The sequence below is a fragment of the Strongylocentrotus purpuratus genome, unplaced genomic scaffold (genome assembly GCF_000002235.5).
Source record: "Strongylocentrotus purpuratus isolate Spur 01 unplaced genomic scaffold, Spur_5.0 spur5_scaffold_14, whole genome shotgun sequence".
NCBI classification, from domain to species: domain Eukaryota; kingdom Metazoa; phylum Echinodermata; class Echinoidea; order Camarodonta; family Strongylocentrotidae; genus Strongylocentrotus; species Strongylocentrotus purpuratus.
The window spans coordinates 6,736,195-6,880,373 of NW_022145599.1; the positions used below are offsets into that span (position 1 = coordinate 6,736,195).

The 144,179-nt window shown below is 36.9% G+C and overlaps 6 protein-coding genes across 9 annotated transcripts in view; 3 read left to right on the plus strand and 3 right to left on the minus strand.

The window, feature by feature from the left end:
* The first annotated feature begins 17,709 nt into the window (after positions 1 to 17,709).
* LOC100892061 (ficolin-2-like) lies at positions 17,710 to 24,323 on the plus strand. The gene is made up of 5 exons (XM_030984966.1): positions 17,710 to 17,787; positions 18,253 to 18,328; positions 21,647 to 21,789; positions 22,875 to 23,145; positions 23,684 to 24,323. Exons 1-5 carry the CDS (start codon positions 17,710 to 17,712, stop codon positions 23,905 to 23,907), a joined length of 792 nt encoding a protein of 263 aa, XP_030840826.1. The 3' UTR covers positions 23,908 to 24,323.
* Positions 24,324 to 27,121: 2,798 nt separating this feature from the next.
* Positions 27,122 to 83,634, plus strand: LOC583108. Of its 2 annotated transcripts, XM_030984076.1 has the most exons (40): positions 27,122 to 27,227; positions 27,613 to 27,872; positions 31,678 to 31,872; positions 33,717 to 33,996; positions 34,680 to 34,852; positions 35,524 to 35,709; positions 36,367 to 36,473; positions 36,969 to 37,191; positions 37,791 to 37,955; positions 38,711 to 38,884; positions 39,824 to 40,057; positions 41,127 to 41,359; positions 42,000 to 42,192; positions 43,443 to 43,685; positions 44,449 to 44,616; positions 45,459 to 45,677; positions 46,243 to 46,343; positions 46,914 to 47,073; positions 55,719 to 55,745; positions 57,052 to 57,078; positions 64,000 to 64,127; positions 64,711 to 65,007; positions 65,532 to 65,639; positions 66,363 to 66,525; positions 70,764 to 70,964; positions 71,362 to 71,460; positions 72,396 to 72,543; positions 72,997 to 73,139; positions 73,486 to 73,655; positions 74,214 to 74,343; positions 75,049 to 75,215; positions 75,874 to 76,087; positions 76,699 to 76,926; positions 77,298 to 77,515; positions 78,516 to 78,705; positions 79,059 to 79,517; positions 79,888 to 80,084; positions 80,693 to 80,921; positions 81,532 to 81,759; positions 82,739 to 83,634. In XM_030984076.1, the coding sequence occupies exons 1-40, from the start codon at positions 27,136 to 27,138 to the stop codon at positions 82,771 to 82,773; spliced, it is 7,212 nt and encodes a 2,403-aa protein (XP_030839936.1). In that variant the 5' UTR covers positions 27,122 to 27,135; the 3' UTR covers positions 82,774 to 83,634. The 2 variants fall into 2 exon arrangements, with proteins under 2 accessions (XP_030839936.1, XP_030839937.1); XM_030984077.1 differs by lacking the exon at positions 57,052 to 57,078.
* A 3,813-nt stretch (positions 83,635 to 87,447) lies between these two features.
* Positions 87,448 to 99,326, plus strand: LOC585853 (developmentally-regulated GTP-binding protein 2). The gene is made up of 13 exons (XM_030984078.1): positions 87,448 to 87,595; positions 89,714 to 89,802; positions 90,657 to 90,728; positions 91,235 to 91,324; positions 91,618 to 91,678; positions 92,161 to 92,251; positions 92,745 to 92,817; positions 93,496 to 93,586; positions 94,412 to 94,509; positions 95,178 to 95,343; positions 96,078 to 96,136; positions 96,814 to 96,867; positions 97,864 to 99,326. Exons 1-13 carry the CDS (start codon positions 87,532 to 87,534, stop codon positions 97,948 to 97,950), a joined length of 1,095 nt encoding a protein of 364 aa, XP_030839938.1. The 5' UTR covers positions 87,448 to 87,531; the 3' UTR covers positions 97,951 to 99,326.
* A 275-nt stretch (positions 99,327 to 99,601) lies between these two features.
* ECaSt/PDI (ER calcistorin) lies at positions 99,602 to 114,161 on the minus strand. 2 transcript variants are annotated; one of them, XM_030983884.1, is made up of 11 exons: positions 110,219 to 110,240; positions 108,702 to 108,899; positions 107,365 to 107,510; positions 106,190 to 106,303; positions 105,625 to 105,729; positions 104,949 to 105,074; positions 104,154 to 104,354; positions 103,510 to 103,630; positions 102,684 to 102,862; positions 102,140 to 102,211; positions 99,602 to 101,692 (listed from the first exon to the last, which is right to left on the minus strand). In XM_030983884.1, the coding sequence occupies exons 1-11, from the start codon at positions 110,223 to 110,225 to the stop codon at positions 101,612 to 101,614; spliced, it is 1,350 nt and encodes a 449-aa protein (XP_030839744.1). In that variant the 5' UTR covers positions 110,226 to 110,240; the 3' UTR covers positions 99,602 to 101,611.
* Positions 114,162 to 116,440: 2,279 nt separating this feature from the next.
* On the minus strand, positions 116,441 to 129,776 carry LOC576198 (Rho GDP dissociation inhibitor (GDI)). Of its 2 annotated transcripts, XM_011679618.2 has the most exons (6): positions 129,656 to 129,776; positions 124,827 to 125,032; positions 123,424 to 123,504; positions 122,177 to 122,253; positions 121,082 to 121,145; positions 116,441 to 119,166 (listed from the first exon to the last, which is right to left on the minus strand). In XM_011679618.2, the coding sequence occupies exons 2-6, from the start codon at positions 125,008 to 125,010 to the stop codon at positions 118,970 to 118,972; spliced, it is 603 nt and encodes a 200-aa protein (XP_011677920.1). In that variant the 5' UTR covers positions 125,011 to 125,032; positions 129,656 to 129,776; the 3' UTR covers positions 116,441 to 118,969.
* Positions 129,777 to 134,254: 4,478 nt separating this feature from the next.
* LOC579243 (cystine/glutamate transporter) overlaps positions 134,255 to 144,179 on the minus strand; it is a 24,046-nt gene continuing 14,121 nt past the window's right edge. The window contains exons 15-20 of the mRNA XM_030984967.1: positions 143,626 to 143,749; positions 138,771 to 138,874; positions 138,041 to 138,137; positions 137,459 to 137,608; positions 136,422 to 136,599; positions 134,255 to 135,102 (exon numbers count right to left, since the gene is read on the minus strand). Of these exons, the coding sequence (XP_030840827.1) occupies positions 134,987 to 135,102; positions 136,422 to 136,599; positions 137,459 to 137,608; positions 138,041 to 138,137; positions 138,771 to 138,874; positions 143,626 to 143,749 (769 nt within the window). The 3' untranslated portion in view covers positions 134,255 to 134,986. The remainder of the gene's footprint in view (positions 135,103 to 136,421; positions 136,600 to 137,458; positions 137,609 to 138,040; positions 138,138 to 138,770; positions 138,875 to 143,625; positions 143,750 to 144,179) is intronic.

Here is a 144,179-nt window from a genome sequence, read left to right on the forward strand (position 1 = left end):
TGACGATAAATTCACGTATAAAATCCCTGAGCTTTTTGGGGCTCCGCCCCCTGGTCCCAACACCAATTTGTGTACTGCCAGTGTCACCAATAGATATAAAACTATGCTCATCTGACCGTTATTTATTGCCCAAAACCCCTGAGCTTCCGGGAGCTCCGCCCCCTAGACCCCACACCAATTCATGACCGGCCAGTGTCACAAATAAGGTATAAAATTCTGCTCATCCGACAATAATTTGATGTATAAAACCCCTGAGCTTCTGAGAGCTCCACCCTGGGGAAAAAAAAACGGTTTTTTTTTTTTTTTTTTTTTTTTTTTTTTTGGGGGGGGGGGGGGGGTGCGATTTCCTGGAAGAAATCCTGGATCCGTGCCTGAGGACACCAACCCCCTGGACATCCACCCCCGGATAATCACCCTCAGTCAACTTCCCCCTAGGACATCTACCTCCTAGGACAACTACCCCCTAGGGCAAACACCCTCTAGGACGACTAACCCCCGGCACAACTTCCCCCGGACAACTACCCCCAGCCAACTACCCCCTAGGACAACTACCCCCCTAGGACAAGTATCCCCGGGCAACTACCCCCGGACAATTACCCCCTTGACAACTACCTCCGGACAACTACCCCCTTCACACAGAAAAATAAAAGGTGTTCTTGGGGAGTAAAACGAAATTGGAAAAATAGGGCGCCCCCTATTACTCCTTTTAGGGAGTAAAACACGGAAATACGCAAGGGTGAATAGTCATTTGAGGGATGTAATTTTACACCCTATTTTAGTCAGACGAGCTCTGATAAGTCAAAGCATTTTTCTGTTGTGACTGAATATGCGCATGCGCTACAGCAATGGCGCATCGTGTCGATATAGGTACTGCCAAATGAAGGAAAATTACTGTAATTTACATATTTTAGTCATGTTGGTAGAATTATCATGTTTCATTTGGGCATATTATTTGTGTGGAAGTTATATGATCAAGAATAAAGGTTTGTACCGAAGGTTATATTTGATGATTTAATGAAATTAGCAGAAGTGTTGTTTTACTAACTAGTACATGTACGTGTGAGTAAAGGGAAGATATCCGGGAAGGCAGGAGTGTGTATTTAGGTAGTTCCACTACAGTTGATCCGATAGTTCCATCCAGGCCAGCCTCACCGAGGCTAACATAGTTGGTTCTTACAGTCGGTACTTGTGTTGAGATCACATTAACTGTTGTTTAGGTAAGCATTAAAGCTTTTCGACATATAATTTGAGATTCTGGTCTGATTTCTTTAGAGCAGTGAAACGTAGACAAGAGGGTGAGAATCAGTGACTGCTTGTGATTACGAAGCATGGATGATTGATTGCTCGAGGGATGATCAATTGGATGATGCTGTGCACAAGAGGGGTGTAGATTTACTCCCCAAAGGGTGTGGAATCGATCATATAGGGTATAAAATTCAACCCCATGGGTGTAAATTTGAATCCATTTTCATGAAAATGGAACCAAGAGGTGTTAATAAAGCACCATTGGGTGCAAATTTCACTCCTTAAAGGGAGTAAAATCATAACCTTGGGGTGCAAGCTTATACCTTCTTGTGGGGTGTCACTCATGCGACAAGCATAGGTGTGTACGACAACCATCTTCTAGGACAACTACCCCCAGGAAAACTATCCTAGGGGTAGTTGCCTGGGGGTAGTTGTCCGGGGGTAGTTGTCCGGGGTAGTTGTCCTAGGGTTAGTTGACTGGGGGTGGTTATCCGGGGGTGGATGTCCAAGGGGTTGGTGTCTGGATACGGTTTTAACAATTTTTGTTTTCATATAAACAGGATATATGCATATCAATATATATATATACCAATATATATATATATATATACATGATTGTGTTTATATATATCAATGTATATATTCGATACATACATTAATACAATATATACACACATGTATGTTTACATAATTATACACCCAAACACTCATTATATCTCATTATACAATATGCAAACGATCGTCAGCCTAATCGGATATAGGGCTAATACTTATGAACTGTAATTTAAGCTTCCAAGAGAAGTTTAACAGAGTTACAGAATTCCTCATAGGTTCAGGTAAATCGTTCCAAAGCTTAGGACCAATGAAACGGAAATTATTTTGAAAAATACGTTTACGGTGTTTGGGAATATAGATTTCTTCTGATGATCTGGTACCATACTTATGGATCTCTAAACTATGATGGAATTCAGGCCGCAGAACTGAGAAGGTACCGGAGTGTTGGCTCAGTCAGTAGAGCGTCCGCCTCACAACCGGGAGGTCGTGGGTTCGAATCCCGACCGCGTCATACCAAAAGACGTTAAAAGATGGGAGTTGTTGCTACCTTGTTTGGCGTTCAACAAGAGGGGATAGAGCAACGTCGATCTGGCGCTGCTCAGTAGCTGCCGGGCTCACGATCAATTGGGCAAAAAGAATTTCCGTTTCGGTTTAATAAAATTTGGAGTGGACTATTATTATTATTATTATTATAAGGTAGTTGTGAGTTTAGACATTTATATAATAATGTACATAGTTGAAGTTTATTTATATCTTCAATACGAAGAAAATTAAGAGATTTAAATAAAGGATCGCTACTGGATCGTGGGTTAGAAACTAATATTATACGTAAAACCTTATTTTGCATTGCACAAAGCTTTTAAAAACTTGTTCGCTATGTATTTGCCCATATAATGTTACAATAGGATAGGGATGGGAGAATCAAAGAACAGCTTTTCGTTTTGGGTAAAAACATACTTAGGCGGTAAATAACACCTGTGTTTTTAGCTATTTTGTTTTCAAGTGCATTTATACGATGTTCCATGCTCATTTCCTCTCTATGAAAATACCAAGAAACTAAGTAGAATCCACTCTGGAAAGAATATAATTATTAAAAAAAAATGATTTGTACAGAAGTTTTGGAGAGTTGTAAAATGTCATGTAGTTACATTTCTAGAAGTAGATTTTTTTTTTTTCAAAACAATTGCAGACATTTATTAATTCGGTATTAACAGCTTTACATACTATATCAAGATTTTTGTGAGAAAATTATATTTGTATCATCAGCGTAAGTAGGTTGGATGATCGGTAAATATCATTTACAACCAGTATGAAAAGTAAAAAGCCTTTCAATGACACCTGGGGGACCCCGCAAGTAATTTCTTTTAAGTCAGGCAGTTTGGAATTATAAATGGTACATTGACGACGATTACTAAGGTAGCTAAACAAAATATCATGTGTAATTCCACGAATGCCGTAGTAATTAAATTAAGATAATAAAAGGTTATGGTTGATTGTGTCAAAGGCCTTTGCCAGATCAATAAATACACCGACAGTGAGTGAATTATCTTTGAATGCATCAATTATTTTGCTGGAAAGTTCAAAAAGTGAAAGTTGAGTTGAGTGGTCTTTCCGGAAGCCAAATTGATTTACAAAAAGATGAATTTGTTTTTCTAGAAAATTATAGGTTCTGTTGTAAATGATACGTTCTAGAATCTCGGGGAAAAAAGAGAGTACTGAAATAGGTATGTTCCTTTACTCCACTTTTGAAAATTGGGGTAACTCTTACTAATATCATTTTATCTGGGAATTTACCGGTATTAAGTGATAGGTTAAATACATGGCATAGTGGTTTACATATTAGGTCAATAACAGCTAATAACTAAAGGGGAACATTCGTCTAGACCAGGGGCCTTATTGTTCTTGAAAACCTTAACAATATTACAAATTTTATTTTCCGCGACAGGTGACATAAACAACGAGTTAGGGTTTGGTTGGGGTAAATATTGTCTGAAGTTAATAATAATAATAATAGAGTATATTTATGTAGCGCATAATAAATTTTAAATTTCTTTATGCGCTTTAAAGTTTTGTACAAGCATAACAATTTGAATATATAAACAACATTAATACAACAATAAATAACAAAATAGATAAGCAAATGACAACAAATATTTATGAGAAAGTAAACCAATTAATGCACCTATAATTACACCTACAAAATTAATTGACATTACATATGACAAATTCAACAAACGGACAGACACTCATCATGTCGAATCAGCCTCCCAACCAGCAATGCAACTCTAGGAGGAGACCCTTGAAAACAAATAGGTTTTCAGGGCTCTTACAAAGCCGTCAATGCTCCCAACAACTCGAAGCTGGTCAGGAAGCTGATTCCACAAGACAGGCGCTGCCGTTGAAAAGGCACGAGAACCATATGTTTGGGTTGATGTGGTAGGGACAGTCACGAGATTCTTTGTTGAGGAGCAGAGATTTCTACGGGGTATGTAAGAGCAAATAATATCAAGAAGATAAGTCGGGGATTTAAGAATCATTACCTTGTAACACAACATAAGAACTTTATAAACAATTCTTTCTTTTAAAGGTAACCAATGAAGGCGAGTCAACATGGGTGTTACTGGATCTCTCCCCCTTGCTCGTTCAACAAGTCTCGCAGCACTATTTTGGACAATTTGCAATTTTCTTATATCTTTCTCAGCTAAACCAAACAATAGAGCATTACAGCAATTAATCCTAGAGGAAACAAAAAGCATGAATTAATATCTCAGTGGTTTTCTTATCTAGGAAATTTCGTATTTGTCCAATTTTTCTGATTGCACACATTGCTGAACGGCATGTCATCTTAAGATGATCTTTGTGTTGCAGTTGATAATCCATATATACACCCAGGTTCCTCGCTCCTGCTCTTTCAACAACATTTAGACCATTAACTACTACAGAAGCAGGGTCCAACGATGGGCTAAACTTTGATGAGAAATGAATAAGCTCAGTCTTGCCAGCATTGATCTTTAACATGTTAGTATGAACCCATGAAACTTTGTCCCTAAGACAGTTATTAACTTTCATAATGGCTGCTTGCTGACTGCTTCCGGAGTAAGTCACATAAATTTGGGTATCATCTGCGTATAACATCGAACTAAGTCCATGACAAGAAACGATGTCAGCGATAGGAGCACTATATAGTGTGTAGAGTAGTGGCCCGACGACCGAACCTTGAGGTACTCCGCACCGATTTCTTACAGGACTGGATAGTGCGTCCTTAACCTTCACCACATGAGATCTTTCGGACAGATAAGAAGTTAGCCATTTCAGAACCACACCATCTAGACCAAAACGATGTTGCAAACGATCAAGGAGAATGTTGTGGTCGATGGTGTCAAATGCCGAACTTAAGTCGAGCAAGACGAGAAGGACTTCTCTCTTCTGATCCAACGCCAATAGAATGTCGTTCTGGACACGGACAAGTGCAGTTTCAACACTGTGATACTGTCTATATGCTGAATGTAGAGGGCTATGAAGGTTATTGTCATTGAGATATCCCTGGATTCGACTCACTGTCGATTTTTCGATCAGTTTTCCAAGAAAACTGAGGTTCGAAATAGGACGGTAGTTTGACAGATCTTGAGGAGAGGCATCGCTCTTTTTTTATCAATGGCGTAACAACAGCTCTCTTCAAGCTGACAGGCATGACTCCAGAACGAAGACTTGTATTAATAGACGCTGTGATAAGAGGAAGTAATATCGAAGCACATCTTTTAGTGAGTGATGTTGGCAAAGGGTCCAGCGGTGATGTGGAAGATGATGATGACTTTATCATACCCTTAACTTCATCCTCAGTCACACTTTCAAACTCTATCATTGACGAAAGGCACGTTTCAGGCAGACTAATAGAAAGTGACTCATTGCTGTGTTGACAAAGTTCATCTCTCAGCTTTTCAATTTTATGGTGGAAAAAGCTTGCGAAATCATTTGCCAAAGTATCATCATTTTCGTGGTTTGGCAAACAATGATCAGTAATCTTTGATGTCAGATCATTTACAACCTTGAAAAGCCTTCGTTGATCACATGATGAAACTTTACTCCTGTAGTACTTAGTCTGAGCATGAGATGGATGATGATAGTATGATCTGCACTGCATGTTGTATATGTCCTTGTCTACTTGTAGTCCAGACTTCAACATGCGTCTTTCTCAGCGGCGCCGGAGTTGCTTTTCACGACGTAAAAGTAAAGTATACCACGGCGCGTTGGGACGGATAACAATGTCTCTATCAGTGATAGGTGCATAGGAGTCAGGGACCTTTCGCAGTACATATTGCTTTGAGGTGCGAGACTATTTAAACTAGCACCAATGTTTACAAATAAATTATTAAAGGCATCAACGATCTTCTGAAAATCTTTTGATATTTCACCATTACATTATAGTGTACTTTAAATTTGTTTTGTTTTCTTTTCTTTCCGACTTTATTAATCGCCATTTACCATTAAAGTGACTCGGTAACATTGTTGAGGTTGATGAAAAACATGTTACTTATCCCTTCTACCGTACTAATCCTCTAAAATAAAAAATAAAATCGTAAACAATTCTCAAACCACAAATATATTTTGGGTTTTCTTTGAAGGCATCACTGTGCGACACCCTCTAACAGAAAATTATCCCAACCATTTTGAATTTTTTCCAACCGTTTTTCCATGAAAGTAAGACATAAAAAAGGCTTTTTAAAATCTTTTAACTTTTAAATGTCTGGATGGTATATAGAACCAATTCATTGCTTTGTGATGATTTACGTTCACCTAAAATGCAATTAAATTGTAATAACATAGGAGAATTAAGGAATCGATCAGATCAGTGTTCCCCATTTTTATCATTAATAACTAAAACTTTCAGATTATCTTTAATTGTTCATCTAGCATTGAATTCTCTACCTTAGCACCATTTGCTCTCATCTGTTTAATTAATGAATAACCCTGTTACGCAATTTTTTATATTTGTTTTCATTTTTTTCAGATGGGTTTTGTAGATATTTTGTATACAAAATATTTACATGTTGAATATAGACTTAAGTAAATCATCAGTCATCCACGGTTTTAATTTTCTTTAACTTATTTTAGGCGTTTCAAAAGGAACAATTTTATCACATAATCTTCGGAACTTTGCCATAAAATTATCATAGGCTTAACTTGCGTCTTGTATCAGCATGATGTCAATCCAACATGTACTTTCAATTTCATTTTTAAAAGAAGTTATATTGTTTGATGGAAATACTGTATGGTGGCAGGCACATAGCCAGAGTTTGATGTTTGGGAGGGAGGGGGGAGGGTGGCCATACATGTAATCGATCAAGGTCAAAAAAGGGGTCTAAAAAAGTTCAACCGATCTTGGAAAAAATTTGGGGCACGTACCCCCCCCCCCCCCCAATTGGGTACGTGCCTGTAATTTTATCTTTCTTTCTTTTCTCTCTTTTTGTTTTCTTTTTCTTTTTCTTTTTTCTTTCCCTCTCCTTTTTTCCCCTCCCCCTTTTCTATTTTTCCGACGGCAGCGCAATTTAACCAACAATATTCTGATAGGTGGGGGGGGGGGGAGTCGCACTCCACATTCCCCACCCCATTAGCGACGCCCCTCCGTACAGCGCCTATGCTAGCATGTTAATTATATACGCGTATTTCAAATAATTTATAGTATGGTATTGAGTTTGCATGTTTTATTTATCAGGCAAATCAATTACTATGACCTCGATAGCTACTCTCTGTAATTAAGCAGCTCATGATCTCTTCATTGTATCATTTCTCCACAATAATACTGTACTCCAGACGATCAGGAGTAACTGACCAAAGTCAGTTCAACGATGTGAACTTTCTGTCTGAGGTACGTGAACTCCATCAGCATAGTACAATTCTATTAACAAGAAGAACCCTTGCCTTATCTTTGGGTATTGGAGACTTCGAGTAAATCCTCTTATCCGAAGTGTTCTCAATCTTATACGTAGAGGAAAAAGGATGACAAAGATGTCTACATTGGTAAGTGTAAGAACCGTACTTGTATTGTTTTCCTTACCGCTCTCTGCTAACTTTACTCAATTATGGTTTTTGCTAATGCTACCCTAACCATTGTTGAATAAAGTTTTACATTCATGTTCTCTTCCCACTCAATATTGGGTGAACATTTTGGGGGCACTCCTTTTTCCGAAAGATCGTTTTACCGAAGGTTCGTATTTCCGAAGGGTCATAATTTCGAAACACACATTTCGTTCCATACATAATTAGTACACCTTTGTAGGAAGGGACACTATTTCCAGATGGACTGTCTAATCATGACGGTTGCCGAAGCGAAACAATGATAATTTTGTTGTTGTTTTGTTCTGATCGAGGTAAAAAAAAGGGGTCTAAAAAAGTTCAACCGATCTTGGAAAAAAATTTGGGGCACGTGCCCCCCCCCCCCCCCCCCCCCATGGCTACGTGCCTGTAATTTTGTCTTTCCTTTCTTTTTTCTCTTTTCGTTTTCTTTTTCTAAAACTTTTTTCTTTCCCTCTCCTTTTTTCCCCTCCCCCTTTTCTATTTTTCCGACGGCAGCGCAATTTAACCAACAATATTCTGATAGGTGTGGAGGGGTAGGGGAGTCGCACTCCACATTCCCCACCCCGTTAGCGACGCCCCTCCGTACAGCGCCTATGCTAGCATGTTAATTATATACGCGTATTTCAAATAATTTATAGTATGGTATTGAGTTTGCATGTTTTATTCATCAGGCAAATCAATTACTATGACCTCGATAGCTACTCTCTGTAATTAAGCAGCTCATGATCTCTTCATTGTATCATTTCTCCACAATAATACTGTACTCCAGACGATCAGGAGTGTAACTGACCAAAGTCAGTTCAACGATGTGAGCTTTCTGTCTGCGGAGCGTGAATCCCAATAGCATAGAACAATACTATTAACAAGAAGAACCATTGCCTTATCTTTAAGTATTCGAGACTTCGAGTAAATCCTCTTATCCGAAGTGTTCCCAATCTTATACGTAGAGGGAAAAGGATACCAAAGATGTCTACATTGGTAAGTGTAAGAACCGTACTTATATTGTTTTCCTTACCGCTCTCTGCTAACTTTACTCAATTATGGTTTTTGCTAATGCTACCCTAACCATTGTTGAATAAAGTTTTACATTCATGTTCTCTTCCCACTCAATATTGGGTGAACATTTTGGGGGCACTCCTTTTTCCGAAAGATCGTTTTACCGAAGGTTCGTATTTCCGAAGGGTCATAATTTCGAAACACACATTTTCGTTCCATACATAATTAGTACACCTTTGTAGGAAGGGACACTATTTCCAGATGGACTGTCTAATCATGACGGATGCCGAAGCGAAACAATGATAATTTTGTTGTTGTTTTGTAGCATTGTTTTATTGTATTCATTCAGTACAAAATATATAACAAACAAACATACAGCTTCATTGATTTACATATCATATCAAAATATAAGGAAAATTGTACATCTCTATAAAAGAAATACATAAGTTTGATACACAGTACATAATGTTTTCAAATTAATTATACTGAACGAATATTATAAATCAAAGAGTTACCTACAGACAGACAGACACACCACATACGCTCACATGCTCAGACACATATACAAACCTACATACCCCCCTCCCCCTTCATTCCAAAGCTCAACAAATCCCCCCTCCCTTCCCGAGCATTCACATCTACATATTTGTTGGAAATCCTGTCTCTTCCTTTTCCTTAAGACCAAATTATATATATATTTTTTTTAAATGTCTCTAAAAGAGTCTGAGAAAGAAGTATTTGCCTCGCCGTCCTTAACTGTGGAAGTTGTCCCATTTTCTGAAGTGAAGTGTTAAAGTGCCTCTCTCCCCTGCTAATTCCTTTTCTTCTTGCCTATTTTCTATAATTCTTTTTTTAGTTTCTTGAGGATTTGGGGGTCTATTTTTAGTTAAACTATATTTAAAGATCATATGTTTTGTTAAAAGAATAATGTGATTTAACAGTTGTTCTTCTCCCGCATTGGATCTTTTTATCCTGATATGAATTTCTTGCCAGTGTAGATTTTTTAACGCTGATAAAGCAAAAAGGTCACCGCAGTCCTTCCAAATATTTGCTACCTTTTCACAGGTAAAAAACAGATGCTCATAGGTTTCTTCGTGTTTATTGCAAAAGGAGCAAAGATTGCTCACTGCATGTTTGAAAGTGTATAGATGTTTATTTGTATAAATTAAATTATATAACATTTTATATTGAAATTCCCTCAGCTTTCTGTCTAGAGTGGATTTTCGGGGTCTTACGAAAATTGTTCTCGTGTCATTTTCGACCATATTGTATGTACGTTCTAAGTTGCATGTAGCATAAGATTTTTCCGTTCTCATTTTTAACAATGTACTATAGATATATTTTGATGCTATTCCTTGCAAAGAGTGAGGGTTTCCGTTAATAATGAATTCTAAACTTAATTCGGTATCCTCACAAGGATGTTCATATATATTCAAAAGAGTTTTCCATGAGAATGGAATGCCTTCATATAACTATTTTATTATATTTATTTCAATGTTGTTTAAACCCACTTTCTTAAATTCTGTGATAAATTTCAATTCACCTTTCTTATCAACAATATGATGTATTTTAAAAACATTTTTCAGAAATAAGTCTTCATGGAAATATATTTTCCCCTGAATGCGGATACATCTTTTATTGTAAATAATTTGATTTCTTTTTGAAATTTCGTTCTTAAGCAAATAGGCTTTTGTCCCCAGCCAAGCCTTTAGCATGCTACGGTAAAAATCTGGTAATGACAGTGTTAGTAAATCTGGCGATACATTACTGAAAAAAATCAAGAGGCCGCCATATTTTCTAGTCAGGTATTTAAAATAACGTTTCCAAATCATATTTGAATCTCCTGTTATAAGTCTTTTCATTCACATGATTCTTTGTGTTCGAATAAATAATTGAAAATCTGTCAATTTAAGACCTCCCATATCGTAATCTAAAAACATAGTATTCTGTTTGATTTTATCTTTTCCATTCCATAAAAAATCAAATATTAACACTTCAATTTCACGGAATGCCCACGGCGGTACAGGTGTGAGTGATGATACATATACTAATTTTGATAGAACAAAAGTCTTAATTAGTTGAATTTTCCCCATCAAAGTCAAATCTCTTTGTTTCCACCACATAAGCAGCTTTTTAATTTTACTTAAGACTTCTCTGTAATTGATTTTTTTTCCTTGCTTTCCACGTCTAACGTAAACTGTATACCTAATATCTTTACAATGTTTACTATCTTACCAAATGGAACTATTACATCTTTATCCGCGTTAGGACCCAACAATAATACAAAAGTTTTGTCTCTATTCATCTTAAATCCAGACATATCTGCAAAACTAGTAAACAATGAGTTTAGTCTATTAAAAGATTCAATATCTTGAACAAACAACGACATTTCATCTGCATAAAGAATTTGTTTAACGTGAATATCATCAAAGGGAATCCCATGAATAGCCGAGTCGCTGCGGATTGCGCGAGCAAGAATCTCAATGCAAAGTAAAAATGAATATGCAGACAAAGGATCACCTTGTCTTACACCTTTCTGAATAGAAAAATATCCAGTTGATACGTGTCCATTAAAAACACAACTTTGAGCCTTATTATAAATTATTTTCACCCATTTACAAAATACCGGTCCAAAACCAAAGGCTACTATTAAGACCTTTTGTAAAAACATGTGTGAAACCGAGTCAAACGCTTTTTCATAATCTATCGCTAACAAATCATGTCGTCAATTAACCGAATAGCTTCACCTATATTTCTTCCCTTTAGATATCCCACCTGATCAATCCAAATAACTTCTGGTAATACTTTTTTAATTCTTGTTGAAAGAACTTTGGTTAAAATCTTGTAGTCCACATTAAGTAAGGAAATGGGTCTGTAGTTTTTAATTTGTAACGGATCTTTGCCTTCTTTATGAATTAAAGTAATTACTGCCTGCTTTTGTGAGTGGGCGAGTTTCCCCTCACAAAAGGATTCATTCAAAGCATCGACCACTACGTCTCCTATTACCGGCCAAAATAATGAATAAAATTCAACACTTAAACCATCGTTACCTGGTGTTTTGTTAAGTTTCATTTCTTTCAAAACTGCCATACATTCCCTCTCTGTAACTTTCCCTTCACAAATATCCTTAGAGTCTGGATTTAGTTTGGGTAGATCTGTGAAAAAAGCATCACTAGAATTGGAATCTACCGTGGAATGCGCATATAGTTTGCTATAAAACTTGTGTATTTCTTTAATTATATCTCTCTGATCAAAACTTATTTTCTCTTCATTTATCATTAGTTTTCTGATTACTGTTTTTTCTCTTATTTGATTCCATTAATTGGGTAAATTAATTAGTATTTGTTTCTCCTCTTTCATAGTACGATGCTCTAGAACGAATTTTAAGTCCTTCATTAATATAATCATATCACCTCCACTAACACGATTCGATACTCCTTTTTGTTATATTCACTAATACCATTATGATTGTACTAATAGGGTGATATTTACGGACTTCGTAGCATATGAGTACTTCCATTACCGTAATTAAACTGAATTATTCAACTTAACAGTGCGATTATTATGCCATATAGTCGGGTGGGTAGCATATCTATTTCCATCAGTGGGAGATAGATAGATAGATAGAGAGAGAGAGAGGGGGGGAGAGAGAGAGAGAGGGAGAGAGGGAGAGAGAGGGGGAGAGAGGGAGAGAGAGGGAGAGAGAGGGGTCGCTCAGAGAAAAGGGTTGGGGACGTCACGGTGCAATTTTAAGGAGAGGGGGCTCCGGTCTAAAAAAAAAATACATTTGTCTGAAAAAATTGAAGGCGGTCAACTTTTTGGGCATGTTTGGGCATTTGGCTATTCACGGGAAGGGTGCAATCATCCCCACCCCTCTCCGTATAAGCAACATTTTGTTAAATTACCCTGTAAGTCCCGGAGAACGGAGAACCCTTTCCGCGAAATTTATCTGGGGGACGTCCATTAAAAAAAATGCACCCTCCCCCCCCCCCCCCCTCGAAAAGAAAAATTGACATATAACGTGTAATAGCTACCAAACGTGGTTTATGCTTTAAACTGTTTTAGAATGGAAAGCTTACTATTCATAAAATAAAGAAGAACAAATATCGAGCCCCCCCCCCCCCTCCCACTCCTGCTGTGTCTAAATTCAGGATTTTTTTTCTACAGGTTTCCTTCAACGGCTTGTTGCTTCTGCTTATCATGATGAACATCTCAACTGGAGGTATGACATGTACATCTTCCCTTTAGCTTATTCACCATTCTGGCACACCGCAAACAGCGGCTACAAACCTACTTCAGACTGAGCAATAAATTGTTGGTCACTGAGGACAGGCGCGGATCCACAATGGGGGCCCAACGGGCCCGGCCTCCCCCCTAGCAAAAAAAAAGGGAAAATTAAAATGGTTACGTAAATTGTATCTTTTTTTAAAAAAAAGTGAAGCGCCCCCTCCCTCCACTGACCAAAAAACAAATCAAATTAAAAGGTTTGTCTATTACACCCCCCCCCCCCCCGCTTATTCGCCCGCTGGCTGATTCGCTGCTAAATATTTTCTCACGAAGTGGCCCCCCCCCCCCCTCCCCTCTTGCCGCCGGCTGGATCCGCCCCTGGAATTCCCCCTCGAGTTATTGTGCTCATACGTCTATGTTTAGTGATAGAGCATGAATGTGCAACATGTGCAACAGGATTATGTATAAATATGATAAAAGATAAAAGAAACCATTTCCATGAAAAGTGATAATACATATAGGCAATTTTATCATTGTCAATTATTCATTATATTCATCATATCTAATGAATTTATCTGTTTATAGTAATGGTTCTATGGAAACACCACCATGTTTAATTATTTACAAGTGATAAGCGATAGTCATCTCGGCCTATATCAGTTTTTACCTCTTTTAAAATGACTTGTCATCACGGTCCTAATTCCCATGAAAAAAGGATAATACATATAAGCAATTTTATCATTGTCAATTATTGAAAAATAGATTGTTTTCGCGAAGATAACTTGTAATAGTTTTTTTTATTATCACTGTCATGAATATGGCTTATAGGATGTAAAATATATTGACATGGAGATGTCACCATTTATTTTGTAATCATCAAACAAATCACCTGCTTGCTTTTTCTCTCTCTCCCTCTCTCTCTCTTTCTCTTACCCCCTCTCTCTCTCTCTCTCTCTCCCTCTCGCTTTCTCTCTCTCCCTCTTTCTCTCTCTCTTTCTTTCTCTCTCTCTGTCTATCCGCCCGTCTCGATTAGTCTGGAAGGTGTAGAAATTAGATTTTTTGCTTCCATGAAAATAACTTGTCATGATTTTTAACTCAATTTACTTAATGAAACGTGGATTTATAGCATGTTATTTACAATTCTGTGGAAATTTCATCATTATGTTATTATAAATAGGATGACTTAAACCACCTCTCTTCCAGCCAACAATTAGTGTAGAAACTATTTTTATTTTCAGTAAAATATTGACATAGCACTGGCACCATTATTCAATTAGCAGAACTGGGAGTAGTTACCCTCTCGTCCAAGGCCTTCAAGGTCTTATCAGAAAATGCGAAAATTGGACAACGTGAAAAAGGGAAAGAAAATATCATGGGATCATTCAGCTACGGAGAAAGAAAACAGGAGAGGTGAAAGGATGATAGAATTTGCAATGGAAAATAAACTTAAAGTGACCAATACATACTTTAAGAAACGCAAGAATCGTTACTGGACCTGGGAGAGTCCAAATGGAGTTACTAAAAACCAGATAGATTTCTTACTTAGTAACCAGCGAGGGATAGTCAAGAACTGTGAAGTCGTCACCAATGTAGATATTGTAAGTGATCATAGAATGGTCAGAGTCAATATAAGCATCAACAAGGAACTAGCCAGGCTTAGATTCGTTCAAAATAAAAAGAAGACAGGGATTAACATCATAAAGCTGAAGGAAAAAGAAAGAAGAATTCCAACTAAAGCTTCACAACCGCTTTGATGGATTAGAGTTGGAGGATATGGACATTGATGAGCGATGCGATATGGTGACATCAGCAATGCTAGAAGAAGCCAAATATGTAGCCCCAACTGAGAAAAGAAAGATAGTAAGATCGGAAGAGGTCAAAGAAATAGAGGATCTAGATCAAAGAAGAAGGGAAATACGATTGAAAGAATCCAAGACAACAAGAGAAAAAGTGGAGTATGCAGAAATAGTAAAATTGGTGAAAAAGAAACGACGCCAAAGGAAAAGACGAAAAACTTCTAAACTCATTTTAGAAACTCTAGAAAGCGGAAGGGGGACCAAAAACATTACAAAAGACAGAATACAAAAAGTCAAGAATGAGCAAATTGAAGCAAAAAGATGGAAATATAACTTCTGAGAGATCGGAACTACTAGAAAGTTGCGCTGATTTCTACCAGGAACTTTATGGTTCAACGAAAAAACAAGTGATACTATCAAACAAGGAGGGGAGGAGACAATTACACAGTTACTGAAACTATTCAACCAGATATTGGAAAAGCAACAGATTCCAACCACTTGAAAAGAGGCAAAAACAATTCTTTTATACAAGAAAGGTGACAAAGCTGATGTAAAAAAAACTATCGCCCAATCAGCCTTCTATCTCATCTGTACAAGATCTTCACCAAAGTAATCCAAAATAGAATCAAAGATATATTAGACACAAATCAACCCAGAGAACAAGCAGGGTTTAGAGCTGGCTTCTCAACAACATACGACCTACAAGCTATAAATCAACTCATTGAGAAGGCAAATGAGTACTTACTTCAACTATGCTTTGGATTTGTAGACTACCAGAAGGCGTTTGATTCCATCGAACACACAGACATGTCTGATGCCCTACGAAAGATTAACATTGACGAAGGGTATGTGAGCATCCTGGAAGATATTTACACCAACGCAGTAGCCAGAATTCGCATTGATAATAATGTATCAAGGGAGGTCAAGATCCAGAGGGGAGTCCGACAGGGAGACACATTATCTCGTAAGATGTTCACAGCCACTTTAGAGGAAGTATTTAAAAAGTCGCATTTAAATTGAGGAGTAAACATTGATGGGGAAACACTTCTTGATCTCAGATTCGCTGATGATGTGGCCTTGATCTCAACGTCAACCAAAAACTTGGAAGACCAGCTGACAGGTCTAAACAGAGAGAGCAAACGTATTGGCCTAACTATGCACAAAGAAAAAACTAAATATATTACTAACTATGACACAGATAAAAAACATCGAGATAGAAGGTTGAACGTAAGAGAGAGTGAGCAGTTACAAGTATCTGGGACAAACTTTGAAAATGGAAGACACCACAAAAGAAGAAGTTATGATGAGAGTAAAAGCAGGATGGATGAACTTTGGAAGATACAAAGACATGTTGACCGATAAAAACATACCCATGTCACTAAGAAGAAGAATGTTCAACCAATGCATTCTAACAACTATGACATATGGATCAGAAACATGGTCATTGACAAAGGATCTAGAACAGAAGCTTGTGACTACTCAACGAGTTATGGTGAGAAAGATGTCGCATTTAGCTCTGCGAGACAAAATCAATCACAAAGTCATACGCCAGAAAACAAAGGTTAAAGACATCATGGAGAAAGTTAGAGAATCAAAGTGGAGATGGGCTGGGCATGTAGCAAGACTTCAGGACAATAGATGGACAAATCGTTTAACAGAATGGCAACCAAGGATGGGAAAGAGAAGAAGAGGAAGGCAGAAGAGAAGATGGAGAGATGACCTAGCATCATACATGGGAACAGCCGCTTGGACTAGGATAGCTAGAGACAGAAGAGAATGGAAATGTTATTAGGACGGCTTTGTCAAAGGTCTGGATGAACTATAGCCTGATAGATAGATAGATAGGTTATTGTACGTGTTTTTGTTTCACTTGATTGATTTTTTTTGTGATCAGGATGTGCAAAACCTTCAAATAAGTTGATTGTAACATGTCAAGACGGAAATAATGACACCCGTATTTCCCTTGTAGTCTGCTTATGGTTATTATTTTCATTTAAGAACAACCTATGAAATTTTTCTTGTGCATGTTGTATTTTAAATTGGATTACATTCAATGCAGCACTGGCGGATGGTGACGTCAGCTGTCCCATGATATCCGATGTGTCTTGTCCCACAATTCCATCGCTAGATTCTGATGACGTCATCCAAATGGTGCCTAAAAGACTACCACATGATCATCTATTGGCAGATCGTACTGAGATGAAGGGAATTGATCTGAACTTGATATGCGCTAAACCAGGTAACTCACCACATACCATGTATATCTTATTCACGAAAGATGCAAAATCTGTTTTTGCTACCGAAAATGAAGTGATGGAATTTATGATGCGCAATAGGGTGAAAGAAAAGACAAAAGGGCAACTCTTTCTCTTATAAATCAGATTTGGATATTTATGCTGTCCTTATAGGCATTTTTCTTGATTTATTTGGGGAAATCGAACTCATTGAACTAATTGAATTAAAAAGTTACCTGTTTGGGATATGATAGGAATACACATATGACACAGAATCATTTCACTGTGATTTTGTTTTCTTTTTTTCATACGAACGTGATTTTCTAGAAACCGCCAACAATGTGCTCTCTCTCTCTCTCTCTGTCTCTCGGGGATTGGGGGGGGGGGGTGGGGGTGATGGTACGAGGAAGAAAAAGACTGCAAAAAATGGGAAAGGGCCTTAATTTACCTACCCCTAAAAGGCTTGATTTTTAATCTTGGTTTCTTTATGTCCTCTCTCATGATGTTTAAGAGCCAAATATTTATACACATTCGTTTAACATGCCATTTTACCCCAGACTGTTTGTCGAATCCTTGTCTTCATGGAAGCACCTGTAAAGAAACATTTGATGGGTATATGTGCCTCTGCTCGGCCTGCTGTTCTGGTAATCAATGCCAAGGTAAGAACTCAATATCAATCATTCATGTAAAAGCTTTCAGGAATCCCAAACGGGTCTACCGGAATCGTTTGTTATTGGAGCGCCGTGAGTACTGTAACGGACACGATTCGCCACCTTGGCTTGACACGGAATATTTGTCAGGATGCCCCGTGTCGGCCAGGCGCTCTCCGTCCGTTTGGACAAAATATATGCCCGTAGCTTAATGGCTGGAGTTATTTACTGCTCACACGTGTATCTCAACAATCATTCGTCCATCGACTGCAATCGGTCACCTAAAAACGTCTTGAGCACATCATCAATCAATTGAACATCCCTCGAGCAGTCAATCATGCTTTGTCAATACCTGTCACTGATTCTCATCCCTTTGTCTAACTACGGTTTCACTGTTCCAAGCAATCAAACCAATCATGAGTTGTATGTCGAAATTCTTTAATGCGATCCAATCAACATTCAGGGTTAACTCAGCACAAGTACAGTACAAACTATGTGTGTGAGACTCAACTAAAGACTAAGGCCAGCGCCAACTATAAGGCCAGCCTCGGTGAGGCTGGCCTGTATCGGAAGCAGTGCAGTGGAAAGTCCTAATTACACAATCCTCACCATCCTAAAAATTTCCCTATACATAAACGTATAAAAGAACAATTATGTCCTCGTTAGTAAAACAACACTTCAACCCAACATTTCTGCTAATCCCATTAAAATCTTCACATATAATCTTCAGTATAACCCCTTATTCCTGATTAGATAACTACTATACAAATAATATCCCCAAAAGAAACATGATAATTGCACCAACATGATTGTTATATGTAATTTATGCTCATTTTCCTTCAGTTTGGTAATTGCTAAATCAACGATGCGCCATATTGCTATAGCGCATGCGCGTACAACAGAAAATGCTTAACCTTCGTCCAATACTAAAACACTGATTTGTTACAGTACCTTGCATGGTGGATATAAGCGCTATATAAATATCGAATGTTTGATTTTTTTCTTTGATTCATTATAGGCATGTACAAGATACATATAAATTAAAAAAACGTGATTTCTAGAAACCGTCACCAAAGTGCTTTCTCTCTTGGGGGGGGGGGGGGGGGGGGGGAGTTGTGGCACGAGGAAGACAAAAAGGCTCCAACAAGTTTGGGCGGGCCTTAATTCACCTACCCCTAAAAGGCATGATTTTTAATCTTGATTTCTTTTTTTCCTTTCTGACTCGTGAAATTTAGAAGCCAAATATTTATACACGTTCGTTTGACATGCCATTCTATCCTAGACTGTTTATTGAATCCTTGTCTTCATGGAAGCACCTGTAAGGAAACATTTGATGGGTATGAGTGCCTGTGCTCAGTCTGCAGCTCCGGTAACCATTGCCAAGGTAAGAACTAAATATCAATCACTCATGTAAAAGCCTTTAAGAATCCTAAACGGGTGTACCGGAATCATTAGTTATTGGAGCGCCGTGAGTACCTTGCATGATGGATATAAGCGCTATATAGAAATATCCAATGTTAGATTCGATTTTTGTGTGTGTGTGTGTTGAATTATTTTCGTTTCATTATAAGCATGTACAAGATACATATACATTCACTTATTTCTTAAACACTATCACGCCTTCCCTCTAAGGCCCGAATTCACAAAGGAGGTTCAAATTTAACCAACGGTTTAATAAACTGTGGGTTAAATCTAAACCTCCTTTGTAAATACCAAAATAATGAGCCATGGTCTAAAGCTCGGTGTTATGACGTATTATGACGCGTTAAACCTTGGGTTAAATCTAAACCTCCTTTGTGAATTCGGGCCTAATAGTGTAGTTTATGAAGAAGTATTTCATGGTTATTAGTATCGAAGCCCGTGGAAAAGGCCAGGAACATGCCAACAGTATGGCAACATTGGATGGAAGTAACAATATTACATTACAAGGACAAAATTGCTCGCGAATATCGTTTTTTTTTTAAAGGATAGCACTAGCAGATGTTCTTGCGTGGAGAATTTTTTTTCAAGAAATTTGTATAATAAAAGATATGGGACAATAGTTATTGACATGTTTGTTATCTGTTTTTGTTTTAAAGTGGTAATACTTTAGCGATTGTATAATTTTTTTGTCAGGTATCCGTTAAGAAAAAGATTAAAAATATGTGCCAAGGGATCAATGATCACGCTATTAAGTTTCTTCAATAAGGAGTTTGGGATTTGCGTCAGACCCCGCAATTTTTAACGAGTAAAATGTTAACATTATTTATCACTTCACTTACATTTGTGGGAGAAAGGAATATGGAACTTTAATTCGGATTCTCGAGAAAATCATTGAAGGATTTGTTACGCCCTTGAATTTAATAAATTAAGATTACATTTCGTTTTTTGACATATAATTATATTTTTATTGGTTTGATTAGTTACTACTATGTTAGTTAGCGACGATTGTGAGAGCTGATCCTAATTATATTTGATCTGAAAACATTTGCTCAATGCTTTACTTTTTCAAAGGAGTAGGATAATGGCTTGGGTTTAGGTTAGGGTTAGGGTCATGGGTGTCGATCCCGGGGGGATGGGGGGATATATCCCCCCCCCAATATTTCAGGTGGGGGGATGGCCTGTACATTCATCCCCCCCCCCCCCAATAATTCACCATCAAAAAAAAAATGAAGAGAAAAATTAATGATGAGAGACCGATGAGAGTAGTTAATGGTTATTACTCGCAAGATGACCATCAATATACACATTTTGCTATCTCATTTTCATAATACATTCGTAAATGAGACAACCGTATATGAGACAAGAATAAATTGAATTCTCGCTCATATGGCTTCATCAGGAATTGATCAATTTATTCAATTTATTCAATCAACATCATCATAGAAATGCAGTGCGCCAAATGCAAAGCCGCAGCGTTAAAAAGCAACGAGGTAAATGTTAAGCGCGAAGCGCAAAAGGGCAAAAAAGAAGTAGAGAGTGGGAGAGAGAGATAATGAGAGACAGAGAGGATACAGGCGCGTAGCCAGGTGGGGGCGGTGGGGGCGGTCGCCCCCCCCCCCCAAAAAAAAACAACAAACAAACAAACGCCGGCCATAAACGAGAGAGAGAGGGAGAAAGAAAGAGGACGTAGGAAGAAAAAAGATTAAGAGGCGAGAACGGTACAACGAATCGTCATCTTTCTCTAATAATGTAATGAAACGTCAAAGCTTCCGCGCTTCGCGCGGGAAGGGGGGGGGGGGGGGGAAACAGAATTCAGACAAGGATTAAGAGTCGAGAACGGTACAATGAATGGTCTCCTTTGCGTAATAATTTAATGAAACGTCAAAGCTTCCGCGCTTCGCGCGGGAGGGAAGGGGAACTGAATTCAGACAAGGATTAAGAGTCGAGAATGGTACAACGAATCGTCTTCTTTCTCTAATAATTTGATAAAACATCAAAGCTCACTACCGCCCCCTAAACTAAAATCCTTGTTACGCGCTTGAGAGGATAATAACCCAAGTTGCAAGCCCATGTGGGACCCACATGGGTCCCATATTCTCTGAAATTTTATCTTTATTGAGGGTGATTTGAAAAAGTTAATAACTTGTAAGGGAGGGGGTGCAACCTGCCACACGCTTCTACCTATTGGTTGCTTTGATCCATTGCCGAAAATATTTTGGCACCTTTCATCCCCCAACCACAGATACAAATCGACACCGTTGGTTAGGGTTAACATTGTTTGGGATTCGGTTATAGGGTTGTAGTTTGGTTTAGGATTATGTTACCAGGGTTGAAATTAGGAATTCGCTTTTTTAAGAATGGCCGCGAAGTAATATTGTCGCCGAAACAAGCGTTATATATCTTCCCCACATAATCTAGGCAATATATGACTTTGTTCATCTTTCAGACAAGTTATTGAAAGACTGTTCCGAGATATACGCTACAGGTGAGAGGATAAGTGGAGTCTACACGATTTGCCCCGGCTCTAACGTGGTGGATAAAGAACCGATTGACGTCTATTGCAACATTGATGAAGCTGGTGGATGGCTTGTAAGAAATTTTAAATCCAATAAATTATATGTGAAGGTCTATGTACAAACACGACCTCCACAACGTCTGAAATAGAGTTTAATTCGTGCATAAATCATAACACTTGGGGTTCCATGTGGACTCATAAATTGCTGCTCAGTAACACCTGTGTTCGCAGGACAGGACGAATATATTATACATGTACCACTAAGTTTACTCCCCCAAATTCATATCTAAACATTATTTTGTGTTATACATGTATTTTGGACAATCATGAAAGTCTACGAGGGTAATGACTTAATTACACAGCTTTTTTTCTGAATCTTTAGAATCGTGTTACAATTGTAATAGACTTTCAATAAAGATTTTAGCTGCCACGATTTTTCTTTTTTTAGGGGGGGGGGGGGAGGGGGATTGGGTGTTATATTTTGAATAAACCCTGTCAAATTAATTCAAATCGAATCAAATCAAATGTTTTTAATGGATGATGGTATAAAGTTATCAATAAACCACTTCTTGCACTTAAAGTGTTATATGAGATTGCCTTGACTCCTTCAAAATTAATGTTCATTTGTAATATAAAATATTCGATTAAGTTAATGAAATATCCTAGCTTGTCATGTGTTACAGAGTATAAAGATTTTTGTGGCACGAAAAATGTAGATCCGTGTAAAATAACATTTCTTAAAGAAGTGAGTTGTCCCTCCCTAAATAACGCGGCCATTCGTGAGACAAACGCTATGTATACGTTGTGCATTCGCTATGCAAAGTTCCAGATGGGTTGGACGTATTTGGGCGGACAACGAACAAACGTACACCGAATGTGCAAAACGTTCCAACAGTGAATGCTCAACATAAATACATAGCATATCGCTCATTACGTTGTCACACGATCAACATTTTGAACATCTTCAAAATTATAAAAACGACCTCCGCTAACGAAAACAACATTATGTCAAACTTGCATGTCACGAACGCGAACGTACACCTAAATTTCCAAGAAACATCAGCCACAAGTAAGCTCTACACACTGACAGGGCTTTAAATAACTTCATCGTCTTAATTTTACACTTCAATTTATAATACATCATTTTTTTTTCTCGCAGGTCTTTCAGCGTCGCCAGGACGGCACTGTAGACTTTTATCAAAACTGGGCTGCATACAAGAATGGCTTCGGTGATTTAGAGGCAGAGTTTTGGCTTGGTAATGATATCATTCATCGCATCACATACCAAGGAGATTATACGCTCCGTATATACATGGTGGACCTAAACGGGCAATCATTGACGGCATTGTATAACAACTTTCGTGTGGCTAATGAGAGTGAAGGATATCGCCTAAAATATCTCACGTACAACGCAACTTCTTCAAATGCAGGTTCGATTGTGCTTCTTAAGCCCACCGCATTCTATAATGATCTTCCTCCGATCCTATTTTCGAAGAAATGGCAATTATATTTTATATTAGATACGGAAATCTGTACAAACGTCATCTTTCTTATTTGAAGGGATACTTGAGTTTTGGAATAGAGGGCGCTACACAGATCTTTTTTTGGGGTGAGATAATGACAAACTGAGTGTCAAATATGAAAGAGCATACAATTTAAAGGTACTATGTGCCATTTGCAGGTTTAAAAAATATAAAAAGTTTAAATGCCAACGACATTTGAAAGACAAATTTCCATACGACAATTAACTCACATATTGTAAAGTGAAGTTGTGTTAAAAAGTAATCTTCAAAATCATTCAAAGTCAATTACAGCCATTTTGAAAATAGCTGCCTTTTTTCTACCAGCAGCATATTTTCAAGGTAGTCCACCTTTTAAAACATCTTATGTACGTCTCAAACCTCCAAATTAGCGGTTTCGCCCGTTGGGTAACTATAATTATTATAATCATTACTATTTTCTCCATAGGTGATGCGATGATCTTTCACAACGGACATCAATTCACCACTCTAGATCGTGATCGCGATGGAAATGCAGATGAAAACTGCGCCATTCTCTATAAAGGAGGATGGTGGTATAATGCCTGTCACTGGGCCAACCTAAACGGAGGTTGGTCCTATTCAGACCTTAGAGGGATGAATTGGAACCAACGGTCTTTGCGGGGTTCGACAATGGAGATAAAAGCCCCGTGATCAGAAGAGACTAATAAAGTTATCATGTACGCATAGAGTTTCAAAACGTAGTTCACATCCCTCTGTTCATAAGGAGTTTGTGAGGATTAGATAAACAAGAAAAAAATAAGATTTACAAATCTAAACGTATCAAAAAGGTAGGCCGATCGTCTTCTCCTATTTCAGTGGCCGCTGTTGTGGTGTTGTTTATGTTAAATGTTTTCCCTAAACGTTGTTAATTTTCCATCAAGCGTCCAGATGTGTACGGGGCAAATCAATTGAAAATACTCATGTTTTACGACATTGTCTAAATGTTAAATGTTATTTTAAGTAAAGAGTTCCGGGACAATATTGATGATTATCAGCGCTTTAAAAGAACATCGTTTAAAATTGTTTAAGTTTGATTTCGATATAATAGATGGAGAAGAAAAAAAAATGTTCATGTCTATTTTGTATAATAAGGTATCATAATCTTTGTCGAAGTAATATTAGAAGCTGATACTTTGAGGTATAATGCGTTGATTGGATTGCACATATTATATTCAAACAGTTATAAATAGAAGTGAGGAGAAATCATAGGTTTGTAATATGCTACTTAACATCTATTGTATTATTAACATCCATTATTAACATCCATTGCAACTTTCAAGGAGTTTGCTGGGAAACTCGCAGAACTTCTAACCTACCTATTCAATCAATGTTTACAGGAAGGCTTTTTTCCCAATGACTGGAAAACATCATCACCCATGTACCGAATGAAAAAGAAATTGGTTCTTTTGACCAGTTAAGACCGATATCTCTTACCCCTTTGTTTTCTAGGACACTCGAATCATTTGTCGCAAAGTGGGTAGTGGAGGATATATCAATCTATGTTGATAAGAAACAGTTTGGAAATGTTAAGGGTTGTCCCACTGTACACTATTTTTTATACTTGCTTAAATTTGTTCTTGAAGGCCTTGATAATCCTGGCCAATACGCCTATCTAGCTACCATTGATTTCACTAAGGCCTTTGATAGGGTGAATCATTCGATTGTAGTCAACAAGCTTATTCTATAGGGTGTTCGTATATCGATCACCCCAATCATGTGCAGCTTCCTAACTGCCGGTATTAAGTGCACTGAGGTCTATAATTGTCACTCTCCCCTACTGGAGGTATCCTGTGGCGTACCGTAGGGTACCAAGTTGGGCCCGGTTTTGTTTCTGATTCTTGTTAGTGAAGCTGTCGTTGATTGGGAGGCGCGGTGGAAGTACGTTGACGAGTTGACAATTGGAGAAATTGTCAAACGTAACGCTAATCCCACACTGCAATATTCACTAGATCGTCTTTCAATATGATGTGCTTCTTAACCATCCAAATTTAATCTCATGACTATATCATTTTAAAGAACTTTACACCCCATACTGTTTTCCACCTAAATTCAACCCGACTCAATAGTATCCAAAATCTCAAATTACTTGGAGTCACAATTCAAAATGATCTGAAATGGAGTCTACACATTGCAGAAATTGTTGCTAAAGCATCGCGTAGATTGTACACGCTTTGTATACTAAGGAAATCAAAGGCAAGTTTGGCTGATATGGTGCCTGTCTACACAACCTATATAAGACCCATTTTATAATATGCTTCCCCTGTTTGGCATGGACACTTCTATTACTACCAATGAGACTAATAAATTGGAATTGGTTAAAAAACGGGCACTAAAAATAATTGCAGGATATAATGTTGATTATACGAAAACCCTTGCCATAACCAACCTTACTTCCATTATCTTCGAGAAGGGATTTACTTTGGTTAAGTTTTGGACAGAAGTTCAGGAACTCTGATCACCACAAACACCTTCTGCCCATTCCCAAGTCCGTCTCGAGCATGAGACAGGTGCGCAACATGACTGCTTTTCCGACAAATAAATGTACTACTGAAAGGTATCGTAAATCCACCATCCGTTACCTTGTAAGAATCTTTAAATAACTCTCATCCCCCTACACTTTCTTGCAGATTTTTTATCTTAATTTTGAGTCAATAAAATAGTGTCACTGTTTCAGCCTGCATGCCTTAATCCTACGGTGCATGTCTTTTCCCTGTATTTCAGTTATTGTTATATTTACTTGTAGTATTGTGTTGTTATTATGTTACCGATTTATTGACTATGCTTTGTAATACTATTGTACATGTATATACATCACTGTACTTTTGTAAATTGACCCTTTCAACTTTGTGCTGCTGGTTGATCATTATATACCAATAAAGAAAATCAAATCTATCATGGATTCATAATTCAAGATTCATTGTATTCAAGATTTATTGTATTCATTCAAGATTTAAACTTAAAATTAGTGGAGAAGATTGGTTGCAAACACACCGACATTAGGGACTTTTAGATTCGCACGAAGACAATGGGGATTGCTACGATCGACGTCCTTTTAATGCACTGCCTTGAATGGACGTCACATGTTTCAGTCCACGCAAATCTAAAAGTCCCTATTCGTACTCGAAACGAACGGGCGAGTCCATTGTCGGATTCCGTAAGTTCAGCATGAAAATTAAAAGTTGATGATACAAGATGATAGTCGTATCCCCTTGCCAGTATGCCCTAAACAGGAACAAATAATGTATGAAAGGCGATTTCACCCCAAGGTTCTATTGTACATTACATGCGAAATGAATGGGAAGACACCAGGGCTCGAAGAAGAAAGTATTCCTGAATTAGAACACAAAATTAAACTTGTATATAGAGGGAGGAGCAGGTGGAGAAAATACCGGTCACACTGAAAATGAAATTAGAAAGAACTTTTAACAATTAACCACTGTGTATTTGGCCACAACAAAACTGCATCGTTCTAAACAATCACATCTCACATAATTTTACTACCAGGTATACCCCAAAGATTACAAAAAACGTTTTAAATGGGATAATAGACCAGTTTTCAATTGGAATCAAAAGTAATTAAACGGCATTAAACATCTCCTAAAGCTTCGTCACGAACTCTGCATCCACTTGCTTCAATGCATTGTTATATTTGATCGGTAAGAATGCAGGGTTGCATTCATTAGTTGTTGCTATGCAATATAAACTTTCACTAGTAACCATTTGCAGTAGAAGAATGCATGAAAGTGGGATGCACCTGTGAAATGGTCTGTTGTGTAAATGCATTCGATACGACTATTGGGTGCGCAAATTGGCCTAATTAATACCGAATTCTTGACCGGTTACCCATCGAAGACAATCTGTTCATTGTCCATCGTCTCGATGTTAAGAGTTGGTCAGACTGTGTGCTTAGTCTTCATGCATCCCACCTCCTTGCAAGGCAGGATATTCGATTTGCTCTCGCTGACATACAGGTATGAGTATATTTACATGTACGATTGTATGTTTTGATTGATAGACTTATTACAATCATTAGAGATTATGCTTTTAAATTATTACGTGACTTTACTGTAATCTAAGCGTTAAATCGTTGATCAGATGATAAGCTTTATTGGATCTAACAATTAGAAAACTTGTGCTATATAGATCTTTTAAAGGGTGGTCTAATATCCCACACATTATTTTTGCATCAATTACCAGATCATGTTAACAGAACGATAATAAACCAGTTGTAGACAAAAATATGTACATGTTCATATATTTTATAAAATCGCTATCAGTTCTATAGAGCTCATTTCTGTGATCATTAATTATATCTGATTGTTAAGCAACACTCTTCAATTTGTGTTCTTGATAAAGGAGCAGTATGTTCTCCAAGGTGCTTCTAATTGGCCCCTTCTTACTCGCCATTACGTTATGGTTGACTTATGGAGCTGAGGGTTCGACCCTTCCAGAAGATTTCCATCCTAGTGCAGGTATGGCAGACTTGACCAGTGAAGAAGGGGAGATCTTGACCGCTTTCAGACAATACTTGGATTCATCTCTCCAAAAGTATCAAAGACAGCTTCATACAACCTACACTCAAAATACCTTGGAGTACAACAGACGCAAGAAACGTGGTAAGATCGTTATTTCCATTATGTAACCATTAATGTTTGGCGCTTATTGTATTACTTTGTGTTATTATACATTTACATCGCAATTGGCACCATAATTAGCCTTACACAATTGTAACAAGTCCTTTTTTCAATTAAGAAATTCTTTTTCGGAATTATGAAACCTATTTCTTTTTTGGTATAATTATAAACTCCAAAGTAGGGAAAATTTGGGTTTCTGAATCATGGCAGACGTGCGAAAGCTCGGATAATGATAATGTAGCGCAAAGAAAATTACCCCAAAAGACTTTTCTTTAAATTATGTTACCTGCATGTGTCTAGGATGTAAGAATTAAGAATCATGACTTTCTGTAAGCATAAAGCCATTTACCTTTTCATACTGATGTAATGGCACTAGTGACCTTTTAAAATTATTAAACTGATTTATTGTTTGTATCGTTTTGATAATAACGGTAATTGTATTTATCCAGGGGAAGCCTCGTCAGGTTAAAGCCTGTTCTTGAGGGCCATGCAATTATAATTACCCATACTACCAGTTACCCACTGATACCTACAGTACACGTCGAAAGTCTCCGCAACACGATTTACACGATTCAAAATTTACACGATTCGACTGCTCGCGGGAATCGTGTAACCATTTATTTTACACGATTCGTTTTTTGCCAATGAAGCGAAATTTGAATCGTGTAAACGTGTAATCGTGTAAATTTACACGATTCCTCAATTCAGGTCGAATCGTGTAATCGTGTAATCTGCCCGCCGAAAATCTCCGCAACACGATTACACGATTCAAAATTTACACGATTCGATTGCTCGCTGGAATTGAGTTACAATTTATTTTCAGTGGTGATGGTGAGCAGGTTAAGGACGTCTAGTTCAGTAAAAGCAAGAAGTTACTTCTTGGTTGAACGAGGACAACGTGGACGATACGAGGGGATAGCGAAGATTACGCTTTCTTTCTCTTGTATATATTTTTAATTTCAGTGTCTTGTCTCTAGTTTTATTATAGAATGTTTGAAAGTTAAAAAAATCAGTCCACTTCCCGAAAAAAGAAAAAAGCGATGAACGACGAAGGAAGGGGGGAATTTTGTTATTCCTAAGTTGTAAATAAGTAAAAATGATTACAAAATGTAAAGGAGGGCTAACATAATTAAGTATGTTGTGATACTCTTACATTACAAGGCTGTACCAATTAGAATTACGGTTCACCAGCTCATTCGTTACTATGAATATCGTTATACTTTTTTTTATTCAATCATTATCCATTTTACAAACCTGGTTTGTAAAAACGCGTCATATGACGCACGAAAGCCAAGGTTTGTCGACAAACCTCCTTTGTGAATTCGGGCCTTAGACTTTGATCACTTATTGCTTTTTTAGCGTTCCTCATTTTCGTAAATTACCTTTTACAACATTGCATTATTCAGCTATATGTATAAAGAGCTACGGTCAAGGCTTAAGGGCACACTTCCTGTCACATACAAAAGAAGCTTACTGTGAATGTGGCCTGCCATTGACCCACGCCGGGGACAAAGGCCGTTGCCCTAGCTACGGGCAGAGATCCTTACATAATACCTATTGTTCAGGGGGTTCCCCTTGAACATAGGATCCCCCTGAACAATTGGTATTACATGTACGTAAGTATGTAAGCCACTGCTACAGAGTGTAGGGAACAGTTGCAAGCCGAGAATGAATAGAATAAGTGAATGGCCAACTGTCTTTGAGTTACGTTTAGCTAGCGGCACAGTTTCCCCAACTTTTTCAAGTTTCCCCAAAGTGCCCCTTTGTATGTAGGAAAAGTACCTATTTTACTTTGACAAGTGTCCCTATTAATTTGTAAAAGTGCCCCTTCCCCTTTTCAACTCTGATAAGTGCTCCTTTTCTTTTGACACACACCCCTTTTAATCTCTAGTAAGTATCCCTCTTTAAGTACGAGAAGTGCCCCTCTTCAGTTTTGATAAATGCCCCCATCAACACCGATAAATGACCCTATTAAAATCTGATCGGTGCCCCTTTTCTTTCAACTAAAGCTTTTTTTTATCTCTCTCTCTCTCTCACACTCTCTCTCTTTCTTTCAATATCTTTCCATTCCCCCATATCTTTCTCGCCTCTCTTTCCCTCATTATGTTCCCCTCTTACCTTATTAATTTGTCTCTTTTCCTCTCCGTTTCATAGCCTTCTCATTTCTGTTAATTTTACTAGGTTTTGCCCTTCTTTTTTTTTATCACTCTATTTCACTCTTTCTTTTCTTCCGGTCAACTTTTTAGTTTTCCCTTTTTTCTCTCTTTTTTCTGTTTATCTTTATCGTGCCTTTCAACCCTCATTTTCCTTTTATATGTTCCCTTCTCCTCGTAGCTATCTTTTTTCCTTTACTATTTCATCTATCATGTCTTCCTGTTTCTGACGTTTTCCTACCTTGTCTCACGGATTTGTACACGATACATGTTAGTGGAAAGTGCTGAGGTTTATACACGAATATAAAGTACAGTAATTAACTGATGTACACTGAAGGTAAGTTGTGTATAAAGCAATTGGTGTAAGCAGGATAAGATTTAACGATTGTTGCAGCTTGTCACATCGTTCTACCAATGCCCTTATAACCCTAATAACTATTTACACGATTACACGATTCAGAGCGACATTCTTCAATCGTGTAAATTTACACGATTACACAGTTACACGATTGTTACATATGGTCGAATCATCCGACCAATGCACTTAACTATTTACACGATTACACGATTCAGAGCGACATTCTTCAATCGTGTAAATTTACACGATTACACAGTTACACGATTCAGGTGAATCGTGTAAACCGTGTAATCCTAAAAATAAATCGTGTAATCGTGTTGCGGAGATTTTCGGCGTGTACTGTAGGTGAAAAGGGTCAAAATGTGGATAAATACCTTGCAAAAAGAGTTTAGTGCCGGACTGAGATTCGGACCCTCAAACCTTAGTTTGAGAGTCAAGTGAATGAACCACTATACCATGACACCTCATGTCGACGCTTAACCCTAATAAGGCCGGGGGGGGGGGGCCATTATGGCCCCCCCCCCCTCCACGATTTTTCTGATTGCTCGAGAACGCATATGGATGGCGCCGCGCCACTCGCTGACTTTTTTTTTTCGAGTCTTGCGCAACTTTGAAAAGAATTTTTTTGAAAATCGGACCTACGGTTACAAGGTCACGTGACCTTTTGTCTTTGCATGTCAGCCCGAAAATCGCTCATTTTCGTGATTTGTGTACAAAACATATGGAAAAGTCATTTTTCCTAAAAACAGATCAAACATGGGTTATTGGGTCTTGTTTAAAGTTTAGGTGGTTGTTTTGGGTGTCAAAATAGTTGAATTGTAGTAAGAAATGAAATAAAACAACAAAAACAATGAAATACATAAATTAAAAAAACAATGAAATACATAAGAAATTATCAAAACAAGGGATAACATAAGGAATAAGCTGGCTCTTCCAAATTTTTTTGTTGTATTATTATTCAGAATGGTCTAATGAATATATGTAGTGAAAAAGAATGCCTAATTATGAATAATATATGATTTATGGGTAAAAATGTGAGTTTTATGACTTTATTTGCATAAATTACCATAAATATGCAAATGAGTACATTTTTCAAAAAATTGAAATTATCATATTATTCTATACACTTCACTTGACATGCGTGCAAATTTTCGCGGCCGAGATCTTAGGGGGGGGGGGGCCATAATGGCCCCCCCCGGCCATACTAAGACCTCAAATAGCCCGGCCTTATTAGGGTTAGGTATCATGCCTAACCTGACGTTTCTTTACATTTTAGAATTACGCGTAAATGAGGACCTATCTTGGGATATCCAGCCTGAAGCGAGCTTTCCAACAAACATCTCAATCATCAAATACTTTTCGTGTGAAGGTGATGATTACGTCATAGTGGGTTTCAACAAAGTTGATGAGGGAATATATGAAGTGGACGCAGAGATCTACAAGTACATCTCAGGAGCATTTACTCCTATAGGTAAATATATCTACCATTCTTTCTTTCTCGAACTCCCGGGTCCAGGATGGAGGGGTGGGGCAGTTTCCCACGATACCCAAGTCACACCGATCAAACCGACCGCGCAGACCATTAGGAATGTAAGAAAGAACAGAAACATTATCCCAAACTGCTACGAGTTTGTCCATTCATGATTAGGCAAAAAAAAAAAAATTGGTTGTTCTTGACCGCCGGCTTGTCATTTTCGGGCCGCTCGTATTTTATTTTTTTAATATTTTTTTTAATTCCAATTTTTTTTCTTTCATCATTTTTTCATTTTTCATTTTTCATTTTTTTTTTTTTTTTTTTTTGGGGGGGGGGAGCAATCTTAAATGCCAAACATACCATTTTATGCATTTGCAAGGATCAAAATGCGTCCCGTTGGCAGTTTGGTATTTTCAGTACGCAATTCTGTATTTATTAAACTTGCCATTTTTTTTTTCTATATCAAAATGCCGTTCATTCAAATCAGGTTCTGAGCATTCTTAAACTCATTTTAAAACCCATCTGTACTAGTTTACAGGAGGGATTAGACCACACTTCAAGGTCAATGGACAGGTGGTTGTCTCATTAATCAGCTCTCAGTTAACATAAGATAAAAAGGATCATGGGGGACCAATGGTTACCGATTAGGCATTGTTTGCTATATAGAGGGCGCAAGTAGCTATAAGTAGAGCAATGGAGATTTAAAAGGTGCTGTATTTCAAAGCCAAAAATACTTTCTGTGTTGGTCTTGATATTTATTGTACATTAAACTACTCTTTTACCATATTAAAGTGATATATAGACTTGGTTTGTTTAAATGCTTGAAATCCCAATGATTTATTTTTTTATGGAAAAAAATCCCCCAAAAATCAAATAAAAAAAAGACACACAAAAAATGAAGTTAAAAAAAAAAATCAAAACAAAAATCCGCCCGCCCGCCCCTACCCGAGAAAAGCAATCGAGGACAACCAAATGTTTTTTTTTTGTTGCCTTATCGGTCTGTTTGAAGTAAGGTTTAGACGTGTGACTGAGTGTGATTCACCCCCTTCCCAAAATCCTTCAGAATCAATGTCCCTGGGACAATTACACACGAACCATCACCCCTAGAGCTACTAGTCCACTTTGTAGATTATATCTTCTAATCAATATGGAGTAGTTGTACGAGCGTGTTTTTTCAGGATGTGATTGCTGTATGGGGAGTTGCTGGAAGTTCCCGGAGTGGTATAGCATATTCAATCCTATACCCCGTCTTATAAGCAGTTGCGATCAATCGCACCTATGTACATAATGAGATAGGAGATTGCAAACATGCGATTTATTCTGATCAATTGTAACTCTTTAAAGCGGGACCGCACTACTTGTAGCGACTTGCGCCATCTATATAGCAAACAATGCTTAAGCGGTACCCGTTGGTCCCCCATGATCGCCTTTTTCTTATGTAAACTAAGAGCTGATTTGATGAGATAACCACCTGTCAGTGACCACGCAGAAAGTGTTAATCTCTCCTGGCCCAAGTATTTAAGACAGGCTTTAAAGGACGGGACCCAGGGATAGTTGTAGGATCTTCCTCAGAATGAAATAATCGTCTGTAAAAGGGAGGGCGTCTGATGAGTACGGGTCATGCCGATATTTTGTTATCTGTGACAGATTTCGTACCTGATTTATTTATTTTCGCAATGAAGATGGAATGATTCGATAAAATATTTCAGTAAATGCAAAGAAAGATAATATTCACATTAAATTAAACAAAATTATCTTTATCTGTGCATTTATGATTTTTATTGTGTTTTGGGTTCTCCGATGTGGCCCTGATTAAACATGCAAACATGTTTAAATTGCAGGAGTAACTATTTCAACGAAGGGTGTGACTGACATTGAGCCATTCCTTCTCGAAGGAGAGACATACATAGCGGTGGCCTGTGGTCAGTTTGGTCCCGGTGATTATGAAGGACTATCGCAAATACTGACCTTTGACCCCTCTGTGCCTTCGGTCACTCATGTGCAGTATATATTGACATATGGAGTGTCTGCTTTAGAAGTCTTCATCTACGAGGGGGATACGTACCTAGGTATCGCAAATAGTCGGCACGACTCCCTGTTCCGATATATGGCGCCAACCAGGTAAGCCACTTATAGTCTCACAATACTTTATTGTCTATTTCTTATATTCTCATTTCAAATATTGCAAGCATCGTTGTTCAATATAACATGATTATATTCACCTCCAAATTCAAAATGGGCCGGTTCATTTATTTTCTAATATCAAACGCCGAAGCATGCAATATTTGTATAATAATAGCTTTCTGTTTTAAGGAATATAACGATAGCCTGTAAAAATCTATTTAAACTCTTTAAGACCTGTGCCCTAACAAAACTTTGGTTCCGTCCCGGACCGTATATAAGCCTTATAAAGGGGAATCGAGTAAGTCGGTTGGTTCATATCTTAGTCAGATCGCATGATTTCGTACCGTTTATGAATAAGGAGTGGTTTCAAAAAAATTGTGTAGAGTCGTGATAGGTAATTTGTATGTGTTTGTGCTATTTTTTCTCGAATCTAAACTTACTTCATTCATTGAAAATATTCTGAAAAGTAATATTTTCTTTGCCAATTATGGTATAAGTATGGTATAACTTCATCAATTACTGCACTTAAAGACCAACAAATTTTGATTATGTAATTTTTCGTTCTGAACCTGTTTTTTAATTACTCTCCGGGGTAACACCATATCATCTTCACGTTTTTCAATGTATGTTGTTCACGAAATGAAAGTAAACAATCTTTCTGCCTGCTTCCATTTCCACAGTATATACAGGTTTGCGGGAGCCCATTTTGATGAAGTCGCGTCTGTTGATACAGAAAGAGCAAGTGATATAGCTACTGCAGTGATTGGATTAGACTTATACGTGGCTATATCTCAATATGGATCCAACGGCGGCGGTTATACTCCAGGTACTCTGTTGTACCATATGTATGTGGGTAAGTGTTATATAGGCGGTACCTCTTTTCTTTGGATCTCTACAGAATGTTATTTCAACATGTCTGAACATTTCCGTATACATATTTTGTGGAGTATTGGCATCCTATTTCATTGGATCACAAGCGACTGTCCTTTTTGGGGAGGAAAAAAGAGGGAGAAAAGGAGGGAGATGGAGAGAGAGAGGGGAGAGGGAGAGGAAGAGAAAGAGAGACAGAGAGACAGAGAGAGAGAACAAGTAACATAATTATGTTTCGTGAGTTTAGTATTAAAAGAAAGATTATCTTCTACTCTAGCAAATCATGAACATATAAACATATATTTGTTTATATTCCTTCAAAGAACAGACACTCACCATACGCAAAAGATGGTTAGCCATTGACGTCTGAGTGATATATTTACAATTTAAGACACTAAAGATGTATTCAAGCTAGGAAACATGACTTGTTCATAAATTATGCTGGAGGTGCGATGGCTCAGTGGTAGAGCGGTGGTCTCGAAACCAAATCGATGCGCTAGTGCCCTTTGGTACAGAAAAGGCGTTCATCTTCATTGCTAAGTCCCTCGGAGAGGACCTTAAGCCGTCGGTCCCCTAGTTGCTTACTCGCAATCATACACATGATTTGTTAGCAGTCAGGTAAAACAAACAATTCATTATTCCTTGATATGGCAGATACGTCAACCGATGAAGCTGATGTGGAAATGATCAAGTTACAAATCATGTACAGTTCAGCGCCTAAATCTGTCACATTCTTCGTACAAGAAGATCACAACTACTTAGCTATTAGCAACTATCTTGAGGTTGTAGACGGTGCAGAGACTACACTGACAGACTCCTCCATATATTGGTGGGCAACCGGTGAGTTTATTTTACACATTTTGTGTTATCCTAAAGGAATATGTTAATTTGAATATCTCAAATATCAATTTGATTTATTACTTTCAATACCTATATAATTATAATACCTACTATGCTTTTTAGTAGAAGGATTTTGATGTTAATCAATGATGTTCAATACAGCATAATATAATACAATATATTTGTGTACCCCATCGTATACTTAAAAGAGAGGACAGAACCAGGAATAAAAAAAAAAGAGTGTACCCCCAGTATTGTGCAGCCAAAGGAGGCATCTAAATGAATCACTTGATTGTCACTTTCTTAACCGAAGCATTTGAAGAAAAAAAGATTCTCTATGAAATATTCCACCTTAAAACGATGAATTGTATGAAGTGTTGTACGCTGCAACGCAATGGAGTGTAATCGAAGTTCTACTTAAGTTGACCGACTCGTCTACCTGGGGAATAGCTTTTTTATACAGGACTTAAATGTAGCGTCATCTCCTGATATTATTAAATAGAATGTTACAAAATAAGGCTTTTAGAAAAGCACCAATCATGGGTAAAACTTATACGAATGCAGAACGAAAGATCAATAGTAATTTGTATTGAATGCTTGTGGATTTGAAGTAAGTGATAACTGTGTTGCGATGATTTTCTATCTCATTTCCCACAGATAAACAGTTTATTGAGTATCAAACCATAAGCACAGATGGCGCCATGCACTTTGAGTATTTAGATATGGAGCTTGATCCTAACCTTCTTGTAACAGTTGACCGGACGGTAAGTATTATGCCAAGAATTATTTTGATGCAGTTTCAGAAATGTGCATATCGAGGAAGCTTGTAACGTAATGGCTTTTATCCAAAGGTGTGGCACTAGACTATGCAGCTACGTCTAATAAAGTGTTGAACATAGCCCTACTACACTACTTACAGCTACTTGCGCCCTCTATATAACAAACAATGCATAATCGTTGACCATTAGTCCCCCATGATCCTCTTTTTCTTATGTTAATTGAGAGCTGAGTTGATGAGATAACCACCTGTCAAGTGACCTTGCAGGGAGATCTAATCCATCCCGTACACTAGTACAGATAAGCTTTAAGAGAACTATTGCAACTCAACGTGCGTTTGATGATAATCGCGTTGTGTCATTATAGCCGATAGTCGATAGTAACGAGACGAAAAAAGGCATCGATGGGTGGATAGATACATAACATTCGAGAGAGAAATGTGTGTTGAATGAAATGCTTCTGAATGGTTTCTATGGTTACAGGGACTTCATTTCTACGAGTTCACTGACAATGCTCAGTGGGAAGAGGCCGACACCGATCTCTACCTCTACGAACCCTCTACCAGACTCACCGATATCCACATCGAGGCATTCACCGTGGATGGCACTGATTACATCGCCACATCTGGCGGTGTGTTCTGGACCACAGAACATCGAAACCTGACGGAATCAAACTGCTTTTCATTCACACATGTCAATCACACAAGTAAGATTTGGAAAGGGGATAACTACGATTTATCAAAACATATCTTTAGGCATCAGGGAGGTCTTTCACAAAGACTGAGATCGACTTTAAGTTGGACTTAAATATGACAGGCTATTCATGCCACTGGTTGCTCTCATCATTGAATTCTCAATTATGATCTTTAGATATTTTTTCCTTCAATAATGAATTATCAACAAATGTACATTGTGTAGATTTTTAACCATGATTTGTACGTCCCTGGTAACACCCTGATGAGTTTCAACAAAATGGTCATTGATATCAATTGGATGGCTATGACCAAGATGTAATGAATAATAAAACGCAAAATTAGCTTTTAAAATTTAGATGTGATGAGCTTTGCAATGAGAATAAATGAGGCATCAAGATCGTACGAAATTATACTCTTATGCAAATTCAAAATATAGCAACGATACAAAATATACATATTGTATGATTCTAAAGATATTGATATGTGAAAGCATTATGACATTAAACATTGTTCTATGATATTGCATACAAGCCTAACATTAATTACAAAGTATTCGTACGATAACCAACAAATGTTGAACTCATGAACACGTTCCTGGTTTTATTTCTAGCAACATACGTCACTAGGGTTCATCTACCGAGCTGCTTAAAAAAACTCTCAGGGTCAACTGAAGAAGGGATCGAAAACATCACAAGTGTCTCCAAGACCTTGAAAGAGAGTGGCTTGAGTAAGACCAAAGATAGCCAGGTTATCAATAGCAACATTGTTATTACAGGTGAATTTGCATGATTTGTTTACCTACGTAATCAAAATATTTCATTCGGCGCCATGCCCCACCTTACTTTGTTTTCCTTCCAATTTCATTGCTCTGTTACTACACCGAAGAAAAGGTCTTGAACGAGTGATCATTTTCAAAATCTGCTTTAAAAGTAAGATAATAAATGCAGTGCATGATCACTCAGCGTTTTGGACCGATTTACAATCTATGACACAAGTAATTTTTTTAACTCCACATGGACATTTATGTGATTTCCTTTTGTTTTTACGATAATCAACTCCTCGGTCATTACCCGGTTTCCATCTGCAATAATGCTAGTCATTGTCTCTCAGAGCTTCTCCCGATATTTCTCCCTCTCTCTTTCTATCACCCCTAGTGCTCTCTCTCTCTCTCTCTCTCTCTCTCTCTCTCTCTATATATATATATATATATATATATCTTCATCTCTTTATCTCTTTATCTTTTCTCTCTATCTCTCTCTCTCTCTGTATCTGTGTATCTGTATCTCTCCCTATATATGTTTCTTTCTGTATCTCCCTTCTCCTACCTATCTTGTTTCTGTTTCTGATTATTTTCTTCTCTATTCCTTTTTTTCTTCTTCTGTCAAACATAGGAATGTCTCAGTTTCCACTCTTGCCTGACTAGACTGAGCGAAACAGAGCAATGACAAAGATCTCATTCAAAACGATTTTTATTTTGACAAAGATGTTTCGGCTTCAGACTCACAGGTCCTTAATTGATTTCCGTTGTAGGAACTGTGAGGCTTCCGATCCTTCAGACCAAAACGCTTGAGGTTCAGAGTGGGCAGCCGTATGAAGTAGATCCTGAGCTGATTCGAGCTATTGGAAACAATGGAAATAATTCTCGATCGCTGCGAGCTCATCCTCCAAGCTTTGTTACTAAATCTACAGTGCAGACTATCCCAGGTAATATTCTACTTTTGATCTAAATTGACTGCATTAATTTCTTTCAGTTCCTGTCAACGTTTGCGCATCGTTATGTTATTTTATGTTAATTTGACTAATCAAAAAAAAGTTAACTAAATAAAGTAAAATCAAGTCGACAAAAATGGATATAAAGTAGGTAAACCTTAGTAATTACAAAATCATTAAAAAATGCTAAATGACACGTTTTTCCTCGTAATGCTCCATGGTCAGATTATCACAGCAAGAATTATTCGATATGCTTTATATTCGTGTTTGTCAAGACGATACATTTTGGAACGCTTCACGACATTGCCTTGCGCCAGGGTCCATGGGTAAAGGTTAGGGTTATTAAACTGGAATTATCGAGAGAGGAAAAAAATCTTCAACCAAACATCACCGTTAGCTGTAATTAAATCAAATAACTTTTGGTAAGTTCTTCGATCTGATCATATCAATTGGATACTCTCCAACTGTATCTTTAAAATGTACACGGTAACGAGGAAAGGGTTAATTGAAGCGCATAATTTAATGTAGTGGCGTTTGTACAGTGGGCATGGGGGCACTTTCCCATCCAAATAAAATGGGGTAAAGTTTTTTGTTGGGGGAGGGGTGAAAGGAGAGAAGAAAAGGAGACGGAAAATGCAACGTGAGGTGTAGATGATATAATCTCTCCACACTCCCCCTGTCTCTATGGTCCTACCCTCAAACACCACTACACACGTAATGGTATACTGAACTTTATTTTCTTCTTGCATTGTAAGAACAATTTTCATTTCAATATTTTACCATCTTTTTACAGCTATGATTAGTATTGCAATACATATTGCAATACATAGGTACGAGAGAAGCCATTTGTGTTAAATTCAAAAGAACGGTGTGTCTTTGATAAAAGAATCGTCGGCGATGATTTTTCTGTACATTTTGTTTCCATTCTTGCAGGCTCGATTACAATAAGTGCCAGACAGACGGTTGTAAGCGGTGAAGCCGAAGCCGATTCGTTCACATCACAGGATGATTTGATCAATGATGACATAGACCTATCATACGTTGATGATAATGCCTTACGATTTACCGGCTCGCAGACAATGACGGGTCAGGTGGATTTTACTGATGACCTCACAGTAGGAACAGCTGTAACGGTATCAGGTGATATCAATTCTATTACTGTACCAGGTGAGCTCATGTCGGTTGGAGAACCCAGAACTTGATCGATAAACAGGATAATAATGATACAAAATTATATTTGCTTATATAGCGCCTAACGCTTAATTTATCAGAAGTCTCTAATATAGTGCATCGTGATTACCCTGGCTTAAGCAGAGCAGCTGTCGCGCGCTCTGCGTTTGAAGGAATAAATTCCTACCAGGTCCCCATTTACCTCACCTTGGTGGAGTGTGGCAAATGTAGATCAATGTCTTAAAAAGGACAGTGCCGCGACGAGACTTGAACCGCGGACCTTTTGATAGACAGTCCGTCGGGGTATCCACTCGACTTTTAGGCACGTCACCGCTAGAGGGGCCATAATATTTCAGAATGTTGTTCCATTTTCTACAATCTAACTAATTAGAGCTACTAAAGCTAGGGAATATATTTCTCCAAGTATCATTTGTCCGGGCTTAAAAGGGAATGAGTATATGCCGGCTCGGCCAATGCAGGATACTTCAAAGGGGTGTTTTCACGAAGTATTATTTGCCTTCAGCCAAGGATTTACTGTGCTTTAAGGGGTAAACAAAACAATAAGTTAAAGCTCGTCAAAAAGATAATGTGTCACAAGCTGACTTTTCTCTTTTTAATTTCTTTTCGTACCAATAGAAGACTCACTTCTGTTATATAAATAAATTAATCAATGATTAAATTTAATTGAATCAATTGTTTTATAATGTTAGTTTGAGACCCACTTGAGAAGTTCGAAGCAGAATTCACCACATTGTTATATGAATTAGAGGAATATATAATGTAGCGTATGTTTCATTGATTGTCATAGTGTCCCAAACAATATTCGTTATGCTGGCTCCAGAACTTGCTTCGATAGTTCAACATCTCGTGATGAGTGTATGTTTACACTTCTTCATTTGAAAGCGTTTTAATCAATCCCATTTAAATTCGTTAAAAGCTTATGAAACCCCATTGTTTCTGTTGAATAAACCATTGTTTGTGTTTATCATTTAGAGTCTTGCGACATGTTAATTATTTGATCGACTGACAAAGAAATATTGTCTTTTTGTCGCCCCTACTTATTTAGACGACGTCATGGATAAAGGATCTTCTCAAACGGTTGGTGGATTAAAAACATTCGATTCTAATGTCGATCTTGACGCCAACGTTGATATCAATGGTGATATTAACGGCCTGGATTTGAACACGGATATTGTGGTGTCTAGTCGTAGTGCCTCCGTGGATGGAGCCAAGACATTCTCACAAGAAATCAGTCTGAGTCAGCCTATGAATGTCTCACCAGGAAAAACCGTGGATACAGTAAGTCGACTGAAATTCATACTTCATTTATACAGGGCGTATTGAAAACATTGCATACCCAAATTATGGAGCTTTTAAGAAAACAAAAGTTAGAACTTCGATGACCGTGAAGTTTTTATTTCGCGACAAATAGCGGTGTCTGCCATTTAATAATACGCGTTTCACACTCTAGTTGTGATTGACGACTGGGCACCTGATCTTCAATCTAGTGATTGATATTGGAAATTACTATTTGAATTAACAAGCATAGAGCTATGTAATATATTCCTAATTTGGTCGATTTAGAAAAAAAACTATTTTAGGAGCATAGAGACGTCTTCCAATATATCTTATTTCTCGTTTTCGTGATTTTAGGTGGATAAATCTTAGTTTAGCCGCCTAGTGTTGCAATGATAACAATAATTTGGTCTTATCAGCCCAGGGTAGCCACATCCTGGGGCCCCTGCAATTCTTATCCCAGCATTGGTTTGGTTGGCAGGGACTCATTTTTTCCTTGCCTAAGATCGTCCAGGGACCTCTCATGTGGGAGTCAAGACCGTTCAAAAATTATACCATCCTTGATTTTCTCTTCCAAACAAATTATGTACTCCCTCTGATTGCATGAGATGTTTTCTGAATGTAATGTTTATTCTCCTATTAGGTGGATGTATCCGAGTTTAGCAGTCTGGTGTTGTCTATCACCAGCGGTGGCACTCTCTCCGGTGATGTGGATTTTAATAGCGCCGTCGACATCACGGGCGATGTATCTATAGATGGAAGCCTTATCAACGACGTCGATTTTACAAGTGCCTATAACGATGCAGTTTTTCATGACACTAATCAGACCATTACAGGTACAGTAATCTAAGGGCAATCCATGATTTCAAAACAAAAAGGGGCACAATATTTTAAACAATGACAAAGAATAAAAGTAATCGGGTGTTTTTTCTTCGTCCTTGATCTTCTAAAAGATCTAAGTATCTGACAAGCAAAGAAGTGACACATCCTCAGAGTTTTGTTCTGAAGGTATACCACTTGGATTTAAATCGGGTGATGAGTAACAAATCAATATTTCATGGAAGATATCACCCGATTGGCAAAGTGTATCAAACCATGGACCTATTACGGATGGACATTCAACGTGATTTTTTTCTTTGATCCAATGATCGTCGCCGCCTTCTAATTATGTGCATCTTAATGAGAACATTCAGCTGTTTTAACAATAACGACTGCGTAAGCATTTTCGGTCATTGACAAAGGAGCAGTTTCCCTCTCTTGGGTTTTGTTTGGATGGTGTGCTGAGCTCTGTCAGAGTGTGTCTTAAGTGAAAGCATCCCCAATGGGGAGCAGCAAAGTTGAAAAGCAGACGATTTTGGTGATATGAAATGTATTATTACTGATTCGCACACTTTCGCACACACTTTCGCACATGACCTTATAAAACAGTTAGAAGGCCATGATCTTTATAAGCCCTGTGCTTTGTAACTCTGGAATATTATGAGGAAATTAGGAGGAAACGGGATTTTAAATCATAACCCAAAATTCCAAAAATAACCTCTATCTGGTAATATCAACGTGTTTTTCAAAATAAAATACATGTACAGTACACGGAACAACAATTTCCGATTATAAGCCAGAACTGCACATCGATTTTCCATGATTTAGGCGAGTTATTATCTTCTGCGCATGTAGATTAACATGTGTAAAATCACTATCTTGATTCTGTCCCGGCTTTTTGGCGGTGACCATCATGAGATCAAAGTGACGAAACATGTACGGAATGTTATTGAGATGACATTGACGGAGACAATCACAATGAATTCGTTAAGAAAATGATGAATGTCCATCCGTAATAGGTCCATGATCAAACCAAGTGTTCTAAGAAACAGTTTTACAGGCTAATTTATCCTCTCAGGATTCACAAACTTGGAACCATGTCCTGTATCATGGATATACATATGTGCACACAATCCTTATTGAATCTGGGAGATGACGAATAGATCACTTCATTAACAACAAATAAGCTAGTATATAAGTTGAAACCACTGACCAAGTCTATGATTCAAAATGAGTAAATCTGTAGTTTCTCATTTGTCTCCCACAGCCTCTAAAACGTTCCTTAATGACCTAACAAGCCAAGATGTCGTTATCGTTGATGGGAATGTCAATGGTATAGATATATCTGAGAGTGTGTTCACCCTCTCTGGAGCACAGACCATTGATTCACGGTTAACAATCGTTGATGGCGGAGTAGAAGCTCAACAGGATGTGATCTTATCTGGGACTGTGAATGGAATCGATCTATCAGAAGAGGCGGTCCTTATCTACGTCAATCAGACTATCACAGGTATTCCGTCTGGAGGACATTGTAAACACGATCCCAAAGATATTCTAAGAATTCTATCCGAGGCAATTTTAATATAGCCTTGTGTATTCCCTTTTCGAATGTACCAACATTATATGACATAATCAATAATACGAATACGACTTCTATGGGCGATACAATATTCTATTTGAATAGCCCTTAAAATTGACTTCTTACAAATCTTGGTTATATCCCCCTTTCTAGTAGGTCGGAGCTTCAATAGATCATTCTAAATGAGGTGTGTCAGAAAAATTTATAAACCAATTAGCTGATAAATTTCCAACAAGCAAAACAACAAATTATGAAAGAAATTTTGAATTTTTCAGTTTGACGACAATTGTTTACAAAAATACAGATTTTAAAAAGATTTTACGATAAATATCAAAATAATTGCCGACAAGGAAAGAAGGTCAAAGTTTTGAGTTCTTTGTACATAACTTAAAGGAGGGTCACATGTCTACCATCATGGGAAGTAATTTCTTTGTGACAATCAAAGGAGTGTGAACTGTCCCCTTCATCGTGCTCCTTTAAGAGAAGACAGGTCTTCAGGACTTTCTTAAAAGTGTCGAGAGAATATATATTTCCAATTGATATGTAATAGTAAAAGGGTAGAGAGTTCCACAGAACAAGAGCTAATGAGTATTAGTTTCCATATGTATTCATTTTTAAAAGGTGTAAAAGCGAGAAAATGTTGTAAAGATGAAAAAATGATGACTTAAACAAATATTAAATTCCACTCATATAGGAATGGTGATATTTACTAAAGACATCATGGTGTACGGTGATACCATTGTGGCTGAAGGAAAAACCGTAGATGGCGTCGATCTGAGTGAATATGCAGCAACTGCCATCAAAATCATCGATGAACCGCAGTCCATGGCTGGCCAGAAAACATTCACTAACAATGTAATAGGTGCGTTCTGGGTATAGTGGTTCGTTATATCTGACTTTATCCTTTATAAGAAGGGTGTGGTTCAAAACCACGTTCGGTAGTGAAGTCCCTTGACAAGACAGTATATTTCTTATATGTGTCACTCTCCACCAGGTATGCGTTTGGCACCTGACTTACTTTTTCAACCACTTCGCATTGGTTTCTTATGTCAGAGTGCCAGAAGCAACAGCGCTTGATAGTAGTAGACTTTATTGGGTAACATGTTTAGCACAAAGCTAATCTGCAATATGTGCGCTATACAAAAAAAAGGAACTATATCGTGATTGTAATCAATAGGCAAAATGTATAATGCTTTAAAAAAAATATCCTTTAAAAGTTATTATTAAAACTTGTAAGAGTTAATCCAAATTTGAACATTTTATTTCTTTACTTTTCATTATGTATGTTTTGTGCAATATGAGTAGCTTGGTTATTCAATCTGAACAAACACACAAATAAAGTCTTTCCGAGCGTATAGAAACGATTTCGTTTTAATTACTTTTCCACAAAGTAAGCGAATTTAATTGTGGGGTTCATATACAAAAATTGTGAGCGGCCATGTTTTGCAAAATATGTATGGATTTTTTAACTGCCTAAATCACATATCGCGCAATCACAGATTTCTTACTAACTTCTCCAATGATAAATCTAACTCCAGGTCAAATATGTATTAAGTTCAATTGAACCAATATTAAGACATCTTATACGATTTGCTATCTGTAAAATGAATTTCTTGACAAATCAAACGGACGTCATGAAATTCCCAGACCTGGAAATGAAACTAACAAGCAAACCATATTCATTTATTCCACATGGATCATCAGTATCTGGTGACATCACTGTATCCGGGGACGTCAATGGTGTTGACGTAGAAGATCTCTATGATGACGTCCTAGCGAAGAGGAGAGAACAAACCTTTGAGGTGACGGTGGAAGCGACAAGTTCTATCGAGTTCTCAGGAGCCGTTACTCTCCAGAGTACTATTGATGGTCAAACTATCCCGGATGACTTTGTCCTTCTTGCTCAAAATGGAGACATAGCTGGTGGGTCTTTTGTCTTGATTATTTACAAGTGGTGGGGAAGAAGAAAACAAAAGGACAATTTTAGGAGTTCCTCACGCTTTGAAGTTACGTACCACACATTAAACTAGTCCATTCTTTTCTAAGGGCAGCCGAAGAATTATGTCTCATCTTCAAATCATATACAATAACCATAGTCCTATAAATGATTGGACAATCTATAATATCAAATCGGTACTGTGAAATCAAATTTTTACAAGATTGTGGGTCTCACAGTCCTATAAATAATTGGACAAACTAATATATCAAAACGACTCTGTCAAATCAAATTGTACAAGATTGTGGGACTCAGCAAATAGAAGAGCGGAGGATTTTTTTGTTTTTATCCGTTAGTGTTCATTGCACTTCCTCTATCTTGGGGCTGCATGAAGATAATTATGCGAAAATTAAACTTCAGTCAAATGTTAGAATCATGCCCCTCTTCTGCAAAATTTTGTGGTGTTTTATTTTCCATCTTTAGTGATCATCATTTTCCATCTTTAGTGATCATCATTTTTCAACTCTGACCATTTAATCTATGCATGTACAGGTGACAAGACTTTCTCTGATGCAGTTTCCATCTCTGGTGATTTGACAATGGCGAACACGAAAACTATAAATGGTGAAGATCTCTCAGCATTTGATACAAACGTAAGTTAGTTTGCAACTTTTATTTTTTATTGGTCAGCATAGAATAAAAAGAACGAGTTTGATTAAAACACTTTTATAGTTTTGAACTATAAATAGGGGTTTGACTCGTGAGCCGTATCGTTTCCTTTGCAGTGACTTTTAAGAGCTTGGATGTGAACAGCGTTTAGTTTAGAGCTTCTTGAATTCAAATGTTTAGTCTTGCCCTGGTTCATGTCGTTTTTCATGAATGTTATGTGTGTAAAGTAATAACTAGAAAAGATCATCAGATTATCGATATTTCGTCTTCCTTAAATGTTTTGTGAATAAACAGATCATGATAGAGTTTTATCCATAGAATAATCTCACGTGAAATGAACAACTTGAACTATCTATAATTCTTATTTAAGCATTATAGAACTCTAAGCAAGTTCTGGTTCTTTTTCTTAAAGGTTCATCAGTAATACCTTACAAATATTTGAAGGGGGGAAAATGGTATTATGATTGGAAAAAATTAATATGAATATAACTTTTTCTAAAGATGATTCTGTTAGGTTATACCCTGAAATCTGGATATATTCTGTGCACTTCCAGATATTGAAGATCAGTGGATCCCAGAGCCTCGCGACAGGTGGTATTACATTTAACACGGGTTTGTCTATCGATGGTGACGTCACAGTGACTGGAACGGTTAACGGGTATACCATACCAGATGACTTGGTTCTACTCGCTGGAGCACAAACCATTAATTCAGGTAATGATATTGAATTCATAAATAGGTCCAGTAACCTGTTAACCAACACTTTGGTTGCCTTTTAATGTTATTAGGTGATCTGCTGCAAATAAGCGTGGTTGGTTACCCCTAATTAGGTGATACGTACGAAGTATACGTGTCACCTATTGATTTGGTCAAGATTTTCTTTATTAGATGCAGTGGCAAATCTAGGGGGAGGGGTGTAGTGCTCAGTACCCCCCCCCCCCTCCCCTCTTAGAAATCCTGGATCCGCGCCTGAGGTGATACGTACGAAGTCTATACGTATCACTTATTGATTTCGTCAAGATTTTCTTTATTAGGTGGTCTGTCGTTTTCGACAGATCACCTATTGTTTTCGTCAGAATTTTCTTTCTTTATTATTAGGTGGTCTGTCGTTTTCGACAGATCACCTATTGTTTTCGTCAGAATTTTCTTTCTTTATTTATTATTATTTATTATTATTCTTTATCAGGTGGGCTGTATAACGTACAGACCACCTTATAATTTCGTTAGAATTGCCTTTATCAGGTGGGCTGTATAACGTACAGACCACCTTATAATTTCGTTAGAATTGCCTTTATTTATTATTTATTATTTATTATATATTTTTCTTATTTCTAACCACTTTTTTGTTGGCAAGATAACTTGGAAATGGCTCAATCAAATGCCTTGAAATTTGGCATACATATGTATAAGCATATGTACAAAGCACAATAACGTTTTCAATATTGACCTTCACTGATGACGTCATCTAGGCGCCATTTTGTAAAATTTTACGAAAATCAACTCATGACCATATCTTCATAACCAAAGGTTATTTCATATTCATATTTATCATGATCAAGGTCAATATCCGTCCGGTCAATTGCAGGTCAAAAAACGCGCGCGTGCGCGTACCTCCGCGCGTCAATACGCGCGCAAAATATTAAAATGCTCAAAATCGTCTCAAAATCATTTTGCATACGTTTTAGGCCATTCTAAGCATTTTATAAAAAATCGCGCACACGCGCATGCGCGCGCGTTTTCGCGCGTAAAACTATTACACAACATAGAATCGCAATTTTTTTCTTTCATAATATTCCACATATTTTTACAAACAATTTAATACCATGTTTGTCTCTTTATGACTATTAATAACGGAATGATTGACCTTTTAACATAAATTTCTGTGCGTGCGAGCTCTTGTATTACATAGAATATATGGACAAAAACATGCCTACACAAAATCCATTGTAGCTCTTTAGGATGCAAGGTCACCCTAATTCTTTTTTCAAATTGTGATAGAATTTAAATTGGAGATATGATTTCATGTCTTATTTTACCCTCAATTAACTCATGACGTCAACATAATGGCCTCCGAACTCAAAATTTCAATTTGCATATTATGTTGTCATCGTATTTTTGGAAAATTGATAGTATCTCTCTTAATATTGATCAATTTTCTTCCAAAATTGTATATGTTTTAGCTGAGACAATGTTCTACAAATGCACTGATCACAATTTTTAATTTTGACAAAAGCATCATGGCGTAATTTTGCGATTAAAGGAGAAATGTCAATTTTTCACATTTTGCGTGTATTCTCTATGGGACATGAGTTTTTCTCAGAACTGGATTCTACATTTCCGTCTTTTGCGAGCAATATCTCCGTCGTTTTAGCTTCGCTTACGCTGAACTTCGAGTATGTTGTAGCTGAGACAATTAGCTATCTCAAATGTGCCATTCATTTTGTCTTAAGTTTTAGTTGGACCAGCCCACCTATACTTGTTCCAAACAAGTATTACAAATCTAGTTATCAGGTGGGCTGTATAACGTACAGACCACCTTATAATTTCGTTAGAATTGCCTTTATTTATTTATTTATTTATTATCAGGTGGGCTGTATCTATACAGACCACCTTATAATTTTGTTAAAATTGCCTTTATTATTATTTATTTATTTTATTTCTAACCACTTTTTTGTTAACAAGATAACTTGAAAATGGCTAAATCAAATAACTTGAAATTTGGCACACATATGTATAGGCATATGGAGAAAACACGGTAAGGTTTAAAACCTTGACCTTGACTGATGACGTCATCTAGGCGCCATTTTGTGAAATTTTCTGAAAATTTACTCATGATCATATTTTCATAACGGTAAATCATTTCTCATTCATATTTATCATGATCAAGGCCAATATCAGTCCGGTCAATTTCATGTCAAAAAACGCGCGCGTGCGCGTACGTCCGCGCGTCAGTGCGCGCGCAAAATTTTTAAATGCTCAAAATCGTCTCAAATTCATTTTGCATACGTTTCAGGTCATTTTAAGCATTTTATAAAAAATCGCGCGTACGAGCATGCGCGCGCGTTTTCGCGCGTAACACCATTACAAAACATAGAATCGCCATTTTTTTTTCTTTCATGATATTTCTCATATTTTTTCAAGGAATTTGATACCATGTTTATCTCTTTATGACCATTATTAACAAGATGAGCGTAAATTCAAGATAAATGTCAGTGCGCGCGAGCTCTTTTAATACATAGCATATATGGGCAAAAACATGCCTATACAAAATCCGTTATAGCTCTTTGGAATGCACCGGGATCCTCAATTTTTTTTCATATTTAGATAGAGTATGAGTCGGAAATATGATTCCATGTCTCATTTGGCCATTAAGTGTATCGTGACATCATTACAATGGCCTTGGAACTCAAAATACGAATTTGCATATTATGACGTCAGCATATTTATGTAAAATTGATTGTATCTCTGTAAATATTGATCAATTTTCTTCAAAATTTCGATATGTTGTAGCTGAGACAATTCTCTACAAGCGCAGTAATAATTATTTTTCATTTTGATGACGTCATCATAGTGAAAATTTTGATTAAAGGCCTCATGTCAAAAACTTCATAATTTGCGTGTTATGCCTATAGAAGGTGAATTTAGTTCACGTTATGAATCTACATGATATTGTTTTTTAAGAATTTGTAAGCAGTATGTCGCTTATTTTCCTCTATTTTGTCTCAAATTTTAGTTGACCAGCCCACCTATACTTGTTCCAAACAAGTATTATATGTCTAGTTTATTTTTCTTATTTCTAACCACTTTTTTGTTGGCAGGATAACTTGAAAATGGCTGAATCAAAAGCCTTGAAATTTAGCACACATATGTATAGGCATATGTACAAAGCACAATAACGTTTTCAACATTAAACATTACTGATGACGTCATCTAGGCGCCATTTTGTAAAATTTTACGAAAATCAACTTATGATCATATCTTCATAACCAAAAGTTATTTCTCATTCATATTTATCATGATCAAGGTCAATATCCGTCCGGTCAATTTCAGGTCAAAGAACGCGCGCGTGCGCGTACGTCCGCGCGTCAATGCGCGCGCAAAATTTTAAAATGCTCAAAATCGTCTCAAAATCATTTTGCATACGTTTGAGGCCATTTTAAGCATTTTATAAAAAATCGCGCACACGCACATGCGCGCGCGTTTTCGCGCGTAAAACTATTACACAACATAGAATCGCCATTTTTTTTTCTTCATAATATTCTACATATTTTTACAAACAAATAGATGCCATGGTTGTTTCTTTATGACTATTAAAAACGGAATGATCGACCGTTAAACAAAATTTCCGTGCGCGCGAGCTCTTGTAATACATAGCATATATGGGCAAAAACATGCCTATACAAAATACATTGTAGCTCTTTAGAATGCAAGGTGACGCCAATTTTTTTCATATTTTAATAGAGTATGATTCGGAGATATTTGTTCATGTCTCATTTGATCCTCAATTAACTCATGACGTCATCATAATGGCCTCCGAACTCAAAATTCCAATTTGCATATTATGACGTCAGCATATTTATAGAAAATTGATTGTATCTCTGTAAATATTGATCGATTTTCTTCCAAATTTTGATACGTTCTAGCTGAGACAATTTTCTACAGATGCAGTTCTAATTATTCTTTATTTTGACAAAGGCATCATGGCGTATTTTTGCGATTAAAGGAGGCATGTCAATTTTTCACATTTAGCGTGTATTCTCTAAGGGACATGACTTTTTTTCAAAACTCGATTCTACATTCCCGTCTTTCGCGAGCAATATCTACGTCGTTTTAGCTTCGTTTACGCTGTACTTCGAGTTTGTTGTAGCTGAGACGATAAGATATCTCAAATGTGCCCTTCATTTTGTCTCAAATTTTAGTTGGACCAGCCCACCTATACTTGTTCCAAACAAGTATTACAAATCTAGTTTATTTATTTATTTATTATATATTTTTCTTATTTCTAACCACTTTTTTGTTGGCAAGATAACTTGGAAATGGCTCAATCAAATGCCTTGAAATTTGGCATACATATGTATAGGCATATGTACAAAGCACAATAACGTTTTCAATATTGACCTTCACTGATGACGTCATCTAGGCGCCATTTTGTAAAATTTTACGAAAATCAACTCATGATCATATCTTCATAACCAAAGGTTATTTCATATTCATATTTATCATGATCAAGGTCAATATCCGTCCGGTCAATTGCAGGTCAAAAAACGCGCGCGTGCGCGTACCTCCGCGCGTCAATGCGCGCGCAAAATATTAAAATGCTCAAAATCGTCTCAAAATCATTTTGCATTCGTTTTAGGCCATTCTAAGCATTTTATAAAAAATCGCGCACACGCGCATGCGCGCGCGTTTTCGCGCGTAAAATTATTACACAACATAGAATCGCCATTTTTTTTCTTTCATAATATTCCACATATTTTTACAAACAATTTGATACCATGTTTGTCTCTTTATGACTATTAATAACGGAATGATCGACAGTTTAACATAAATTTCTGTGCGTGCGAGCTCTTGTATTACATAGAATATAATTATGGACAAAAACATGCCTACACAAAATCCATTGTAGCTCTTTAGGATGCAAGGTCACCCTAATTCTTTTTTCATATTGTGATAGAATATAAATTGGAGATATGATTTCATGTCTTATTTTACCCACAATTAACTTATGACGTCATCATAATGGCCTCCAAACTCAAAATTTTAATTTGCATATTATGTTGTCATCATATTTTTGGAAAATTGATAGTATCTCTCTTAATATTTATCAATTTTCTTCCAAAATTGTATATGTTTTAGCTGAGACAATGTTCTACAAATGCAATGTTCACAATTTTTAATTTTGACAAAAGCATCATGGCGTAATTTTGCGATTAAAGGAGGAATGTCAATTTTTCACATTTTGCGTGTATTCTCTATGGGACATGAGTTTTTCTCAGAACTGGATTCTACATTTCCGTCTTTTGCGAGCAATATCTCCGTCGTTTTAGCTTCGTTTACGATGAACTTCGAGTATGTTGTAGCTGAGACAATTAGCTATCTCAAATGTGCCATTTATTTTGTCTTAAGTTTTAGTTGGACCAGCCCACCTATACTTGTTCAAAACAAGTATTATGTCTAGTTTTTATTTATTGTTCCCACTTTTTTGTTCACAGGATAACTCGAGATCGGTTTAATCAATTTCGTTCAATTTTGGCACAGTCATTGGTCATTGTCATGAGACGTGAGAGTAACATTTTTAAGGTCACAAAATTTTCATGACGTCATCCAGGCGCCATTTTGTGTTTTTTGGTACTTTTTACTCATGATCATATCTTCATAACGGAAAGGCATTTCTCATTCATATTTATCATGATTAAGGTCATTATCCGTCCGATTAATAATTATTTTAGGTCAAAAACGCGCGCGCATGCCTACGTCCGCGCGTTAGCGCGCGCGCAAAAAATAAATTTTTCTAAATCATCTCAAATTAATTTTGCATACGTTTCACTGGCCATTTTAAGCGTTTCGCAAAAAAACGCGCACACGCGCATGCGCGCGCGTTTTCGCCCGTACTGGTATTTTTCAACCTAAAATCGCCAAATTTTCTCTGTCATCATATTTGGCACATTTTTCCTAGCATTTTGATACCTTGTTTTCCTTTTTCTGCTCAGTAATAACGGAATGAGCGTCCGTTTAAAAAATTGTCCGTGCATGCGAGCTCTTGTAATCAGTGGCGTAGACAGGTTCGTACACCTGGGGGGATGACTGGGTGCCAACGCTAGTGAGCGAAGCGCCCGAGCGAGGGAGCGAAGCGACCGAGCGGGGGGAGGGTGTGGGAGGGGGGTGTCCCCCCTCCCACGGTAGGGAGCTTTTGCAATTTTGAACTTGAAATCGTGCAATCTGATGCATACTTAATGAGGTAAAATAACACACACAAGCGCGCACACACACACACACATACTCACACACACACAGACGCACACGCACTCACACACACACACACACACACATACTACGCCTTGAATGGACAGACATACATCGACAAGATCTACACACCGTGGCATGAATACAGAATGGACTGACACATAGGATTGCATATATTGAACCACACTACGTATTTATTTATCTCTGTGAATTTTGCTGTTACACCTCTTCAGAAAAAAAACCAATGTCAACTGTGTACACGCTGGTATAGTTTTTGTTGTCTTGATAGGGGTATGTGGTTATGAATGAAAACAGCCTCTGTGGCCATTTGTGAATAGAACACATAAACAACAAACAAATAACGATTAAACTTTGAACAATATGTCTGTTCATTATAAAGCATAATGAATACGTACATACTATGCTTTTTTTTACCTCAAAGAAACAGGCATAGAATCCATAGATGGATATTGGCTGGCGGCTCATTAACATACAGATACAAAAAAACATAAACAGTATCACTATGATCCATGGAGTAACAATACTGCTTTGTAAGTTTGTGAAGAAATCGGAACCATAACGGCATTGCATCGTTTCAAATTAGGGCATTATTTACTTCTATATATTTGATCACAGTCTTATAATAGTAATAGTAATAGTAATAATAATAATAATAATAATAATAATAATAATAATAATAATAATAATAATACAAATAAAAAATAATACTAATACAAATAATAATGCTAATACTAATAGGTTCCTTTTATCTCGCATTTCAAGACAGGGTAAATTCACACTGCGCTTTACATGAAACAAACTTCTTTAAACATTTCAAACTTATGTCTTCATGCATCAATCAACATACTTTAAATGAATACAAAACAAAGTGCATCTTAAATAAAACAAAAATAAATAAATAGTTAACAATACAGAAAAGATATGTAGCTGCTGCAAGCTTAACAACAAACTAATGTATACCAGTCAGTCCTGATATCAGTATTAGTGTAGCAATAGTCATATAGTGGGAGCATGAAGTTGAACAATTCATGATTATACATAATTATATATGTTTGTTTGAATAATACTTGTTATAAAGATAGTAGTATGGTACTCTCTGTCACGAATTGTTATGTATACTGTTGTATCACATTCATTTTCTATTCTGTTTTAGATTGCGCTGATGCATTTTGCACAGACCACACATGTATTTCAATAAAAACCGACTTGAGAAAATAACGTGTATATAAATATATAAATAAATAAATAAATAAATGCATATAAATTATGTATAAATATCATATACCTGTAATATAATCTGATATAAACTAATGAATAAATAAATAAATATAATACATATCACATATGAGAAGGTATTGCTAGTACTAGGTTCGTGCCTGAAAAGTATACAGTCTCGATGAAAAGAAAAAAGTTGTTGCTTCATTTCCATACCAAAAATAACAAAACAGCTTGATTAACAGTTGCTAATCAGATAATAGAGACATGCGGTAAGTTGTATAAACTTACTTAAGGAGCATTCATGGCTCAACGAACAAACATATCGGTCTCTTGTGGTTTCCAAACCACAAGATAACCACAAAATACTTGTAAGATTTTCTTTTTTTACCGTCTGAATTGGCTTTCACCGTGTGAATGCGGCTAATAACAATAAACACAATTACAATAATGATGAGGATTATTATTATCATCATCATAATTATTATTATTATTAATATTATAATTGTTATCATTATTATTATTACTATTATTATCATCATTATGACTTATTAAGTAAGCAAATATCATTCCCCAAAACCTGGGGGGGGGGGGATGATTGTACATGCCATCCCCCCCCCCCCCACCTTGTGAGGTGGGGGGGATGCATCCCCCTCATCCCCCCGTTGTCTACGCCCCTGCTTGTAATACATAGCATACATGGGCAAAAACATGCCTATACAAAATCCATTGTAGCGCTTTAGGATGCAAAGTGAATCCAATTTCTTTTTCATATTTTGAATACGTACCTTCACGGTTGTTTCATCGCAAAGCATGCCGGGACATAATTCTAGTACATTTTTACCTTCGCCGTGATCAGCTGTCCCGTTGCAAACAACGGGATTCTTATCGAAGCAACATCTTAATCTTGTAAATAATCCGCTATTCTGCAGTAATTTTCTTTCACTCCTGTATCATTTGTACGGTAAGAAACCAAAGTTTGTGTTTATTCGACGTAATGAGAGTGGGCCGGGGTCCAACTTTAGTAAATGTAGGCCTAACTTAGATCTAGTCCCGTATGTTTAAATGTGTGTGCATTTTAAGTAGACTGATTGCCTTGTGTTTTTACTTTTAAACAAGATTTAATTTTTATATTAATTCTTATCTTTTTCCCACCTCAGTGGACCGCATGGAAGACCCATTTACTGGTGAGTAAATCACCTTACTTTTTTTTTTTTTAGCATGATACGAATTGATAGTGATATGTAGTAATGTATTTCAATGTTCGTTACCGTTTGTTACCATGAAGTATTTTCATCAATGATTAATTCTTTTATGCCTCTTGGGAGAAATATTAATTATTTAGTCATATTTGTGGCTTACACCCAGTAAATAAGATCGTTTGGTCTATCTGTAATTGAAAAACAAATCAGAAAAAATCTTGGAACCAGCAGGACTGTGCCATGGACCAGTGATGGCCTGGTGGTAGAGTCGCTGCCCGGCAAGCACAAGATGCAGATTCAAGGCTGACTTACTTTTTAGTTACAGATCGATCAATCGATGTTATCTACTGGGTTTAAGCCACCATAGATGCCGGAAGTGGGGGCAGGGGGGGGGGGCGGGCACTAGCCCCCCGACCAAAAAAGAGGGGGGGGGGGGGCAAAATCCCCCCTTAAAAAAAGCAGTAAAGGAGTAAAGATGGTTTGTATTTTTTAACCAAAAAGAACATTACAATAAAAAGAACCTGAATTGAATCACATACAAATTATATTCCATTCAGAGAAAAGGAAAGTTAACAGGAATTAAATTTCCTATACATTCCGCATGCCCCTATATTTATCAATGGTGGTTATAATAATAGTAGAATATCGTGGAAATATTGTGACTCGAGCACGGTTCAACGAATCGTCTACTTTCTCTAATAATTTAATGAAACGTAAAAACTTGTGCGGGAAGGGGCAAAACTGAATTCAGATACGGATTAAGCGTCAAGAATAGTAGGCCGACACCGAATCATCTGCTTTTTCTTATAATTTAATGATGCGCTCGATTAAATTCAACAGTCATTCGATCGGTCAATCTGTCCACAGCCAATGCACCCAGACATTCATTAAACAATCGTAATAAACCTCCTGAGTTTGCAAATTAATTTACTCGATGTTGCTGGATTTACCATTTGCTTTTTAAACTATTCCGAAGTGTCACATTAACTCCTAGCTATAGGCAGAATTCCACCTGACTGTGATACACTTTGCGTTCGATTAAATTCGACAGTCATTCATTCGGTCAATCTGTCCACAGCCAATACACGCAGACATTCATTAAACAATCGTAATAAACCTCCTGAGTTTGCAAATTAATTTACTCGATGTTGCTGGATTTACCATTCGCTTTTGAAACTATTCCGAACAGTTCCCCCAACTCTTAGCTACGCAGAATTACACCTGACTGTAATACACTTTTCATTAACAAGATTTAATTTTTATATTAATTCCTATCTTTTTCCCACCTCAGTGGACCGCATGGAAGACCCATTTACTGGTGAGTAAATCACCTTACTTTTTTTTTTATAGCATGATACGAATTGATAGTGATATGTAGTAATGTATTTCAATGTTCGTTACCGTTCGTTACCATGAAGTATTTTCATCAATGATTAATTCTTTTATGCCTCTTGGGAGAAATATTAACTATTTAGTCATATTTGTGGCTTACACCCAGTAAATAAGATCGTTTGGTCTATCTGTAATTGAAAAACAAATCAGAAAAAATCTTGGAACCAGCAGGACTGTGCCATGGACCAGTGATGGCCTGGTGGTAGAGTCGCTGCCCGGCTAGCACAAGATGCAGATTCAAGGCTGACTTACTTTTTAGTTACAGATCGATCAATCGATGTTATCTACTGGGTCTAAGCCACCATAGACGCCGGAAGTGGAGGCGGGGGGGGGGGGGGGGCACTAGCCCCCCAACCAAAAAAGAGGGGGGGGGGGCAAAACGCCCCCCTTAAAAAAAGCAGTAAAGTAGTAAAGATGGTTTGTATTTTTTAACCAAAAAGAACATTACAATAAAAAGAACCTGAATTGAATCACATACAAATTATATTCCATTCAGAGAAAAGAAAAGTTAACAGGAATTAAATTTCCTATACATTCCGCATGCCCCTATATTTATCAATGGTGGTTATAATAATAGTGGAATATCGTGGAAATATTGTGACTCGAGCACGGTTCAACCAATCGTCTACTTTCTCTAATAATTTAATAAAAAACGTAAAAACTTGTGCGGGAAGGGGCAAAACTGAATTCAGATACGGATTAAGCGTCGAGAATAGTAGGCAGACACCGAATCATCTGCTTTTTCTCATAATTTAATGATACGTCAAAGCTTCCGCGCTTGGCGCGGGAGGGGGAGAAACTGAATTCAGATAAGGATTAAGATGAATTCGAAAACAGTACACCAAATCGTCTGCTTTTTCTCATAATTTATGAAACGTCTAAAGCTTCCGGGGGAGAAACTGAGTTCAGACAAGGATTAAGAGTCGAGCACGGTTCAACGAATCATCTACTTTCTAATAATTTAATGAAACGCCATAACTTGCGCGCTTCGCGCAGGAGGGGCAGAACTGAATTCAGATAAGGATTAAGAGTCGAGAACATAACACCGAATCGTCTGCTTTTTCTCATAATTTAATGACACGTCAAAGCTTCCGCACTTTGCGTGGGAGGAGGAGAAACTGATTTTAGACAAGGATTAACATTGAGAACGGTACAACAAATTGTCTTCTTTTCCTAATAATTTAAGGAAACGTCTAAGCTTCCACGCTTCGTGCGGGAGGCCTAACACTGACACCCCCCTAATGAGCGCGCTTTGCTTGCTCACTTCCGCCCCTTCCTAATATAAGATCCTAGCTCCGCACCTGCATTAAAATATACAGCTTTGATGTTGACTAAGTTGACGAAATAATTCGTATATTTATGTCGTCGAGGAAAATGATCATTTGCGCATACGCAATTACTATAGATAGTCTATAGGAAAAACAATTTAGCCTTCGGCCCCGGGTTTATAGGGTTAAATTTTTAGATCTTGGGATATTTAATTTTGTCGGTAATTGGTTGCTAGTTTTGTCGGTAATCGTTGATCGTTGGCCTCTACACCCCCCCCCCCCCACTGAAAAAGGTCTAGCGACGCCCCTGTTTGCAATATAATATGCACGTACCGAATATGTACCTGGCCGGCCACATGATTTACCATGGTAATTAGCATCATTGATGTCAATATGCTAGAATAAATCAACAGAACGCAGCAGAGCACACATACCGCCCTAACTCATTCAACCGTAAAGGATATCTAGAAATCAGTGGAACTTTAGCCTATAAGGCGCCCTGGCAGCCCAGTAGGCCTAGGGAGCAGCTCCACCGCCTCAGCTCCACCCAGGGGCTCCCCTGCATTGCTTTGGAGCTACCTGGTGCATGGTGGCCTCGACCGGAGTTACCCTGCAGTTAATTTGTTAAATTTGATCCAATCGTAAATAATAATTTAAAAAATGAGGTGGCTGAATTTTATGTTTACTTTGAAATTGTTTTTTAGCTGTCTTATTAAATTGCAAGACTGTAAGTACATAATTTTTATTTTATTTCTACTGGACTATAGCCTATCAGTATCCTTGCTGCTGCGATGATGCGGTGCATAGATGCAAAATTAGTGGGCGGGATTAAACGCACACTTTCACAAATTCAACAAAAAAAAAAAAAAATGTACCATGTACCATGGTTTTCCAGGGTTTTCAGTACCATGGTTGACATGGTTCTTATGGAGGTTGGTAATTTGGACAAAGATCCATGGTAACCATGGTACCGAGAACCATGGTTACCATAGTTCTTTTTTGGACAAAGATTCATGGTAACCATGGTACCGAGAACTATGAACTTGTAATTCAAGGACTCGTGTCTTGGATCCTTTATGTTAATGAAAAAAAAGTATAAATGTCTTGTCCTTGAAATATGGTAAAAATAGGGGTAAATTTGTGAAAACGTCCTTACAATTTTAGAAATAGGGGTTTTCCGAAGTACGATTTTGTCCTTGTTTTGACGTAAAAAAGGGGGATAAATTTCACTAAATGTTCTTGAAATTGACCGCAAAAGGGGGTCATTTGCATTTGTGGTAACGGTCATACCCGTCACCCTCTGCAAGGGAGTGAACCCACCGGGGTTGCACCTTACCCCCTGTTTTTTTTTCCTTCCGTTTCTTTTTTCAGTCTACGAAATGTCAAAATCAGAGGTGCGACCTATACGGCGCTTTGGCCTTAACGCCGGCAAATACGGAAGCTCATTACAGTAAGGGACTCATAACCCTTTTCAAACATTTGAGTTGCGGCAAACATTCCTTACCCTCTGTCAGGGGCGGCGATTTCTTGGCCGGGTGGGGGGGGGGGGCGAAATACGAGGGAACAGGGGCGTATCCCCCTGAAGCTCTGGTGTTTTAGGCATTTAATAACGGTCAGATGAGCATCCAGAGGGCGAAGCCCCCGGAAGCTCAGGGGTTTTAGGCATTTAATGTACGGTCGGAAGAGCATATTTTGATACCTTATTTGTAACACTGGCATGCAGGTCACTAGTTGGATTGGGTTAAAGGGGGCGTAGCACCCATAATCTAAGGGGTCTTAGGCATTAAATTAAGATCAGATCAGGTGAGCATCCAGGGGCTGCCTTAGGGCCCTTGGTGGGGTCCAGGGGACAGAGCCCCTGGAAGCTGAGGGCAAAACCATGCCATTTCAGCAACATTTGTAATCACTGGTATCGGATTAGAAATAAACCACGTGTGCATTTTATATGGCGGGGGCAATAGCCCCCAAGACCCCCCCCCCCCCCATCATTACGACAGTACGTGTGACTACCCTTCACAGTTTTTAAAGTTTTGTTGTATTAAAAAATTAAAATTCCTTAGCAAAACTATAGTACACAACAATCAATGTACTTTTTTCACAACTCACTTTTCTACAATTTTTTAAATTGTACACTATGAAGGATATTAATAGAGGGAGCGTAGCTACCGGGGAGAATATTTTTGCATTTGTTTTTGTCTAAACACTGCACTCTAGGGTCCTCCAGAGCCTAAAAGTGTGTTGCAATCTTTAGTCAGTATGTGCTATATATTTTTTGTTGGCACTTTTTCAAATTTTCCGGGGGGACGATCCCGCTCCCCCTAAAAAATGAAGGGAGGATATCAACGGCGAAGGAGAACAAGGACCAAAATTGACATTTACAAAAAAACAATGGTGGCATCTCAAAAAATTTAAATGTAAAATAGCGTTATATGACGGCCCATGATAAATAGAAATACTTGAACCATCATGAACCAAAATTAAAAATGGAACAGCTAAAGTATATTTTAAAAAAATCATAGGTTAAGATATCGACAATTACAATGCCAATATATATTCCATTCATTGAAAAATAATCACACACCCAAACACTCACACATCATCTGGTGCGCGCGCATACTCCTTACTTTTCATTCGCGAATCACCAATGTCTAAGTAACCTACTGGGACCCAGGGGCGGATCTAGGGGGTGTTACCCTTCCCCCCCCCCCCCCTTGGTCGGCCAAGCGAAAAAGAGAAAAAAAGTAAAACAGTAAAACGGCGCGATTTTGGGAATTTTGCTCAAAATCGGCTCAAATTTTTTTTGCATATGTTTCAGGCCATTTTAAGCATTTTGCAAAAAAACTCGCACACGCGCATGCACGCGCGTTTTCGCGCGTAATGGCATTTCGCAACATAAAATCGCCAATTTTTTTATGTCATCATATTTGGCGCATTTTTCCAAGCATTTTGATACCTTGTTCACCTTTTTCTGCCCATTAATAACGGAATGAGCGTCCGTTTAAGATAATGTCCCTGCGTGCAAGCTCTTGTAATACATAGCATATATGGGCAAAAAACATGCCTTTACAAAATCCATTGTAGCTCTTTAGGATGCAAGATGACCCCAATTTTTATGCCTCCGCCACCGAAGGTGGTGCCGGAGGCATCATGTTTTCGGGTTGTCCGTCCGTACGTTCGTCCCGTTTGACCGTTATCACAATATCTCAAGAACCATTTAAGATTTAAACTTAAGACTCGGGAATAGTATTTATCACCATAGGAAGACGATCTGATTAGATTTTGGAGTACGTAGGTCAAAGGTCACATGTCACAGAGGTCAACTTATGAAATTCCTTGTATTGAGTTTGTTAGCGCGATATCTCAAGAACCATTTGAGATTTAAACTTCAAACTTAAGGATAGTATGTATCACCATAGGAAGACGATCTGATTAGATTTTGGAGTACGTAGGTCAAAGGTCACATGTCACAGAGGTCAACTTATGAAATTCCTTGTATTGAGTTTGTTATCATGATATCTCAAGAACCACTGGAGATGTAAAAACTTCAAACTTAAGGATAGTATGTATCACCATAGGAAGACGATCTGATTAGATTTTGGAGCACGTAGGTCAAAGGTCAAGGGTCACAGAGGTCAACTTATGAAATTCCATACATGAGATTGTTATCATGATATCTCAAGAACCACTGGAGATGTAAAAAATTCAAACTTAAGGATAGTATGTATCACCATAGGAAGACGATCTGATTACATTTTGGAGCACGTAGGTCAAAGGTCAAGGGTCACAGAGGTCAACTTATAAAATTCCATACATTGAGATTGTTATCATAATATCTCAAGAACCACTGGAGATTTAAACTTCAAACTTAATGATAGTGTGTATCACCATAGGAAGACAATCTGATTAGATTTTGGAGCACTTAGGTCAAAGGTCAAGGGTCACAGAGGTCAACTTATGAAATTCCATACATTGAGATCGTTATCGCGATATCTCAAGAACCACTGGAGAATTTTCACTTCAAACTTAATGATAGTATGTATCACCATATCATAATATCTCAAGAACCACTGGAGATTTAAACTTCAAACTTAATGATAGTGTGTATCACCATAGGAAGACAATCTGATTAGGTTTTGGAGCACGTAGGTCAAAGGTCAAGGGTCACAGAGGTCAACTTATGAAATTCCATACATTGAGATTGTTATCATGATATCTCAAGAACCACTGGAGATTTAAACTCCAAACTTGTTTAAATTGCTCTATGGCGGAGGCATCATTTTCGACTGCGCGCAGTCAAAATTCCATCTAGTTTTTCATATCTTGATAAAGTATGAGTCGGAAATATGATTTCATGTCTCATTTGACCCTCAGTTAACTCATGACGTCATCATATTGGCCTCCGAACTCAAAATTTCAATTTGCATATTATGACGTCATCATATTTTTGGAAAATTGATTGTATCTCTGTAAATATTGATCAATTTTCATCCAAATTTTGATATGTTCTAGCTAAGACAATTCTCTTCAGATGCAGTATCCACAAATTTTCATTTTGATGAAAACATCAGGGCGTATTTTTGCGATTAAAGGAGGCATGTCAATTTTTTACATTTGCGTGTATTCTCTATGGGACATGATTTTTTCTCAAAACTTGATTCTACATTCCCGTCTTTCACGAGCAATATCTCCGTTGTCTTAGCTTTGTTTTCGCTGAGCATCGAGTATGTTGTAGCTGAGACAATAAGCTATCACTAGTGTGCCATTTATTTCTCGATCAGATGCCGGGATCATTCTCATATTTTACTTGCAAAGTGGGATTTGAGAATTTCATTTTCCGTTTACATGTAATCGCTATGAGAAATGTTTTGGTATATCGGTAACGCACTTGACTTCCAACCTCGAGGTCCCTGGTTCGAGTCCGGGCGTCTCCAACAACCTTCTTTTCTTTTTGACCTTTCACTGTACCATCTCCTTTGAATACTAAAACACGTAGAATTGCAAATCGCGTAATAAACAGCCATATTTACTTTATTATAACCCTATTTTTACTTGATCCATTACTTTTTGCGTGTAATTCATAAGGGAGATGACTTTTTCTCAAAATTTGGATTCTACATTCATGTCTTGCGAGCAATATCGCCATTTTTTCTGCTTGGTTTTTGTTCATTTTTGAGTATGTTGTAGCTGAGACTATATGTTATCTAAATGTCCCCTCATTTTTTCAATCAGATGTCAGGATCATGCTTACGATCATGATCATGATCATCAATATCATCATGATCATCATGGTCTGATGATGATCATGATCAACATCATCATGATCACCATTACTATCATGATTATCATCATGTTCATCATCATCATCATTGTTTACATGTCTATATAACTTCTCCCTTTCTCTATATAGTAAATATTCAAATTTATTGAATATCTATTGGGTATTGAACACAGACCACCTAAATCGTCCCCATGACGAATTAAATTTCTAGTTATTATTATTTTTATCAATATTTTAATAATTATTATCATTAAAATAATAATAATAATTTATTTTCCCCCTTTATTTACCCCATTTTCAGGTCTGTTCTTTCCATTTGGTTTAAATGAAGGGGACGAATTTCTACCAGCCAATGATGATGGTTACACAGACGAGCTACCAATCTCTGTCGGCTTCCCGTTCTTCGATCACATTCAAACTGGACTTTTTGTAAGTCCCTCAGATCATTGCTTGAACCGAATTATTTTGTTTTAAAGAAATCTGTCGAACCCGTGTTATTTCGAACATAATCATCTGAACACAATCAGTGTACCATGAACATGATAAAGATATAAAATCTAACAATTATTTAAATTATTTTAAATTTTAAAAGGAAAGACAAGATTTTAATAATCCCAGCGTATTTTACATCGGAGACTTGCTGCGGTTGTAACGGCCTAGGACAGGCAAAAGACTAAGGCATCATCAAAAACTCCTACTTTCCCTCCCCTCTATATATATCGTTTTCTCTACCGTCCTCATCTCTCTCTCTCTCTATGTATATTTGTGTGCGTGTGCGTGTCTGTATAATTATCCATATGAACTGATTAATCTGTCTTCTTTTTAATTATGTTACCGTTCGTCTTTTTCAACTTTCCACATGAATTGGCTAAATTATTACTTACTACCATCTTCTCTATCTGTCTACCCATTTCTTTGTTTTCGTTTCCGTGCTCTCCCTCTCATTCTCTCTATAAAATCCCCTTGACACTAAAATCTACCACCAATCGCTATTTTATAAATGTTGTTGCAGGTCAACAATAACGGTATCATCTCGTTCTCGGCGGCAGTTAGTCAATTTAACTCCGATTCGTTTCCAGTCGCTAATGGCAAACCCATTATAGCCCCATTCTGGGCTGATGTTGACACGCGTAATGGCGGGACTCTATCCTATCGACAAGTTTTACGATCTGCCGAAAACGACCGCATATTCCTAGAAGCTGATGAAATTATAAGAGCATCATTTGTTGACATGAGAGATTTTTTGTCGTCATGGATATTCATCGCGACCTGGGACAGTGTTGCTCACTTTAGTTCTTCAGGTGAACTCGTAAGTACAGTGACTTAATCGGAAGTTCACCGCTGAACCTTTTCATATTAATCATCTGTCGCCACTGTATTATGGATTTTGGGTACTATTTTAGGTTATGGCGATGTAATAAAAAAAAATAACCCAACGAAATTCCACGAGAATAAAAATTAATCGGCATTTCTTATAGAATCTTGCATTAACTTGAGGACATTTGCCCTTTTGAAAGTCCTGTAGGCCAATTTGCATACATGAATAAAGGATTACAGGAGATATTGGACCCAAGTGCAAACCTCCTGGAAATCAAGCTGATCAAACATTTGACAATGTGTAAAACGGTTATGACTTATTATTCATTTTGGTCCGCTAAGCAATCTATGTTTTTTGCCTTTTATCACTTTGCTACGACTTTATCTATCACTGAAATTTCTTAAAGTTGGAAGTCGTTTCATTCACTATCCTGCCGTGTTATTCGTTTTGTTTTATCAAATATTTAAAATTCATTTCAAGATATAGATGTTGATTATGTTGATATTTTACCTCAGAGGAATTCCTTTCAAGCTGTTATGGTGACAGATGGCCGATACTCCTTCGTCATCTTTAATTACGGTGATATCAACTGGGCAGCATCAGGAGGTGGTACCCCAGCTCAGGTAAATCATTTTGTCACTTGGTTTGTACCACCTTCTTCTTATAAACAAGGGACACGGTTGTGTATATGGTAACGAGCTCATGTATTAAAGTGGCCCCTCCCATTTATATGAAATAATACATCAGTCACACCACCAACCGACTCCAAGTCGAGGCCAGACTGAGTAATTCTCCAACCTTTGGTGTAATGTAATTTTTGATCAGTTTTAGTGTACGTTGTGACTCTGGTATTAGGGTTATAATTTTGGAAAATCCTTTTCATGATATTGGTTTTTAGCTTAGTCAGGAAGGCAAGAGGCTGAAGTGAACTGTCCAATCATATAGGTTAAAGGGGGGGGGGGGGGTGATGCTTCGGTGCAATTAATGATGCACTACTGGAACATAAGAGAACAATAGGAAAATCAAAGGTAATGCAGATCTCAATCGGTAATACAAAAATAAATGCTGATTCCGTTTGGGCTATTTCCAACCAAAGAAAAATAGCTTTGCAGTAGCTTATTAAGTCAGAAGTATGTCAATTTAGTTTCTCATCAACTAATAGATAGGTCAAATAATCCGACGATTTTCACTCTTTCTTTGTTTTTGTTGTTGTCGGGGAGGGGGGGGGGCAACCACCGAACAGGGCAATATGACATGAAATGAGACGAACAAAACTTTAATCGAACCCGTATCAAGTTACATTTGTTCGGAAGTATTGCTTCAAAGTTCACATGCTTAACTCTTAGGTTGGATTCAACGATGGTGACGGAGTGAACTTTTATAGTGTCCCTGGATCTCGAACAGCTGCCGTCATCGATATCGCAACGACATCGAACATCGGTGTATCTGGAAGATGGGTTTTCAGAACAGACGATTCCAACATTGAAGGACTAGAAGGTGCAACCTCAGGTGTGTAAACAACCAAAACCATTCTGTCAATTGCTGACGTAATCATCATCATAATTGTCCCTTTACAAGGGGTTATTTTCTTTGGGGTCATGATGACACTCCTTCTCCTCTTCTTCTTGTCTCGAGCACCCACCCCATGTGAACCAATTACTTAACTGCTTTCTTTCCAAGAAATCTTCCCTCTTCCTTTGCCTCTTGTGCCATCCGCTTCCAGATCACACGCTCTTTTCCCAGGCTCATCATCCTCTTTCCTCAACTCAAGACCCATCCATCTCAATCCATTCCTTTTTACCACTTACACCTCTGTTCCTCCCAGATCCAACCATTCCATGTATTCATTTGTGTTCTAGCTATTGGACAGCTTCACGTTGGATATGGTTCCTTTGTTAGGTGATACGTATGTAGACGTATCATCTTTTGATTTCGTCAAGATTTTTATTTTTATTATTTTTAGGTGATACGTATGAAATATACGTTTCACCTTTTGATTTCGTGAAGATTTTTCTTCATTATTATTATTATTTATCAGGTGGGCTGTATATCGTACAGACCACCTTATAATTTCGTTAGAATTGCCTTTATTATTTATTTATTTATTATTATCAGGTGGGCTGTATCTAATACAGACCACCTTATAATTTTGTTAAAATTGCCTTTATTTATTATTTATTATCAGGTGGGCTGTATCTAATACAGACCACCTTATATTTTTGTTGAAATCGCCTTTATTTATCAGGTGGGCTGTATCTAATACAGACCACCTTATAATTTTGTTAAAATTACCTTTATTTATTATTATTAGGTGGTCTGTCGTTTTCGACAGATCACCTATTGTTTTCGTCAGAATTTTCTTTCTTCTTTATTAGATGGTCTGTCGTTTTCGACAGATCACCTATTGTTTTTGTTCAAATTTTCTTTCTTTATTATTAGGTGGTCTGTCGATATCGACAGATCACCTATTGTTTTTGTTCAAATTTTCTTTCTTTATTATTCTTTATTTTTATTTATTTGCACACTTTTTTGTTAACAGGATAACTCAAGATCAGTTTAGTCAATTTCGTTCAATTTTGGCACAGTCATAGGTCATTGCCATAATACGTGAGAGGAAGATTTTCAAGGTCATCAAGTCTTCATGACGTCATCCAGGCGCCATTTTTTTTTTTTTTTTTGGTACTTTCAACTCATGATCATAACGGAAAGGCATTTCTTATTCATATTTATCATGATTAAGGTCAATATCCGTCCGGTTAATTTCAGGTCAAAAAACGCACACGCATGCGTACGTGCGGGCGTCAGCGTGCGCGCAAAAAATAAAAATGCTCAAAATCGTCTCAAATACATTTTGCATACGTTTCAGGCCATTTTAAGCATTTCACAAAAAAACTCACACACGCGCATGCGCGCGCGTTTTCGCGCGTTATTGCATTTTGCAACATAAAATCGCCAATTTTTTATGTCATCATATTTGGCACATTTTTCAAACAATATGATACCATGTTTATCTCTTTATGACCATAGAGAACAAGATGAGCGTCCATTCAAGATAATTGTCCGTGCGCGCGAGCTCTTGTAAAACATAGCATATATGGGCAAAAACATGCCTATACAAATTCCATTACAGCTCTTTTGGATGGAACTAGACCCCCAATATTTTTACATATTTTGATAGAGAATGAGTCAGAAATATGATTTAATGTCTCATTTGGCTATTAAAAATATTTTGACATCATAATGGCCTCCGAACTCAAAATTTCAAATTGCATATTATGACGTCAGCATATTTATGGTAAATTGATTGTATCTCTGTAAATATTGATAAATTTTCTTTCAGAATTTGATATGTTCTACATGAGAATATTCTCTACAAATGCAGTCGTCACGATATTTCATTTTGACAATGGTATCATGGCGTATTTTTGCGATTAAAGGAGGCATGTCAATTTTTTACATTTTGCGTGTATTCTCTATGGGACATGACTTTTTCTCAAAACTGGATTCTACATTCTCGTCTTTCGCGAGCAATATCTCTGTCGTTTTATCTTTGTTTACGCTGAGCTTTGGGTATGTTGTAGCTGAGACAATAAGCTATCACCAGTGTGCCCTTTATTTTTCGATCAGATGCCGGGATCATGCTCATATTTCACTTACAAAGTGGGATTTGAGAATTCCATTTTCCGTTTACGCGCACGTTTGTGTTTGTAATGGTCGTACGCAACCTAGAATCTCCTTTTTTTGTCTATCATAGTATTGCCCATTTTATTCCGAACAATTTGATACCATGCTTATCTCTTTATGACCATTAATTACAAAATGAGCGTCCGTTCAAGATAAATTCCATTCGAACAATCAATTAACTCATGACTTATTTATGATGGCCTCCGTTCAAGGTAAATGTCTGTGCGTGCGAGCTCTTGTAATACATAGCATATATGGGCAAAAACTTGCCTATACAAAATCCATTGTAGCTCTTTAGGATGCAAGATGACCCAAATTTTTTTTTTATATCTTGATAAAGTACGAGTCGGAAATATGATTTCATGTCTCATTTGACCCTCAATTAATTCATGACGTCATCATAATGGCCTCCGAACTCAAAATTTCAATTGCATATTATGACGTCATCATATTTTTGGAAAATTGATTGTATCTCTGTAAATATTGATCGATTTTCATCCAAATTTTGATATGTTTTAGCTGAGACAATTCTCTACAAATGCAGTATCCACAAATTTTCATTTTGATGAAAACATCATGGCTTTTTTTTGCGATTAAAGGAGGCATGTCAATTTTTTACATTTTGCGTGTATTCTCTATGGGACATGACTTTTTCTGAAAACTGGATTCTATATTTCCGTCTTTCACGAGCAATATCTCCGTCGTCTTAGCTTCGTTTACGCTGAGCATCGAGTATGATGCAGCTGAGACAATAAGCCATCACAAATGTGACATTTATTTCTCGATCAGATGCCGGGATCATGCTCATATTTCACTTGCAAAGTGGGATTTGAGAATTTTATTTTCCGTTTACGTGTAATCGCTATGGGAAATGTTTAGGTATATCTGTAACGCACTTGACTTCCAACCTCGAGGTCCCTGGTTCGAGTCCAGGCGTCTCTAACAATCTTTTTTTTCTTTTTGACCTTTCACTGTACCATCTCCTTTGAATACTAAACACGTGGAAACGCAAATCGCGTAATAAACAGCCATATTTACTTTATTATAACCCTATTTTCACTTGATCCATTACTTTTTGCGTGTAATTCCTAAGGGAGATGACTTTTTCTCAAATCTGGAATCTACATTCCTATCTTCTGCGAGCAATATCGACATTATTTCTGCTTGGATTATGTTGATTTTCGAGTATGTTGTAGCTGAGACTATATGCTATCTAAATGTTCTTCCATTTTTTTCAATCAAATGTCATCATGGTCTGTTGATGATTATCAACATCGTCATGATCATGATCATCATCATCATTGTCATCACCATTACTATCAAGATCATCATCATCGTCATCATCATTGTTTACATGTCTAAGGGCGCGTTCATGCTTGATTTTGACGGCCAGAATCAGGCATCTGTTACGCGTTTAGTTTAAAACACGATTGCGTTCATGCTCACTTTTGTAGAATCACCGAAAAACGGCGATCACGATCGCCGATCGTAAACTCACGTTTAAATGGGGTCAACGCACTGACCTCTAGTGGGTCTACGTAGCATGCGCACACAGGTTTGCGAATCCAGCTGAAGGCCACCCAAGGAGAATTGCCTGGAGAAGTGAGCATGAACAGTGCACCGTGGAACTGCGATTACGATGAGGGTTTACGATGAGCGTTACAAATCGCTCATTATGCCTTCAAAATCAAGCATGAACGCGCCCTATATAACTTGAAGGCAGACCACCTTATTCGTCCTCGTGACGAATTAAATTCTAGTTTTCTCATTGACTCTGTGTTATTAAGTGATCGGCCGCATATAGTGTAGCAAATCCTCTGAGTGAAGTGTTTCAACATTCTCTCTCTCTCTCTCTCTATATATATATATATATCTGGATCTGTTGATCTCACTAGCATACTACTTTTTTCCTCTTCCCTTTGCTTTCGCCGAGATACAATCATATTACCTCAAGTCCTCTGGCTCTGGTTAGTGCTGAGATATCAGGACGGCACTGATTTTTTCACCCCGACATTTTGCTGTACCTCTGACAATTTGTTTGTACTGACATTTTTACCTTGCAGCGTCTCTTACAGTCTCTACAGATTGCAAGACTTTTACCCATCCCAACATCGCAGTATCAGGAGATATAAACACACCAGACCTAGATGTGACAGGGACTGTTAACACTGTTGATGTAGATGCTTTATATAGCGATGCTGTTATCGCTGCTACCGGGGGTGCCTGTGCTATCAGCGGAAGCAAGACTTTCCCAAATTTTGAAGGTATATTCCAAGCAAAGTTTGCGAATATATTTGAACCCGCATATGTGTCATCTAATGTAATGGAATATCATCCTTATGGAGACACTTGGATTGTATCGTTTTGTGAATAAAATCAAGACTTACTTAATTAGTACAAATATAAATATTCCTTTTTTGGGGGGGAGGGGGGGGGGTATACCAAACGTTTTAGGTTGGTTTGTGTTGAGTTTGTAAGTCCATAATTTACAACCAAAACATTGGCTTAAAATCATTCGAAACATTCATATAAAAATTGATTAGGCCCACATGATTCCTTCTGGATTTACGAAGCAATGATTCCTCAGCTGATCAAAGTAAACGTATACTCTTCTATTTAATTATAATGAATTTCATTACATTGCGATTCTCTTTTGATCAGTGGAAGGTCAAACAATAGTCTCTGGGACGGTTGATGGAGTCAACCTAACAAGACTCGCTGCTACTGCCGTTTATTTGGCTGGTGCGCAGACCATTGCTGGTAAGTGTCGATGGAAATAAATATTTTTTGTGTTCTATATGGGTTTTGCATGTGCATAATTCTACCACTAACGATCGTTGGCTCCACTGAATTTCATGTTATTGCAAGCAACAGGTCATTGTACGCTGTTTTACGACAGTCATTACATTATGTGTTTCATGTTGTCCCACAGCTGCCACGTTAGTTGCCTTCGTCATCTAACCCAACTTTCAGGCCACCGTGTACGTTATTTAATGTGATTCTTTTCCCTGAGCCTCACAGTATTTTGCCAAATCCCACCGCTGCCGATCAGTATGGTTTGGGAATAACGTGGATCACGTCATGATTGAATTATATAAGATAGATATGAAAATTCAAATGTCAAGTTATTATTAAATGGTTCTTTCATTCCCGAGAAGACAGATCTATTGAAGTAAAATCATTATACTGTTCTTCTGAAACACATCAAAATGTCATTTTGAGTAGGAAACGATACTCAGTTTTCATAAACCAGGTAGAGGCTAAACAAGTTTCGCCTGAATGTTTCTGGGAAGGATGAGAAGAAATTCAAAATTGAAATGCTATGTCTGATGTGAAAGAATTTAGAAGATATTAAAAGTATTTAAAAAACTAAAAATGAAAATCACACTTTATCTTTGATATAACCTTATTTAGAGGTGTCGTGGTTAAGTAGATACGTCACCGGGCTGTCGATCACACGGCAATAATTTCCTTTGGCAAGACATTAATCTACATTTGACATACTTGACCCGGGTGATGTGGGTACCTGGCATAAATTAATTCCTTGAAATGCTACAGCGCCATAATGGCAGCCGTCCTGAAGCCGGATAATAATTGTGGAACGCAAGGGATGTCAAGTCTGACAGACACGAGCGCTATTCAAGAACCCACTATTATTATTATTAATTTGTGATCATAATGAAATCTCATTCCAGGTGATAAGTCTTTCTCAGCAGGGACCCAGATCAGAGGGAATGTAGCAGTCACAAATCACGTTAACTCGGTTGATTTTGCTCAGAAAGTGAGTCAAGTTATCTACAAAGATACGGAGGGACAGATCCGGGGACAGAAGACATTTTCTGCGTGAGTATTACAATATTCCTCATAATCAAATGTCAAAATTATGAGGAATTTTTAATAAATTAAGACATGCCTTGTCTTCGAAACGGGTAATCACAGTTATCACCAGTGGGGAGAAGAAGGATGGTTTCAAACAAAATCTAACGGATATTACACGATAATCGATGCAATATGAATCTAATAAATCAATGCGGATTTACACAAAGCGCATTCAGAAAAGGTTACCCCTTTAATAAAATCTAGGTATACCACAACATGGCCTACGTCACTCTTTGAGGTGATAATAATACCCTTCATGGAGAGATCATTTTTACAGAAAGCAATGAAAGTGTAAAAAATGACTCAAGGTAATCATGTGGCAATGACTAAAATGAGAGCATGAAATTTAAAGACGGGTGTATTATTTATTTCCTAGTAGCATTGCGATCTTTTTGTGTGTGTTTGACTTTATTACAGAGGGATGGCTGTAACCGGTGATATGGACGTCGATGGTCTGATCAATGGTGTCAATGTTACCCTCCTTGATCAAACATATCTCTCCACCCAGTATGAACAGACCTTAGATGGAAAGAAGACGTTCACACGATCATTAGCCTTGGGTAAGTAGGCCTATTAAACACTTGACATGTTGGGCAAGCCACCGCTGTTAATACTTGCTACAATGTAGTACACTCTGTATTGTTTGTTATTTTATTTGACAAGAAAATAAGTTATTGTTTTACTCTGCGCTCAAATATTCACGTATAGGCGAATGAATAATGTAAAAATGAGTTCGATTAATATGTTGGAAAAAAGGGTCATGCAATGATTCACATATATATGCTTCAAATAAAGTCATTAAGATATACGTTTATTGATTACTTTTAGTACGTGATTTCCCATACTCCTGTAGCGATTGATATTATAGTTAACTAATGGTTCATTTGTTTACTTTAACTACCACAGCAAACTTGGAGTTAGCCAGTGGAAAGACACTAGACACTGTTGATCCCAGCGATTTCTTACTCTTGGACAGTAACGAAAACCTGAATAATGACGTATCATTCACTAAATCTGTAAGCATTCAAGGAAACATTGAAGTGGATGGACTCATAAACACGGTAGATATCGAGGAGGTGAGTCTTAAATTGATTAAGGGAAATAAAACACAAACAATATACTATTTGTACGACGGATTCTGCATTGATAATGGGCAAGTTTAAGCTTTTTTTTGGTCCCATACGTAACCGACCATTGCACATCTACATTAAGACTAGTATATCTGTACTAAGTTGATAGCCTTATCCTACTAGACCTTAGATTTTCTGACACATTTAGATGCCAGTTTAATTATGCTCAGAACTCTACAATGCTTGATATCATATGGGACGCTGATGACCAACTATCTTAAAATTGCCGATATACTTGGGTAACCTATCCTAAATGTTTCCCCTCAATCCCTATCAATGTCTTGTCGCTGGTATTTCTTGAATATCAGTCACCCCGGCCATGACAAATCACTTGCCCCAGAGACAATGCCCTTCTTGCTGTCAGCACACGATACCTTTTGATAATTGCCGTATCATACATTGACACGTAAACGTAAATATCGAATTTTTAAACTGTCAACAACAAAACAAAAATTGGCAGAAGCGGGTTATTATGATTCAATATTTGTGTAAATCTTTTTACAGCTTGATGAAAAGACAGTTCGGTTATCTGGAGGCAGTCAGAGCGTCCAGGGTGTGAAATCATTCCCTTCTATCACTGTGAATAATAATATCATCATAGATCCTGGCCTCGTCGATGGAGTAGACGTATCAGGTATTACCATACATTGATTGATATTTGATAGTAATGATGTATAAATAGACTTCGATTCTTAAAAATTTCTGTCAAAATCTAAGAAAAAAGCAAAAGAATAAAAGTTTATTACTTCTGGTTCTACTTTGATATGCTTTGAAACACTGTCAAGATTCTATTTCAACAAACAGATTCAATCAGTTATCAGGGCACATCAACATTTCGCTGACCGGTCCTTATACGTTAAGGACCAAAAAAACATAATAGTTTCATAAAATGATTTGATTTAAGTTTTGATGCACAGATTTCTACAGTTCATGCTAATATTGTGCATTATAAAAAATGTCAGTGTTAGAAATATTAGCTTGGAATGAGACATTGCATTAATATTGCTTATATACTTTTGTTAGTCGTATTGGTGGAAGCGTTGTAGTGGTTGTTTCGTTGGTTAGATATTAATGCCGATACACCAGGAAATCGCCATGAATCTGCCACTGTAAATTCTATTGAATGCTATGTATATATCCTAACGAAATAGTATAGTTAAGTTATTTGTTATTTTAACTTATGTAACTTATGTATTTATTCATTACTGCTATTTTATTATGTATATTTGATTTAAATTTTATTTTGTACCCAAGACAGTTGTCATCGGACTGTTTACTCTTGGTTTTTGATGTTATGATTTCAATAAAATCCCATATTCAATCCTTTATCTGTATTCAGATTTGTCAGACAGGGTTCTACGCTCAACAGTAGACAATGATATCAGCGTCAGGACAGTGTTTGAGGGCGCTGTCACAGTATCAGGGAATCTTCTAACCGAGGCACTGACAGGAGGAGTCAACCTGATAAATTTGTTCCAAGATGCTGTCTTACTCGATGAAGACGTTGTGAGTTCACATGCCTTACAAAACAGACTCCCGGTTTATTTGTAAATGTTTCCCTGTTACATCATAATTTCTAACTTTACTTTCCTCGTATACAAAATTCCTCTTTTCCCTTTTCAACATATTCTGTTTCTATTTGCAACTTGGGCGTTCCTGAAACAATTAAGCTCCTTGCTTAATGGGATTCTATGCCTTATTCCCTGTATTTTCAGGATATTTTTTTGTTATTATACTCGTGCTCCTCTCTACTTATTTGAGTACTTTGTCAAATGTGAAAGTAATACTAGAAAAAAAATCTTACTTAACGTAGTCCGAATAAAATAGCACAGGCTAGATAAAACTGTCAGCCGATCAATCCATTTTTAGAAATTGTTTATCTCAGGACAATGTAAGATAAGTTACCAAGCAATGTTTCTACATCATTCATCATAGTCAACATTTTCCCTCTTACGAGGGGTTACTGATTTTCGCGCCATGATGGCACTATCTCTCTCCGCTTCTTCGTGTCTCGAGCGTCCACCTCATTTAACAGACAACCTCTTGCTTTTCTCTTTCTCTCTCTCTCTCTCTCTCTTTCTCTCTCTCTCTCGGAAAATATTATCCCTGTCTGAATCCAAGTTAAGATCACTATAGTTTTAGCATCATTGTCTTTATTTAACAGACGATTGATGGAACCGTCGTATACGACTCGACAGCAGTAACGACAATGGAATCCGTGGTGTTTGAAGATGATCTTGATGTGTTGGTCAATTTAGGCCAAACAACCCTTGAAGTTCTGCTGACCACCGCTATACGCGCATCCACTGATCAGAATATCACAGGAAATGTTGTGTTTGATGACGACATGGTTCTACAGGCCTGTCTTGATATTGATGGTTTGTGCAAATTGCCAACTTAATTTTGTTCTTATTCATATCAGTTCGTATTCTACACTTAATTTACAGGCTTACGGAAGCGACAGACAAATGATTTTATGTAAATAGTGTAAATACAGATAATAATTAATCTTGCTGAAGTTCCGTAGGCCTAAATGTATTAATGATTGAGCTAGCTTTCATAAAGTTATGATCGAACCAAAAATTGAATTTTTGTTGGTAGATATAGGCTCTCAACATGCACAAGGGTAAGATAATTTACATCATTACTAGAATAATATGCAAAGTTCTATCATTTACTGCAGTCATTCAAACCATCAGCCCTAACCGTTAGCTACTCAATACCGACTCCAAACCGACCAATTCTTGCAATAGTCATCCGGGGGATAATATCAGTGTTTGTTCGGTCTGTATTTGGCCTTCAGTTGACGTGACTGAGTTAACAGGGTGTTAATTTAATAACACATCGTGTCACTTTGTTAAGGTCTTGACGAAAATTGAAGCAATTTATCAACTATATTTACAACCAACAAAATGTCGATTAAATAAATGCTAATATTCAAATTCTGGTCGAACATCCACTGATTGTATATTTTTGTTTTAAATAATAGGTACGACAGATTTGATCGACCTATCTGAACGTGCCGTTCTGAAGAGCACAGAGCAGACTGTATCAAGCTGTACAAGGTTTGGTACTGGTTTCCGAGTGGATGGAGATATGAGCGTAGGAGGTACTGTTGATGATGTCAATCTGGCTACATTAGTCAGCTCAAGAGTTACTTACTCTACCGACCAACAGATTACAGGTGTATGGACATTTGATGACGTCACCGTAAGCGGTAAGTAGTCATGAAAATACACTTTTTGCCATTTATCACAAATATCATCTATATATTCCTATATATGTAATACCAAAAGAATATCTTTTCGTATATCTTTACATTGCAAGAGAGGTTTATTTGGGCAGGCAGTAGGGGGTCATTGGGGGTCGAGTAGGGGGGCGCAATGGTGCCGCCCTACCCAATTATAAATGGAATATCATAAGAAATTGCCAGTATATTCACTCCAAGTGAAATATAATGGGTAATGCATCTTTGATAGTTTCCACAGTTTAGGGATTGGTAACATCATGTCCAGTTTCCTTTCCTTTTTTTTCTTCATCAAATTCACAGAGTATCTGATGTCCTGATTATTTTTTGATAATACACAGGTAATGTAACAATCGATGGAACACTGAACAACATTGATGTGGGGGATGATCTCGTTACTATATACAAGAATGCGGTGATCACGGGAACGAAGTTCTTCACAGCCGACATCGCTGTCATCACTGATCTCGACACCGATGAAATCAATGATGTTGATATCGTAGATCTATCCAACATCGTGGTGCTGAATGAAGGCACGTTTTCCATTGATGGTGAAAAGGTGACAAAAAAAACTATATTAGTTTGTACCCTTATATCTCTTTTGTCTGGTGAAAATATAAGGTTTGTTAAAAGGGTTAAAGCCCCTCTAAAGTGTTGGGAGCCCAAATGCGCCAAAAATTCAGTGAATAATGTGAAAGAGGATGTCATTTAAAACACACTTCTGCAAATATTTTCCCAGAAGAAAATTTGTTTGAAGACAAATATTGATAAAAGAATACATAATTTGGGTTTTCTGTTGTATGCAGAAAATCAACATTTTGATTTCGTTCATCAAGTTTCGACTTCAAACACATTTGTTTTGAAAATCCTTGCAGAAATGTGTTTTCAATGATATCCCTTTCACATTATGATACAATTTAAGAGAAATTTTACCATCAAATTTGTTGGGCTTCCAACACTGTAAAGAGGCTTTAATGAAGAATCTAAAAATTAAATTACACTTGTTACAATAGTTGGGAGATGAAGATGCAATTAAAAGCGATCCTCTATGTGATACAGTCTGCTGAATGGTTCAAATATTTTGAATTGCCAAAAATTGAAAAGGCACAAGTATTGAGATTCATAATTTGTATAGCTCTTACGGTATCTGTTTTCTATTCAACTTCAGGAGTATTTGTCATTAAGAAATTTGTGGATATAAGGTAGTACAAGACCCTTAAAATAAATAAAAGTGATTTGAGGGCTTGGCATACGGTTACCTTTGAAAGAATCTTCGTTCAAAAAGTTATTCGTGGAGTCTCTATAGTAAGGTTCGTATATCTCGTACATCGACTGGACGTCATCCATTTCCAAGGAAAATCTGACTATACAGTTGACAATGACGCCATCAAAATTAACATTCAGTTAATTTATTTATTGCATAGAATCAATCAATACTTCAGTTTACCAGTGTCAGGGCATTATGGGGCAAAATTGTGCTGACTGTGAAATGTTTAGTTCTTTGATGAAAGCTGAATGATGCACCATATTTTTGTGTACAATATATCATAATTCCACAGACTTTCCAGGCTCCCATCTCCATCGCAGCTAACTCTGACGTCACAGGTCTAGTGAATTGCGTAGATGTTGGGCTGTTAGATGATAAGTATGAAATCAATGCAGGTGATTTCTACAATGTATTATCTCAACTGAATGACTCCATGAGAACCCAGTGCATATCAGCTAGCACCATGCAGACATCAATAGGAGGTAAGCCTGTGTAGCCTCAGATTTAAGGAACCTCAGAACTTAATTAGCATTTGGAACATTACAGTGTTTTCTTCTTTTCTTTGTTACATCATGTTTAGTTTTAACAGCAAGCATTGTTCTTTTTTTCTCTTGATATTTACCAAAACAAATGGTTGCTCAATTACTAAATGCATTGACTTTGAAGAAATCATATTATTAATATGTTCCTTCAGTGCAGCTTGACACATCTATTTCAATCATGGATTAGTTCTCCTACTTGATTTAGATAGAGGATTACTTTCGTTGGTGACAATAAAGAGAATATCAATTAAATTTCTCAAGTAATGAATCTGTGTAAAACGTTTCTGTTTCAGAACACCCTCTCCTACTCACCCACTGGGAGGATCTCCAAGACATCGACAATCCTGCAACAGGGCGGTTCCACTCCATAACCCTTGAAGATGGAGACACACTCCTCGGACTCGCCGAAACATACAACTCCGCCGTGGACCGTTGCATCGGAACCCAGCTCTATCTCTGCCCGGCCAACAGGATGGAATGCTTCGCCATTCTAGATACCCTCCTACCTGCAGCCACCGATGTTCATCTCTACCGCTACCAAGGCGAGACGTTCATCGTTCTCTTACCTAGTCAACAGGTTGGACAGTGCGAAGAACATTCAGATGAAGAGGTGGATACTTTGACTATAGTGAAGCTTGAAGATGAGGCGTTTAGTACTAGCCTGACTGCTCCGCATGCTTCAGGTGCTACCATGTTTGAGATTGACGGAAGCCTGTTTCTTGCTGTGGCTAACTATAGAGATGCCTCAACTCGTAAGTTTACCTTTAGAATTACTCTATACCCCAAATTTTCTTGAATTCAGTGATAAAAATGTCTCTCTCTCTCAAGATTTATGAAGAATATTGTACTTTATAGATTTTTACCAGATTTGTCACGAGCAAAGACACATTCATCTATCAAAACGTAAGTTATAAAAAAAACAGGATAAATTGTTTAACGTTTATTTTCTGTAAAAATTAAAAGTCACACGGCAGTTAAAAGCAAACAAATTAATTTACAAATTGTAAGTGACCATGCATTTATGTATTACAATTAAACATTAAATATTCCTCAGCGGTAAAATGCGATAGTATGAGTTTCCAATCAGTTAGTCACGTCTATATGTTCTCCCTTTTTTGACAGATAACACAGACATAAACTCTACGGTGTATGTGTACGACAACGCTCAAGGAACATTCAATTTTTTCCAGGACATTCCTACACACGGGGCATTTGCTGTTACCCACCTGTCATGGAAAGGCATAACGTGGTTGAGTTTTGCTAATAATGTTCTCGACTACAAGTCGCCCATATATGTCTACGATTCTCAAGCAAACCAGGTATTTTGTTTACCTCAAATTATGCCGAATATATCATATAGGCACCGTTGTAATGATTATTTCTTCTTTTTTTGCTGATATAAGTGTAAAAGAGTGCGATGGAGGCACTTACAAATAATGACTCCGCAAAAGAAAGGGTAACTGATTAAGGTCTTGAATAATCACATGAATCTTGAAATCTACTGAGATACTGAGGGCCGGTTTCAGGCCAGTTATTGCTTGCCTATTATCATCTACTATTCCATTGATCAGAGGATGAATTAAATGAACAGTTTCTAACAATTTAAGATTAATTACTGATTTTATATGCCCTGCAACATTTGCATAAAACTAACCACTGGTAGTAACTTTGCCATAAATATTAACTGCCATGGCAATATTACTATATTTTTTATACAACCAATCAAATCGGGTTTCCGTGTAGGTATTACCATCAATGGTAAGTTTTATGCAACGGGGCACAGTGTAAGATTAATTGTGATCCACGGACATAATATGACGCTCTTTAGTTTGAACAGTATATGGAAGACGTATAGCTGATTTCTCTTTTTGTATTATCATTTATTTTTCTTCCTTTCTCTTCTTTTTTTATTATGTTTTACTTTCAGTTTGTTCTTGATGAGAGTAGAGGCACCAATCACGCATCTCACTTGTCTATGTTTGTGATTGATGATGTACCGTTCATTGCAATATCAAGTGAGAAGTTGATCGAAGGTGAGAGAGAAGTCGAGTTTCATCGAGAAATCACCATCTTAGCATTCAAAGATGGACAATGGAAAGTGATGGAGAGCCTTGGATCTTACGGTATTCTAGATACCGCCGTGTTTGCAATAGACAGTAAGTTCCTGTTTTGTTTTTGTTTCTTTAAAGCCCCACTGGCACTACTTACAGCTACTTTCACCCTCTATAGAAAGCCTCTTTTCATATACTGCATTGTTCCATAAAATTCATAAAAATCAATAAAAAATGATTAAGCTAGTATAATTATTTAAAAATGTATTGAGCTGTGTACATTAGTGTCAAAGAAAGGAATATTTTGTGCTGCGTGAAAATTTTTGTGGATCTTTTTCTCAAGAAAACGTAATCATTTTGAGGATTTTAGGACGATTACTTCCTGGACAATCATCCTTTAGACAATTCCTCACGGCCAATATTAATAGCGGGACAATTACCCCTGGTGAAAAAAAATCACCCCCTACAAGAATTATTCTCTCAGACAATTACCCCTCCCCTCCTTTGAATTTATTAAAACCAACTTATTATCGCGTTGGACTTCCCCTGTAATTTTTAGTGGTGGGTGTAATTATTATCCCGAGGGGGGGGGGGGTCATTGTCTATTTGGGTATTTTTCCAGGGGGGTTATTTTCCAGGGGTATGTCCTGATACGATTTTGAGCAGTAGTTTTTTATAATTATGATGTTTCGTATGCTTATTGTCCTATCCGTAGATTTCGTGTACTTGGTTGGTGTGAGTTTAGAAGCAGGTTATCTATCAATCTATGAATGGCATCATGCTGGTATGTTTGAGCTCTATCAAAACATTCCATTCAGTAACCAGTACAGCGCTCATGCATTTGTTCACAACCATGAGATCCTCATGGCCCTGGCTAGACCAGCGTTTACATCCATCGATATCTACTCTTGGAAGTCGAAGATCATGAAGGCAGTAATAAGAGGTAAGCATGCTTCGATCGACACATCCAATCATTTAATTTTGGGTCGGAATGACCCCATGCGTGTTACCGAAATGTCCGGTAAAGGGGTACTTTTCGTGCGACAAAGTCCGGCCCGAGAATTGTAAATAAAGGGGTGTATTAACTTTTCACCCGGAGATTTCTTTAAAAAGGGGTGTTTTTTTTTCTCTCATCTCTTTGGACTCCTGAGAAATTATTCTGAATTTAGGGGGGTCTCCAAGGCAGGAAAAGCCCGCAAAAAGCCCGCGAAAGGGGGGTTCGGAAAAGTTGGCAGTCCTCAGATAGGGGGTGCTTTCAAAAAGAGGAAACGAGCCTATGCGTACCCTAAATAACACTGAGTGGGGGGGGGGCAGGATTCTACTCAAGTAGGTAAGTATTTAAAGTGGAGGTGGGGTGTGCCCATTGTGTCCCGGATGTCTCCCCCTGTATCCACCGCCGGATCCGCCACAAGCAATGACAACTAAAAATTCAAAATATACTACATGCTATATTTAGTTCAATGTTATATTTCTATAAATATAGACATTCTTTTACGATACACAATTTTATCCTTCCTTTTGAGATAGTACGCAGATCAAATCAATTGATTGAAAATCCTTTTCATCAATGTGTCATCTTAATTAAACGAGGATTTCGTTTTTGTGATTATTCTGACCGATATACCTCCAAACCTTACCTGTTGGCAATTTTAATATTTCGTGTGTCAAACGAACCCCTGCCATCCAAAGGATATAATTCGATGGGTCATAAAACCTTTGTGTTTTTTTGGACATACACATGGATTCTAAGTTTCATTTTGAAGGAAATATAACAAAAATTATGCTTTAAAAAAAAAAATTACTATGGAGTAATTGATTAAGGAAATATGCAACATGAGGTTGTCTATGTTCCACAAACTATTCCATGTGTGTTAAGATAAAAGTATTCCGCTTGAATATATTTTTGTCTTCCCCTATTTCAGGTAAAACAGAGAACACCGTGCTGAAAGCTTGGTGATGACCGAATCGCGATAACTGAACAGATCTGATCACCAACAAAAATTATTTTCTTCAACTTGTCTTCATCCTCAAACGTATAAAATCGAATATTCCTGTATTAAATATTCGTAGAACATTATAATGAAGGCAGGCCTAAATTTTGCTATATATAGAGATAATTGAGATCATAATATTTGATAAAGATGCCCCGTGTTGGCTGATTTATTCAAGATGAATGAATAAAAACATTTTTAGAGAGTCATTCAACTAAAATTCCAGTTTAAACTTTTGACCAAGACCTACTGGAAATTATTTATTTGTTCGGCTTGACTAAGTGTTAACATGCACAGAGTTTATAATATTTTATTCTACAGAATAGCATTGTAAGTTCAAAACTTCTTTCACAATGGCCGTGAAGGCTTCCATACTTGATGAAACTATTTTGATCTATGGTCCGCTCATTCTGAATTGTTCTAGGTCTTTCTGGATGGAAATGATTCTCTCGGCACATCCACGTTAATTCAGGTTTAAAACAAAAAACAACTTTATTGAATCTTAAAAGCGGGAGGTAAGCAGCTGGGACGGGACACCATCTTCATTTAGGGGTAACATCGTTACGATTTGCTTTTCCTGTATACAGGAATATATCCTAGATGAACAATACAACTATTGATAAAGAGCATATCAAAATTAAATCTTCCTAAATAGAGAACAATTGAATACAATTCAAAGTCTTTTTATGTGTGTAATGTTAGTTTGGAATTTGCTTAAAGCATTCTTTCCAGTGACGTCCATGTATTTACTCATTGAATCCAATTCCAAATATTCTATGTATATGTTGTAAAAAAAAAACATTAAACTGCATTTTGTTTATAGACCATGTTTATTGTGTAATTAATTTTTTTTTTAGTGTAAATTGTATGCCATGGAGTCCAGACTACGCCCTCAGGAGGGAGAAAAACACAAAAGCTTTAATACGATAATGCATATATACCCTAGCCCTTCTTAAAAAAACTTAATATCACTCTTTTTAACCAAACAGTAAATATTTTGAGAATATTTAGTGCGTTTCCAAAAGCAATCGTACCATTAAAATGATTCACCAACATGCTTGATAACTTTTTTGTTCTTGGTCGAAAATCGTTTGCCCCTCCAGTTTACTAGTGATGGTATGGATTCGAATGAGGGATAGGCATGAGTGTGTGTGTGTGTGTGTGTGTGAGTGGGTGTAACACTTTCTCTTCTTCATGGTGTTTCTCATGAACAATGACAGCTCCTATATATTGTAGAGTTTTTGAAGTGCTTTCTATAAGTTCTTCTTTATGTTGGACTGCACCCAAGAATACCAAAATACCACTTGGTGTGTTGGCCTAACAAACTAAAATTTATAATATTAGTGATAAGTTTGTGGTCGTGGAATTTTTAAAATCTATGGCAGAGGCGGCGGAGCGACTTCCAAAGTTGGGGGAGGGGGGCACCAACAAAAAAGGGGGGAAGTGGCTCTTATAAAAAAAAAAAAGTGGCACATGATAAAATAAACGGGGCACTTATCACTTATCAGAGATGAAAAGGGGTAATTATGAGAATGGAAAGGGACACTTAATAAAAGAAGGAAAGGAGCATTTATCAGAAATTAAAAGGGGCACGTGACTAAATAAAAGGGGCAGCTATGACACTAATCAGATACAAAGGGCAATTATCAGGTGGGAAAGGGGCACTTTTCATAGTAAAGCGATCGAGTATCTCTCGGATTTGAATAGGAGCAATTATCGGAAATGAAGGGGGCACTTATCAAAAGTGAAAAGGGGCACTTCTCGTACCCGAATGGGGCACTTATCAGAGGTGAAAAGGGGAAGGGGCACTTTAACAAATAAATAGGGGCACTTGTCAAGGTAAAAGAGGCACTTTAGGTGTACATGGATATATATGTCATAAGAAAGTGAAAAACGTGCATAATGGAGGAAGAGAGAGAGAGAGAGAAAATGAGAATAGGGAATCGGAGTGGCACAAAGCCAGAAACTAACGGGAGGCAGATTAGAGAGACGACGGGAGGGCAGATGACCCGGGGGGGGGGGGGGGGCATGCAGAGGAGCAAGAAAGCGAGAGACGGGGGACCGTAGAGGAGCAGAGGGACAGAAAGACGGATGAATATGAGCGGAATACATGCATGCAGATATATTATGTAGAGCGGAGATAGGGAGGAGGAGGAGAGGGAGAGAGGGAGAGAGAGACAGAGGGAGAGAGAGACAGAGAGAGAAAGATAAACGCAGAAAAAGCGAAAACGGGTCCAATACACCCCATAAATCAAACACAATTTACCTTGCCCCGATTGTGTTTGCGCCTAAATCCTAAATATTTAAACTTATTCATATATCCCATTGCTTTGAAAAGTCGTTTTATTTTCATTTCCATTTCCCAGTATTATTTTGAATGTCTTCAAATAATAATATACAACCCTAGCTTACTCTTTGCCAGCAGGGATATTGAAAGTGCTATACAATAATTAGTTATCATCATTTATTTCTGAAAGCGTAAAATCGGTATAAATTAGCATTTCTTTTTGTAAGGTCATAGACATCAGAAAGTGTTACCAAGTAGAAGCAAACTATATAATATAAGTCGGTCACATTGGTCTTGCCATTAAATTGCCAAGAAAATCTTCTTTTTTAAAGAGGTGACCCAAACCGACCCCCCCCCCCCCCCCCCATCAAAAAGAGTGAAATTTGATCTGACCTTGCACAAGTGACTCTCTACATTACGCAAAAAAAGGCCAAATCACCTATATAATTATATGTGTTACTCAATATACATCTTTCCGACCCCATCAACCACAACAAAAAGTATTAATATAAAGAAAATAATTAGAGATCTTCAGCCAAGCAGAGCAGTCTTGCAGATAAGCGATCGTCTCGTAATTAGAAAGTATTGGATCCAATACCCAGCTGGTGCGTATCCCCCCCCCCCCCCATGGGCGTCAATCCTGGGGGGGGGGGGGGACGGGGGGACACGGGGACACGTCCCCCCACGAATTTTCAGGTGGCAAAATGTCCCCCCCCCCCCCATGATTCGGGGTTAAAATCTTCTTCTTTTTTTTTCTTTCTTCCTCTCTTTCTCTCTGTGTTGAGAAAATCAAACCAAATCAGGCGATCAGATTTTATTAATAGAACTAGAAGTGTCATTAATATTACATTCACATTACCGGAAGTTCAAACATTGGTTTACGATGAAAATCCTTTGACCAATTGAAAAAAATCAAATTAATCCCTGGTATCTTCCAAACTTAATGGCTGATAATGGAAACGACAAATTCATCTATCTATCCCCCCCCCCACCCCCTTGCGTTCTTGTTCCTGTTAGTTGAACTTAAGACTGTTTTCTTTTTAATTTGGCAAAAAGTATGGCCCAAATCAAGCCATCTATCCATCAATTTTAAAAAAAATCTTCAACTTCTGAGGGGGCACATCCCCTCAGACACCCCCTCCCCCCCCCCCCCCCCCTGCGTGGCGCGCCCATTCGCCCCCTTACAAAACAACCTGGCGCCGCCCTGTTTTTAACTTGTGTCCCCCTCCCGGTCTGATTTGGATTGACGCCCATGCCCCCCCCCCCTTTTTTTTTCTTTTATTCCTGCTATCTCTCAAATATAGACTGCTGCTCAACTGCTGCTTATTTCACTGAAAGTATACATTTTAATGTAATTTGTGTAATTGATCAATACAAAGTGAACATATAATACGAAGTATACACGCACGAAGGCCAGCGGACAGCAATGTTTTTCTTCATCAAACATCATGTCATTCAATATGCCTGCCTTTTCAGTCCAAATGCATCATACGAAAAAAGCAAAAGTTTCGGGGAAATAGTATGTAAACATGTGAGATAATATGAATTGAATTTAATAATAACAATAATCTTCTTTACCCAGGTAAGCCTCATCATAATTAATACTGTTCTCCCTAAGGGCCATATTACACCAGTGATAAGATTAATTGAAATAGGCCCATGCAAAAGTAGGTAATGTAATGCGAGTCAGAGCGGGAGAGAGAGAGAGAGAGTGAGAGAGGGGGAGAGAGAGACTATAGGGGGCACATCTGCAGAAACATACATTTATTCGGCCTGCACTCAGTCTACGCCCTTATAGGCCCACAAGAATAAACGTCCTGTCGAAATATAAAAACGGCACTGCGTGGTTCAGAAAAGTAAGATATTCATTTCATGCTAGGGCCTATCTACTTAGGCGTACATCATGATAACTCGAGCAGAGTTGTTTTTAACAGTGTTAGCTAAATGCTTAGCGAGTTATGGAACAAGTTTTTTTCACTCATCACTCTTTTTCCTTTTCATTCCGTGCCTCATTGCTTGCATGTCTGGCTGATACTCTGTCTCTAGCTGTCTCTCTCTCTCTCTCTCTCTCTCTTTCTTTCTTTCTCTCTCACTCTATCTTTCTCAACCTTCCGCTCTCGAAAGGGAAATCCAGGGCCCGTATTCAATAAACTTCTAAGACTTTTTTCTTACCCCAAATCTAAGAAAAAGTTTATTGAATAAGTCCCTGACCTCTTTCTGATTCCATACCCTCTAGGTTGATATATTTCAGTGGTGTTTGGCAATGCGTTGCAGCAAACGCACACACAGCACACGTGTATCGAGATACTGCTAGTGAGCCCTCTGCGTTATAAACAATATAATGATCTATACAATCTGCTGCTAGTTACCCGCTAGTCAGCTGAAAACAGACTCCGGATTTCATTCTTTCCTGCAAGAGTTACAAAAAGAGAAGAAAATGGGTATTCTAGAGAAGATATCACAAATAGAGGCAGAGATTGCGAGGACGCAGAAAAATAAAGGTACCTATACTCGTGTGAGCGGTGAATAGATTCTAGATTAACTTTGGAAGAGAACTTTGTGACAATCACAATGAATGGGGTCGGACGTGAAACATGTGAAAAGGGACCAGTATTTGCGTGTTATTTCCGGTCAAGGCGCGCTTTAACAAGGGAAAATCCTCCATCTCGATATTATGTATAGACTTGGTTTCATAGATGAAAATAAAAAAAATGAGCCGAAACAAATCAGTGAAAGTTTGGCATGTAGATCTAGATCTAGAGTCTAGTATTAGTATAGATCTAGGCCTATCGTGATATAATTTAGGGAACCACCATGGTGGTCGTAGAGTTCTTCGTCATTAATTACGCAAAGAGAGTTGAATGAAGTTGGCGAGACCGGGATACGTCTTTTTTCAACGTAACCTTGCCATCCTACCGCTGCATTTGATTGGCTCAATAGGAACCTATACGTCATGCGCTAGACTCTAGTCATATGCATGATACGCATGCAAACAGCTTAACAGAATCTGATGCGATAATTTATCAAATAGACTGAGATTTCATACAAAAATTACAAGTGCAAACTTTGGCGAAGCTAAGTTTACTTAAAATAAATGACTTTGCGACAAAATCGGGAGGCTTACCGTAAACAAATGACTACCCAGGTCATACCTTGTCCATCATTGCGACATACACTTGAGACTAGTAGTGTCTAGTCTCGTCTTTTTTAGATCACGTTCCAGTAATGCCTAGATCTACTAAAAGATTTCTAGCATGCAAAGTGCCAAGCTCTATTGAGCAATGAGAATATATCTTTAGGTTAACCAAAAATTTATCAAAAAATTCATACATTTCTCGTCTCATATTATAGATTATACTAGCCTACTAGGTCTATCTAGACTAATTGATGTGAAATTCACATTAGCTGCAATTCATTCGCTTATTACATGTGCATAGCTTTTATGTTGTGTACTGTTTAATTTTGCAAACAAATTTTACACGAGCATTGGAAATGACTTCAACAGTTCCAACTGTGCATTACTGACATTGTTTGTTTTGTTTTTTTCCACAAGACACAAGTCAACTTGAACTACAGACTAATAAGCTAATAAGCCTAATAATTATGCAAAACCAAGATAATAACATCAGAAAGAGAATATCCTAAAACACTGAATTAGAGGACTTTTTTTATTTTTAGCTTTTAAAAACAAAGATTTGCATAGTTTTGTGGTTAATATGGTCCCCCATCATACATGATCATTGAGTAATTCTCTCTAAATTATGAATTTTTGAATTTGTAAAGGTTAGAGAGTAGAGACAGATTACTGGACTACGTTACATATTTGTGGATTATTGTAATTAATCAATTGCAAATTGGCATTTTCATGACATAGGTCTACCTTTGAACTTTCAAGCATCTTTTCTACTTGTTTTGTACTTTTTGCTTTTTGCTTTTTGCTTTTTGCTTTTTGCTTTTTGCTTTTTGCTTTTTGCTTTTTTCATATTGAAATGTTGATGAAGGAGTAGATCTATTTCAGAAAAGGGATTGTGTAATAAGATATCTCAGTTATAGTCTAGAATCTAGAGAACTAGTTTAGAGTCTAGAGTATCTAGACCCTACTCATCTCACTAGAACCCAACAGTGAAAACTCGATCTAATCAGTCTTCCCCTTTGATATTTGTCTAGCTACATGTATATGAATCAAACTTGAAAGTTTCAAATGATATTTCCTATGAGGCTAGAAACTTGAGCAACATGGAAGTTAAACAGATTACAAAATGTATGAAGGACCACTTTTTTTTCGCTGCAAGAAATTTTTGTGAATAGACCAGTTTACTAACATATTCAAATTCATTTGTATGCATAGTTGCATAACCTTTTTAATCAAGCTTGCCCGAAGCTTGCCAGACATAGCAACAAGTAATGTATGCAGACTGGATTCCAAGTGATGTAGTTCACTCATTGATAATAAGAAATTCCATAAATTTGAATATGTTAGTAAATCGGTCTAAACTGCTCAAAATGGTGTTCATATTATTATAAATCAATAATTTTGCAGCAGGACTTGACCACTCTGAGTATATTTAAATATAATTTATTTTCTATTTTCTTTTCCTGTCCATTTTTTCCCTTGCTAGCGACTGAGTACCATCTGGGTCTGTTGAAAGCCAAGCTTGCCAAGTACAGAACTCAACTCTTGGAGCCAACGGGGAAGAGTGGAGCCAAGGTTTGTCAAACAAGCAATGTTAAAGCCCATTTAGATATGGGAAAACATTATCGCAAAATTGGAGTGCAAGAGGCAATATTTTTGGTGTTAAATATGTTTAGCTGTGTACAACAATGACTCCTATGTGTACTCAATTATCTATCGGTTGTAATGTAAGATATGGAAATATGAAGCACATCACATATGTTTCTTGTTTCCACAAGCGATTTGACACCTTGTGTCTTAATGGACCTTTACTCTAGAATTTTCTTTTTTTAAGTGTTGTATGTTTTTATTGATTTAGTGAGACCAGGTTATGCAAGTTGAATGTAACAAAATATCTTTTTGTCTGGTCTTGTTCTAAACATCCATATCTTGACTGAACAACTGATCAGAATTGGTAATTTCTTTTTCTTCAATAATTTTCAAAGCAATGTTTCAACCAGATCATGATTTGAGACAGAATTTATGACATAGATTAACTTAAATCACTTTTTCCCCATTATTTTCTTTAAAATCAATGTGCATTTTGTTGTCAGGTCTGCCATTAATTGTATTTATGGTCAATGATTAAATACCCTTTTATCTTTTATTTCTTCTCATAATTTTTTCAGGCCGAACTGAAATCGTGTTTGCAAATTCTTTGTTGTTCATTTTATTTGAAATCAAATGTAATGTTGAGTTGTGGCAAGGATAATAAAGCAAGGCAAGACAGACAAATCTGGAGATATAAATCAGTAAAAAAAACATTATGTACTTAATTCAGTGCCTTCACTGCTCTTCTACCTCAAAATCAAACTGAATTTGAGCTACCAGCTGATGGATGTGATTGTAGTTGATTTTGAAATTTTGCCTGCTTTTCTTAATGTTTATAGGGAGAGGGTTTCGATGTTATGAAATCAGGAGATGCCAGAGTAGCTCTCATTGGATTCCCATCTGTTGGTAAGGTGAGTAGGTTACAGCGTACCAATCACTTGAAAAAAATTAAATGTGAATGTAGAATGTATCGACCTCAAGAATCTTTACCTAGCATTCTGTAGGTAAACAGTTGAGGAGTATGAATAAAATAAAGGACAACATGAAACCCAGCATATAGGGCACGTACTATAGCATTATTTTGTAAAAATACAGTTTATAATGAAATTCATTGACTTGGTGCATTTCCATCCAAACTACACTTTCAATGTGTGCTAAAACAAAGATTTTATACATGTTTTTGTATATAGTCCCACATATGTCAATTCATGCACAGTTTCAGATTCTCCATGAAAGGGGCTCACAAGGATAACAAATAACGGCAGAAAAGTATTCCACTTTTCTATCTATGCATACAATCCCAATTTCAGTCATCTTGGGCATAACAGATGGAAGAAGTACTGGATTCTAAATTGTTTGTTTGTGTCTCATAATTCATCAAATTGCACAATTGTTTTTATTTCTCTTGCATTCTCAGTCCACTCTTCTAAACACCATGACCAAGACACACAGTGAATCTGCTGCCTATGCCTTCACCACACTCACATGTATACCAGGAGTTATTGAGGTGAGTGAGTTTAATCTACTAGGATTGTCATCCTTTCGAATCTTTCATACACCTTGGATATTTTTTAGATAAGATCCTAGAAAATTATTTCAAATTATGCTCATTTTAAAGAATAGTACGAGGTTTTATCTCCTTTTTATTTTGGCATGGCTTATACAGATGGTGTGCAATTGAATTTTGTATTTGCTGCCTTGGAGTAGTCCCACTGACTCTTGTTCAACCCCATTCCTTTGCAGAGTCCAAAAAGTAACCATCATATGTCATAATTATCTTCTTCTTTTTTTCTTCTCCAGTATAATGGTGCCAACATCCAGCTTCTTGATTTACCCGGAATCATAGAGGGCGCTTCACAAGGTAATATATGCTGCGGTATTCAATAACGCAGTGGAAAATTTGTAGGTCGCTTTCAGCGATAGGCCCCTTTCAGCGATAGGCCCCTACAAGACTCTACCTTTTCTGTGTAAAATCTCTGATTGAACTTTTGTAGTGTCAGGCTTACATTTCATTAGAATGTGGACCAGAAGGTTTAGATGATTGAATAATTTGCTAATCCAGTCAATGTCTTGTGATATAGGCTTTCATACCCATTTATCAGGAAGTGTCATCTATGTCTAGCAACTATTTCTTGTCCTGTCTTGTTATTCATGATCTGTTCTATGAGTATGAAGTTTGTAAATTTACTTTCTAAATGATTGGAAGGAATGTTAACTTGAACTTGAATATCAATACCCTTGATTAGCAAGATGGAAGTATTCTTTTGTCTTTAGTAGGCATTACATAACAAATTTTCATTTTAAGGTCTCACACTCTCTGTTCATTATTTTCTGTCTTGACAGGCAAGGGTAGAGGTCGTCAGGTCATCGCCGTAGCGAGGACAGCTGACCTGGTTGTCATGATGTTAGACGCTAACAAAGGTGATGTTCAAAAGTAAGTTTCCACTTGATCATTTTGATTGATTGCTTGATTGATTGACGGATAGATTCATTCATTCATACATTCATTTGCCCATTAATTCACATGTTTGATTTGTGTGAGTGCAACAAAAGTAATGTTATATTTTATATGTCAATTTCTCGAAATCCGTTTTCTTTCATTCATGGCAACTTGCTGTTGAGGTTGGATTGCCTTAAAGCCACACTGTTCTACTTGTAGCTACTTGCGCCCTCTAATATAGCAAACAATGTCCAAGCGGTACCCGTTGGTCCCCCATGATCCCCTTTTTCTTATGTTAATTGAGAGCTGAGTTGATGAGATAACCACCTGTCCAGTGACCTTGCAGGGTGGTCTAATCCCTCCTACAAACTAGTACAGATAAGCTTTAAATTATGATATCCTGAGAAGAATAGTCAACATTGAATAATCCTACATGTATGTGTCATGGATCGTTTTAATATTCTTGATCCACTTCTCTCCTAAAAAGGAATCTCTTGGAGAAGGAGTTAGAGAGTGTCGGTCTGAGACTCAATAAACCGAGACCTAACATCTATTACAAGGTAAGAACTCAGAATTGAACATTCTTATTATGAAGTAATCGTAATAATAATAATAATGATAGTGGATTCTTCTTCTTGTATAGCACTCATATCTGTCAGACTTGACACTCCTGGTGCTCCACGATTAATGGTGTTGTGTTCAATGAGTTAAAAGTGTAACATATCTGACAAAAGGATACTGCCAGCAAAAGCTTCTGTGAAAAAGGATTCAGAAGGGATAACAAAATATTTTGCTATGTTTGTAGGACGTCATAATCAAACCCTTTCAGATAATTATAGAACTAACAATAAATCCGATTCTGTTCCTAAATCACATCATTGTGACGAAGTAATAACAACAATTATAGCTTTATATATTGCCATTTCCAGTTGAAAATGCTGATAGAAATGATTACAATACTCAAAGTTGTCCCCAATCCTCCCAACAATTATTGATTACTTTAAACTATTATATGATTAAATGTCAACATATATGAGAGTTTTAAGGCACCCAGCAAGTACCTCTGAGATAAAGATGAGAAAAATGTTTTTTATTTGTATTTCATATTTAATATTCAATCATATTCAATAATGTTCACTGTGCATGTGTATTTATTTTTGTAGAAATTTGTATTGTGAATTGACTGAAAGGAAGTGAAAGCTGAGTGTTCTTTTTTCTTACAAATTTCTCTTGTGCAGCCTAAGAAAGGAGGTGGGGTATCCTTCAACTCAACCATTCCCCTCACTAAATGCAATGAGAAGCTGGTCCAGCTGATTCTACATGAATATAGTATCCTTATCAAGTTTTGTCTTCACTTGATTTGATTTTAAATCTGCATGTTTCACATTTTGTGTCCTCAATGTGCTGTGTATTCTGTCTCTTTTTTACCCCTTTTCAATTTACTTTTTTTATGCCATTTATTATATGTGATTTGTTAATTATATTGTGTTGTGGCGTACTGCATCATGTATTAAATTGCAGGGATAACAAAATTGCCTCTATGTATTGGGAGGGCCCCTGCATGAATCGCATCATAAGAAGTAACAGAGATAGAGAAGAGGGACGGGGGAGGGGGGGGGGGGGGGGAAACGCCCCCTCTCAAAAAATGAAATGAAAGCTCTTATCACCAATCATGTGAAAGAATATGTGTTGCTTATACTTGATGATACAAATTTTGCCGGGAAACCACACACTAATTGATGTATTTGGTATATTATCATAATGATCCGGCCTGGATAGATAACGCGTAGTCCCATATACATCTTTCTGTGTACAGTGCTTGTAACTTTACCAAGACTGGGCCAAATTTCTTATCATTTTGATGATTTCAGAACCTTGCAGCACACATCAAAACTTATATGCTAGATAATCAACCTTTTCTGATCGTTCCACAATGTTTCTTTCACAATGCAATCGCATGACCAGAACTGGTCTATACTATACCTTTAAGAAACTAAGAAACATTTACTTGCCCAAGGTGGGTTTGTGGATCCACATATGGATAGTCAAAACAACAGCCATTTTCAAAACTTGGAATCTATGCTTTTTCATCAATCCTATGGACTCATCCTTTAAATGTAAGATTCGTCTTCCTTAATCTTAATTGATTTTCAGAAATCTTCAATGCAGAGGTATTGTTTCGAGAAGACTGTACTCCGGATGAGTTTATAGATGTCATCAATGATAACAGAATCTACCTTCCCTGTCTATATGTAAGTCAGCATCCTATCTTCTCTCTTTAAAGAGGAAGTCCACCCTAACGTTAAATTGGTTTTAATAGAAGCAGCTTTATAAATGTATTATTATTCTGCTAGTCCTCAATGCATGTTTTCTAGATGCACCTATTTTATGTTTCCTAAGATGAATATCTGTCTAAAATAATGTACATATTTTATTAATCTCCTCTCTTAAAAATCTCATTTTAAAACAATACTAAATGTGTTTGCATATTCTTCAGCAAGATCAATGAGCAGGGTGATTTTTTTTCTCCACACCTCTTCAGACTCCATTTCCTTGTCATCTCATCCTTTATCTCACTACAAAGTGAATTGAATATGTGAAGAGCTTTATTCCCAAAGAAGCTAAATCCACTTTTGATGAAATTGAGTTATTGATATCAGAACATTGTTCACTTAAGTACCCGTCTTTCAACAAAATTATTTACGTAAATTTATTTGAGCAATTATGAAAAAATGCAATTTCTAATATCACTTTTCCATAGACATCTGTACAAAATGTGGTAAACAATTGTTTTTTCTCTGAAGTTACAAAAAAAATGGATTTAGCTCCTTTTGGAATCAAACTCCTCATGTGTTGATGATAAGTCCCAACTACTAGTAGGTTTGGAATTTTAATGACAAGACTGGATTCCTTTCTCTAGGTGTACAACAAGATAGATCAGACATCGATTGAGGAGGTAGATAGGATAGCTCACATGCCTCATTGTCTCGTCATCAGCTGTGAAATGAAGCTCAATCTCGACTACCTCCTGGAGAAGATGTGGGAATACCTCAATCTTATCTGCCTTTATACAAAGAAACGCAGCAGTGAGTATCGCCATAATCATGTCTGTCCATTGTACATAAAACTAATAAAGATAAATGTATATAGCACATTCAGGCGTGATAAAAACCTGATTTAAATGGGTTTTCCGATTTGATTTTTTTTTCCCTGTTTTTTTTTTTCTTCTTTTTTTTCCCTATATTTTTTATATTTTTTCTTCCCCCCCCCCCCTCCCCCCCCCCCCCCCTCCCCCCCCCCCCCCCCCCCCCCCCCCCCCCCCCCCTCAGATTTTATCCCAATTTTCCACTTATTTTCTCTATTCTTCCCTATTTGTCCCTATTATTTCCCAATTTTTCTTACTCAAAAGGGGGGAATGTTGTTAGATGCCATTTTTTCCCCCGAATTCTCTTTCTTTTTTTTTACTCAAGGGGGAGTGGTTTGGGGGGGGGGGGGTTTTAGTGCCATGTACAAAATCTTGTACCATGATTGGTCAAAATTGGGTCAAAATGTGGTCATATTACAGAAAACAGATGTGCCTATCCTAATTATCCAGAAGTATTCCCAATAAACAGGAAACTCACATTGTCTCTAAGATAGCGAAAGGACTCCCCAACTTAGAAATGAATGAAGCATCCAGATTTCATTTCAGGAAAATAGACATGATGGGGGAGGGGGGGGGGGGGCTGGGAGAGGTGGTTCTTGATTTAGACCAAGTCAATTGCACACAGTTAATCGTTGAATGTAAAGTTTATGTCTTTCTTCTTTTTTTCCTTGATAGATCGGCCTGACTTTGGCGAAGGCATTATAATGAGGAAAGGCTGCTCAGTAGAACATGTGGTATGTAAACAATCCATGTCATTGAACAAATCATTTTAGAAATGTTTTTTTATTAAATAGATCATCGCAGCCAATGGCTGAATTGCGATCCATTTCATAAAGATACAATTGCAATTCAAATCGAAATAACACAAAATATGACATAAATAAAAAATCAAACATGTAGGCCTTTCATAAAAATTCATTGATCAAATACAAATTTTTGTTAAAAAAGAAAGAGAAAGGGAGAGGTGTAGGAGAGGGTGAGTTGGAGTGATGACAAAGAGAGAAAGAAAGAGAGAAAGAAAGAGAGAGAAGGAGAGAGAGAGAGAGAGAAGGGGGACGAAATCGTGCTTTCAACCCCTAAAATCATGAGATCATTTTGTTTTTCTAATATGCTATGCAGAGATATGCATAAGAGTATTTGTAAAGTTATTGTGCAACAGATATAAGGCATATCACTCGTGCTGTATGGTATGTGTACTGGTATGCAGTTTATCAATAGATTTACCATGCTATATAGGCTTGTGCACTTTTAAAGATAAATCGGTTGTTTTGGATGGACATTTATTAAGAAACGTGTGTATTTATATTATAGTCCAAGACTTTCTTTGTATGTGTAGCACTTAAATGAATATCAAAGATAATTAGCCAATCATATATTCTCTAATGTTACATTTGTTTTCTATTTTTAACAGTGTCACGCAATCCATAGAACATTAGCTGAGAACGTCAAGTATGCCTTGGTGTGGGTAAGTAAATGGCATATCACACACTAGTATACCAGACATTTAGAATCTATGCAAGGGGCAAGGAACCTAACTTCTTCTAACATTGTATGAACAGCAAGACTAAAACATAATGAAAGCAAATTTGCAGTGGAACCCCCCCCCCCCCCCCCCCCCCCCCCCCCCTAACAAGATACAGAGAGACAGAAATTTGAGATTTGGAGAGAATTAAATCTCTTTTTTTTCTGTAAAGCTTTTTTTTTACGACATGTGAATATATCTTCACTATTCATTCAAATTAAATCTTTCCTGAAAAGTACTATCATTGCCTCTGCCAGTGTATATATGCTGAGCAAAACGTGCGTGGAAATGCAAAGCTCTCTGTATTTGACATTGCATTTTAATGGTAAATACAACTGTTTGATTTTAATTTTTTGAAACGAACTGGCTCTTGATCACAAAGGTTTCACACTTCTTATATAAATGATGTACATTAAAGTTCATCAAAATTGTATGTAGAGATGTAGATGTAGATTGTTACATCTGTTTTTTAGTAAACTACAACTCAAGTTATGTTGGGCTTAGTATTCATCTGGTAACATCCTTAATTGAAATAGATATGACATGATATTTTAACCCATTGCCTACTGCAACTGGGTAGCTCCAGTATTAAATGTATGGGAAAATAAGAATTGAGTAGTTACCTGGTTAAATCAACTCTACTGCCATGTATGATATGGCAATTCCTTTAAAGCGGGACTGCACTACTTGTAGCTACTTGCGCCCTCTAATATAGCAAACTATGTCCAAGCGGTACCTGTTGGTCCCCCATGATCCCCTTTTTCTTATGTTAATTGAGAGCTGATTTGATGAGATAACCACCCGTCAGTGACCACGCAGGGAGGTCTAATTCCTCCTGGCCAAACTAGTGCAGATAGGCTTCAAGATTTGTGATGATCTGCAACCAACACTGATACCAATATAGTTACTTCTCTATCTTCTTCTTTTTTGTTGTTTCAGGGAACAAGCACAAAGTACAGTCCACAGAGAGTGGGGCTAACTCACCTCGTTCATCATGAAGATGTTATACAAGTCGTCAAAAAGTGATGCGACCAAGAAAAGAGCTTCCCCGATGCGATTGTTTATGTTCCACTGTAGTAACATGTTTAAGTGCAACGGATGTCCATCATGTTATACCAAGTGTTATAAACTCAACACAGATCTTCATGTTTCATCAGTTTCTGTATTACGAACACCAGCATGACTGTATGACCGTTTTTCTCCTTTGAAAACAATGAAGATTAAGGCTTTGAAACCTTAGTGCAAAGGTTTTGATTAGTAAATGGTTGGCCTTTTGAAAGATATGTGCATACAACGATTGACTGCATCTTCTGTGATACGGGGCCTTGGAGTTAGCACTAGAAATGCCCATTTTGGTTTTGTTTAGTTATCAATTTTCATCCAATTTCTTAGCGTAATTAAATGAAACCTAAATTGTTAAATAGATTAAAGCCTTGAGTCTTTATTTTTAACCGACTCAAATGCCAATGCAAGTCGGCTAAAATTATGTTGAACACATTTATAGCATCTGTGCTGGGGTAAACTGTACAGTAGTTATATATCAAGCTTTGTATCTTTAAAAATGCTCTCAAGAGTCGATTGCAGATTATCATTTTTTATCAAACTTCATATCGAAGAAGGTCCCTCCTGAATGAAAGCTTTAAAAACTTTGTTTCCTTTGAGAATATTAAATTATGTTATATTTTTTAAGAGTTTAATTACCCACTTCAAATAGAGGTAGAGGCAATTTAGTAAATTGGGGCCCTCAGATTTTTTTTGTTTTTGTTAGCTATTACGATCAATTTTTTTGTCCCTATTATGCACTTTATCATTACAAACTTTGTGTTCTGGGCACGTCTTTTGCTCAGCTACCCAAGACGTAAATTTTAGACTTGCCAATAATAAAATGGGTTGGTCAAAACTTCTCTAGTATCCCATTAATGTGAAGCCTCAATTTATTTTCAGACATCTAGATTGCAACCACAGCTCCATCATTAATTATTTTGGAGCACACTGCACACATATATGGATATGTGGATTCGTATTTGGTTTCAATTTAATTAAAACGTATGGTCATGCTTTGAATGCGAGGGCATATCAAGAGAAATAACAGTCAGTTCAGGAGTATTGTGATATTTGTTCTTCTCTATAGTAGGCATCCAAGAAATAATGTATATTTTGGATTCCAACAATTTGGCCCAAATTCACAAATGAGGTTTTAATCTTCATTTACATAACCCATATCTAAAATTAGACGCGCGCATGGCAAAGTACGCTTATTTGCACTAATTGTTAAACCATGAATTATGTAAATTAGGGTTTAAACCTCCTTTGTGAATTTTAGCTCATATTATATGCCCACTTTCTATTTTTTTTCTCTGACATTGTATTTTTTTCTGCAAATAATGATGTACATTAAATAATTTATATAAAGTTGTATAACAAGAGTGATTTGTGTTTTGTGTTGTATTTAAACAATACTTGCATATGTTATTAATGAAAATTGTGTAAAACTGTCGATTGTAAGGAGAGGAAAATGATAGAGATATGATATCCCTCTGGATAGAGAGAGGAATAGATAAAAAGTGAAAGAAAGTTTAGGGATATTGATCATTGATTGCGAGATATAGTGGAAGAGAAAGTATTGTGAAAAAGAAATTGCAGTTGGAAGTTAAAATGACACACTTCAGAAAATTCATTATTTTTTTTATTTTATTGGGGAGGTAATCAAACCAAGAATGAACCTTACGAACAAAAAACTTGAGATAAAAAGGTTTCATAAAAATGGAACCGATGGGGGAATCTTCCTTTCAAAAGAAATAATGATACATTATTAAGAAAGTTATGAATATAAAATGAAGTTTTGCATACATACTTAGTATGTAACCTTGCATGATACACGGGGCAGTGTTCTGCACCTTAGGCAACTGCATAAAAACACAGCTGTTTATAACAGTAGTCGTGATTCAACTCCACAAAATTAAATATATATATCTCTGTTTTAAATACAGATTAGTTTAAATTCATACCACTTTCACCATATGAAGATAAACAGTTTGACTTGTCAAAATATATTCTGAAGTTTACTTTATATATCTCTGAAGATGACCAACATAACTTATTAAAATTAATATATGTGTACCTTAAGAATGCATAAAATGTAATATTTTTCGCAAGTAATGGCAGCGTGACAGTGATGCTAGAACCAAAAAATAAGGTCTGGACATAAGTTTGTGAATACTTATCTACATGTATGACAAGAGTTATGGTACCTTCTAACAGGAATTCAGAGAGGTATTTGGCCTTGTTCACACACGACGCAATGAACGTGATGCAACAAAATAACCATGTGAACAGTGCAGTTGACATTTCTGTATCTGACAATGCAGGGATAGGAGAGAATGCAGAGGATCTGTTGTATTAATCGGCTACTTCTCCTTCACACCCCTTGTAATTCACTTGCAGGTCAAAATGTATTTTTATTTTGCCTTGGCAAATTTTGGAGGCAGTTTAATGCGTCACGTGTAAACCAAGCTCTTAACACCAATAGGCACTGATTATTTTGAGAGATTTATCTCGCCTTGTCATAGTTATACTCGACTCACACTTGAATGTTGTAATACACATGAAATCAAATTTATGGTATAAGAAACCATCACAACTTTAAAAATACTGCTCACCGATATATCTTTAAAATTCCAAACATTGAAGAACAAAAAACAGAAGGAAAAAAAACAAACCCTCAATGAACATCAAAACATGTAATATTACAGGGCACTCTCGTGATATGGAGTCTTGTACATCATTTAGCTTGACAGGTTTTTTTCTTTATGCCTAAATGTAATGATAAAGGTTGTACTGAAAAGCCCATATATATATTGCAGACCATGGGAATTCCCTCGTTAAACAAAATACCCATGCTCGTTATACCGAGAGTACCCTGTAATTGCGATTGATATAAGTTACGACGGACCATTCTTTGCATTTTCTTTTTCCAAGACAAAAGATTTTAAAGATATGGAATGACTTGGGGGGAAAAAGATTGAAAAAGCAGAAAGTTACCAGGGAATTAATGGGAAAAGAAAGAATGGTCCAACCCAAGTCTCTACCTACATATCAAAGCATGTGTTGTCACTTAATTGTAAGATGTGCTCACTCTGAAAACCATCAACAACAAAAATCAAATTACAACAATACAATCAAGACATGATTTGCATGCTTATGATGAAGTCCACATCAATAGTTTTCTGATGGAAGCACACATTTTAATATCATAATGACCACTTTTCAGGGCAAATTAAAAGCTACAAATAAAAATAATTTTGTACACTAATCGTGCTTTGATTATAAGTGTTTATTGATATAATGATGTCTGGGAAAAACAATACCTATCATTCTACGACCACAATCACCCAACCACATAAAGACACTACAATAGAAGACATCGCATTTTGATAATTCACCTGGTGTTTTTTTTTCTTTTTCTCCACATATATATATAAAAACAAAAGCAAAATCTTACAACAAAATCAAGGTTGTCATATGAAATGAAACTAGCATTGTGGAAGGTGTTCCTCCTTACTTCTGTTTTGTATTGCTAAATCTATGAAAGCTTTGATCAGTACTAAGACTTGGGATGGACGCAGACCTGTGCTAAAAGCCTATTAAACCTAATGAAAATGAAATCAATTGTTAGAGCTATGTTCCTTTAAAGTTCATCCTTGGCTTGATCCTCGGCTCCCTCGTCAATCTCCTCATCCTCCTCCATGTCCTCATCATCGACCTCGGCCTACAAGAAAATATAGAAGTAGCTAGAGTAAATAATCAATTTTTTTGGTCATGTGTGAAACTTTCGTGATCGTAATACTATTTTGCAATTGTTTTTAAGAATAATGAATCAGAATGGTTCTTATTAAGCGCTTTACTAGTTAGCTGATCAAAGTGCTGACGGTATCATTATTACCCCAGACGCTGGAGTCAATTATGATTTTTCACTTTACAGGACACACTCTCCACTCCTCTGGGGAGAATTCCAGCTCTTTACAGGAGCGCACATTCGTAACCCATCATACTGATTTTAGCATCCCACCGGTATGCATTTCACACATGGGTGAAGAGAGGCAATATAGATAAAATGCCTATCTAAGAATCTTAGAATCTTTCTTTCCGTCATTGCCAGACCTCAGGTTACCGGGCATGTTGATGTCACATTTTGAGAGAGTGGTTTTACACTTACGATTATTTCTCCGCCTGACTCGACAAACTGGATCATGGCCTCCAATGTTCTATCGCCACTATAATCGACCATCTGTTAAAAAGAACACAAAATAAGAAATGAGAAATGTTTCTACATTCTACATGAGCTCCAGAAGTGAGAACCAATGTGTCATAATGTCACCCGAGAGAGAGAGAGACACACACACTAGAAACATGTGTTGATGATTTGAAGGGCCATCCTTTACTGGGGACATTTTTATATAATATTCTTCCAAACTAGCATACCAAAATTAAGGGAGAAAAAACTCAGAAATTATATTACAAGTGATCTGTTCTAAAACTCAACGTTCTCTTTAAAAGCTGTCTGTTCTTGTTCAGCCAGAAGGGACTAGATCACCCAGCGAGGTCACTGACAGGTGGCTATCTCATCAACTCAGCTCTCAATTAACATATGAAAAAGAGGATCATGGGGGACCAACAGGCACTGATTGGGGAAGTTTTCTATATAGAGGGAGCAAGTAGCTACAAGTAGTACAGTTGGGCTTTAAGATAGCAGAACTCACCTCATTTTCTCCCTTCTTCCAGAACTTTAGTGTGGGGAAGCTGCGAACGACAGCATCTTCTACTTCATTTTTAGTTGAATCCACCTTGGCAATAACTACATCCTCTCTTTCCTTGAAATGTTCTCCAAGCTCCTCATAAATGGGAGCAAGCTGTTTACAATGTCCACACCATGGGGCATCTGGGAAAGCAATGAATATATCCACAATGAATATTGAATACTTGAACACATATCCTATTAGTGGATAGATGAATGCATTCTTATCAAACTGAATGCAATCTCAATGAGTAAATCATAGAGTACATCCCAATCAATAAATCCACAATGCATATTGAATACTTGAACATATATCCTATTGGTGAATACATGAATGCATTCTCATTAAATATCTGAATGCATTCTCAATGAGTATCTGAGAAAATCCTTGAGTGCATCCTCGATGAATACCTGAAATCCTGAATACAATGATAACCATTCAGTGAAATCATGAATGTCTTATCAATGGATTCCTGAATCAATTATCAGTGAGTACTTGGATACATCCTCAAAGAAAACCCAGAGATATTAAACCTTTCAGGAAATACATGAATACATTCTCAATAAATGAATAAGTACTATCAAAGAACTTTGTATTTCAAATTCTGATTTCAGTGAATCAACAACTGTCTGTTCTACATAATTCCAGACTACTGCAGACTTTCACGATTACCAGATATTTTCTCCAGAATGATAGAAATTTCTTCAGATAAAATAACTATGCTTCTACAAACTGCAAAATTATGTACTAAATGTTTTTTCAAAGTGAAGGTCACCAGATGGATACTCACAAAATTCAACAAGGACGTCTTTAGTAGGATCAAGTGCGACTTCAGCAAAGTTTTCTCCTACAAGAATGGTGACTGGGTTGGCGTTCCAGTCTTCAGGGACAGACTCTGACATCAGATGAGGCTGTTTGGGAAGAAAGAAACAAGCAATGTCATAATGATGACTTTTGTATACTCACTATACATAATGACACTAAATTAAAAATTCAAAGAAGAAGAGGTATGATAACATTCTGAGACATCCAATGAGGCGAAGAAACAAACAACTGAGTCAAATAATGACTGAGTGGACCTGACAATTCTGCACATTTGTAGCATGTTTAGTAAAGTGACCGAGCATGGAAGCTCAATTTGCAGGTGAGATCGGGGGTGGGGGGGGGGGGGGGGGGGGGGACTGGAATCTTTAAAAAGAAAAGAAAAAGGGGATGGAACAGAAACAGGCAAGAAAATGAGGCAATCCCGTTGAACAAACTACTACCTGCTGCTAATACCAAGAACAACAAAGATTAAATTGTTCCTTATATAATGCTCATATCTGTCATGCTGGGACGCTCATGAGGCCTTGACAATATTACTTCGGTAAAAGCTCAAGCAAATCAGGTACCCATTTACATCTGGGTAGAGAGTAGCAAAGGCAGATGAATTACCTTGAGTTTGCCGTCTTTGAAGTCAATAACAAACTGAGAGAGTGATTCTGTGGTGAGTTCAGGTACGGTGGGTTTGTATTTCTTCATGTCGCCGTCGAGGGTGATGAGACGGACAGTGGGGACCTCCTCGTCACCAAGACCAAAGTATTCTAGGATCCTGGAGTTAGACTCTGCAGCAGCATCAATAAGAACAAAAAGAACCTGGAGAGGGAGAGAGAGATGGTGAAGGCTGCGTTAGAGGATGTTCCAAGAGAAATGGTAACAACTGTCTAACCTTAGCTGCCAAATTTCATTGAGGCATCTCACCATATTTATCAGTATTGGTATCTTTTGAGGGAATCAGTATTTTTGAAATAAAACATATGAACAGTCAGAATTCTTAAATTCCAGTAAGACATGCAAAACAAAGAGCTAATTTCATTATGGTGTGGTGTAAAAAACCGAACTCCTGCAAGTGAATAAATTCAAAATAATAACAAAAGCAATTGCAAAATCTTGAAAGGTACTTTTAGCATGGTCACAGAGAACAAAGCGTATCACAGCAGGATAATAGGTTGTAAAACATATGTTCCAGCGACGACTGCTTCTTGGTCAGTATCCTAAATTGACCAAATTCTTAACTTCAATCCTGGACCGAGCACTACATCCAACCCTAATCATAGCATCAAGCCTAACATAAAACCCAACTGCAACCCTACCCTAACCCTATATATTTGTTTAATGAAATAGAGCCCGGAGCAGTTGTAGTTGGAGCAATTTTCGGAGCATCGGTTGATAGTGTTCTCAAAGACTGACCTCTCCTTTGAAGGTGGTAGCAGCAGCATAGAACTGATCGTAGATGGTCTTGAAGTCATCGGAGTCCTTCTTGACGAAGAGTAGGTTGTGGATTTTGATCTCTCCTCCGAAGATCTTGCTGGCAGTCTGTCATGAATGAAATCAATGTGAACAATTATGTTTGGGGGTTGCAAGTAACAACTACTGAATTCTGTTACAATTCAATTTATTCATTTATTTCATAATTGCATTAACACTTTAGTTTAAACAGATAAACAGATAAATGCAACCAATACATACGAATGTAATTTATTTCCTAACAACAGAAGAAAGGTGAAAGGCAATGAGAAGGAAAGAGAGCGAGATGGGGGGGGGGGGTGGTTCAGGGAATGGTGAGGGAAAGGAAAAAGGGATGAGATTGAGACAGACCTGGCACAGGGGAGAGACTGAGACAAGAATAGCTGCAACACAGTGACATGTACTAAAGATGAATATACTGAAGGTTGTTTTTTTTTGTTGCAGATGCTGTTGCCCAGGCCCTGTATTAGTTAACCCATACAAGGACACTTGAATTTTACTTGTTTAAAAGAAAATGGCACTATGGTGTCTAGAACATAACGTTAGGAGCATTCTAAATCTGTGCATTACTTAAACAAGATTCCCATTTGCTTCCCATAATTCATAGCTAAATTTGTACCTCTTCTCCGAACTCGGTGACAACTGACAGGCTGTTCTTCCTCACAAAGCTGGTCAAATCCTCTGAGGTCAGCTCACCTTCAAACACATTCTTGCCTTCATCAAACTGTCGGAGAGAATAAAAGAGTTTCAATAAACTTTGAGAAAAACTTATGACATCCTTTTTTCTGACATTATCACAGGTTTAATAAATTTCCAATGACGTTCATAGACTTTGGCATCGTTTGGCATCAACTATGAAAAAAGGATGTATTTACATGTACTGGTAGACATTAAAAATAAAATACAGAATTTTGAAGTTCTTGTATTATACTGAGCTTAATAAGAGACCAAAGGATTATACAAAGACATCCTTTGTTAGCCATAACTTGGAAATAAATATAACAAAGTCACATCGCTATATTCATCCATTATTAGAGAGTTAACAATATTGTTTGTTAGGGTCCGAGATGAATAATGCCAATGATATCAAGGACAGAATACAAACAAAACAGATAACCTCAAAAAAATGTATCCAAGAGGAACAGATCTTTAGGATACATGAGTGATTCGACCAGATGTCTCACCTTCTTGAAAAGAATAATGCTGCCATCTTTAGCTTCGTAGTGTGAGATCACGGCATCATCAGAGACGATTGCAAATGGAATATCATCAATGTTAACAGCAACATCCAGGAATGTCTGTAATAACGATACAATCGTAAAACTTCAAATAACATCAGGAATAAACCTCTTTAACCCTAATACTTTAGAGGCAACATATCCTTCCAAATTTTGAGGGTGGCCTTTCGAGGGGGGGGGGGGGGGGGGAATGCACTACAAAACCATGCATAAGGTCTGAGAGTGAATACAAATTTGATTTCCTCTTCAAACCAAAAGGACATATGCATGTTAAGTTTGCGGCCATGAAAGATATTTTATTCATTATGATTGCTACGTAATAATGAGAAGGAATGAGAAGTTAATTTCAAGAACACACCTTTGTAACCAAATGAAATGTGCAATTCAAAATCATTAGTTTGAAGGATATTGGAAATTAAGAATTTCTGAAAAATCACTTAATCATTATCATAAAATCTATGTAAATCTCAGACTGGTGGATTGGTCACGAGAGCGTGGACTGCCGCGTGTGACATTGTGTTCCTGGCAGTGCCTTAAAAGGACGTCACATTACCTTAAAAGGACGTCACACGTGGCGGTCCACGTTCTTGTCATGTAAATCAAAAAGTCCCTAATATGTGGGGTCAACTACAAATATATTGCAATTTCATAAATTGTAATTCTCTGCTAAGTAATATTTTGCCTAGGGCTGATCTCAAGATATCCAATTTGTACATGCTATCCAAACATCCTGCTCAGTATGACAATGCTACAGTATATAAGGAAACAACAACAGTTGAATGCAAACTATTCCTGTTCCTGATTATAGGCAAGAAGATAACATGAGAAAACACATCAAAGGATTTAACAAAGGGGTTTGATCATTATACAGTTACAAATACTTATAGATAGATGATCCTTCACAACATGCATAACTCGCAAAAAGAATTAAAAAATGAAATTTACCCACATTATTTGATAAAATGTCATGTTATTTAATATACATGTAATATATTTTATCTTCTGCTTATCTTATGTCATTGTTATTTTGTATAATGTGAAAAACAGCTTTGGCTGATATTGTCATCCTGTAAAGATATTTTAAATAAATAAATTAATAAATTAATTAAAGAGCTTCTCACCTGGGGGACATCCTTGAAGAATCCAATGACGGCAACTTCCTTGTCAGCGAGGAAAGCCTCGGCGTCTTCAACGGATGCAATGGTGGCAGCAGGTGGTCCGGTCTTCTTGTTCAGCCAAGCAACAATTTCTGGCCCTGTCCTTCCTCCTACACATCATAAAAGAGGTTATATAGAAAGAGAGAGACCTTGAAGCACATTTTGAAGGAATTTTACCCTGTAAGATCGACTTAAAAACCAATTATCCCATTAAAATTGACAACAAATCTTCCATTCCCATTAGCTTTAACATGGCCCATCTGGTTCCAGAAGGTAATGCATTAACCCATAGGAGTTTACTGTCACGTTTTAGTAATGTTTTTTTTTAAATATCTTTTGATCTAGAATTCTCGGAATTATACATTGAACATGAGTAGAAAGAGCAAAAGTCATATAGAAATTTTGAATTTTTAGTACATTTCTATTTTCTAATGCAATATATTGTGTCGTTCATGAATGAGAACATTTTCATTGATGGTATCATTACATTCTGAATTGCGAGCACGGTGTAGAATTTATTATAGTTTTTTTGTGTACAAATTGGCGACAGGAATTTTTGGAAGTTAATAATTTTCATTCACATTGGTTCATTTCATATACCGGTACTTTTTCATTTTCTCAATGATGTACATGTAGGAGTGGAAAAAAAGATTGTTGCAAATTTGAGGAGGAAAAATAGATTTATTTAGACCTTCAAAATACTGTGAACTGCTATGGGTTTAAGATACATGAAAACAAAAATTGTATTGAAGGCAGGGTGCCATGCAAACTATTTTCTGTAGGTGGTCCAGATTGAAATGTTTACAGTCTGCATGTGTACATGTACATGCAAGCATGAACATTTTAATTTTGAAATGGGGGGGGGGGGGGGGGGGGGAGGGTAAAACATCATTAAAACCTGTTGACTACTGAAGCGTCCTATTTCTATAACAGAGGAATCATCCAGTTCCTGTGGGCAATGGGTTAAAGAGCTTCCGTGATTTACTTGGGACGGAAAAGGTGTCACATAAGGGCATTTTATCACTATCATCAATTAATGATTAAAGATTTTCTCACACGAAGGTAAGACCACATCGTTAGGATATGGAGTTGGTAAATGCATAAAATTATCATCTTAATGAGGCATAATGTAAGCCAACAATCGTTAAGGGATGTCAAAAAAGAGCTTTTAATTAACAAACATCACTAAATGGCATTTATTTTGTGATCCGGATGCATCTTGTCATGCCACTACATTTCACTAAGCTACGGTAGTATCATTCACACAAGAATAAAATAAAAGGAAAGAATTTGTAAGTTACCTGCATATTCACTATCTTTTCCGGACCTGAAGAACTTGAGAGTGGGATATCCCCTGACTCCATATTTTCCGGCGAGTTGGGTCTCGACCGTTGCGTCCACCTTGGCTAGTTTTATGCTGGATCCGCTGTCTTTGAGAGTTTTGGCAGCTATTGAATACTGAGGAGCTAGAGACTTGCAATGTCCACACCATGGAGCATCTGCAAGAAGAAAAAGAAGGAAGGAGAAATATGAATTTAATTTTCCAACTTCATCACTTACAGCACAGTATACAAGGTAAGATTCTAGTAGAGTCATGTTTCCTTATCATCCTTACCAATCTAGTTATCATTGAAATGTTTAATAGAGACTATCTTCAAACTGCCATCTCTCACTTACATCCACAAACCATACTTCTCTTTCATATTAAAAACAAACAAACTAAGCTCTTGAAAACAGACAAGCCATGCACTTGACACTGTACTGAATCACTAAAAAAGGGTAGTAGGGCCTATGTACTTTGATCTCAAATATGATAAGCACTCCTCAATCATTGTAATATTTTCATTTACAAGGTTATAGGACATACATCGTAGATAGTTAGATACATATTTCATACATTAATGTGAATGATGGCACACGGACTGATATACATGTACATGGAGTATTTTAGTCCCTGTGCCATCAGTCACTGTGAAAAAGCTTGAGATTAATGATACACCCAATGTATTTACTTTACGGCAGGAAAGGTGAACGCGAAATTAAAACATTTATTATTTGTACTGTATTCTGAGAGTATATTACATCCCTCTCTTCACACATGTTAGATTTGGTCTCATACCAAAGAATATTGTACAGGAAGAGCTTTATTAAAAGTCAAAATATGACATTTAGACCAATATAAAATGTGACACTGAGACAATATTTATAAAGATCACTTTTCACCTTTCATTTGCTTTACTTTACAAGGGCTTGTCTCTGAATTGGGATGGGATCGACTGCACACATACATGTACATGTATCTCCTAGCCCGCGCGCCATGCTCTATTTAACATACCACCAGCTAGTCAATATTTGTCTCCTTCACTTCGTAACCAAAGTCGGTAGAAGCAACTACATATTCCACATCTCTGTTCCTATGGCAAAAATGATTCATAAAAACTCTCTTCTATTCTTGGACAACTCGCATTTGAAATCAGCTTTCAGCCACTGAAGCTACTACCCAGACAGTTTCTGCTTATCAGGGGGCCAACCTTTCTGTCAGCATAGGGTTGGAAACTCCTAGATTCCAGAATGCTGTAAATTTTACAAGCATGATTTCGACTCTCACATTACTGTTTTATTGTTAAAAAAAATAAAAAATTACACCGTTTTGTTCATGCCTGCACCATCATCTGCTGTCACAACACATCCCATCCCAGAGAACAGACAGGACCTCGCAAGTCGCAAGCCATTTGTGTTCAATCGAAAATGTATCCTTCCATCCTAGCACATACATGTACCATAGTCAATCATGAATCCACATCATCTTAAATTTTACCTTTCATTTCACGAAAAGGGAAGTACCAGCATGAATGCCATCCTGGCTGCATAGGACGTGTCATTCATTCACCGGAGACAAGCTGCGCATTAGATTTCGTTTTTTATAAGATTTTCTTACACCACCAAAAAATGGCCTGATTTCCATGGCCATTGTTAAAGTGTGTAATGTAATATCTGTGATGCATGTACACGTGTACTAATATCCTATCAATCTGTGACACATCTGTAGATCAGGCAGGGTTATAGATTGGTTTTGCTGGCATTGTAATTAATCAAATGAATGCTGGTACATTGTGTTCATTCATCCTTGCTTAGATTACTTGATTGATTCTGCATCGCCGTTGGTTGTGTTCTTAATCCATCTGTTCAATTTCCCCTTTATAATCCTCGATTTCCTTCTTCTGGTCTCTTCAATCATATTTATTTGCTTTGTACCCTTGCACAGCTGTACCTGTAAGAATTGCTACAGTTGGGTTGTATGTATTAGAGGCCACTGTTGGATGGCAGATCACACATGAGGGGGGAGGGAGGGGGGGGGGGGTAATTATAGAAATATTTCATTAATGGTGGTTGGTGGTGGTGGTTGTTATTTTACCTGACAACTAAGAAAGCATAATGCTTGTTTGTAAAGCAACCATCACTTTGCAAATCCCAAATTTGTAAGTCGCAAAGTAGAGTTGAAGAGTCTGCACCTGTATTAGGTAATCTAGCAAATTTACCGGTAAGTAAATTGATCTCTGCTTACATTGACTCTGATGTCCTCATACACTTATGCAGAAGTAAAATTTTTACATAGTCCCACATAGGTTTGGGTTTATACCTAGGTGGGCCTATCTATACTAAGTGTTCCTAACTGCACCATTTGCTAGGCATAATAACTATGGTGTACCAAGTCTGAAAAGTTACACTTAAAACCTGGCTGCTAAACTCAACATGCAAGAAGTACATGTACTTAATTGGGTCCCAGCCTAACCAGAAATTGCCCTTTTTGTCAATTCCATGACAATCCTATGATAACCCCAATTTTACTCTAAACAAATCCAGAGTTTTGGATGACCATTTCCTCAAATATCATCCCCAAACTTCCCTCATGGAACATTTATCCTCTGTGAAGTTTAGCCTAAAAATTACTCTTTTCCCCAGAACACCCCCACCCCTCCCCCCCCCCTCCCTCCCAACCAGTAACTTACTGGGACAACTACCCCCTTGGGTATCCTTAACAAATAATAATAATATACTGTACTTATATAGCGCATATCACAATGTGCTGTAAGAAAGAGTAAGAAGGAAAAATGGATAGAGTATTGAGCAAATAAAACAATTGGGGGAGGGGGGTAGATTGGAAGGAAGGTTAAAGGGGGCACATACAGTATGTCCTTGAACTTGTATACTTTTTGATTGGCAGTGGAAATACAGCGCTTGGTTTTCAATTGCCATATTGGATACACTGATATGGATTACACAAGTGGGTGTTTAAACAAAGCAATCAATTCATTCACTCATTATACGACACATGTCCTATGTATATGGTTATTTGGATCCACATGGTATTCGATGGCACTTTTCACAGGAACCTTTGTTTGAGGAACTAGTTGGGAACCTGTCCATATGTTGTCCTCATTGTTTGGTTTTTATTTAATCATTATTATACTGATTGACAGAGTTGGACTACTGATTTACTACTGATTTACCCACTAATTTATTAAAAAGATCTGGGGCAGTATTGAATCAGGAGCATAAGTAATGAAATGATATCCCTAAAATGTTTAAAACAATTTTTGTTTTCTCCTTTTCTTTTGGTTTTGTTTTCTTTTGTGATCTTGTCTATGCTATTTCTAAATTGTATAGGCCTAGTATTGTGAAATATGATCTGAAATATATTTAAATGTCATATTGAATATTGTGAACTTTTCTAGTTCAGCCTCATGAAAGGGCCTTTTTCTTTATCATAGCTGCTGCCTACTCCAGCACAATAATTATCTGTATCCTATATTGATGTTATTTCCATTTGATGCATTGTGTCAGTTCTAACTTTCCTGTTATTTTTATGCTGCGAAGTGAAATAAAGTGAATGAATGAATGAACTAAAATTGAGTCTACACTTCATTCAGCATCTCTTTGCTTGGCTCTAGAAGAGAACTTCCTGAGTGAAAAGAATTCTTTTTTCTCCGGGCATAGTAGTCTGGGCATATTATCGGTTATGCTGTAGTACACCAATTAAAGTTGAAATAGAGCCATTGTGTGACATCACATGGCCAATCCCATAGTTCCATTTTCTTGTTTTGTCTGCCCTAAAGCTACATATTTACAAACAATGCTCAATGAACATGTAGCATTTCACATATTTTGCTTGTATTATATAGCTGATCTGCACCTTAAATCTGATTACAAGTATTTGGGTTCTGCCCATGGCAGAAACTATATTCCCACAGGATCAAACAAAATTGGGTCTGCATGAAATGCTCAAGAGAGTAACTTGCAATTTCTGTAGCATTTGCAGCAAAATGTACGTAAGCCAAGTTGTGAGGAAATCATGATTAGAGGAACCCCAAAGAAAGATTTGGAAATAGGGATAAAATCATGTCAAGACCCCCAATATGTGCATCATTATCTTGCTTTTACATTTTTCTCCCATGCATCCTTTTTAGTCTTAGAGTCTAGATCTAATTCTCTAGTCTGACTCGCACACTCCTAGAGTCCTAGTCTCGGACTTGGATCCCCATTTTATCAATTCTCTGATTCAGAAGAGTCACCCTTACTTGATACTTCATATACCGGTACTGACTTTCCAAACACTCGGTTAAATTTGACACCAAGGCCCGTCTTTTAAACACTCAAAACAGTTGCAATTAATCACAACTTATGTGCGATTGATATCAATTGCAACTAGTTTAAGAGTAAGAGATAGGGGACTACAAACTTGAGATTGATTCCGATCAATTGCAACTCTTTGTCTTGGGGTCCAGGTCTCATTCTACATCTAAGATCACGTTTAACAAAACACAATCTTAAGACCAACTTCTTTCGGCTTCGTCAGCATGGTGAAATAAACCCAATCACCTATGTTATATAAAGCTCATGCCAATCGTTGGGTTTAAATTCTGTAGAATAAGGGACAGTCTTCATGGTCTTCCACATCAATCTTATTTTATACTAAAAAATGCCTCTTTAGATCTTTACCGGACTTTGGCTTTGAGATTTTTAACAAAAAGAAAGGCTCTTTAATTTAAAGTTCAAGACTTTAGTTTTAGGTTTGCTGTTGAAAAGCCAAAATTTCCTCACATTAGTTGAAGTTCTCACATACTTCCAATGAACCAACGTTGCTAAATACTCTCATCTAATGTATATTTTTCTTTACTAGATCTAGCTAGACTAACATAGCCCAGGGCTTAGGCCCTGTTCATCATACAAATTCACTCAGGCATGTCGATAGCTTGTCAATGACAATGTCAAGACTGTACTCTCTCAGTACGGTACTCTCATTCAATCCTACCATAATCATTTAACATCTGAACATTGTGAACAAAAAGAAGGATAAATCGTGATATTAATCTCTGAAATACTATTCGCCTGGACTAACACTATGAACAAACAAAGGTACAACTTACACTCTACAAACATAGACTCAATAATTTTACTAGTTCTACTGCTGCAACCAACTTTATGATGAGTTGGTGCCGTGCCAGGGTATTATGAGAATTTCAAAATTGATGACTTACAAAATTCTACAAGGACGAATTCATTTTCTGCGACGTAATCGGCGAAGGCAGCATCCGTCAAGACAGCGACATCTTCTTCGATTTCGACCTCGACTGCGGCATGGACCGCACAGGCCAGAGCAATAAAACAAAGAGCCAAATACTTCATTTTTAAGTTGTAAGTCTGTCGGAGTTCCGGGAGAAAAGAGATGCCGTCTTTCACGTGCAGTACGTGGCAAGTCGAAGAGGCTGATTTGACACGGAAACACTTGTTCTTGTAATTGTTAGAGCGCCCTCTGAGTCAGATGTAAAAAACCCGTGTGTTATGCTGATTGGCCGAAATTCTCCAAAGTCTTTCATGTGTAGGTCTGTGATTGGTCAAAGGAGTTAAAGGGTCTTCCCCCTATTCAGCTCGTTCTAACTGTACCATATGGGTTTTGATAAGCAATAAAACGAAACGATGAGAATGGGTAAATAAGAAATAATAAGAAAACACCATTTCAATTTGAAATCAAAGAAATTTGTGGTGTTATTTTTTCTTTAGAAACCAAAGAGCGAAGATTGTGATTTATTATGTTACTGCGAAAAAAAATATGGCGACGTGCTGAATTTGGTACCGAGAACATAAAGATATTGTAAGAGGCATATACATGTATACGACTCGACTACGAGCTCTTGCCCGCAGGGGACACCGTGATTGCAATGAACAAAATAGTCAACATATTTAATAATCGTCTTCCTCCTTTATATTTCATGATATTCATCGACACTGGGTTTTATTAACAAAATAATGACGACCATGCTAATGAAGTCTCTGAAGTGTTGGGAGCCTGAGCCCCAAAACTAATTTGCAAAGATTTCACCACATAAATGTGCTTGAATTAAGACAAATATTGATAACAATTACATAATTTGGGTTTTCTGTTACGCGGAACCTAAATTTGTATTCTTTTATCAATATTCGACTTCATACACATTTGTTTTGAAGATCCTTGCAAAAAATGCCTTTAATGACGTCCTTTTCCCGGCCTTTTTCATATTAATTATGTATTATGAAACAATTTAAGTGAAATGTTTTGCCTTCAAATTTGTGGGGCTCCTATAACACTTTAGAGGGGCTTTAACACATTGTTATTATTTAATTTAATGTTATCATTATTTCATTATTATTTTAAATATTGTTATTATTATTATTATTATTATCATTATAATTGTCATCATTGATTACTTGATATGGTGAAATAAAAATGTCATATAATTGATCAAATGAGTAGACAATTGGAAAAAAAAAAAAGAAGGGGGAAAAAGAAGATACACAAGGAAAAAAACAGTGAGAATGTAAGCAGAGAAACAAAAACAAATGAAATAATTATAAAAAAAGGAAATGATCAAAGAAAGACAAGGAATTAAGTGATTGACAGAATGAACAAAGGCAAGCGGAATTCAAAGAAAGAAAAGGAAAGAATACCTAAAAAAAGGAAAGCAAAAGACAAAATTATATAAAGGAAAAGACCGCGTACATGGCAATTAATATAATAACATATAAATAGCAAGAGTAACATTTTTCAAAGTGCTTCAGAGATTGAAAGAAGAAGAGAAAGACACATGTTAATTTTTTTTGTACTGCTGATACCTCTTTATTATGTGGCCAGTTTACAAACTCCATTCATGATGATGTACATGATTTCAGTCTACAAACACATTTTGTTTTCTTGCAATGGCAAGCCTCTTCTCACTGACACGATGTAGCACACACCAACTCTCTTCAAATCAACATGCATTGGGCAGCGCACTGTATCCACAATACTGCCACATGATCTCTAAATGCATGAGAGGGACTGTGCACCACCTTAACAAAAAACGTCAATGGTAACATATACTAATGGGAACATTCCTGGCTCTGATTGCCGCAGATTTGATTTCAGTCAAATACTGAAAGGGGTTATGTAGCATAATATAACATTGAATTGTAGCATTCTGCATTGTTGTGTTCCTAGCTCGCTTTATATAAGATCATATTTTGCCCAGCATTCACTGAATCAGCAATGACCGTCCCAAATGCAATGAGCAATTAATATAACATAATGAAAAAATATACTTTCCTAAAAAAAGCAGTAAATTTTTGCAAAATCTACTTGAAGAGAGCTACCTGCAGAAATATAAAAGTATTATGTAAAAGAAAAAAAATATATATACTTATATTTTCATGAGCATTATCAAACAATAATGGGTATAATTGCCAAATTAGTGCTATGGTTATATAAACTACTTTTAGCCTGCATACTGCATCGGATTAAAATACAGACTACTAGAAGACAAGGAATGTAATTGCTGTTAGAATGATAGTATACTCAAATCATACACATATCAGGGTGAATGCAACCAGAAGCCTTTTTATACAATCAATATTCTGCAATTCAATCCCACTTTCTACCTCATAGAACTACAATCTCTCACTATTCTAACTGCTGTATGTTAATTTGACTCCGGAAGTAAATCAAACATTCTGATGACCTCTGAAACTTTGTGAATTTTTACATGGTGTTTTTTTTTCTTCTTTCTGTTTAATGTATGCCTATGTAGGAAAACAAAATGCATAATGTGTTCAAACACTTGTACAAAAGAAAACAACATAGGAACAAGACAAACATAGGACCACTCAACCAACCAGCAACCTTAATACACTATAAAGTATAATTACAAATTTCTGGCATCTTGAATTTTAAGGAATATTCATGTTCAATTTCATTTATCAAAAGCATGAATGGATTCCCAAATTACTGCATATATCATGATTCATCTAGCTGAGAAAGCCATTTAATCCTTTTAGGATGCAATCCAATAACATTCTATGTTTTTTTATAATTAAGCTGCATTTAGAGTTGTGTAAAAAGGGAAACAAGTACACAGACAACAAAACCAGGTCTACAAGTATAACTCATGAAACAAATAGATGATACCTCGCACAGAGAATTGCTAAAGAATTGCCGAGACAAAACTCACATATTACCAATTTCTTCACACTGTAAATAGACGGCGGATGGAACGTTCAAAACATTTTAAAAATCACACATCTGTCTTGATTTCATTTAAAAATGAAAGATAGAAATTAAGGCAATTGATGGCTACACAGTTTAATACATTTAGTTTTACACTTGGTGTAGACTAGAGGCTGGTTTGCATAATGACTCAGATCATATCATCAACATAAAACACTGCGACAAAAACATGACTGGACGAAGATTCAATTGATTGAAATATGACACTATTAGCCTTGTGATTTCTAGATTCAGTGTAACTGCTCCTAGAATTTGGAAGAATTCACCATGATCGATTTGAGCGATAGAAATTCTGTCCACATTAAAAATTTAAAAAAAGACCCATCTTTTTCTACAGAGCTAGTCTTTGTCGGTTTCCTATGTTGTTTACATTGTAAGTGCTATGGTACTTCTCTATGTATAATGCAGTATGAATGACCACTATTATGAAACATTTAAACCTCATTTTTACAAAGGCTAATAAACATATGAACGGAAATAGAACTCGGTCTTAGAAATGGAAGCTCAAGGCTAGCTCTTGAAGTACAGCATGTAAGCTGGATATATATGCAGACTATTCACAAAATATATGCCAAGAAACTTCTCACAATTCTCTTTATCAGGTGATCTTATACCAACATGGATTCCTTGTTTGTAAATGTAATGTTAATAAGACAAAAATGTACATTTCATATTCAGCGCTAACATAAAATAGAAAAATTAATTGAAGATCTGTAAATCAATCAAGATTACACTCTGAGTGAATATAAAATAAATTATTTTGACTCTCTAGACTAAAAGTAGGTTTGACCTTTGATATTTGACACTTAATTTAGTTGCAACATGATTGAAGATAGTTTATAACATGGAAGACACATCAACACTTTGAATCATAGTTTACCTTTGATATATATTGTACAAATCAAGAGTTCAGCATCCATGACACTAACAATGCGATAAATGGAGAGCTTTTCAATATACAAACAGGCTACTTCCAACACAGACAGATTTACGATGCTTTCATGAGAGAGACTTAAAACAAGACTTTGTGACAATATGCAGATAAAATGAGATCAGTGATCCTGTGAACAGGATGCTATAACAAATATAGATGTCATGTTATGTTCTTTGAAGGATGACATCATCATGGAACCTCAACTACCTCTATCAAGCGCCTTATGAAGTGGAAGTATGAAAGAACAGTCCTGATCAAAGAGAATCCCTGAAAAAAAGGTCTTGCTATATTCATTTCTGATATTCATGCGACCATCACACTGGCGACTAATTTTTTAAAACATTTTACAACTGATCATGCAGATCACAATCAAACATCAGCCCCATCATTCTTTTTATATGAAAAAAACAAAAGTAAAAAGTTCTACAGTCGGCTAACATTTGATTAAAGACATGGATATATCAAATTTGTTCATATTTTTCTTCAGTACTCACTAAATCTGCCAATTGCATAAACTCAATACATCTACTAGTACATGATGCATACAAAAGTAATAGAAAAAATAAGTTTGAAAAATCCATACAGAAGGAACCTTCTCATCAATTTTTGGAATATTAAAAGGCGTGAAGGTACATGAAGATGGAATGCACCTACTGCAAGACCCATTACCTTTTGTAATTAAAATACCTCAAAAACAAATTCTTTACACCAAATATGGTTTTTGCAATACAATTTTCTTGATTAAATAGAAAATGGCAATCTAGTATCGGAAGGTTCTGTTTATATCTGTATTACCTTACTATTTATCCTGTCATTTGGAGCATAACTGAAGAGCACATGAAGAAACAGAAAGTTAAGTCATGTGTTTAGTTTCAATGAGTACTTAAAATTCAATCTCCTTTTAAAGACGCATGAAAGAAGATGGGTTAACAAATAAATTGACTTATTTTACTTCAAAGAATCTCTGCGGTAAATTCACATTAGGCTCCTCCTTAAAGAAACTACTATTACCCTACTTTTGTTTTGTACATAACATTCATTTGTTGATATTGTTTTTATCACTTCCAGTCCTTCTTGATATCGAAGGCCCAATCCCATTCCAGAATGGAAGTCTTGTCATCATCGGTGAACTTGCTCTTGACCGTGTAGTGACCTCTTGAAATCATCCCAGAAGGTGCTTCTTCGTTTGGCGTCTGGTACAAATGCGGCTCTGTCTTGGGTCCATAGCTCCCAACCATAAGACTTGACTTATCAACTAGAGTGAAGAAACAAAAGCAGATTTTGTTTTTATTTATCACAGTCAATTGCTAATAAACTTCTTCATAAATTTTCCCCCAAACCGATGCAAGACCTCTACAAAATATTGGTGATTAACTATTTAAAATGCCTTCAGATTACTTAAATAGAATATTTCTCCAGGAATATCGTTTGCCTCAGTGTATTCTATTATGTGCAACAACAACAAAATACTACTACTACTAATAATGATAAAACCAGAGTGATTTTAAAATGACTCATGAGAATCATAGCAAAAATCCAGTGAAAGTGGTCTTTCATCTTTCAAATAAGAAACCTCTTTTGCTTTGTTATGGCACAAAATTATAGTACAATTTCTTTGAGGATATGACATAATCCCAGTATTCACTGAGAAACTGAAATAATTTAAGAAAATATTAGAAACGTCACACCAAAATGCAATATTTTTGCTTATTATTATTTGTATGTCCTCCGACCAGGATTATCTATCGAGATTTATTGACTTAATGGGATCATAATTTTTTCCTTCTTATATGGGTTGATCCATAAATATCCTAACATTTTGCTCCAAATTTTAATTTGTTATCCCCCCAAAGTCATCAAGAGGGTAATCATGTTGGATATTTGGCTTTCTATACAAATTTTGAAAAATGTATGGATCTCATCCTAAATAGTGCTGTGATCCCTTATTAATTTATCCAATCCCTATCATTTTAATCCCAAACAAACATTTTTTTTCTTCAGTTTATCTCTTTTCTAAATTGCAAAAGAATCGTATTTATTTCGCCCTCTGCTATCAAACAAGATCAAGATAGAATAATAAAAATAAAACCCCATGTAGGTGCACTTTTTTCATCCAAATAAACATAGAAGCCATAGTTCTTTTCATGTCACCATTTCTTGTATATATCGTTAACAATCTGTTGCATATTTAAAAATGACAATGTAAATATGCTATTACTCTGAAAAATTATTGTGTCAGCCTAAGCTGCTGGTTATCTTTATACACCAAATGAAAAGATGAAAACTAAATAAAAACACTTGGGTCCTACGGGGTGTTTCACAAAGATCCTAAGTCAAACTTAAATCTGAGTTGAACTTACACATTATGGAGAGCCATTTGTAGCCTTAAAATAAAATATATTAAAAAGGGAAAAGTCAAGTATAAATTCCACATCAAGAACATGAAATCTCCTTGATAATAGAAAATATGAATGGTTTACATCTTTTATGCCTTTTAAAATAACTTTTACAAAAAATATTGTCATAGATTATGGCTTTCCATAATTGTTTAGTCCAACTTAGAAATAAGTTCAACTTAAAGGTACTATGCCCCATTTGCAGGCCAAAAAAATGAAAAAGTTAAATTCCAACTGCATTTGAAAGATAATACTAATTTAGAACTTTCCTAAAAAAGATGGGGCTTGAAAATGTCTTCAAGTGGGAAAATAATGACTATTAGTTGTCAAATCGACTTTAGGGCTATAGAGCCCAAAAGTAACAGTCTTGATTTTCAGACAATTGTACCGAATAGTCAAACGTTTTATGCTGCGCAAAGATTCTATCAGTTTAATCTTGTCCATCACAAGAAGTGGGTTATTGATGTAGACAAATGCTCATGTACCCGGCCTTACAACCTTTTCATGTATGTTATTACCAAAGAAGAAAAAAAGCCAGTCAGTCACTCAATAGTGTCTGACAGTGAAGTCTAGCAAGTAAACGGGTTTCCTTGCATAATTTGAATATGAGGACACTGCTAACGTTTAAATTTCACAGATAGGACATACATGACATATTCATAATTCCTGCAAAGTTCTACAGAATTTGAGGTTGGCTGCAAAAGGGACATAGTACCTTTAATGTCTTGGTGAAGAAAAAAGGAAATGTAGAGTTTTTTTCCTTCAATCACTCACCTTTGATTCCTTTCCTGGACGTAGTCTGGAAGTACCTCAGACCAGCCACAATCTCACGCTGAACCTAAGAACAAAACAACCATCATATCAAGTTATTTATAGCAAGCCCAGTTTGAATTGTATCTTAAACTTGACTCCTATCATTCCCGGATCACCAGCCGGTCACGTTCCCGAAGGAGCCCATCCACAACAAGCTCTGCTTTTCCATAGGCTCCGCCACTACAGTGTGAGTCAAAAAAAAGTTTACACCTAGAAAATTTCTAATTATATAAAATTAATCATACCACACATATCAAATATCGAATATCAAATATCAACAAACATTTGTGCGCGTGTGTGTGACTTTGCTTCCGCTAATCCCAATATAATACATGCTGTAGGCATCACTTTGGCGCAAGTCGATTTTTGCACTCTCCCAAACAATGCCTCATGTTCATCCAAGCATGAACTCAAACCACACAAAAATGATACCAATTGATTTGGGATAAAACACTCTTTCATAAGATGTATAATAATTTACTGTTCATACATAATTTTTAAAATAATTAGCAATTTTCTAGGTGTAAACTTTTTTTTGACTCACACAGTATATCTCTTAAATATATCTTTTAAGTTCAACTGAAGGATAATTTTCTGGATAGTGTGTACCGCTATTGTATGTACATGTATATTATAATCATTTTCAATATGTTGCTAAACTCTTTGTTACTCTATCATATTCATAGATAGGCTTACAATATCCCGACTTCAACAGAAACTTGAGAAATATATGGTCATTCTTCCTTTTCAAATAATATCTTTTTATGCAAAGGACACAAACTACTGGAACAAAATACCCAAATATTTTAACAGTGTGCGGTACATCATTAAACAGTTATAAGCATAATCTAAAACTTCACTGATAGGTTTCTTTAACTATTTGATGATCCAACCACTTTGTAATTTCCTTTAGGGCATTTTCCATTTGACTATTTTATCCATATTTGTAAGAAAAATTTTATTGTATTCTTTGATTTTGCATGTTTTTATGGAAGTGGTGAATAAATTAAAATCACTTCAATTCAATAAATTAATATTGTGTGGCACGGTACTTACCCTGAATTCAATGACGATTCTATATTCAATCCCCTCCTTGATTGTAATGGGATGCTCCTTCAATTTCGCCAAGTCTCCTAAGATAACGAAGAAAAAAGCAATCTTTATCAAAGCAATGACCAATTAGACATTTCAAGGATTCTATCTGCACTTGGCAGATAAAGCTCATTTGTTCGGAACTCTTAAACCCATCGTGATGACTGCTGGATATGTGTTCAGGAAAGTTAAATAATCATTAATCATCTATGCACTGGCTGTACATTCTATGATACACAGGTTGAAGTATTCCTTTGAAGAGAGTAAACAAGAGGTTGACATAATGCACCTCAATCCCTATGGCAATTATTACAATTTTAAAGAGAAGTTGGAGAAAGATCAGTGATGTCAAATATGTAACTTTAAAATACAGCTAATAATTTGATTTTTGTTAAAACTTATTTTCTTTATGCCCATGTGATTTCATTTGCATTGCTCCATGTTCTTGTTTTATGCTACTTCATGCTTAATTCTTGATTTGCAAAGTTGTTAAATTCATCCTGACCATCTAGTGCCACCAACACCATCACCATCATTAGTACTTTTCTATAGTCTTTGTTGTTTTTGTTGTTATAATTATTATAATCATTATTATCATTATCATCATTAATATAATTATCATTGTTATTAATATTATTATCATTATTGTCATTATATTACCATTATTATCTTTATCATTATTATTATCATTATATTACCATTATTATCTTTATCATTATTATTATTATCATTATTATTAATAATAATAATAATAATTATGGGTTCTTGTATAGCGCTCATGTCAGTCAGATTTGACCCTCCTGGCGCTCCCGATTATTACCCTGGCTTAAGCACGGCTGCCATACGGCGCTCTAGCATTTCAAGGAATAAATTCATACCAGGTACCCATTTACTACTACTGCAACTATTATTTGTTTATTATCATCACCATTATTATTATTTTGACACTAAACAGTCACTGGTAAATGACTTTGCGGAGGTAATGCAGCTGCAAACGCAGAAGAGGTCTACTCAAACACCAATGAAAAGGAGTAATCTGAACTGAATAATGACTTGAAAGACTACATTTAACTTTGCATAATTCAAAGTCACACAAGTCAAATGTTCCCAAAGTCGAATACATTTTTTTAGGTTTTTAATGTGACTTGAAGTCAAACTATCATTTTGTGGTGCCAACAGATTCGACCAAACTAACCACAAAATGTACTAACCTGTTAAATCTAGGACTATGTCTTCTCTGCCTTCCACATGGAAAATCATCTTTCTTACTAATACGTTTGCACCTCCTTCATCTGTAACCATAGAGAAAGATTAACATTTATTAATCACAACATAATAATATATGGGCATGTACATCAACAGACATTGGCCAGCAAGTCTTCAAGCTAATTTCAGTGATAAAAACTGTAATGACTGGGATATAAATGGGGTTACAAATTATCCTCATAATAGATGATGCCACAGAACTTTGTTTTTTAACAAGTGTGCGACAATAGAAGTTTAATTATAAAAATATATTTTGAAATAACGTTACACTCAATTCAAAATCTCCAGAAGCCGAATTAATTATCTCTTTATAGTATTTTCATGAGGAAAATTTTGAGAAATGGAATAGTTTCAGACAGCGATTTTGCATGGGCACCTCACTGCTTGAATATTGTTCTACTTTAATTTCATCTATGTTTTGTATTGAAATGAAATTCTTACGGCAGTAAAAAAAAAATTCTTTTTGAAATGGGTAAAAACTGACAACTTTGAAAAATGTATCCCATCCTCCACTGCATAATAAAAACAACATTAATAGATATTTCTTAATAAAGAAGAGCAAGTTTCAATTCATTTCATGCCGGTATTAACAGTTTACAGACCTGTTAAATTAAATGTGAATTCCGATGTGTAAGTGGCAGTTAATTGGAATATGAAAAGAGGAAGATTCATGAGAAGGGTGGGTGAATGAGTCATTCTAGCCTTCCACTGCACGCATACTAGTACCTCTTGTATAGAATTTAAATATATGAATTGAACCTATAAATTCTAATATTCCAAGAAGGAACAACCTAAAGTTGTCATACTTGTGTGTATGATATTCTGTTAGTAATAGGTAAAATAGCCATAGGGGTTTTTCAGAGTTTTGCAGTTTTATAGTTTTATCTCTGTTTTTATAACCCCATGCTAAGTTAGAGTCAGGGCAGGATGTAAGATTTATATCATTAATTTTGAAGAAGTTTAAAACGTTTCATGAACATTAAAACATTGTTCCTACACAAATCTTGTGGTACATTTTTACAAATGCCTGTAAGTGTTGCGAAAATACAGTGAAATAAAAGCCAGCTCTTCCTCAAATACATTTTGCTCTTTATTCAGAGTGACAGTTTTAGATTTGATGGTTGCTATGGGTGTAATGTTATCAAACTTCATTTCTAATTTATATTCATTTATTTATTTTCATCATTATTTTTGCTTTCACCTTAGAGCAACTTGCTACCAAAGTTGGATTTCAAATACATGAATATGTATGTGTGTTGGGGGGGGGGGGGGGGGCTGAGTTACAGTGTCCCAGTCACTATGAGTAATGGGCTCCATGTAACTGTACATGTACATGTATAACAATTACCTAATACTTCCGCGGCACCAGCAAGTAGCTGTTGCTTGTACTTGACTAAACTTTCATCATCCTTGTCTAGTTCGTTGATCTCGGAGATGGTTTTCTTTGCAGGCGGCTGATAGCCTGGTGTGGCGTCTGGTTCATCGATATCCTCCACAGCCTGGATCTGTTCCTGATCTGCCTCTTCAGCCATTTTGTTATTTGATCTTCTTGGACTGTTAAGATCAACAGAGGGTGACAAAAATATATTAATAATAATAATTGAGAAATAATATTCCACTTTTATATAGCGCGATATACAATGTCTCTAAGCGTTTTATAGATATACTATTACCCCAGTCATTGGATTTAATACTTGCCCGCACACACTGTGTGCACAATCTCTACTCCCTGGGGAGCATTCCAGCCAGACGCTCAAAAACTGTTTGACCAACAATGATGGTCGCATCCTACCGGGTACCCATTTAACACCTGGGTGGAGAGTAGCAAGTGCAGGTTAATATTTTGCCAAAGGATATTAGTGCCGCGTCGGGATTCAAACCCTCGACCTTTGCATCTCCAGCCATGCGCCTTAAATTTCACTTGTTAGCTAACACATACATAATGGACCAACAGAGGCATATCACGGGATTATGGCGCCTATGGCAAGCAATGAAAGTCATCTACAAATACTTAAAAAATTAGGGGAAGAAAAAAAAAACCTACATTGTAGGATTTTTCACATTACAATGCCTTTTACCCAGTAAAATTCACAGGGGAGCATGAGTGGTAGAGTTTCAATTTTTTAATGGGGGCATTTGAATTAAATTTTTGTCTACTTTATTTCATGATTTTTGTTGGATGGAGTTTGTTTACACCCAATTTCCAAGTTGCTTCCGGACACTTTCTTTCACAATTACCAATTCTCATGGCCAGGGGGTGTTTCACAAAGATCCTAAGTAGAACTTATCTCTAAGTTGGACTATACAATTATGGAAAGCCGTTAGCATCTTTGAAAATATATTGTAAAAGTTATTTTAAAGGCATAACACGTTCGTTCAAATCATTCATATTTTCTATTTTAAAGGAGATTTCATGTTCTTGATGTGGAATTATGAAAGGTCTAAACTTTTTGAATTTTTGCTTTTGAATTTATTTTATTTCAAAGCTACAAATGGCTCTCCATAATGTTTAAGTTCGACTCTGGGATCTTTGTGAAACACCCCCAAGTACTCTACTCTATCTTTAATGTTTAAACACGATTCAGGAGTGCCTAAAAGACACAGAACATGAATAAAGCATCAGTAATGAGATGCAATAATGTGATGACTCACGCATGATTCATGCTTGGAAGAGGAGTGATATCAGAGACATTCTAGAAGCCTTTAGAAGGCACTCCTGCTCTGGTAAATGTCATGCTTCTTCATCACAAAACCATCTGTACATTTGAACACGTCTCTACAAGGTTCTGTGCATGTTTCAAAATTGCCAAAAACCCTGTAGAATCACTGTTTCTTTTGTGTGACAAGTTATTCCATTAACCTGTTATTCACGAATGAACTACAATACTAGGAATCCAGTCCAGTTTTCTTGGAAGTTTATTAGACTTACAGTACATGTATATGCAATACATGGACTATAGAATGGTTAGTTATCTACAAAATACTAAACAAGTGGCTAAATTGATCTATTCATTTTGATTTCATAGCTTTAAAAGGACTTAGTGCCCTTCTTATTCTAACAGCATTGCGCTTTCCATTGAGCAATTTGGGGTCTGAACATGAGCGACTCCAAACCGCCCCCAAACCAGACAAATTCTCAGCCATTAATATTTGGTGTACTGGTAATGTGTCGTTCAGTCAGTTATTTGGTCTGAAGTCGGTCCTATAGCCGTGACTGAGGTATCACAGTGCATAGAGTAATACAAGTATGCATTGTTACATGAGCTCATTGAGCTGTATACCATTAATCTACTTATGCAGAGTTAAATCCAATCACACAGACTGTGTACTGTACCAATACAGGCTTGAAAAATGCTTACTTCCTTGAAGGCCTCAGGATACTTCCTGAAAGCATTATCTGCACTGGTACATACACGTACACATACAATACAAATGTTTAGCAATTACACTTGACTTGAGCAGGTAGGAATCCTGTTTGGACTCATTCACATATGATCAACTTACACTGTCTAATAACCCGTTCACATCAGTGCACTAGAATCCCTTGGGGCGATGCTCAAATTGAATGCACAAATGCCCCTTTCAAATTATTTCATTTACCTCTTACAAATAATTGAATTTTGATAGCCAGAATGCAAATTGCATACATGTACATGTATATTCCTTCTTGTTAGGTAGGACAAGCTATGTTTGTCTTTCTCTTCCACCTGTTAGTACGTATCGCTACAAGCTGTGTATAAACAGCATGATGCATCCACATGCCAAGCCTTTCATGGTAGGATGGATAACAATTTATACCTTACCGGTACTTTTTTTTTTGTCCTACACCCTGTACATGTAACAGAATGAAAACAACAAAAATGACCTTTGAGTCAAAAAGACACATTTTTTAACTCAGGTAAACCAACAATATAAATAAACAACACTTATACATCTTTGATACTATAAAAAGAGGTTGATAAGGGTCATCAGTCTATTTTAAGGCACAAAATGTACTCTGGAAGCTATAAAAGAAAAACTGAGCATGACATGATACATAACATAACGTGATCCTCGATCGTCCCAGTTCTCGAAACTGCAAATAGACTTGTGTATGTAAGACCTACTGCCTCTACTTAGCCATACTCATCTAGTCTATATCTATAACTGGCTACAAAGTGGGTTTGGGAACCACTTTTCGACTGCACACAAACATTCATGTGTAGAGTCCAAGGCATAGGGGGGGGGGGGGGGGGGGGGGGGGGGAAACCAATGCAATAAATGCCTATATATATTAAACCCACCTCTGACACATACTAAAGATTTCACAGTTGCCAAAAAAAGGCCCCTGAATATGCGCTAGTGCTTCTGACAAGGTTATCACCACAGAGTATCTGGGCTAGACGGACTGGAATCTTTTGGTAAAAATGTCTAATCGCAAACCTGAATTACCTACGATGAAGCCTAGTAAGTCAAAAGAATTGTAGAGGCCCATTCGACAGGTCCGTTCCTGACTTCCTGATCACATACAGCTCATCAAATCAATCCTAGCACATGCAGGGTCAAAATTTAGTTCAAACAATAAGGTTATATTTCTGAAATACAAGTACGGAAATTTGTTCGAACTCTACATGTTGGATCACCATGACGTTTTAATCCTGCTGACCAGAATCAAGTAAAATTATGGTGCTGCCAGCGTCATCTAAAGCAAATGGAACGCAGCGTGTCGCTGATGCTGAATGTGGACCACGCTGGTTTTGACTCTTTTGAGCTGGCGCTACAGTCAGGGGTGATAGTGAGCACTATAAAAAAAATAGTTTTTTTTTTTTCCCTCAACCATCCATCCTTTAAAAAAAAAAGGATTCGGGGAAGAAAAAAAATGGTATAAAAAAAAATTCCCCATCGAACCCCACTATATGAACATGATTTTCGGGATGTCGCGTTTATCGTCTCTTCACGATTCAAAATAAAGGCCTTCTCTCTGCGCAGCTGCTTTGCGCCGTTTGACCCGGGAAACAGACAGTTTCTCGGAGGTCAACTACGCACAAATGCTTGTACAACAACATGACACAACACATGGCGCGCGCTAGCCTCCGAACCGGAAATTAACCTGGGAAGATTCGATATGTGGGGTTCAAAACAGCTTTGCGTTTATCATGTCTCAGAAACGTCATTCAAACGGCTGTATGTCACATTCAAAACGCACTTTTTTCGGCGTTACAATATGCCCATATCATAGACGTTTGAATTAAAAGTCTTTGCGTTTATCACCTTAAAAATTTGCCTGAAAGACGTTTGAAAACGCCGATTCTAGGCAAAAAATTGGTCAATAAACGCACCCTTTGTCTTCGTGTACAAATTGGCTCGTGCAGCAGTAGGGGCGTTGGTCGGAAAATAAGGATTGTCCGCATAAACGAGGATCGTCTTCATAAACGTGGACAGAAGCATCCGCAAAAATAAGGATCGTCCGTATTTTCGCGGATGATTATTATTGCCGATCTGCGCATTGGCGAAAAACGGATTACACTGTGATTTTCTTGATGCATTTCACGTTGACTTTGTATAGAGCCTCAGGAAGACGGACAACCCATAAAAGTAGACGATGAACTGGGGGTATTTTATTATGTGGAATTTGTTTTTTTGCATTATCGCCTATCTGGAACCCGAAAACCTACAGATCGCCAAAAAAAAAAACCTTCCGCGACAATCCTTATTTTTTAATACGCGATTTGTCCGCAACGTTACAAGGATATCCTTGTTTATGCGGACGATCCTCAGTCTTGGACCAGCGCCCTGTGCTACTGTGCAGGCGACCCCAGTTTAAAACCGAGTCACGATCATGGAGACGCGTCTACGACTACGCATCTTGGATCGTAACTACTAACTGTCTGATTGATACACGTCTGTAAAAACCAAAGTACTCACACCAACACACGCAGATCTTCTTCAAATCCCATTCATTCAATTTCATCCATGCCCAACCATGATCATGGTCATGGGCCATAGCAAGCCTAATCGAGTCGATGCTCAACCATGTCGACCTCGCTCGGGCGCGAGCTCGACTTAAGTTTAGATTTTGTTAGTCTAAACTAAAAAGAAATGATGTTTCTTCATATTTCGACGTGATCATGATACACAAACTAGAACTTACATTATCAAAACGAAAGTGAGTAAAACAGGAAAAATATATTTACTTACACCGCTAAATTTCAGGAAATTACGAAGATGGAACAACCTCGCCTCGCCCTGGATTTCAATGCAGCTGCCTATGGACAAATGTACCACCAGCCAGGGATCCCTTTTCTAATAATACCACTTCCGTGTTGTATAACACAGAGTGAGTGAGGGCAGTCGAAACGGACTACAGTTAGAATATTTCCTGCTGTAATTACTTGTATTTCCTTTGGTCTTAAGTTGTACAAGTGTAAGATTCACTCTTTTTGATTTTTTTGGTGAATAATGTAGATTTATTTATTTTATAAATTAAAAAAATTGTGCTTGGCTCCTTTTATAAATTTATTTTAATGTAAAATTAAAAATATAAAATTCAATACAGCCTGAGAAAAAGAAACGAGAGGGAAGTATCTGGAAAAATCAATCAAGGGTATCGGTAGGTCGTAGGCCTATTTCATTTCTTATTAATATGTTGTTTTGATGTTGTTGATGTTGATTTTTCGTCTTTTTGTTTTTTTGTTCGGAGGAGGGGGGGGGGGAGGGGGTTATGGTACCAATGGATTTAATTTAAATGTACACTTGCAGCGGCCGGACCCCCACCCCGCTTCTTTTTTTTTCTTCTTTTTTCTTTTTTTTTTTGGGGGGGGGGGGGGATACCTGTTCATAGTCGTCTATATGCTCAATCATATTCCTACTTCCCAAAAAATAGAGGCATGTCAAATATCTTTATTTTTTTATTCAACATCTTTCGCTTCAAGGCCATATAAGTGTATTTTTTACAAACTCTTTTTTGAGTACCAAAAACGTTTCCCTTCGTTATTATGAAAAGAGCCCCTTTTCATTTCAGATAAGTCCTCTTTGATTTATAGGGCCCTATTCCACTTCTGCGGTGCCCTTTTTCACTTTTGATAAATGACATTCCACCTAATTCTAAGTGCTATATAGCTATATCACCACTGATAAATGCCTCCATTCAAAACTCATGCGCAACTTTTTAAACTTCTGATAGGTACCATTCCCTTTTGAATTAGTGTATTTTCCGTTCTGATAATCGCCCCTTTTTGGCACCTCTGTTAGGTGTCATTTTTTTAATCAAATCTAATATTTAAAGTGTTCCTATCTTTTGATCCCCTTTTGACTATGTGTCCATTTTTACCAATAAGTTCCCATTATCGCTTACACAATGTGCAATGTTACAGCCCTCTTAATAATTAACTGAGCCCTATTAAAATGGGTACCTGGTAGTGGTAGGAATTTATTCCTTGAAATGCTAAAGCGCCTTATAGCAGCCGTGCTAAAGCCAGGGTATAATAATCGGGAGCGCTATGAGCGCTATACAAGAACCCACTATTATTATCATTATTATTATTTTTTTTTTTTTAATTATTATTATTATTATTATTATTATTATCATTATTATTATTATTATTATTATTATTATCTATTCTAGGAGGCAGATCAGCTTTATAGTGATATCATCACAATTAAATATAAGGCAAGGGAGGTGGAGGCACACTGTCCTTGACGGGGGCACAATTACCCCAGTTGTACAAGAACAAACAGTCTCTTTTCACAAGCACAATATTGCTCATACTTACGCTAAAAATGCCCCTCCTTCGTTGACAAAATTAATAAAGAAGTACAATTGCAATTTTCAAACCAAACGTTTTCCCCATTTAAACTATATACCAATGACACCAGTATCCTCTTCTTGGCAGGACCCGGCCAGGTTATGATGTTGATCGCTAAATTGCCAATTTTCACATGCCATAACCTAGTTTCCTCACGTCATCATGCTCTAGTTGTGTCCCAGTAGTTAGTCGGGCAGTATCATTTAAGCCTGTATGACTCATTGTTACAGCAATGCAGAATGATTATCGTGTTTTTGATCAATGATAACATTATAATCAAATCATCATAAATATCCTACCACTATCCTAACCACCACCACCGTTTTGTATCATCACCATCAGTATCATCACAATCATAATCACCATCATCATTACTTTATCCCCACCACCATCATTATCTTTTCCTTCACCACAACCACCACCATCATCATTATCATAAGTGTGTCATTATATCATCATCATCATCATCAGCATCATCACCACCACAACCACCACCACCACCACCACCACCACAATCATCATCATTATCATCAGTTTGTCATTATCATCATCATCATCAGTTCGTCGTCGTCGTCATGATCATTATCATCACCACCACTGCCATGATTATAATGTCAGCCTTGCATCTAATCCTCAAAATTCATCATTCTCAACATCTGCATATTTTCATCATAATCGATTTAATATACATGTATATCAATTCTGGTTCCAAACAGATCGTATAGTACTATAATAATATGAGCTCATTGTGAGCAAATGTATGATACTAGTGTCTGCAAGCTTTCAGATTGCATTGATAAAAGCACAAAATATATTTTAACCCACAAATGCATACATTAAGTCAACCAACAGAGTCACAGACAGAAGTTCTATTTCTTTTCACATTTTGAAAATAGCTTCTACTTTTTGTTTAGTCTTTCGTTCTTATATACGGAAAAAAAAATTCTTCCTGTACAACATATTTTGTATCAACATTTACTACATTATGCAGACACAGAGTCTATGTGATGATATATTAATTCATAACACATTTACACCTCTTACCAAAAGGGATACCATCCAAAGAAACAACTGATAAGAAACGTCAGAATATCCTATTATGGAAACGAGTATAGAGACATTAACAAAATTCCTACTGAAAATGTTAATTTTGAGATCCAGATGTTCTGCCTTCGTAGAGCGTCAAGAATCGTGACGTCACATGCGAGACACAGCTAGCCACAAAGCATTTTACGCCTTCTCGTGATATCTATATGATTTTTCAGCAATTCACTTGTGTTTTTTCAAAATAAAATATTTCCATCCATATATAATTTGTCCATAATTATCAGTTGTCGTGAATTTTCTTCGGGTAACTACTTTAATAGTCAATTTAGTCATGATACTGAATTTAAGAATAATATAAAATGAAGAGGAAGAAACTGCATAAGAGGAGGGGTGTAACGTAGTTAAGCCAGAATATACGGTTACTTCTCGCTCTCTCAATGGAAGAGTAAATCTTTTCCCCTTTTTTTGGAATCATTATTGATTGGTTTATTAATTTAAAAAAAATAAAGCATGCAGCTCAAGGCAGATATTTTCTGTTTAACAATCAGATATTTACATTATAATACAAACATAAAAATACAAAAGCATTATAACAAAATAATGGTATACTCTCAATGATATCATATAAGATTTAGGCAAAATAATGTTTCAAAGTTGTAAGCACTACACATTTTGACGTGTAAATCCTCACTAAAAAGTGAAATCCACGCTATAATATACATGAAATGAAATGTTTTTTTTCCATATTTTTCCCTCCACAGGGATTTTATTGATTTTCATTTGAAACACATACAAAAATATATTTCCAAGGTAATTTACATTTATAACATAAATGAAATTGGCTTTTAAAAATACAAGTGTTGTTGAACTGTTGAGAAAACTAACAAATCAATAATTCATTTCTGACACTCATGGAAAGAAAAACAAATACAGAAAAAATATAATTTTAAGTAAACAAATTCCTGAATTGAAACCATTTTCTTGTGAATTTATTATTTCTACAATTCGAATTTGCAATATACTTTTCGTTTTTGAAGTAATTTATAATCGAAACTCTAATGTTATCAAAGTCGGGCAATTGTTTCTTTATTTTGGAAGTATACACCATCTGTCGCACCACAATCAGTATACAATTCAATGCATAATTATTTGAACCTTTTAAACCAAATAATTTATCTTGTAATGAAAATGTTAATTTATTTCCGGTTCTAGTATTAATCCAGTGTTCTAACCTACCCCAAATATTTTTAACATGCGTACAATCACATAGGAGATGTAAAACTGTTTCAATCTGTTCATTACAAAATGTACATTCTTTTCTTGGGACTAAATTCATTTTAAACAGTAGATCGTTTGTATATAATATGCGTTGCATGACTTTAAACTGAAACCATCGTAAGCCCACATCAATGGTACAATTAAATCCAATAGAACAATATGTTTCCCAACTCTTATCATTCAGGTCGAAAATGCATTTCCATTTAAGAAAACTTTTACATAGTCCTTTCCTTCTCTTTAATAAAATTGCATAAATATGTGAACATCCTTTAATACGTTTCATAACAAATGCCATTGTATCTGGGGAAAGAGGTTGTGGCACCTTGTTAAAAATAGTACAATTGTTAAACCCTTGTCTAATTGCATCGCATAATCCACGATAAAAAAGATAATTTATTTGAATATTATACTTTTCTTGGAAGTGTTCCAGAGAGAAAAAATCACCATTTTTGTTTAGAATATCATTGACAAAACGAACTCCCTTTTGACACAATTTGTTATTATATATTGAGCTATTGCCTATTTTAATGTAGTCATTATTCCATAAGGGCTGGCAAGAAATGTTATCACTATGCATGGACAAGAGCGTACTATAAGCCACGAACATATCTTTCCAAAAAAGGTTTTTTGTTTTACCTGCCAGTTCCCGAAAATAATTGTTTCCATATATAATTTTAAATCTTGCACTTCAGGCAAGAAAGATTGCAAAAGACAGAGGATATTGCTATCCATTGAGCCAATTACTAATCTCTTAATCCAGGAAATGTTTAATGATTGGCAATGTGTGTATATATCTATCATTTTAACCCCTCCGTCTGAGTAACTTTGTGACATTTGATTTCTACTTATTTTATCAGGTTTCTCCCCCCATATAAATCTATAAAAGTGAGCATTTATATCTTTCAAAAGATTTTCACCAGGATTAGGGAGGGACAAAAAAAAAGGTAGTTTAATTTGGATACCAACAATGACTTGACGACAGTGATTCTTCCAAGAACAGTTAAGTATCACCTTGACCACGATGTCATTTGACTTTTGATTTCTTTAAATTTTTCATTATAATTGTGAATTATCAATATGGGCAAATCCGTACAAAAGTCTATACCTAGATATCTGAAATAATCATCAAACACCCAATTTAGATTTCTATTCAAAAGAACACCATCTTTCTTGTTTTTAAATCCTCCAATCAAAATCGCATGTGTCTTCTGTATATTAACTTTTAAACCAGACATTGCATTATATTTATCTAAAATGTTTAATGCACTGAGAGGAAATGAAATTTCCTCTCAAAAGAGCAATTTAAACTAATTTTTTGGAATGATTTCCATTCCTCACAAAAATAGTGCGTCCCTACTACTACTCCTAAAAGAGAAGACTTCCAGAACTGTGAAGGCTTTTATTGTGATGAAGTTGAACAGTTGTCATCTTCGCTTTGAACGGGTTTTGGGGGCTCATCACCCTCTTCTGGGGGCATGACGAAAAGAAATTGCTGTAAAAATACGGTTGCCCGATCTGGTGGAAGAAGAGTAGAAATAGAAATACATGAAAATGTAATCATTCAATTAACTTGTTGAAGTGAGCTTGCGTCTTATCGACATGTACGATCATCATTGTGCATGTATTACGAATACTCGGGCGTCGTTTCATGAGACCCTCATAAAGACAAGTTGACTGACAAGTTCTCTTCATTTAAGTGTAAACTTAAGGTTTATCTTCTCAATAAATACTGTGACTCATAGAGTAGTTCATTTTTGTAGTTATTATGGTGCCAAGATATATTATGTATTACTATAAATGTAAAAAAAAAAATTGATATTAATATGTGTCTAACTGAATATTTTCAGATTGTCAACCTCTTATTCCCTCCCCCTGTTGTCTTGTGCCCGTTGTGTGCTGTACCTATTGTCGATGTGCTGTAGTCTTCTATTATTTCTCATATTTTCTCTTTTCTCCCGTCTTGTCTAGTCTCGTCTCTCGTTTTGTTGTTGTTGTTGTTGTGTGTGTACACTTCTTGTTTTGTTATACCCCCTTTTCCCTATTGTATTCTTAGGTAGTCACAAATATCTATTCATCATGTTTTATCCGGCTCAGAGGGGACCCTAATAATTACAAGCTCTGCTTTTACCAGGGTCTCCTCGTCTTTCTTTTAGTTAACTTTGTTTTTATCATTGCCATAATTTGTTATTTTGCATTGTAAATGTGTTATGATTCAATGTTATGCTCTGTATGTCATTTGAAAGAAAGACGAATAAAATCTTATCTTATCTTATCTTATTGAGATGCGTGGTATTTCAAGGTTGGATTTAATACACCTGTATCAATAAGTAATCAGTGAACTTGTTCTAATGGCGGTTTTGTGAAACCCTATACCCAGTACTTTTTGTCTTCCTTATTTTTTCTCTCCCTTCTTTGCAATACACATCGTTATAACTGAGGATCGCAAACACATGTACCACAGCTTCATGATTTCATACTTATGCTTAAATGTGTATGTTTGACAAGAATGAAAAGATGATATAGAGAACAATTTAAACCAAATCAAATTAAAACTATACCCCCCACCCCCCCCCCCCCAAAAAAAAAAAAAAAATCATAGAACACGTTAAACAAAAAGGCGTTCCGTAGTTGAACATTTATGGACGGAGTAAAGGCCTTCTGTAATAATCCGTTATTTTAAAATTGGAATTTAGATGTTCTAAACGGCTATAGCTGGCTTAATAACACTGCGGTGATTGCCAGAAATGTTAGGACATAATTCAATATAAAACAAACTGAGCGAAAGCGGATGATGTTATTAACCATAGGTTCAGATGTAATGGTGTATTACTTACCTAATCTATCATTGACCCAGTCCGGTTTGTTCTGCCACCAAACACAAAGGTAATAGACAGGTATCCCAGATAGCATGATTGCTAAACCAATACCACAATCTACAGGACTGCTGTACAGTGACATCCCAACCACGAACAACGCACAAAACGAGAAAATAATGGGGACAACCAGCGGAACCTGCATGTAATGAGAAAAAGCATATGCAAAGAATGATTGCGATCATGAAACATTTTTATCCGGACAACTTTCCTCAGACTACCAATGCATCTGGACAACTAATTCCGGAATTTCATGGCACCCCGGATAACTTACCACGAGTACCCCGATTTATGAATACACACGAACTAGTGTTGTGACAGGGATTCGAACCCCGCATCTTGTGGTTCAGAGTCCGGAGACTAATTCACTGGACCACAACACCTCTATGCACTATGAACATGACGGACAAAGAAAGCGACAAAATATACAGTTCCTCAGGTAGACAAAGGAACATCCCTTCACTGTTATTATGTAAAAATGTGTAGAACAGGTGAATATGCATGTGACACCTGTTCTACACATTTTTACATAATAGCAGTGAAGGGATGTTCCTTTGATAACCCTAGGAACTGTATATTTTGTCCGCTTTCTTTGTCCGTCATATTCATAGAGACGTATACTTTCTAAAAATAAAAGAGTGAAAGTTCACTCTATTCTCACTCCCCCACGAGTCACGTCAGTGATCACTTGTTTAGGACTGAATATCGACTGATGTTAGAGTGCGCTCTGAGAGGAAAAGAGCGAATGTTTACTCTATTTTCACTACATTTTCACTCTCCAGAGGAGTTAAGTCAGTGATCATTCGATTTCTTTTTAGAGAGAGAACTCTATGTAATTTAAAGTACATTGTAACTCGGATTTTAGAGCCCCTCCCCCCCCCCTTATAGGGCATATATTAAATTGCAACCTTATACAGGCTTTAGAACCCTATCCCCGCTCCCCCCCCCCAAAAAAAAACAAAAAAAAACAAAACAAAACAAAACAAAAACAGACTTACTTTAAAAGGACGAGGGAGCTCTGGATATTTCCATCTATAATAAGGAATTATTGTGCACGTGATACCGATGAAAAGCCATCGTGTGAAACTAAGATAGTTGATAAGGGCTGTCACGTCATCACTGAGTAACATCAAGAGGCACAAAGGAGCCTGAAATTCAATCAAATTCAATTCAAATTCTGTCAAAAAATATTCCATGACACAGAGATCCAACAAATAAATGTCCATGTAGTTCTCATTTTTTGAGCAAAATACACATTTTTGTGAAAGAACGTCACCTGAATATCATAAATCCTCTACAATTGCAAACTAGGAATTCATTTACATTTAGAGAACCATATTGACAAGATTATTGACAAATGATCTTGCACAATATTTATTTGATATCGTGGAGTTATGGCTTTCGAAAGTTGTATAATATTTGTGAAAATTCGTTCTTTATATCTTTCACGGGGAAATCAGATGTGTTGTCATCAGCGGACTTCTATTGGGCTAAAGGTCTTGACGAAGACAAAAATACTAAGAATTCAGGTAATATTATTTTTTATTCCAATGAGTGACGAGTAACTGGTCATGCCATACCAGTATTGTAACAGCTGGTAGAGGAGTTCTCCGATCGGTGTGTATCATTGATGCTATGGCAGGCATGTGACCCTCACGTGATGCCACCAGTAGGAACCTATACATGCAGATCATAAAAGAAGCAAATACCATTGACCCATTCTCACAACCGTCAAAGCCTTAAAGGCTTGTCGGAGGATCATTCGACCTAGTATGCACTAAATAATTAAACAATTAGAAACGATATTTTCTTCTAGCTTGTCCAGTACTGAATTACGAAACGTTTGAGAACATAATAAGCCTGTATGCAATATAAAGTCATACGCAAGTATAATTACAATCAGAGTCAGAAGGATATTGATATTGTGTTAAATGATATGAGGAAAATATCACAAAATGTGGGGAATTCAGAAAGTATCATAACTCCAGGGCTGGCGATTAAAGAGAAGGAAACAAAAAATGATTTAAATACAAATTCAATTTTTTTAATTTCTCAAAATCTATTTAAAAGATAATGTGCCATCGTCATTATCAAACCATCATTTAAAATTATCAATCCAAAATCAAATAAACAATGTTTTTTATTCCAATCAAATTTTTTTTTGGTGCATTTCGTTTTACATGACTAGCAGCTGAAGCCGGATCTTTCATGTTTAGGTGTATACATCGGCATAATCAATAACATTCTTTAAAAATACTATTTTTTTTGTTTTTAATAAACATACAGTAAACGAAAAAGGCAGACTTATACCTTGAAAACCCAAATATTCCTCCGTTGACCGATCCAATGGTTGATAGAGCTACAGCCACACTCATAGTCCACCACCAGCTGCCTAAAACACGCTGACCGTAGTCCTATAGACAAATTATAACGATAACAGCACCAATATTTTAATGGAAGTAGTAATTGTAGTAGAAGTAGAATTAGTAGTAGTATTAGTAGTAGTGCCGGGTAGTAGTGGTAGTTGTAGTTGAAGTAGTAATAGTAGTAGTAGTAGTAGTAGTAGTAGTAGTAGTAGTAGTAGTAGTAGTAGTAGTAGTAGTAGTAGTAGTAGTGGTAGTAGTGGTAGTAGTGGTAGTAGTAGTAGTAGTAGTAGTAGTAGTAGTAGTAGTGGTACTGTGGTAGTGGTGGTGGTGGTGGTGGTGGCGGCGGTATAAGGTGGTGGTGGTGGTGGTGGTGGTGGTGGTGGTGGTGCAGGGCTCGAATTACCCACCGGCAATCGGCAATTTGCCGCCATGCCCCTCTCACTGGCCGGAATGCCCTTTTCAAAATCAAACCGTTTACGGCCACAATATTTTAATCCACAAAAGTTTTGCCGACATTATATTCATCGTAAGCCAACCCGACTTGTAATGTTCAAAAAGGTTTTGTTGCCCATACGGAGCTCTAAAAACAATATTTATCGGCAAGGTTTAGTTGCCCCTACGGATCTCTAAAAACAATAAAAATCGGCAAGGTTTTGTTGCCCCTCTGGAGCTCTAAAAACAATAATTACCGGAAGGTTTTGTTGCCCCTACGGAGCTCTAAAAACAATAATAGTCGGCAAGGTTTTGTTGCCCCTCCGGAGCTCTAAAAACAATAATAGTCGGCAAGGTTTTGTTGCCCCTCCGGAGCTCTAAAAACAATAATTATCGGCAAGGTTTAGTTGCCCCTACGGACCTCTAAAAACAATAAAAATCGGCAAGGTTTTGTTGCCCCTCTGGAGCTCTAAAAACAATAATTACCGGAAGGTTTTGTTGCCCCTACGGAGCTCTAAAAACAATAATAATCGGCAAGGTTTTGTTGCCCCTCCGGAGCTCTAAAAACAACAATTACCGGAAGGTTTTGTTGCCCCTCCGGAGCTCTAAAAACAATAATAGTCGGCAAGGTTTTGTTGCCCCTCCGGAACTCTAAAAACAATAAAAATCGGCAAGGTTTTGTTGCCCCTCTGGAGCTCTAAAAACAATAATTACCGGAAGGTTTTGTTGCCCCTACGGAGCTCTAAAAACAATAATAATCGGCAAGGTTTTGTTGCCCCTCCGGAGCTCTAAAAACAACAATTACCGGAAGGTTTTGTTGCCCCTCCGGAGCTCTAAAAACAATAATAGTCGGCAAGGTTTTGTTGCCCCTCCGGACCTCTAAAAACAATATTTATCTGCAAGGTTTTGTTGCCCCTCCGAGGCTCTAAAAACAATAATTATCGGAAGGTTTTGTTGCCCCTCCGGAGCTCTAAAAACAATAATTATCGGCAAGGTTTAGTTGCCCCTACGGAGCTCTAAAAACAATAAAAATCGGCAAGGTTTTGTTGCCCCTCCGGAGCTCTAAAAACAATAATAGTCGGCAAGGTTTTGTTGCCCCTCCGAAGCTCTAAAAACAATAATAACCGGAAGGTTTTGTTGCCCCTCCGGAGCTCTAAAAACAATAATAGTCGGCAAGGTTTTGTTGCCCCTCCGGACCTCTAAAAACAATATTTATCTGCAAGGTTTTGTTGCCCCTCCGAGGCTCTAAAAACAATAATTATCGGAAGGTTTTGTTGCCCCTCCGGAGCTCTAAAAACAATAATTATCGGCAAGGTTTAGTTGCCCCTACGGAGCTCTAAAAACAATAAAAATCGGCAAGGTTTTGTTGCCCCTCCGGAGCTCTAAAAACAATAATAGTCGGCAAGGTTTTGTTGCCCCTCCGGAGCTCTAAAAACAATAATTATCGGCAAGGTTTAGTTGCCCCTACGGACCTCTAAAAACAATAAAAATCGGCAAGGTTTTGTTGCCCCTCTGGAGCTCTAAAAACAATAATTACCGGAAGGTTTTGTTGCCCCTACGGAGCTCTAAAAACAATAATAATCGGCAAGGTTTTGTTGCCCCTCCGGAGCTCTAAAAACAACAATTACCGGAAGGTTTTGTTGCCCCTCCGGAGCTCTAAAAACAATAATAGTCGGCAAGGTTTTGTTGCCCCTCCGGAACTCTAAAAACAATAAAAATCGGCAAGGTTTTGTTGCCCCTCTGGAGCTCTAAAAACAATAATTACCGGAAGGTTTTGTTGCCCCTACGGACCTCTAAAAACAATAAAAATCGGCAAGGTCTTGTTGCCCCTCTGGAGCTCTAAAAACAATAATTACCGGAAGGTTTTGTTGCCCCTACGGAGCTCTAAAAACAATAATAGTCGGCAAGGTTTTGTTGCCCTTCCGGAGCTCTAAAAACAATAATTACCGGAAGGTTTTGTAGCCCCTACGGAGCACTAAAAACAATAATAGTCGGCAAGGTTTTGTTGCCCCTCCGGAGCTCTAAAAACAATAATTACCGGAAGGTTTTGTTGCCCCTACGGAGCTCTAAAAACAATAATTATCAGCAAGGCTTTGTTGCCCCTACGGAGATCTAAAAGAATGATAATCGGCAAGACTTTGTTGCCCCTACAGAGATCTAAAACAATAATTATTGGCGAGACTTAATTTCCACTATGGAACTCCTAAATTAATTGGCGGGACTTAATTGCCGATACGGAGATCTAAAACAATGATAATCGGCAAGACTTTGTTGCCCCTACGGAGATCTAAAACAATAATTATTGGCGAGACTTAATTTCCACTATGGAACTCTTAAATTAATTGGCGGGACTTAATTGCCGATACGGAGATATGAAAGAATGTCTTCATCCAAATGACTCAGGCTTAGTTTTTCAATCCATCCTTTTTATTTGAACCAATCAATATTGGGAAGTTTTGTTTACCCATCGTTGGTTCAACATCTTTACTTCGCGTTGTGACCCTTTTTGGTGCGTTTTTACAGTTTTTAATCAGTGAAAAACTTGGATTTTTCTCGGGAGGAGGGTCTGGAATTAAATCAGAGAAGGATTAAGAGTCGAGATAATGGTACAAAGAATCGTCTTCTTTCCCATACGTTTTAATTAAAACGTCATAGCTTCCTCCCATCGCGCGGGAGGGGTGTGAATTGAGTTCAGAAAAGGATAATACCGGTAGTCGAGATCGAGACGAATCGTCTTCTTTCCCTAATAATTTATTAAAAACGTCTAAGCTTCCGCGCTTCCCTTGGAATTCAGAAAAGGATAAAGATTTAAGAACAGTACAACGAATCATCTTCTTTCTCTAATAATTCAATGAAACGTCAAAGGGGGAAACTCCCCCCCCCCCCCAGTTTTTTTTTTAAAAGCATTTTAAAGAGAAATAGAAAGAAAGAGAGCAAGAAAGAAAAAATAGATAACTACCAGTTTCTCAACAAAATAATAAGGTATCAAAAATTGCTCATCTGATCGTAATTAAACGACTAAAACCCCTGAGCTTCCGTGGGCTCTGCCCCCGGGACCCAACCAAGGGCCCTTTGGCAGGCCTCTTGATACTCATCTGACTGCAATTTAGTGCCTAAAACCCTTGATCTTCTGGGGGCTCTGCCCGCTGGACCTCACGCCAATCAGTGTCCTGCCAGTGTCACAAACAGTGTCACAAAAGTATAAAAACATGTTCATCTGACCGTAATCAAATGCTTAAACCCCTGAGCTTCCGGGGGCTCTGCCCCCTGGACCCCACTGGATGCTAATCTGACGGTAATGTAATGCTTTAAACCCATGGGCTTCTGGGGGCTCCGCCCGCTGGACCTCACGCCAATCAGTATCCTGCCAGTGTCACAATTAAGGTATAAAAATATGTTCATCTGACCGTAATCAAATGCTTAAACCCCTGAAATTCAGGGGGTTCCGCACCCTCGACTCCACCAGGGGCCCTGAGGCGGGCCCCTGAATGCTTATCTGACCGTAATTTGCCTTCAACCCATGAGTTTCCGGTGGCAAACAAGGTATCAAAAGATGTTCATCTGACCGCAGGCACGTAGCCGGGGGGGGGGGGCAGTGGGGGCGCCCCCCATAAAAAAAAAAAAAGAGAGGAGAGAAAAGGAAAAGGACGTATGAAGAAAAAGGAGCAGACAAAAAACATTTTTGAAATTCAGACAAGGATTAAGAGTCGAGAACGGTACAACGAATCGTCTTCTTTTTCTAATGATTTAATGAAACATAAAAGCTTCCGCGCTTTGCGCGGGAAGGGGAAAACTGTATTCATGCAGGCGAGGATTATTTTCGTGAACGGTACAACGAATCGTCTTGTTTCTCTAATAATTAAATTAAATGTCAAAGCTTTACCCACCCCAAAGGGAACAAAATGTCAAAATTTTAAATTTCGAGACCAAAAAAAAAAAAAAAAGGTGGGCCCCCCCCCCCCCCAAGGAAGAAATCCTGGATCCGCCCCTGGGTGCACATATCCCCCCCCCCCTTGAAAACAACGGCGTGAGGTGATTTTACGCGCACTTTCCACGTTGGCCTTAGTGCCCCTTAGGATAGATTTGTGCCCCTTTCAGTGGATTTGTGCCCTCTCAAAAAAGTGGCCTTGACCCAAATTTGATGTAATTCGAGGCCTGGTGGTGGTGGTGGTGGTGGTGGTGGTGGTAGTAGTAGTAGTAGTAGTAGTAGTAGTAGTAGTAGTAGTAGTAGTAGTAGTGGTGGTGGTGCGCTGTTATAGAAAATACGTTTTTCTTTAAATTCATAATGAAACTCACTCATTTAGTCATTTATTTCTCATATGTTAAACATTATTATTTGAGACAAGCAAAACAAATCAATATCTTACCAATGCAACCGCACTTGATGCAAGCATCTCACTCTCTGAGAGCACAGCGAAATACGCAACGTTTGTTAGCAAGTACACCACTGTTATTATTGTCATCGAGATCCCAATTGATATAGGAATTGTTCTGAGAAGAAGAAAAAATGTAAAATATAATTAGTCAACGTTGGTTAGCAGGTACACTACTGTTATGTTTATCATAGAGACGATGACTGACAAATGAACCGTTCTGAAAGTACAAGAACGCTAACAGTTAATAAATTTATAATTGGTGTAATTATATCTATTGATCGCAAAACAATTTTGTAGTGGGTGCACGGAAAGGGGTAACGTTTGGTTTCCTCTCTCTCTCTCTCTCTCTCCTCTCTCTCTCTCTCTCTCTCTCTCTCTCTCTCTCTCCTCTCTCTCTCTCTCTCTCTCTCTCTCTCTCTCTCTCTCTCTCTCTCTCTCTCTATTTTGTCTTTTTTTTCATACTGCCAACTTTATCATTCTACTGACAGTGCCCTCATTATGTAAATATATTTTTTTATCTCCGGAACATTGCTAGTCCAAAGTGC

Bases quoted from the DNA above. Each gene is read 5' to 3' on its own strand.
- LOC585853 (XM_030984078.1), top strand. From the start codon at position 87,532: ATGGGTATTCTAGAGAAGATATCACAAATAGAGGCAGAGATTGCGAGG. The intron at 91,325-91,617 runs GTGAGTGAGTTT...TTTCTTCTCCAG, and splicing joins GTATACCAGGAGTTATTGAG to TATAATGGTGCCAACATCCA. The intron at 94,510-95,177 runs GTAAGTCAGCAT...TCCTTTCTCTAG, and splicing joins TCTACCTTCCCTGTCTATAT to GTGTACAACAAGATAGATCA.
- LOC576198 (XM_011679618.2), bottom strand. From the start codon at position 125,010: ATGGCTGAAGAGGCAGATCAGGAACAGATCCAGGCTGTGGAGGATATC. The intron at 123,505-124,826 runs GTAATTGTTATA...CTATGGTTACAG, and splicing joins TGGTGCCGCGGAAGTATTAG to ATGAAGGAGGTGCAAACGTA. The intron at 119,167-121,081 runs GTGAGTGATTGA...TCTTCACTCTAG, and splicing joins GTCCAGGAAAGGAATCAAAG to TTGATAAGTCAAGTCTTATG.
- LOC583108 (XM_030984076.1), top strand. From the start codon at position 27,136: ATGTTAAGAGTTGGTCAGACTGTGTGCTTAGTCTTCATGCATCCCACC. The intron at 34,853-35,523 runs GTAAGTGTTATA...TTGATATGGCAG, and splicing joins GTTGTACCATATGTATGTGG to ATACGTCAACCGATGAAGCT. The intron at 80,922-81,531 runs GTAAGTTCCTGT...TCCTATCCGTAG, and splicing joins CGCCGTGTTTGCAATAGACA to ATTTCGTGTACTTGGTTGGT.
- LOC100892061 (XM_030984966.1), top strand. From the start codon at position 17,710: ATGGAAGCACCTGTAAAGAAACATTTGATGGGTATATGTGCCTCTGCT. The intron at 17,788-18,252 runs GTAAGAACTCAA...GGGTTAACTCAG, and splicing joins TTCTGGTAATCAATGCCAAG to CACAAGTACAGTACAAACTA. The intron at 23,146-23,683 runs GTTCGATTGTGC...TTTTCTCCATAG, and splicing joins CGCAACTTCTTCAAATGCAG to GTGATGCGATGATCTTTCAC.
- ECaSt/PDI (XM_030983884.1), bottom strand. The intron at 107,511-108,701 runs GTAACTTACAAA...TATGATGTGTAG, and splicing joins AAAAGATAGTGAATATGCAG to GAGGAAGGACAGGGCCAGAA. The intron at 103,631-104,153 runs GTAATTCATCTG...CTTCCCAAACAG, and splicing joins TCAAAGACGGCAAACTCAAG to CCTCATCTGATGTCAGAGTC.